Source organism: Syngnathus scovelli, chromosome 20 (assembly GCF_024217435.2).
Source record: "Syngnathus scovelli strain Florida chromosome 20, RoL_Ssco_1.2, whole genome shotgun sequence".
In the NCBI taxonomy this organism is placed as follows: domain Eukaryota; kingdom Metazoa; phylum Chordata; class Actinopteri; order Syngnathiformes; family Syngnathidae; genus Syngnathus; species Syngnathus scovelli.
In genome coordinates, this window is record NC_090866.1 from 5,546,266 (window position 1) to 5,667,356 (window position 121,091).

General features: G+C 44.7%; 7 protein-coding genes and 1 long non-coding RNA gene across 19 annotated transcripts in view; 4 read left to right on the top strand and 4 right to left on the bottom strand.

The window, feature by feature from the left end:
- Window positions 1–6,138, bottom strand: part of LOC125989893 (hormonally up-regulated neu tumor-associated kinase) — a 27,210-nt gene extending 21,072 nt beyond the window's left edge. For both annotated transcript variants that reach the window (XM_049756368.1, XM_049756367.1), the window contains exons 1-3: window positions 6,018–6,138; window positions 4,996–5,059; window positions 937–1,026 (exon numbers count right to left, since the gene is read on the bottom strand). The gene's annotated coding sequence lies outside the window, so the exon portion shown is untranslated. The remainder of the gene's footprint in view (window positions 1–936; window positions 1,027–4,995; window positions 5,060–6,017) is intronic.
- Window positions 6,116–11,514, top strand: tbx18 (T-box transcription factor 18). The gene is made up of 8 exons (XM_049756370.1): window positions 6,116–6,329; window positions 7,033–7,180; window positions 7,469–7,570; window positions 8,046–8,217; window positions 8,675–8,842; window positions 9,369–9,433; window positions 10,246–10,340; window positions 10,451–11,514. The coding sequence occupies exons 1-8, from the start codon at window positions 6,116–6,118 to the stop codon at window positions 10,990–10,992; spliced, it is 1,506 nt and encodes a 501-aa protein (XP_049612327.1). The 3' UTR covers window positions 10,993–11,514.
- Window positions 11,515–27,082: 15,568 nt separating this feature from the next.
- On the top strand, window positions 27,083–31,914 carry LOC125989909 (uncharacterized). The gene is made up of 4 exons (XR_007488744.1): window positions 27,083–28,717; window positions 29,580–29,713; window positions 31,622–31,675; window positions 31,771–31,914. It is a non-coding gene; the product is annotated as an uncharacterized lncRNA (long non-coding RNA).
- Window positions 31,915–35,193: 3,279 nt separating this feature from the next.
- phip (pleckstrin homology domain interacting protein) lies at window positions 35,194–53,535 on the bottom strand. The gene is made up of 40 exons (XM_049756364.2): window positions 53,171–53,535; window positions 52,981–53,039; window positions 52,863–52,892; window positions 52,671–52,730; window positions 50,313–50,463; window positions 50,131–50,229; window positions 49,874–50,034; window positions 48,949–49,170; window positions 48,691–48,791; window positions 48,352–48,422; window positions 48,148–48,248; window positions 46,504–46,544; window positions 46,158–46,256; window positions 45,932–46,088; window positions 45,449–45,583; window positions 45,055–45,183; window positions 44,753–44,978; window positions 44,067–44,237; window positions 43,756–43,939; window positions 43,545–43,647; window positions 43,125–43,262; window positions 42,911–43,008; window positions 42,623–42,827; window positions 42,431–42,541; window positions 42,140–42,247; window positions 41,821–41,945; window positions 41,660–41,742; window positions 41,476–41,587; window positions 41,326–41,387; window positions 41,091–41,246; window positions 40,628–40,748; window positions 40,427–40,552; window positions 40,212–40,287; window positions 40,089–40,145; window positions 39,810–39,962; window positions 39,474–39,626; window positions 39,168–39,379; window positions 38,872–39,098; window positions 38,515–38,664; window positions 35,194–37,675 (listed from the first exon to the last, which is right to left on the bottom strand). The coding sequence occupies exons 1-40, from the start codon at window positions 53,208–53,210 to the stop codon at window positions 36,978–36,980; spliced, it is 5,511 nt and encodes a 1,836-aa protein (XP_049612321.1). The 5' UTR covers window positions 53,211–53,535; the 3' UTR covers window positions 35,194–36,977.
- Window positions 53,536–55,048: 1,513 nt separating this feature from the next.
- hmgn3 (high mobility group nucleosomal binding domain 3) lies at window positions 55,049–77,433 on the bottom strand. 7 transcript variants are annotated; one of them, XM_049756380.2, is made up of 9 exons: window positions 77,279–77,431; window positions 71,653–71,752; window positions 60,847–60,953; window positions 57,367–57,420; window positions 57,146–57,175; window positions 56,542–56,592; window positions 56,317–56,415; window positions 56,115–56,214; window positions 55,049–55,647 (listed from the first exon to the last, which is right to left on the bottom strand). In XM_049756380.2, exons 3-9 carry the CDS (start codon window positions 60,886–60,888, stop codon window positions 55,640–55,642), a joined length of 384 nt encoding a protein of 127 aa, XP_049612337.1. In that variant the 5' UTR covers window positions 60,889–60,953; window positions 71,653–71,752; window positions 77,279–77,431; the 3' UTR covers window positions 55,049–55,639. The 7 variants fall into 7 exon arrangements, with proteins under 7 accessions (XP_049612337.1, XP_049612340.1, XP_049612343.1 ...); XM_049756383.2 differs by lacking the exon at window positions 57,146–57,175 and having other exon boundaries at window positions 77,279–77,433; XM_049756386.2 differs by lacking the exon at window positions 56,115–56,214 and having other exon boundaries at window positions 77,279–77,429.
- On the top strand, window positions 59,989–63,950 carry enpp5 (ectonucleotide pyrophosphatase/phosphodiesterase 5). Its single transcript, XM_049756371.1, has 4 exons — window positions 59,989–60,273; window positions 61,064–61,926; window positions 61,988–62,164; window positions 62,602–63,950. The coding sequence occupies exons 2-4, from the start codon at window positions 61,077–61,079 to the stop codon at window positions 63,012–63,014; spliced, it is 1,440 nt and encodes a 479-aa protein (XP_049612328.1). The 5' UTR covers window positions 59,989–60,273; window positions 61,064–61,076; the 3' UTR covers window positions 63,015–63,950.
- On the top strand, window positions 69,780–74,543 carry clic5b (chloride intracellular channel 5b). 3 transcript variants are annotated; one of them, XM_049756375.2, is made up of 6 exons: window positions 69,780–70,354; window positions 72,507–72,616; window positions 72,957–73,082; window positions 73,238–73,344; window positions 73,678–73,859; window positions 74,028–74,543. In XM_049756375.2, exons 1-6 carry the CDS (start codon window positions 69,908–69,910, stop codon window positions 74,190–74,192), a joined length of 1,137 nt encoding a protein of 378 aa, XP_049612332.1. In that variant the 5' UTR covers window positions 69,780–69,907; the 3' UTR covers window positions 74,193–74,543. The 3 variants fall into 3 exon arrangements, with proteins under 3 accessions (XP_049612332.1, XP_049612333.1, XP_049612334.1); XM_049756376.2 differs by lacking the exon at window positions 69,780–70,354 and adding an exon at window positions 71,305–71,576; XM_049756377.2 differs by lacking the exon at window positions 69,780–70,354 and adding an exon at window positions 72,244–72,335.
- Window positions 77,434–77,858: 425 nt separating the features above from the next.
- Window positions 77,859–106,394, bottom strand: runx2b (RUNX family transcription factor 2b). Of its 3 annotated transcripts, XM_049756391.2 has the most exons (8): window positions 105,283–106,394; window positions 105,002–105,109; window positions 91,234–91,532; window positions 89,826–89,982; window positions 88,523–88,627; window positions 82,793–82,960; window positions 82,283–82,444; window positions 77,859–80,319 (listed from the first exon to the last, which is right to left on the bottom strand). In XM_049756391.2, exons 2-8 carry the CDS (start codon window positions 105,057–105,059, stop codon window positions 79,820–79,822), a joined length of 1,449 nt encoding a protein of 482 aa, XP_049612348.1. In that variant the 5' UTR covers window positions 105,060–105,109; window positions 105,283–106,394; the 3' UTR covers window positions 77,859–79,819. The 3 variants fall into 3 exon arrangements, with proteins under 3 accessions (XP_049612348.1, XP_049612349.1, XP_049612347.1); XM_049756392.2 differs by lacking the exon at window positions 105,283–106,394 and having other exon boundaries at window positions 105,002–105,207; XM_049756390.2 differs by lacking the exons at window positions 105,002–105,109; window positions 105,283–106,394 and adding an exon at window positions 92,134–92,366.
- Window positions 106,395–121,091: the final 14,697 nt, after the last annotated feature.

The following is a 121,091-nucleotide window of genomic DNA, read 5'->3' on the forward strand; positions in this document are numbered from 1 at the left end:
TGTATTAGCACAACACACGACATGTCTAGTTGTATAGATGTATTAAAAAAAAATTGCAGGCTGCCATGGGCAAACCAAAGCATCAGGTGGCGCCACCAAAGTTTCAACAGTTAGCCAATAGGAAGGCAGAAGAAAGAAATTTCAGGAAAATACACAATGGCACCATATAATGCTACAATGCATTTTAACTCTCAAGTTACTAGCTTGGTCAGGGAACAAATTCAACTTGAAGTTGGAGTGGCTGGAATTAGCATGTGGAGCCAGCCTCTTCCTCGCATTCTGTGGGCTTTCATGTGCAAGCTCGGATGCATTTTATTGTCGCATGTGCAACTTTTATGTGAGGTCAAGAAACACGGCGTGTGATGTCCGCGCCAACTTACAAACGTCACCATCGCGGGAAGCTTGAGCGCCGCAGACTCAAATCTTCAAAAGACTTCCTGGCACAAAAGTATTGGGACACCCCCCAACCAAGCAAATTTTGATCAGCGCTTTTGTATTGATAGTTTGATGAAAAGCTGTGTTCCAATACTTTTGTCTCCAACAAGATTTCCATGAGCCAAACAAGATCAGAATGAAATTAGAAATCCAAAAAACCAAAAGCGTTTTCCTTGTAAATTCCACATCTTTGATATCATTTACAAGAGACGTTTGCACGCCACGCGCCTTCTGCGAAAACCACTCGGCATCATCGAAATTTTATTTGAAGATGAAATAGTCGTGACTGGATGAATGCATGGGCTGTAAAAACATTACAATGCATCTGGACGAGGGGCTCACTGCCAAGTCGCCAGCGGCCCTTTCAGACACCAAAGTGGCATTGGGTAGTGGTGGGAAAAGTTGCAATTCAAGAGTAAAAAAAAATAAAAAGTCTGAATTTATTTAAAAAAAAAAAAGAAAAAAAAAAAAGATGTGCGTGTGCGTGTATGTATAAATTACCTCCTCTGTGATTGGCTGGTGGCTAATCCAGTTTGTAGCCCACCTTTTGTCCAAGGTCAGCTGGGGTGGGCTACATCATACTGGCGACCCCTAAAGAAGATAAAAGATGGTCAATATTCTTAAATCATCATTTTATGAAAAAGAAAAAAAATCATCAACAATATCTCAGTCAGCATCTTTTCCAGTTCATTTGCAGCGCTACTTTTAGCAAGCGGGCACACCACAGGCATCAAAAGATGGCGGATGGGAATATTTTCTCACTGTCATCACTTGTTGCACTCCGCCCCCCCCCAAGGCTCGTTCACAGTGTGGCCCCGGTCACCCCCCCAACCCCCCTATACCCGTCTTTCATCCCGTAAAGACGGAATCCAAACAGTCCAACTTCCCCTGCACTCATCTTTTATTAATCACATCTCAGCGCCGTGTCGCCTGCTCTCACACACACATGCAGATGCAAAAAAACGCCTCAAGTGTTTCATACTCGGAGCACCCCAGGGCTCGTTTAAGGCCTAAAGAGGTGTTGAAGAAGGATTAGTGCGCACACACACATGCACACTAAACACGTGCACGGCGAGCGGATATTCCGGGCGTTGTTGTTCCAGGTGTGGAGTCATCGGGGGTCTCCATGCTGTGACCCCCGTTATCCCGGGAAGAGGGAGGAAGAGACGCTGGATGAAAAACACATTTCTCGCCCGAGGCCGTATCACCGAGGACAAAACCAGCAGAAAAAAAAGTTGGGGGATTCAAGTGAAAGCAGATTTTTCTAAGAAACACTGAGACCCCACATCATTGTGGTATGACACCAGCGGATTCACCTCGTCGCAGATTTTTTTATTGTTGCAATTTTTTGGGGGTGGGGTATTCCCCTTTTGTGAAAGCCTGCTTTAAATGAAAGTGCATGTTGTAATGTATTGGAGTGCTTCCACTAAGACAAAACAACAAAACTGTCCAGTTCTTTTTTTTTTCCTTGAGTGGGAGCCACCCAAACACGTCGAGTGCATCCTGGCTCATATGTTGTACATGTTTGAGAATGTCCAGTGGGTCCATAAAAAGTCAAATGTTCACTGTGCAACGATGATAATGATGACGAAGGGGAATAAGCCATTAAAATGAATTTTTAAAAAAGGAGGAAGAAAGTCAAAATGATGAGTGTTGTGCTCAAGAACAACCAGCTTGCAGCCATTTTGTTCCAAAGATAAAGCAACGTCATTAAATGACGTCATTAAATGATTTCATGACGACTGCAGGAAAATAGGATATTCTCAAAGCAACAAGTCTTAACACTGAACTAGGGTGGTCATAATACCGAAGAACTTGGCGTAAAACATATTGCCGGGGTGTGACGTCAGCACAATATATATATATATATATATATATATATATATATATATATATATATATATATATATATATATATATATATATATATATATATATCTTAAAAATATAAAATGTGAGAAAGTGGGACCCATTCATAAATATACGACAAGGGAACACATGTAACTTGTCTGTGAGGCTTTCATGTTGCCGTTTGCCGTTAAAACGGAGTCATTACCGCCAATTAGAAAAAGGTAAAAATAGGAACTGGGGAGGGAAACACTAGAACACTTTCTTTACTCTTTTTTTTGCAACGTCGCTATAAAAACCAGTACGTGTTTGTGCACATTTTTACGCCCTAAACACTCCAATAAATTGACATTCCTTCAATGTGCGCTAAATGCTAGTTGGATGGGAGAGGAAAGGCGGCATTAGCGGCCAATTCGGAATTTCTCTTTTTATGACTTTGTTCTTTGATTAAGAAAACGCTTAAACGCTTCCAGTTGGGTGGGAGAAAGAAATCGGATGAAAATAAGCGTTGTTGTGCGCTTTTTAAGACGCACGTGTGCCCGCCGCTCCCCGAAAGCTCGCTTACGAGCTGCAGATGTTTGCGTTTTAAGATTGTGATTTTCACATCATCGTGAGCGTTAGCGGCCTAACGGGCGCACGCCTCCTTCAAAAGAGCAAAAGTTATCATTAAAGAAAAAGAATAGAATATAAACTTTGAATTACTAAAATTACATATAGCATCTTTTTTTTTTGAGTCCGAAAACTATGACTGACTGCATGAAACTATATTACCTCCCTGAAAAACGAACAAGCATAGTTTCCTCAAAACTTTATGATTTGTCTCAATTTAGATATTTTAATTTTATTTTTTCCATACAGACCATATTTTCTAATCATGTACGTTTTTATTGAGAAAAAAAACAATTGGCGAATGCTCTGAGTGTTACAATGTGAATTTCAATGACAATGCATGTCTAGGTAGCTCAGTATATGAAAAGCTAGTGGACTGGTGTTTTTTTTTGGTTGTCTTGGAAGACGTTTGGCCTCCCTTCAGAGCAGCCTCTGGTTCGTGCCGTTGCATGAACTGATGAAGCCCGCTCAGAAGAGAGGCCAAATGTCTTCTCAGGTAACCACAAGAGTCCACTTGCCAGACATTTGGTGCCCTGAAATGAAATGACCTGCATGCATAAGAGGTAGTTATCGTCCCTGGATGACGTCCTCGCTCTGTTTAAAGCGCAAGCAAGCAGGTGTTGTTTCCATGGAGGTGAAAATTTCCAACCTTGCCTCTATTAAGTCATAAAAAACAAAACCAACGTCTCAATTTAGTCACCAGCAGAGAAGCTTTCATTGCTCCCATTTTCGCTGCCATGGTGCGTATGTGTGTGTGTAATCGTCTCCATAATATCCTGAATGCGGCCACGTAATGAACTGCTAAAGGTGCACACATTCAAACTGCGCTTTATCAAAGGACTAAATTCATTGCATGCTAAGACTGATAGTTTGTCCTCCCATAAACACACATGCGCACGGCACACACGCGTACACAAACAAAGAAACATCTGCAGCTCATCCCATACAAACATGTGCGCCTGGATACACATTCGCATAAATATAGAAAAAATTGTGTTCTATTTTGAGGAAAAAATATTTTTTAAAATCCCGTATAGCAATAATTACTGCTGTGGTTTAGTAGTTTATTATTAGTGATTGGTGCTACAATGCATGTACTGAGAAGTGTTTGTAATATTTGAGTCTCTGGCGTCATTATCAACAATGCAAAAATGTTTTACTTCGTGTTAAAACGCTTTTTAATTCTTTGGTTTGTATGAATTATAATAAAAAAAAGATTAAATGAAAGCACGAAGATTGGGCCTGCAGGCTGGCACGCGCCGTCAAGGCTCATTAGAGAAGCGCACACGGGCAAGCGCCTGCAACGCATGCACGCGCCTTGAAGCTGTCACGTTTTTCGCTCATTTTCCGACTCTGGGTGAGCAAACCGCGGTCAAAAGATTCCGTTAATCTGGTCCTTTTTGTCTGTATTTAATCACAATAGTAATGATACTAACAAAAAAAAAAAAAAAAAATAGAAGCATGATGTTTAACCACCATATTATCTTTAGTGTGATATAAACTCGCCGTAATTTTAAATTATAGTGCTCCATTTTATGATTGGCAAATATGAACTACCGATGTGTGAGTAATATTTATTGCAACAATAATAATGGAGGAACAGTGGTTGTCAATAATATAAATAATATTTATATTTATATTAAACAACATTGACTTTATTTGACTTGTTTTGGAGTCAGTATATGCTTGGATGGCAGTTATATTGTTTGAAATTATACGGATTTATTTAAAAGTAGTGTCAACACTTTTATATAGACATTTTTTTTCTAAATTAAATTACAGGTCAGAAACACACGACTTAAATATTTTTTACGGCAGCCTACATATATATCCCTAATTAAAGTTATCCTTAACTAGAAGTCAGAACAGTACTTGTCAATACAGCATGTACAATAAATAAAAAAAAAATGCAAAGCCACTGGGGAAAAAATAGCTGCCATTTATAGAATGCAAAAAAAAAAAATCCGAATCGATTGTAATTTAAAAGCAACATTGTAAAACACTGTGTCTACTTTTCATGACATAATAAGGTTTTGACAACTGCAAACTATCATATATATTTTTTAAATTCTAAATTATGTTTTAAGCTAATTCATTCCTCACCTGATTTACTTGCTTGCTCGTCGTGGAGGTCAAAATGTCACTTCGGGGACCCTTCTCACCATCACTGAAACAGAACATGTCAATAAATCGTTCAATTCATGATTATTCAAGTCAACCGTTACAGCAGAGTTCTTTGTAAATATCCATCGTTATTTAGTGAATAATCGATGGAACGTCGAATAAATAACACTATGTTCGCTTCAATACTATTAAATACTTTTTTAAATCTCAATTATGTCTTTAGTGAGGACCACAGTTAAACCTATTGAAATGCATGCCAATGAAATTACATGAAATGAAATGCGAAATAATGTAGCATACATAAAAAATCTTATAGAATTGCTTCGCGTCTTCTTGAGGACCAAGGACACTTTATTGAACAATAGCTCATAGCAGATTATTTTTTCACAAAATTTGCGTATAACTAAAACATTCAGCAGAATGATAATTTCACAGTATTATCAACACTTTACATTTTGGGTGTATTGTACTAAATTACCATTAATAACAACACCTTTGCACTGACTATAAAACTATGAAGAATATGCATCTTTATTCCTTGCTTCAAAATTCATGCGTTCTTTGTGTCTGTTCATTGTACGAGTTTATTCAACATCCAACAGAAGGAGTAATGTCTATAACTTAAAAATAATCTTCAGTTGTATGTGCACATTTTCCTATTTGTTGTTGAATAAATTACTGAGATTTAATTTATCGCTTGTGTTAAAACGTCGAGTAAATAATGTAAATAATGCAATAAATTCTAACTGAAGGGTTTGATGTGGTGTTGCTTCACTCGTTGACCACATATGGGCTTCACCAGTGGGCGCGGCCACGGAGGCTAACCACTTCCGGAGTGGGTACTGGGAAGACTCTTGATTGGCCCAGGCCATTTGTGATTGACAGGTTCCCCACAGCCCCTCCTTGGTTCTCCCCCTATGTTGACACCTCCCTCCAAAAAAAGTGGTGGACAACCGAGACCTCAGACGCGAGGAAACTTGCACCACAGAACACTTCTTCACCTTTTCGGGGACTCTTCTACGTTGTCGTCGTCTTCGTACCCAAGACACGGTTGACACGCCTTGACCACTGTCGCTTCCCGGGACTTGGGATCGGAGCTATGGCCGAGAAGCGACGTTCACCGTGCGCGCTCAGCGTTAAGGCGCACGCCTTCTCGGTGGAGGCGCTCATCGGGGCAGAGAAGAGGCGCAGGACGGCTGGAGAAGGCGCGACGTCGCCCGGCTACGACGTCCCGAGAACGGCCGCCAGTCCGGAGCCTCCGCCGGCGGGCAGAGTGCACGGCAGTGAGGCGGAATATGCCAGCGACGGATCCCGTAAGTAAAAGGTTGCAGTGCTGCCACAAACTGGAACTCAAGATGGAATAATATGTACAACATTTGCAGACATCCACAACATTCAACAACGCTATCGGCTGCCACATCATACACACGTCTACATTCCACACACATCTATGTTAGTATAATATAATATATAATAGTGATCAGATACTTACAATATCGTCGTCATTATTAATCTTGATTATTGTCATCCTAGAAGCCACTCATGCAAATAAGACATGTTGGGCTTGTGGCCGGCGTGCAAAGTGTGTGACAATTATGACTGTGAGTCGATGCTTTATTTTATGGGCTTTTGGCTGCAGTCGTAAACGCGCCAATTAGCAGCAGTAGAAACGGACCCAAAAGCACCAGGATGCACTGGAAACTTGGAAACCTAATACGCGAGTCTACGGTGTCACTTCTAATGCAATAAGCCTCAGGGTCTGCATTCAAATGCACCCTCTGCACACACACACACACAACAGAAAACACGTTCATAAATATGCTTAGTTATCAGATTGATCAATAAATTCAACTGTATTTCAACTCCCCAAAATTGTATAATAGCTACTTAATTGAATTACATTTTTAATACAAAGCATTCTCAATTGTAATTTAAAAAAAAAATAGAGTGGAGACGCAGTAAACGTGTGGAACGTGGTAACAGGTAATTGCATGTTTGTGCGCGCGTGTGCTACAGAGAGCGAAGACGCGCTCCTGGAGAGTCCGCAACTCGCAGCCGGTTGCGGGACCGGGAGCGAGGACCCACGCGTGGACCTACAGGGCTCGGACCTGTGGAAACGCTTCCACGAGATCGGTACGGAGATGATCATCACGAAAGCTGGAAGGTATAGACATTTGCTAAGTCATGTTTTGCCTGTTTGTGTTCATGCAAATTGAATTTAAATTAAAAGGCCAATAAAATAGTGTGCTTTAAATAATAAAAAAACAAAAACAATTTGCACGTTTTGGTTAAACGTAATTAATAGTGGGGACATTATAGTCAAAGATAAATATTCAAGGAATTAAGAAATCATTGCAAAGTGAGCATCACTATTTTTTATTTTTTTTTGCAAAGTGAATTGAAAGCCCCCATTTCTGCAAGGTATTTGTAAATAGATGCGTTTGGTTTTCAGGCGGATGTTCCCTGCCATGCGTGTGAAAATGTCCGGTTTGGACCCACATCAGCAATATTACATCGCCATGGATATCATCCCCGTGGACAACAAACGATACAGGTAAGCTAGAAATGAGAAATATGACACGTTGAAGTCGTAATTCTTCTTTGTGTTACACACAAAGGGCGCTGGGCACAGTTGTTTGGTTGTTCCTTTTGGACTTTTAACCTCGGTCTGCTGGAAGGTCAGCGCAGCAAATGTGCCAATCTGCAGAGGGGGGGAAAAAGCACAACAAAGGTTCCCAAGAGCCTTTGGTGCGTATTTACGCACGCCAGAAAGATTCAACAGTCTTGTTTGGAACGACATTTACATAACTTCAGTTATTGTGGGATTGCTGGAGATTATTTTTCTTACCGTCCCTACTTTTTTCACACACTTCTGCTTTCACATTTCTCAACCAATTTGAATCAATCAAGTTTAAAATAAAAAAAACTCACAGAACCAGATTTTGGCATTTCAAAAATTCCTTATTTAAATTTTGATATTCTTTTTTCGACACAAACTGCAAGTGGACGGTTTTGCTGTGTTCTTACAGGTACGTGTACCACAGCTCCAAATGGATGGTGGCGGGCAACGCCGACTCTCCGGTGCCACCCCGGGTCTACATCCACCCGGACTCGCCCGCCTCAGGGGAGACGTGGATGAGGCAGGTGGTCAGCTTCGACAAGCTCAAGCTCACCAACAACGAGCTGGACGACCAGGGACATGTAAATTCACTTATCATTATTATTATTATTATTGACCACATTATCCAACTATTCATTCATGGTATCGCTTAACCTTATTAGTATTAACTGTTATGATTTTATTTACACTTATACTATATTTCTCTGTGTGTATTTAAAAGTTAAATTAGAAAATTTCAAAGAAAATTTGTGTGTATTTAAAAGTTAAATTAGAACATTTCAAAGAAAGTGACTTAAATTTTGAGCACCACAAAATCCCTTAAAAAGCAAAAAAAAAAAAAAAAAGGATATATATCCACTGACCTGATTTTTCTAATGGTTTGGTCTTGGAGGAGGTCTTCCAGTAGATGAAGCATTTTGAAGGACCCAGGCAACAAAATGCTCTTTGCTAAAATTAAATTCACATAATCTCCTGCCAAATTAAAAATATAATTTTTTGAAACACATTAAGAGCCCATTTTGCTTGCTCCCAATGCAGATAATCCTGCACTCCATGCACAAGTACCAGCCGCGGGTGCACGTGATTCGGAAGGAGTGCGGCGAGGAGTTGTCCCCGGTGAAGGCTGTTCCCGCTGGGGAGGGCACGTGCACCTTCTCTTTCCCCGAGACCGTCTTCACCACTGTCACGGCGTACCAGAACCAGCAGGTTCGTACCTACTCATCATCTTCAAGTCACCCTCCCCAACAATATGAAAACAGAAGCGTACACCTCCCACCCCGTTGGTTACTTTATGCCTACCACAGAGCGAGAATTTCAAATGCTTTGAATTCAATGAGAAAAGTCATTGATGTCTAATGAAAACCACGTAGGCGGTTTTTATCCCGGAACGGTTTGAAATTTAGATAAGACTCTTCACTTAAAAGTAAAAATGTGTCCACAAAGAAAAACCTGACTGAGTTCACTTTTTTTTTTCTGGTTAATCCTGTCAACTGACAAAGTAGCTGCCTGTAAAAATAACGCAATGGTGTACATTATCCAAATTGAGCGTAAGACTGAACATCTGACATTGGATTCAGCTCACACGGTTGAACAATTTTTTTCTCTCAACTAGCATGTGTCACATGTGCGTCCCCGCAAACACACTGCCTCAGTTTCCTAAATGTCAAGAGACATGCTGGCATGCTTTATGTGTTGTCATAAGATTAGGGGGAATTTTTCCTGTGTTTTCCAGATAACCAGGCTGAAAATTGACAGAAACCCTTTTGCCAAAGGCTTCAGAGACTCTGGAAGGAATCGGTGAGTCGAGACCTTCATATTACCCGCCGCAACTGGGTCATGTTTGAGATTCTTGCTGGCCTGCGGGTTTTCTGTCTTTTTGTTTTTTGTTACGGCTATTTCAGTCTGATATTACGGGAAAGGGGGGAAAAAAGCACGGCCTGCATTTATTTATCCTTCCCTCGTGGGAAGTGTGCGACGGGCCGCTACGAAAAATCCACCCGGAGTGGAACTAATCAAGTCTTACCGCAGCAGCGTTCAGGAGATTTCATCGTGGAGTATTCATCACTTTGTCGTGGAAGATGGGAACACAGTTTCTGAAACAAAAGCTAAATGAATCAAATGCAATCGGTACAAAAAAAAAGCAGTAAGCCAACAATTAAGGCAAGCATGCGAAATGTGAACATGCATACTTTTCACGGGGGCAGCTTGTCTAAATTATCAGCGCGGCTTCAACCCTGCGGGTGTGCACATATGTTGGGTGGCGGTGGGGCGGGGTGACTTTCATCCTCACACTAACAAGGTCCAACAGAGGAGTTGCGTTAGGCGGCCACACCAGCCTACCTTGGAGGAGGACGGGTGAGGTAGGGTGGAGGCGAGAGGGTGGGTGATCCCACCTCATAAATCCTCACTGCGGCTTCCGGCCTCCTTGCTCCTGATTGGCCCATAAAAGCCGTGTGAAAGCAATTACCTCGGAGCGCCCGGCTGGCAGCGGCCAATGGCGACGTGGCGTTTATGCCCCTCATTACCTGCACAGACAAAGAGACAGACCAAGATGGCGGCCAGGTGGTCACTTTACGAGGTGGCGTGGCTAACGTGATTTGTGTTTGCAGGATGGGCCTGGAAGCCCTGGTGGAGTCGTATGCCTTCTGGCGGCCGTCTTTGCGGACGCTAACCTTCGAGGACATCCCTGGCATGACCAAACAAGGTACGTGATCTTGATGACCCCCCCCCCCTCCCAAAAAAAAAAAAATTACATCTGACATAATTTTTGCTCAGGTGACAACTAATGACATCTCAATGAACGTGTTCCCACAGGAGTCCAAGGAGGCCATGGAGGTGTCGGTCCATCACCTCATTTGCTATCACCCTCGCCCTGCTCGTCGCCCTTCCAGGTGTGTCCCCTCAGCCCGGGCGACTTCACCTGCAATCGCCCGGCCCTCCCGCTCCACCGCTACGCCACCCCTCCGGAGCCCTTCCCGCCGCCCCGGGGCCCGGCGTCCTACGAGGGTGACGCCTTCTGCACCCTGCCGCTCTCCACGTCGCAACTGGGCTACCTGTCCGGCCCCGCCCCGCAGGGCTATGCCGGCCTCCGCCTTCACACGCCTCACTACGGCCTATATGGCTACACCTTCCCGTCGTCCCCCCGCCTGGCCGCCAGTCCGGACAAAATGAGTGCCACTGCCGCCGCCAACCAACAGATCACCCCGCTTGGCTCGTGCCCTAATGGGACGCTAACGGACAGCCTGGGGGTGCTCGCCGCCGGACAGCAGGGCTTCTTATTCGACTCTCGGACTTTGGGGCTAGCAGGCAGCCCTTCGGGGAGTGGGGGCTCGCAAGTCGCCGCCCACCTGGGCTGAAATTGTTTACCGTGCATCCGACATACGACACTCAGGAAGGCCTCAAAACGCTTATCCATATTAGGGTGAGCGCAAACCTATCCCAGCTGACTTTTGAATGGTTACACCCTGGACATGTCGCCAGCTAATCAAAGTGATAACACAACGACGGGGGTGAAAACTGGAAGTGATTATGGAAGAAGGAAGTCCGGTGAGTTGAAGTGAGCACTTTGTTTCCATGCTTCCTCACAGCCATGCACTGAGTGTGTATCGTGGCTGGAAGGCGAGAATATAACAGGAGGAGGGGGGGGGGGACCCGTGGCACTTATGCACCTGCTCTTTGACCTTGAACTTGTTTGTTAGAGACTCTTCTTACACATACGCTCTTGGCCCAATTATATATATATATATACACACATGCACACATCTATTCATGCCAACAGCTTTTGTACGCAACTAATTTAACTGACAGCACAGCCAATTGTTGACTTGTCATACCACCTTTTGTTTCATCTTAATCAATTACAATGTTTACAATATGAACATTTACTTGTGGGCTGCCTTTTAATGTGGGTTTAAGATGAAATGTTGATACCGCTCAGGTTTTCATGTTGGTACACTTCTAAGTGTACAAAATTTGAAATGAGAGTGTAGACATGCAACACTACTCCTTGTTCATTTAAGACAACATTTTTTGTCTACCGCATTTATGAAAGGAGAAATGACATCTTTTATACTTGGAGTTATAACTCTACAGCGTAATGACTGCCGAGAGAGCATATGAATGATTTATGGCGAATACTTTGCACATACACGCGCAAACACACACTTCGCAGGGACGCGTCGCTTACATTTTCCATGGCCCCCAACACCATCCTTGACATCTCCAGTCAACTGGCCCAAACCCTGATCTAATTCCAACCGAAGCCATAAACAGCCAGTGCAGAGCAAAGTGTTGCATAACGGCATAAATGGACAATGTGTGTGCCCACCCCTCAACCGAGCGCTGGCTCACAAGAGAGCAAGGGCGTACGACAAGGAGGGTGTGAAGGTGCGAATGTGTGTGGCAACAGGTGGTTGAGACGTCTCAAAAGGTCACGCTGATCCCAGAAAATGCAAAAGGAGCCCCGCCGCCCCCTCGAGGCATACTCCATGAGAGCATTAGCCAAGTTATTCTAATGCTAACACATGTACTGTAGCTTAAATGTTAAACATGAGTTTAATGTAGATTAATTACCAGCATGGCAGTTTTGCATCTCAAGCACTTTTGAAATACTATATGGTATTTATAAGGTTTATTTGGTGTCAACTTTGATGTGTTCTCCCATTTATTGTACCAAAAATAGAAGAATTTTACTTCAACGCGGCCTTAAATTTGATATTTGGGGCTTGGTAAGTCACCTTTTTGTTGCGAAATAGAAAAGTATTTTTATAAATCATGTGCCGAAATATTTCGGTCACAGAAGAATTAACCACAAAAGCATGCTCGTGGCAGGACCACTGCCGAAATAATAAAAAAAGATGAATGATTACATAACACAAGTCATAAAGCAATGAAAGAATTATTAAGAACAAGTCATCCACTTCCTCCTTAGCTCGGGCGCGGCCTCTCGTGTTGCTTGGTGTCAACATGAGGGGTCGCTGACAAGACGAGCACATGTGTGGAGGAGGTGGAGGGGGTCTTATTTTAGAACGCAAGGAATTGTAGCCTTGTTGTTCCTGAGTGACGGGGGGGGATTAGGGGGGGACCCTGTGTGTCTCAGACACACAAAATAACTAACCCAAATAACTAATTTGAAATGAACTTGTAAACAGTAAACCAGAAAGTAGGTACTGCTCAATTTCCCTACGCTGACCTCGTCTTTCAACACAGTATTTAGCATTTGCATAAAAGCCAGTTGTGTGGCTTTAGCCTTGCTTGGAATGGAAGCATTAGCATTACGGGCCTCAGATGATGCAGGCTCAGTTTGGCGGCCGCAGGGTCCGTGACTGAGCATTAAATGCCCAAAGGTGAGGTCATAGTGGGCAGCGGCGGAAGGTTCCAGAGGAGGAGGGGAATCAAGAAACGTGCCAGAGAAAAGTAGAATTACTAACGTGGTTTAATGCCGTTCTATTTATATGGTGCCAAGACTAAACTGATTTCAAGGCAGTTTAAATATGAATGAGGTTTAGGACCAGATTCCCGAGGACCACAAATTCAATAAAAAAAGAAACAATGTGTAAAAATGATTTCTTTTAATGTCTATTGTTTAGTATACAAATAGTTTTGTCTCCGGAGTGCAAAATGTATTTGGTCAGAATTTTGTCACGGTATCACTCTATGATGTCAACAAGCTCAGCAAAAGGCTCCAAGTGCACCTGTGCTTTTTTTTGGGTGGGGGGGTTAGGCTTCAGTGGAGGGGGCGACATGGAGATCACTGAGGATCATTTCACTGCGTGAACCGTTAATGACTCGACGGCTATTTGATGACAGTCGCAAGAACCCGAGCTTTGTTGCCGTTCTTTACAGCTGTTAAATCTTTGCCAAGTCAAGCAATGATTTGCGGCGCATGTTCAGAAGTCAAAAGTTATGGCTATATGTTTGTAACGGCAGATATGTGATCATATCGGATGATTTGCCAATATCCATAAAGTCGCTCCGTTAGCAATCTATACACGTGCGTTTTAAATCTTCGTATAATGGGATAGCAAACAAACGTTACCAGAGAACTCAAGTTCTCTGCTGACTTGACTCGAGTAGGAACAGAGCCGGAACATTCCTGGGACTGTCCAGCTCGCATGCTTGGACTATTTTTAGACGGCAGATATGACGGATAAGGCGGAAACCGCACATTGGATAGACAAAGTAGAAGCCAGACAGGAAGTGACTGGGAAATAAAATGGGTCTTTCATCACGAATAGAAGCTTATCTTCTAGTCAAGTGTTTTATTGAATAATTTAGATGAATTAATTTAATCAAACCTCCATTCCTATAGGTGGCGCTCTTTAGTATTTACAACAACAAAAAATGTGTTATTAGGTGGGTTTGTTTGGATGCCTCACTTTTTTGTAACCAAAACAAAGCCTTATCGTGACCTCAACACCCACATTTGTGTACGTCCATGCATATAGTGTGTCAGTCATTTGTAGCCGAGCAGCTCATCAATCTCAATAGTGCCGAGCGATGCAAAGAGCTGATGAAACGACAGACATGATCACTATTTGGTGGATGGGTGAAAATGGGAGGAGGGAGAAAGAGGTGAAGGAGCAGAGTGGGAGTAAAAGTTGGGAAAGGTGGCAGGGGAAAAGAAGGATGGGGTGAGGAAAAATAAAGTTTATGCAAGTCGGCCACCATCATGGCTGACTAAGTGACAATAGGCCACCACGCTGTGAACTGTACAGAGAACAGTAGCAAAACTTTTACATGCTCCTCTGACACAACCTTGGAATTTATTATGGCACGCTGGACACGCAGTGGACGGCGGGTCACATGCTACGGCGATGGATCACATTCTGTCAAATGTGCGTTTGTGTGAGAGGGCAGGGGGTCGCTCGGACGAGGGGAATATTTGTCAATGAGCTGTGAAGCCACGCTGACACGGGGGCAATGAGTCTTTGTACAACAACAACACGTCAGACGTTCCCGTGTACCCAGCAAATATTTACATGGAAAAAAAAAATTAAATGATGACATTTTTTTTTTTTTTTTTTATGTCACTACAGACACTGGCTGCTGTCATTGAGTGATTTTGAGACGTCGGTAACAAATCACCCGTGATAAAAGGCCATTAGAAAGAATTCAGGTAGACACGATTTTATACAGTCTGTAGTGTGGATGACAACGCCCAACATCTTTTTTTCCAAGGCGGGACAAAGTAGGCGAACATCAAAGCTGGTCAAAATGTTTAAATGTGCAGCGGCGTGGTGTATATTTTGCCTGCTGCTCGTGGAGGCGGGTGGTAGCGACAGCAGCTGCAAGGAGACGTCACATGTGCCATTCCTCACATTTCAACAGCCAACGAGAGAGCGATTTATGAACGCGGGGAGAAGGACACATAAACAGAAGCGGCGGCGCTGAAATAAACAAAGATGGGAGGAGCTGACGGGAGATAACACCGACACGGAAAGAGAAAGTGAGAGGAAAGACAAATACACAAAAGAGGGGGAGGAAGAAGTGACATTTTGCCATTAAACATTAAAAATGGGATGTGAAATGGAATACAATGAAAATTCCAGAGTTAAAACGCACTGACTCAAATAAAAAAAAAAGTGAATTTGAACAATGTGCCAGGAAAATTTTGGCCTACATTTTTTAAAGTTTCAGCCACATGCTATTTTAGGTTAGGATGACATTTCACCACCATTTGTTTGTTTCTTTTCAATAAAGCAGCTGATAAGTGTGTGAGTGTGTGTGTGCACGTGTCCGTTAGCTCCAACGGGCACTCTCCCATGACGTTCACGTCAACGACCCGAAGACAACAGCAGTCAACGGGAGACGTGCACACACACCCAGCAATATGTGCATGTGTGTTGGGATGGATCCCGGGGGGCGTTCACTGAGCCACTCGTCAGGCTGCCGTGTTTGTTGCCGTAGTGACGGCGCTGTCACTGCTCGCTACCACCCAGGAAGAACTGTCAATCACGGCTCGCCGGATGGGCAACTTAGCTGAATGATATAATAATATTATCAGATGCCAATGTTGCAAATGCTAATCTATGCCATGGTTCTTTAGCTGAGGTTTTTTGTTTTTCTCGGGCACATTTACAGATAGTTAACTCAATTTACTTGGTTGCTAAATTTCACACTTAATGGGTGGGCCGGCAAACTAGAGACAACTATTTGTTTACAAGCGTTAAAAAGTCATTTTCCCTCTACCTTTTTGACCCAAAAATGTCTGAGCTTTAATTGAGATTTTTTTTTTTTTAATATATATATTGCTTTTAAATTTAATTCATTAATTGTTAAATTTGTCCAGTAGCCATGGCATAGGTGTGAAGACCAACGAGTTCATCTCTAGAATTCAAAGCAGATGCTGCTTCATTGTACATTGGAAAAACTAGCCGTATGGAATTTTTATATGATGAGCACCATCCTAAATCATCTTTACCTCTTTGCTGACACACTTATGTATGACATCAACTTGCCCTACGCACACAAGACACAAACTGAGGGGTGCAAGCAATTAGCGCACGCCTTTCAAGGCTGACTTCATGCTTTTGACGCCTCACTGGATACTTGTTAGTGTGTCAGCATGCACATATATCAGTAAAAAAGGGGCGGGCAAAAATAGATGTACTTAATACTATGTATCAAAACCAAAAGAAATCTAATCTTATTCATTAATTACTGGTACTCATTGAAGTGCAATAATTTTTAGACTTATCAAATGTAACAGAATAAGTGTCAACAAGTGTCTGTAATGATTCACCTTTAGTAAATGACTTCTTTTGCTATTCTTCCTATTTTGGCGATGAGCGCAGGCATCCTTAATGAAGTGAGTGAGTCACGGGTGGTGTGCAGCCTAGGGGCTGGAAGGGATCGTTGAGCTAATTAGGCGAATTGGGCCCTAATCCGTCTCCGGGGTCATCTGTTGGGGTCAGGCCTAAAAGAGAGAAAGGTCACAGAAACATCCGGCACACTGCATTAATGTCACCTTCATAGCCCGCGTGCGTGTGTACGTGAAGATAAGAAGAAGGAGGCGGGGCCTTTTTAATGGAGCATCTGTAAATGTCGTGTGATGTAAACATGTAACAGATGGAAGTGTTTGTGTGTGCATGTGCGCGGGTGTGTGATTGATCGCTTTCTATTGATTAGTGATTACAGTGCATGGTCAGGATTTACTGTATAGGGCTAAGCACATGCTCAAACACACTGTAGCAGCTACTGTAGCCCATAAGGGCCAAATGTGCACAAGTGTGCCTAGCCGACAAGGACGGGGATTATCGGGTTTGTCCAACATTTGCTGGAATCACTTCCGGAAGGTTCTCCATAAATTTCCATTAAAGCCACCCACCTTGCTCACCAAATGATACCAGGCCCTGGTAAAATGTCAAGCCTAAACAAGTGTATTTTGACTGCACTCCATGGAGGGGGAGGAGGAAGCATAGATTGGATTTCCACAGGGGCTTTAAAAGTAGACAAAAACACGGGCCTGCCTGTTAAACACAACACACGCACACACACTCACATCACGATGGCGGCCAATCAGCTGTCACGGTGTGCTGGAGGCTGATAAAACATAAATCATAAATGTGTTTCTCAAAGAAAGATGAAATGACGCGTGAAAGAAAACTAGCTCCTGTAGTGCTAATGATTTGATGACATCAAACAACCACAGTGAGCTGAAACAGATGCCCAGCCATGTTTGAGTTATTCATTTCATAACTTGCACACACACAATATGACGAGTATCCTGGCTAAACTGAAACTTTATTTTGGAGGTTGCCAAGCAACATCTACTTTGTGCTTTTATTTTGAATGGGCCTCTAGCATTTTTTTTCCCCATGATTGGAGTGACTTGTAATCTCTTCCAGAATGTTCGCAGCTCCTCAAAATCGAGCATTTGGGTCAATAATTTTATTATCTATAAGATATTGATTGAAAGGCATCACTATTCTTACATAATGCTGCAGAATAACAAAGAAGTGGAGATGAAACTTGAACACCTAACCACTAGCCTCCTGCCCACTCCTAAATATCAATATCCTACTTTTCTGTCAGCACCCTCAGCATTCGGGTGACACACTGTCATCTCCGGAGGCGCAGACGGGCGCCAAAGAACGTGGATAATCTGTGTCTATGAGCTGGAGCATGCATGCCGGCGGTGAGGCGAGACTATCTGGACCGCTCATCGCATCAGATGTGGTCGGCCGGGAGGAAGACGAAGAGGAGGAAGAGGAGGAGGAGGAAGCACAAGTAACAACTTGGCAACCTGAAGGCGCCTGCTTTGCTTTCTGACTCTCCTATCACCAATTCTCTGATTTTGGATATCATGTGGCATCTTGGTTAAAATGAGGGGAGGAGCTTTATTTATAGATGGGCCCTGTCTAATATAGAGTTTGTATTCTTCCTATTCTTATAGCCAATTTCTACTATATGCCGAGATGACTTCCTGTCTGCCTCCATTTCCCACGACCGCTCTCGCAACAGGGAATGACACGGCCTTGGGATGCTAATGTAGCATGAGCCAGAACCACCACAGTTCTGACCATGGTGTGTGCGTGTGATATCATTTCCCAGTGCTGCTGCTGCCCACACCTTTCTATCACGCTTTACACCCATGACCAAATAAACATGCTTCACACTCCATCTGAATCCACACATGCACACGGTAATTGAAATAAAACAACGTCATGGCCTCTTTTATGATTTTTGGGTCTCCGACGTTCCCACCGACTTCCACATGTCCATCACACTTCGGTGACTCACGGGCAATGTGCAATGCATTATGGGTTCGATATGAACAAAAATATGGGACTTTACACATCAACATCTGGAAGCCCAAAGGAATCCAGTAGAAGTTGAAAATGAAACTAGTTATAGGAATGAATCTCAAACACCTCAGCTACACTCATAAAAATCTCAGATAAAAAAATACATGATATTTGTGAAAAAAGTTAGAAAAGGTTTGTTTGAGATGTCCCAAAAGGTTGGAAAGTTTAATTGTGAGCCATGACAATTGACAATCTCCTCCAGATGGGCCGACAAGACGTTCCCATGTCGCCTCTTCGCCTTGCGCCTCGTTTGTTTTCTCTCTGCGCGGAAATCCAAATTCCTCATGAATGTCTTCCGTCACACGCCCGACCGTCCGTGAAAACACCCTCCCAACACCCTTCCAGTGCCCTCCTGAACACAAAACGTTTCATCACTCCAGCACAGTCATTTAATGCACACACTGCAGTGAGTAACTGGCCTTGACCTCTGAACCCATGGGTTGTAATTTCACTCCTTAAGTATCATATGTAGCAGGTTAGAAGCGACTCAAGCTAGGGCCCAAGTATATATATGCCTGGGCCATATTCTAGCATTTTTTTTTTTAGGAAATAAATCTACGCTGTGAGTAATTACTGAAAGAAGCCTTGCTATAAAAGCTTAAAACAGCATTCTTCCATATGTGCTAACCTGTCAAAAAAACGGAGCGACCAAACGTCAAGCGCGCATCTGTGGCCCCGTGCGAGTGCGGCGTCGTAAACACTAAACATAGCGAGGCCCGGGCCAGCGCGCGCTTGTGATTAGCACCGTGATCAGAGAGCGGAGGGCGGCGCGAGCGGAAACCGGAGAATGTCTTGTTTTTTTGTTTTTTTTTTAACAAGGGCGTCCATTTTAGGAGTTCTTCCTGCAGCCGGGCTAATTTCAGACGACGGCGTGTAAACACTAAACATAGTGTCACCAAACATCCCATTCAAGGTCAAGGAGGTATAAAAGGCATATTAGCAGATGCTGCGTGGCCGCGGTGAACACAAACACAAACAAGATGGAGGGCCCACATGCTGGTTGCCATTCGGGTTGAGGCAAGCCTTAAAAATCTAAAGGCGTCTCATTATCAAGTAGTGAACGTCCACGTTGTCCCTGCGTGCAGAGGTGCTAAGTGAGGTGGTGTGGAACATCAAACGGGGGCCCATTAAGAGCCATAAACAACCACACACATGCACAGAACAATCCTGAACTAAAATTTCGAACTGGTGGCACTTTTTTCTATTTAGAAAAAAAAAAAACACACCCCAAAAAACGTGATGAGTGATTTGCCACGCAGAAATGTGCTCTGTAGTAAATCAAATCCATTTCTAATTGAACCTTAGGCTCTGCGCGCGTCCATCTATGCCACGTTGTTTTCCAATGGTCCATTTCAGTCCCGCGGCACATTCCACATATTGTTTTAGCATTTACTCTCAGCTTTACGACACACTCCAACTTAACACAGGATTCATATGTAATTGAATTAAAAGCTTACTTGGATTGCGTAGAAAGGGGGAATCTCGAGGGGGGGTACGTGATGTCATCTTTATGGTCCGAAGTGACGCTTGGTGGACCGGGAAACAGGGAATGGAGCAGAACGTCCTCTGCATTCGGACCTGAAAAATCCCACGATTAGCTCGGTCACTAGCACATCGCTAGCTATTATGTGTGGAGGACATTTCATAATGTTTGTGAAACAATAGGGGCCAAAGTACAGCACTGTGTGGATGAACGTGAGTGACGAGCGCTGACCTGAACATTATTTACTAGCTGTCCACAAACTACTCGTTGAGAGTTACAGATTTAAACAGACGCTTTTGTTGAGTCTAAAGAATGTAACTGAAGAGGGGTGCGAATGAGTCCCCCCTCCTCTCGGCATACTCCCAGCAGCCTTATCACACCGCTGCTCCTCCCCGGGCCCACCAGAGGCCGGCGTATCGCCGCAAGCGTCATTCAAACGAGAGATAAGCGCTCGCCGCCGATGTGCGCGCGTTTCGCACTGCGTAATTAACGGGCCTGCAGGGGTGAGGACATTCTGTCAGACGTCTCTCTCCGGGCTCGCAATCAGCTGGATTACCTGAGAGACGAGGCGGCGGTGGCGAAGAAAAGCAGAGCCGGTCTCCAGTCTAGTGTTTCGCCTGTTGCTGACCCTGCAATGAGTGCAGAGATTGAAACGTCAAAAAATGGATGCCAGGTTCTACCAAAGTGATGATGGCTTTAAAAAAAATATTTAATTTGGTACTTCAATCTATTTCCCCTCATTATTTTTATAAAAAGAAAAATTATGACATTATTTCATTTTTGTTACGAAATTATCTGGGATATATTTAAATGTCTGACTGTGACAAGCTTTCATTAAAATACACAAAATAACGGCAATTTTAATAAATGTAACAATACACTATTTTTTACTTTAAACTGCCTTTACTAAATGTACTTTTGACACTTGAAGCACATTGAGTGAGTTACCTGCCTGCCTTGCAAAGCGAAAATTCCTTCATGCACTTAGTAACACTTAGAGAAACACAAGTATCTCCCGCTAATGCACTGTTAGCATCATTAACTAGCCTTGACGAAGCTGACGGTTGGTGTCAAAGCTGACAGAGCGCTGGTGGTATCTGCTGACTACGAGTTCTTATCGGGCCTCTAAGCGCTAGAGAGGGTGAGAAAAATCAAGCCACGGTCTCTGTCCAGCGTCTCCGTCACATCCTCGGACGTCAGCGTCTGGCCTGATAGTGATTGTCACGTACTTGAAGTCTAAGCGTCGCTTGATTTATGACCCGTCACAGCGAAACGCTCGTCAGGTTGCTAATTCTGAAGTGGGTACAAGGAGTTATGAGAAGTACGTTTGTGTCAAGCTATAATCGATTACGGAGATAAGTAAAGAAATGTCACCCGTCATTCCAAGTCAAAACGCTTCTTGCAGTCTAGAAGTGAACTTTTCCCCCACTTCCTGATCTGAGCAAGCAGCGCTCTGATCCACTTCCTGCGCTCTCTGATGGCCAGGATGTGGCACCACGGAGAAGGAAACCCACCGGGGAAGTGTCGTTTGAAGTGCGGCGTATCAGTTGTCATAAGAAAACACTCGAAGCCCACGGTGTGTGTGTGTTTTAATAAAGAATCCATCAATAAGGTCTTTTATGGCGGGGGTCCTTCATCCCCTCATCTTGACTTCTTTCATTGCTTGTCTCATAGCGGCAGAATGATGAGCCTCGCCGACTCCAGTGCTCATAAATTTGATAAGACGTCTCCTCATTAATACGATAACGGAGTCGCCCCCTCCCATGCCTTACCGCTTTTATCTGGAGTACGTACAAGCTGGGCCAGTAGGCTATCAAATGCAACCTATTTTTCTTATATTGCATCTCATTAGCTAATGCTCATCGTCTTACATTTTCCAGAAAATTTAGCACAGGGTTTTACTGACCTCGAGGTGTCTTTAAGTAATTTTACAGAATCGGAAGGAGACAGAGGAGGGGAGTCCGCGTCGGCCATGTCTGACGAGCTGACACTTCCCGATAAAAGACCAAAGCTGGTTATTCTCAGCCACGCCGGGAGGATGCGTGAAGCTCAGGGAGGGAAGCCCACTCTGATTCTCTTCAAGAATTAAGAAAGTCGGTGACATGAAGGCGTTTGAAAATGGCCATAAAGGAAATTTTAAAGTGGCGAGGAGGTACCCACAGTCATTTTGCATTTCTTTGCTTCTCAGCTACAAGAACGTAAAGTCTAAAACGCGGCGGTCAGCGTGTGCGAATCCCATCCGGCTTGCTCGCTTCACTTTATGTGGACTTGCGGTCTGGAGGTTTTGGGTTATTTCTGAACGCGAACGGCGAGGAACAATCTGAAACATTTTAACGGGGCATCCTTCAAAGGGACGTCAGCTCTCTGGTGAAGCTCATTAACAGACACCATCCAGATTGGACCCAAAGGCTCTGGAGTTTTACAGGCCTTTCCCCAAATGGGCTAAATCTTTATAAACATGGACGTGATATTTTGGGCCTGCAGGCATTCACACTCGGCATCAATTGAAAGACGCACATCTGACAAGTCCACATCACAGAATTTTGGTCCATCTTTGTGTTGATACATAGGGGAAGAATATAAAGGAAGGAAGCGATGAAAGAAAAAAAGTTAAGAAAGAAAATGTAAATGCAAAAACAAGAAGGAAAGAGTAAAAATAGAATGGAAGGGAAAACAGGTGAGGAATGGAAATGTTCATTTTTTTTACACTGCAAAACTTAACACACGATGGATCACAATTAAAGAAACACGCGTGCTTTGCTCCCTTTAAGTGTGCCATCTGAAATTGTCATTAAAACGTTTTGGACTCTAAAGTTCGCATGGTCATCATTTATGCTTTTTGCCGCCCTCTTCTGCGTCTTCCCTTTCACAATCTCTCACACATCATTGGCTATTTGTAGAAAGTCTTTTTTCATCTGGCCTGTTTTGCGGTAACGCACGTAAAGCTCGTTAGCACGCCGAGTGCCGCATGCCATGCAGCAAAGCATGTTTTTGAAATTTGAGAATTCGTGTTGTGCTGAGCTCTACTTCAGTTCGAGCAATAATGTGCATCACAAAGAACAATAATAATCCATCCTGATTAAGTCATTTCAAGAGTAAACACAAAAGGCCATTTGAGGCCCCTCCCCCTATGATGTAATTTGCATGCAACTAGCATAAGAAGCCCCTCAGGTGCAAGAACCGCCCACTTGCCCCTTGTTGCACTTTTCAGCCGCTTCAATTTCCTTCTTTCAGTCGACACATGTGGTGACGCGTACACATTCACCTCGTGCTGCTTTAAAGCGTCGCCTATCCAAACAGGAAGTTGGCCTCTGCCCCGGTTGCAGTTGAGGCTTCATGGGTGGAGATTTCATTAGTCACGGCTAACAGGCTAATTATCCGCCTCGGCGCACCTGTAAAATTTTACTGAGTGTCAATCTTATGCTGCCGTGGACCTAGATGTGTGTGTGTGTGTGTGTGTGTGTGTGTGTGTGTGTGTGTGTGTGTGTTTGTTTGCAGTAAGTAGAAAATATTAAGCAATGCTGGCCGTTTGCATGATAAGTGAATCATGTTCATAAAGCATCAAAGACCACAAGCTTTGGAAAAAAAAAATAAAAATAAATAAATAAACGTACACAATCTGTGGGTGCCAAAAAAAACTGACACCCCCGCACACTCACCGGCGCCCCCTGCCTGGCGGCCTCTCTGTAGCCGTGTTGTGACTGTATCAGATGTGGGGGAAGTAAAGCGGTGAACGGGTTGGGGGCGAGGAGGGCCAATGTGTGAATTTGTAATGTGCTTATGCTGGAAATGCGGTCACGGGAGATGCGGGCGCCAAAACGCTGAGCAATACGCCCACGTACTCGCCAAAGGGGGAGGGGGAGGGGGGGTTGGGGACAGAGCACCCTGCACACCTTTCAGCCTCGTGAAGGTGGAAGTTAACGTGAGGTTCTCTGGAGTTGAAGCATTTAGCCTGGGTTGGTAGTGGAGAGTATTTATCGCATGTGCTGACGACCTGTACATTTTCCCCCCCAAAAGGATTTACTGTAAACAGGTCTCGACCCCCATGTGTGAGTGGTGGGTCCAGGTCCTGGAAGGTCATGTAGCAGCAGAGGAGCAAATGGTGTCGCTTCCCTCAACGCTAGGGCAAAGTTCAGAGGTTCAGCACTTGGTACCTACAGCACGGACACATAAAAGGCTGCTTGCTTTTACGGCCACAAATGGCCAGTTTTGGATGCTGCCCCCCAAAAAACATAAGGCTAATGATATAACTTAGAAATTGCAAAGGAATCAATTAATTCACTGGTTCGTGAGCAATTGACCACTAAACTGGGATGCAGAGTTGAATAATGACAACTCTTGTGGGAGAAAGAAAAAAAAGATTTTACAAGACAAGATGGAGTAAGGCTAGCTTTCGTAAAAACGATTGGATCGTTTCAAAACTGTCGGGTTTCAGTTCAGCCAGCAGATTGTCGACTGCAAGGTCCCGAGGCTTCAATAATTCCGCCTTGAAGCGAGTTCACTGCAAACTGCCGTCACCTTCGCTCGGGTCCAACTCAGCTGAAAGTTCGCGAGGTTAAGAAAATAAAAAAGACGTTTCATTGTTGCTTCGGTCGCAAAGGCTTTTCTTTTCCCCGGGCCCCGCTCTCGAAGCCGCTCCCTCGCGCAGACGTGCTGACTGCGGTGATTTTGTGGGCGCAGTGGACCGTGGTGCACCCTTCACCACTCGGCAGGCGGGGTTTGCCGCTCAAGCGGAGACGCTGCGAAAGTCATCTTGCTGCACCCCGCTCGGCCGAGGCCTGACGACTAGTTAAGCTGTGACCAGCCAGGTGGCGTGTCAAATAAAATCTCATATTGCTGGACGCATTTGTCATGATCTTCAATAAAAGTTCTTAAACGTGGCTGCGCAAATACTTTACCTTGCTAAACGTTAATTTATCAGATATACGAACAACAATAAGGAATCTGCACTACAACTCTACACAATAATCCCACAAAATTAGCACTTGACAACCGTGACAGAAATCCGTCTATTCGACACCAACGATGATAAAATCAATTTCCATCTGGAACAAATGACTTTTATGAACGCAATCTCGATTGCACAGGATGTCCCCGACGCTTCACAGTATGAAGGTGCCGGTGTTGGCCGGTGGGGAGTGTTTACACACTTGCGCTACCTCCGCCGCCACACGTACATACCGTCACACGTGCACACACACACACACACACACACACACATGCGTATACACACACTGCTGGTGCACCTCCTGTCTCCCTCTGCTTCCACATCTAATATATCAAAGCATCCCAGTGTGGCTGCGGATCTCAGCGAGGGCTGCCTTCACTTCCTAGGCAGGAATATTCTTGATCTTGCACGCTCCAACACACACAACGCAAGGTGATGAAGGATGCCACCCCCAGCTGACTCACACACACTTTCCCTTACCAAACACCTGCAATAACACCACAAACACACACACGCGCAAAATGGCACAAGTGACGGCTTATGTTGAACCTGCCTGCGGTACACTTTGGTTAGGTAAGTTTCATTTTCATCAAACTTCAACGACCTAACAGGGCGTTAGCGTTAACTAACATTTCTATACACATCTCTAGAGCGTAGCGTTATTTTGTTTGAAGACCAACAGGGTGTCACGCCGGACATCATACAACAAAATACAATTTTGTACAAGGCGTTTTCCGCAAAGTCCTTTCCAAATAGCTGCAAAAAAAATTGCAATACGCTAATTGAACTTGATTATAAAATGTGAAGCAATGGACGTCCAAATAGAAGCGTCCCTTGTTGTACTATTATGTGTAATATGTCATGAGTAATTGCACTGGCCTATCTTTGCTGATAAAGCCTATCTGGTTCCACTTCCTAGTGAGCAGCAGGAGGAGGAAGAGGAGGAGAAGGAGGAATAAAAAGATTAGAGGGGAAAACAGTGGAGCCATTCATTGAAAGGCTTCCTCTGGGAATGTTGGTGCTTTGTACCGACAAGAACTGTGTGAAGACGTGCGAGTCTGCGTGGGAGTCCGAGAAAACCCACCAGGGTCAAGCAGAAATCATCAGAATAGGTGGCGGAATCCAATAGAGCGGAACATGGTGTATGTATTTGATCCATATGTAGATACATGTATAGAACTCACAACTCAGTGCGTGTGGTCTCATCCTCCCATCCTGTTTGGGGATGGTGGGGAGGGGCGGGGGGCCTGCTTCCTTTGGCTCGGAACCCTCTGTTGTGACTACATTATAAGGCCCGACTTAGACAACCCTGCCTCACCTAGGACACCCTCGAAAGATGCTGCAAGCATCTCTCAGGTTTAAATTAGAGTTTGAATTATACAAGGGTGGGCAGCGAAAAGGTTCCATCAAAGTTAGCGTTGGTAAACTGACATTTCTGGCGCTCAATCCCAATACTAGGTACCAAATTAACGGTCAGCCATTGGTGTTGAGTGATAATAATTTTGCAGGCTATATAAAAATGATGTGGCCCCGGGCCTTTGGTTTGACACCTGTGATCTAGTCGATTAGTTCTACTTTAAGGAAAAATACTTGCACGGCAACGCACCCTGACAAAGTACACACGCACACACACAAACACAAGCCAGTGAGGCAGAGAGTCACAGGGGGGAAACCTGGAATGAATTTCTCTGTGTTTACCCAAAATATACAGAACCCAGGCTGCCTCCGTCCCAGCCGAGCGCCGACAAATCCGCCAACCGCTTATCAAATTAAACCGCCATTAGCAGCGTAAACACACGAGCTGGCGCGTACGCTCACAAACACGACCGAGCGTCTCAACCATGTTCACGCCAAATCCCTCCTTCCTTCCTGCTTGTAATTCCAGAGTCTTTCGCAACTCACTTTGGTTGTCCGTCAGCGCCATGTCTGGAAGTGTGCGGCGGATTATAGAGGTGAGAAAAACTTTGTACGTGCGCGCAATAGTATCTCATTTTATTAATATTTTGTTCATGCTGAAAATAAAAGAGAAAAATGCTACATGTCGGATGATTGCGTTTAAGAGCTAGTTTTGGCTCAACTTTTATGCTATCAAAACAACATCTCATAGCTTTGCTAACGTTTTGCAACTGACTACTAAAAATAATGCTACCTTATCCAATGATAACTGAAAATAAGAGTGTTGTGTTTTTTTTTTTAGGTTTGACTATTTTTGAATGCCAGGATCTGGTGGTTTTTAGGCTTGCTCAAGACAACGCATCATCTTTTCACACGGTCATCATCCGGTTGAAAAAAAAGCAACGAGCCTATTCAACAAAGAGTAAAAAACTGTTTCAAATGTTAATTTGAATATAAGGTACAGTAGGAAATTTTTTAACTTTATTACTTCCCACCAATGGTAGATTGGCTCCCTTAATGTCACACCTGACGACACAAGCCCCCTCCCCTCTCTCTCCTCGCCACCCCCCAGCAAGCATGGCATCCGGGCTAATTCCTTCCATGCGCGCTTGTTAATGCGCAGGATTCTGCCATAAAGCGGCGAGCGCAGGTAACAGTCTCATAAAAGTCAGGCAGCTGTCAGGGGGGATTTATCTCGTAACGGAGGCTAAGGTAAACTGCCACAGTGAGAGACGGCTGTTAAAAAAAAAAAAAAAATAGGACGATTCTTCCTTCCTTTTTCCTGTACGGCCCTGAGGGAGCGCCTGACTGGAGTGAATGGAATAGAGCATCAGCATAAAGCAGTCATCATGCAACCAGAACGACATGGCTGAACAAATCGCCTTTATGGCCCATGTCCCACGTACGGAAAGTGGTTCAGGACGCTAAACTAATTAATTATATCTGGGGGGAAAAAAAAAATTGGCCACACAGGAGGGACAATCCCAATATGGGCTAGCAAATGGAGCTTTAAGAAAATAAAAAATGCTCCAGGCATGTGACCTCTGCCATGGCCAAAAATAATTTTGAGCACAAAATTTAAAAAATACTGGCATTTTTGTGACGCCATTCCACTCCAGTCCTGTAGGTGGCAGCAAGGAGGTTGCTAAAATTTTGTACAGAAATATTCTCTGTTTGCTTTAATTTCTAAATCGGCTTGTCGATGATGATCACTCACTTATGCTAACAGAGGAGTTAAACCATAGTAAATATTTGTATGAATAAAAATAATCACGTTTGAGCGTCTAACTGGTATACACGCGGTCCCTCTCTGGAATTTCAGCCTAGGTCTCCTCTATTTTCTAATAAACCCAAGTGGGGGCCTTTTCCAGTTTTTACACGAACAACGAGTCATGAAATGGTTGATTTCAGATGGCAGTGCGTGAACGTTTTCAGTTAACTTTATTGATCCGTGGCCTGCGCAAGAAACCTCAGCACGGGAGGATTCACACCTCCCAACATTTGGGAGAAACACCTTGAACGCCAGATGGCCGGGAGCCCGCGCTCCCCTGCGGCGATACCGACCTCTGCCATGGCCAAAAATAAGACAGTTCTGTAAAGGTTCATATTTAATGTGTATTCAATTGAGTTTGAGAGCAATATAATGTGTGATTTCATATAGCGTATATAAATACAGCAAATCCGTTTTTTTTTCCACTTAATGTAAAGGAGTTAGAAGGTCATGATTTTATTTTACCACTAGGTGACTGGTAGAGAATGGAATGTGGCACATTTTTGTGTCTGGAAGCACATCCCAGTGTTCCTCATTATTTTGTTTAGATTTGCAACACTCAACTCCCCCTCAGGGATGAAAAAGCAACGAGGTCCTTCTCTTCCCACAACTGCCCCGGCGACCGTTCGGCTGTCAATCACTTCTACAACGTAAGATGCCTGATGGCATCACACAGGTGCGTGGTTGTGCTGTTTTTTTTTTTTTTTCAGCCTCTCAAAACATTTTTGGGGTCCTTACACATGCGTGCAAAACTTGTCAATCAATATCATGTGTTTCTTTCCGCACACACATGCACAAATTAGAGTTTGAAACCACCATAGCGCGCGCCATCATTACGGCAATAATAGTTCACATTAATCTCTACACTGACGACTATTAGCGCTGCACCACAGAGGCTCCCGGGGCAGAAAAAGCAGCCGTTCGATGCCGGACGGCACCTTTGCGAGGGACGCTTAAAGAGTGTCGCTGTACAAACTGCCTGATGGCCTGCACATGCCCGCACGCACACAACCAGACTATGTTTAGCCAAGACTTATTAAAGTGTGTTTTTTCTGCTCATACATCAAGTGATTTGGACCATAACGACCCGCTAGACAGTTTCGCTGCTAATTAAATGTAACATAAGATTGTTTGAGTAAAGCCAATTGGAGCGTTGGCATTATAAATCTTTGCTATTTTCCTTTTACGCTGACGAGCACAAAAATGTCAACTATGGTTTGATTGTTCATTTGATCGCTAGTGTCATTATGCCCAAAAAACTATTATCATGCCACTTAACATAATTTATTTTTACTTTGCCATTGGAGTCGGTTGTCGCAAAATTTCCGACTTATGGCAGACAATGACGCGGCCTTGTGGAACCAGTTTAGCTCTAGTTCTAGTTTTGACCAAACTTTGTGTATAGGGAGAGCGAATATGGGGGGGTGGAGGGGGGGCGGTGGGGTGCCGAGCCCTCGCGCGTCTGGACAGGAAATGGGCCACTTTAAACTTTGACCCCAGTCCACTAGGCATCTTTTTTTGTGTGTGTCTTGGAACAGGTTCTTATGGGCTTGATGGACAGACAGATGGTCGTCATAGCGAGCAGTGCAGGTGCTCTGCCCCCAGGTGGAGACGGTGGGTGAAGTCACCCAGGGGGGATGCCAAGTTTGGAACAGGGGGAAAAGGCCGTCAGGTAACAGACTTTCTGAGGAGTGTCCACTTTGATGGGCTGGGATCGGTTCTTGGCGGGACAAAGCCATGAGTGTTGTTTGCTTCGCCGCTGGGCCGCAATAAAAGAAAATTGCCTCAGCGACCTTCCCGGAACACGAATATTGTTCCCTTGAAATCGGTTTATTCTCCTTTCAACATTTTCGGACCGGACCGCAAACGCCGAGCAGAGGGAGGAGGAGTGTGAGGGGAGCGGGAATGCGGCGTGTGTGTATGGGGCGCTCCAGCGGAGGGGGCCAGGGGTCAACGCTGGGGACTCTCCCCTGAAGGCAAGTCGACTGCGAGCGGGTAATAATAAACGCTCGGCGTTTTGGATTTCTGGGCCGGCAAGTTTGCCTTCAGGAAGTTATTGCCGAAAGCTAAACAGCAATAGTTCAATTAAAACAATGAGAGCTATTTGTTTTTAGTGCATTGTTTTTGTTTAAGCATGGAAAGTCGAAACAGCTAATAAAATAATTGCATCTAAAAATGTACAGTACACGATGATGCATTTAAGCGTACCAGACAAGGGACAAGAGATAATTTGAAATAAATATAATTTGAAGACAATATAGATACAAAAAAATGTATCCTAAAATGACCACTGAAAAATGATTGTTGCATGCCTGCTTTAAACTAAAATCGATAACTTTGTTTGAGTACAGAAAATCCTATAAGATGGCAAATTATGTGAAGAATAATGATGACAAACATATGAAGCAAGGCCTCTCGTAACACACAAACGCGTGCACACACACACGCATAAACACGCGCAGCTAGAGTTTGGCCCAGCCTAAATACGTCCATTCCAGACGTTTAATCCCAGGCTTCGCCGTGTTTGTTTTCGTGTTTACGGAAGAATGTCAGCCGTCCGAGGACACAGCACGGAGAAAGGTCAAACCACGAGACCCCCGGAAAGACTGGGCAAACATGATTAAATTCTAATTTGTTATAGAAGGGATGCCATTTGCGATTGCGCTGGTGATGCAGGCTTCCCTTGAGGCTTGAATCCATTGCGAGTGCTCAAGACACACGTCACGGTATGATGAAACGTGTGCTAGTGACGCTAAAACAGGGGTGGCCACACACATTCTTTAATTCGGCCCAATTAGAATTTACGTTATCATGAGGCCTGTAATATATAGATATTTTTTTACATCCACCATTCATGATGACTATAACCTATACGCAAAGGAATTTTTAAAATATCTTTTTAAGAGGGAACTAAAACTAAAGGACTTAAATAATGCAGTGGGCATACTTTGAGGCTTTGTTTTGAAAAGTGGGTTAACGCGGTATAATTGGCACACATCTCCACCCACAAGGATGTAAACATGGGAGGCCGAGATCTTCATCGGTGAGGATGGAGACAACAAAGCCCGGCGCTGAAAGGTTGTTAATCTGTGATGGATCTTTGGCTCTCCGACACGGCGGTGATGGTGTCGGTCGGGAATGTTGCCGCCTGCATGAGGGGAACATGTGTTGCTGTGTGCGCTATGCGGTTCGTGCGCTCATTAGTGCGAGCTGCAGTGCAGACTAGCTCCAGTTACAGTAGTAAACACCACCTTTGAAGTTTTAGTGGAGGCCCGAAAAGCCGAGCAGGCCCAAGGATGAAAAAAAAAGAGTGACGAAAGACGGGGGAATTATCGGGGAAGAAGGAAGAGGACAATGGGGTCATGTGACCAAGAGGTTGTTAAAGCAAATGATGCACAACATCTGCACCTGACACCCGCCCACCCCCAAAAAATTATTACATTCAGGTGCGGGCCTATTAGTATAGATGATGTTGAGATTAAATACGAGAACAATTATATTAAAATGCTAAAAGGCAGTCCTATGATAATTCTTATCTTGTCTTTAGAGTGTCATTTATGTAATTTTTCAATATTCACAGAAACAATCATCGGAAAATACAGAGCTCATTTGCATGATGTCAACGACAGCACAGGTAACATTTTGAGATTCTTTATGTCAATCAATATTACACACAAAAATGTAAACCCCTGTACAAAAATGCGTACTTACACTTCTTGCATTTCTCAGAAAACTGAAGTCATTTCTTGAAAAGCCGAAGAATTTCTGGAAAAGACGGAATAACAGTGTATAAGTGACTGCATTGAAGTGGGCCTACTCCTAAATATCACATTTGAATTGAAAAGCTACCAAAATAAAATACATTTAAAACAATTCACTATGACCTCAGTTGAGATGTTTACGATGCATTGTCATTTTAGACGTAGCTTAGCGCTAACACCTGCATGCGTGTGTACATAAGTGCAAGTGTATATGTATGTGCCATTAAAAAAATGCAGCCCTTTAAATGGGTGCATGTGGGTCAGTGGGTGGGTGTCCACGTTGGCGAATCGGCAACGGGCGTTGCAATAAACAGATGTGGAGTCTTTATGAGGTTTTTACAACAGGTTCAGCTGTGCCCAGATGTTTATGCTCGCTCATGTATGGGTGTCTCAGAGAGAGAGAGAGAGAGAGAGAGAGAGAGAGAGATGGTGGAAACCTCATATTAGTGAAACATGGGCAAAAAAGGTGTCTATGTGTGTGGGTAGGGCAATTATTAATGTCTCAAATAGTACCTTCATAGCATTCTTTTTCACTTCAGTGCAGTTTAAAACCAAAAAAGATACGCAAGCCATTTTATGGCGCAAATCACAACAAAATTAAAGTTGACTTTTCTTCCCCCTTCGCCATAACGTCCAGCGTAGAATGACTTGCGGACACGCTGACGCCGCGCTGGTTTTTAGCACCTTCGCTCGTAAATTTGTGGAAAAACAAAAGAACCTGAGTCAAACTAAAGGATTTACGGTGTGGGAGGGGGGGCCTGGAGATTTTAGACAATATGAAAATAAAAAGACGCAATAAAGCTGCGTTGGGCTTGATTGTGGTCGTCACAGGGATGTGGCGGCGCTCCAACATGGCCGACTTTATTGCTACATCTGAAAAAGCAAGCAGGCGAGAGAGCGCGGCGGGGACGGACGTCAACAGATTCAGAGACCATTAGAGGCAAATCTTTTTCCCGACGTGGCCACGATCTCCAGCGGGTGGCGGTGGCTGGGGGGGACCGCGGCCCCTTCTCAGGCCAACTTCCAAGCAAGGCTCAGTTTACCAAGCTTTTTATCGACACCTTCTTTCTTCTTCTTTGGCTTTACATAAATCCTTACGTCACACGGCAGACCTGACTATTAAAGTGACTTTTATAAATATCAAGAGGAAAGTAGGAATTTGTGCTTTTAAAGGGTAAAACAGAGTCAAACACACAAATAGAATAGCGCCATTTGCATTCACCGCAACGCTCTTGCGCCACTATAAGCTACTAGCGACATTTCCGTCTGGTAGCAGAATCATTTTGCAAGACATCCGCATTTACAGTGCACCCGGAAAGTATTCAAGGTGTAAATGGCATTTCCTTTAAGCAATCGTCTCACTATCTCAAAGTTTTATGAGCAAACCTCAATGACCAACAAATCCCCAATGTCAAGACAATGTCATCAAGACCAGCCCAAGCTAGAGTAAGAAGAAACAGATCTTAAGTCTTGAATCAGATTGCTTCCATGGCAAATGAAATGAGGTCATTTTCTCTGCGCTCATAAAAAGAAAGTTGTATGCGTCACTATATTTTGTCCTGATCATAAAACTGATCCCTTTAGTTTGATGACTGTCTAATGGTATCAAACTGGAAATAAAAGTGAAGCGCCCATCACAAAATTTCTCACCATTTAATTGATAATTTTTTTTTAAATTCAAACGAAATTTGGCATGCGGATAATTTCAGAGATTCTACTGTGTTAAAAAATCCGGCAGTTTATGTCCCACTGTACTCCTAGTTTGTGAAAAACAGTTTTGCGGGTATCTTGGCCCATTTTGGACGGTACCGCGCACCAGAGGTTTAGGTTTCACGGATCATGGCAGGGGAGCGTTGAAACTAGAGACTATGACAACAAACACAGCCTCTGTATTTTTAGGTTGCCAGTAGAAAATCCACTTTTCACAGTTTGATGCACGGGTGTAGCCAAACAAACTGCGGCCTTCAAAAAACAGGACTGGCGTCCGCAACTGGGATGGGATTACAGATACAGTCATGCATGCATACACACGAAGGCGAGTTCCTCTATGTTTACATTTACACTACAAATGAATGTTTTTCCTTACAAAATTGATCAAAACTGCACTCAATCTGAATATTTTATGTGGAAGAACGGAGCCTAAAATTTAAGCAATTAAAACAATGAAGACAAGCTAGGTAGGCACTACAATTATAAATTAGACATACAAAAGAATATTATTTTTAGGCCACAAATTATGATTGCAACTTAAGACGAGCAACATGAATTGTTTGGTACACCATTTATGTTGCGTTGTCGCCACCTATCGACTAAAAGAGGACCCTGCATAAGCAAGCTACAAATTAATTGAAATTTTGGATACAACACATTTATTTACTACAGCACTTATTGTTTAGAGTGCTGTACCTATAAAACGTGGATACTCTTTCACATTCCGTAGCTGTGGTTGGAGTTTCCAAACTACAGGTACTATTTCAACAGGACAGTATAGCGTTTGCTTACTTTTAGAGGGGAAAAAAATGCTCGAGCATATGACACAACAATGTTAGTCAACCACATAATTTACCTTCGTAAAAGACATTTGCAAGCGCACTAAACGGAGCCATTTAGTTCATATTTAAGTTAACTGTGAGCGTTGTCGTTTTACCTGATGACGCTTGACGTCCATCTTGGAACTACGTCATCAACTGAGTGAAAAGCCACGACTGAAGCATACCAGTGATGCTACCCAATAAAAATATGATAACAAAAGAGGAAATGGAACTTACTGCAATATTGTAATGTGGTACTCTCGGCTGGCTGCTCAATACAATTCAGCTACAAGAAAAACTAAGTATAGGTACATTGCCAACATTGTCATTATTAAGCAACTCACCTGGACATGAAGTCATCCTTGAGAGAAGCACTTGTTGATTAATTTTACTCCTGTAAAATATGTTTTAATTGTCTGCAGCAGAAGTAATGGTTTTATGAAGGTCAAAATTTTAACTAAAATGAGATTATTTCCCATGAAGCTTGGCAGTTTGATTAATTCAAAGGGGACAGGCGATTGTTTTTCTAAATCGCCCAGGCAGCCTTACTTTCTGGGGAAAAAAACAAAAGGTAATTTGGAGGTTCCCTTGTATGCCTCACTTTGGACCAAATCAAATCAAAATATACACGGTTAATCAAAGCACCCGAGCACACATCAACGTGTCCAGAACATATAATCTGTCAAAATTGGGAAATTATGTATGAAGTTATATTTTAGAGCAAAGGAAGAAAAGCACTGACATTTTGTTCGGTGAAAATCCAGTCTGGCCTTTTCTTGAAAGCAAAATTAAGGCCCTGACAGGATTCATCAAGGCAAACCAGCACAACCATTAATATGACACTTGCCAATTTGACCCAATTTGCTTTAGAAATATGTTTATACATGTATGTGTGTGCGTGTGTGGTCACAACACTTAAAAATACAGTAAAAAGCACATTGCAAAGAAGCTGTGCGGGGTAAGTGCATGTGGATATAGCGTTGCTTATGTGATATGAGTCACATGATCTAATAAATACACAACTTTTGTCTGTCTCTCACACACACACACACACCTACACACGCATCAGACATAAAGGCACATTGCTAATGTAAGAGGACGTACACATGAGCTCCTTTGTCCATGTTGACACACAAACATAATATAACCCTTCGGACCAACAGTACCAGTAAAGAGGTACAACATTTGGTTTTTCAGCACACACATCCATGTTGTCCTTGTCTAATGGAAAGCTTTTGTGATCTTTTCCTAGAGAAGGATAAAAAAATAAAATAAAAAAAAATAAAATTGGTGATTCTTTTTAACTAATAAAATATTTAGTTTTAAACAATTTTCTTCAAAATCCAAGAGTTTTTGTGACTAATGTTTTCTCATTCGACAGGGATGCATACATTGTTTACTGAAAAGCATATACAGTATCTCCCAAAAAAATCCTGTTTTATGAAAAACAATTACTTTTTCTAAAATTGCAAATTTAAAACCAATCAAAATTACTTTTGTAATGGTACAGGATTTTCATCGGACAACACTTACCCAGACACTAGAAACTGTATGCATTGCCACATTTTTTTCCTTTGTTTTCCCTTGGTGAAAAAAGAAAACACACATAATCCTGATTAAAATAATGCAGTTGAATAAAAATTTAAGTCACCAAATTTGTAAATAGGTCATTTTCATTGGACAGCACACATTGTATTTCACTGAGAAATTATTCACATGCCATTTCCAGATTGTTGTTGTCCACTGTAAAGCATTGCATCACCAAAACGTTTTATTAGTATCATTTAAAAAAACAATTTTGGCAAAAAAGCTGAAGGAAAAAAAAACAAAAAACAATGGGTAGTGTAGAATTTTTGGGCACAAATACAATATGGAGGTTCATGCTTTTCATTGGACAGCAACACATAAGACTTCCAGCAGAGGGCGAAACATCATACAAATGTTAGAAAAAGAAAAAGGAGGACAGGGGGTGTATAAAAAAACATCTGGGGACAGGGGGGAAACGTTCTGGGCTCAAGTGGGCATTTTTTACCGCGCTCGAGGTACAGTTCCATAAAGCAAGCTCCTCCTGTGGCTTTTCTTTCAAGCACTAAACAAGGGAGGGGGGGTCCAACATGGACCAATACTTGAGGGAAGGGGGCACAGCTTGGATTAGCAGTAGCTGGGCCAAGCGTGTGCATGTGCAGCCCCTTGCACACAGCGTTTCTCAACTTTCTGTGATGAATTTTTGCCTGAAAAAAAATTTTTTTTTCATTTTCCTTTTTATCAAAACATGATTTATATCCCCTTTTTTATTTTTACAGGATAAAATAATAACAGGAATTATTTTATCCTGTGGTTTTTCAGATTCTATATCACCCTTTTTTCCTTTTTACCACAATTGCTCAATATTTGGAAAATAATAATTAATTCTGACAATCTTATATTAGACATCAGAAAAATTACATCCAAGGATTCAATTATTTTGTAACTAAAAAAGAACTAGATTGAATTTTGGGGAGAAAAGAAAAAATCCTAAATCTTTTCTTCTTTTTTTTTAACCAAAGCTTCTTCAATTTCTGAAGAAACCGGCTTTGATGGGCAGTGTGAAAGGGGCTTGTGTGTGTGTGTGTGTGTGTGTGTGTGTGTGTGTGTGTGTGTCTGGCTACCAGCCAATCAGGTTGGCCTTGGCCTTCTCTGTCAGCTTGCGCACACGTCCCTTGGAGGAGGTTCCGAAGGTGATGGAGGAATCCTCAAAGAGTAGCTGCCTCTGCTCCTCCTCTGAGTCATCCTCCACATACCAGGCCGAGCGTCGCCCCTGGTTACGAGTGCGCATGGAGCCCCCCGCCCCGTCCTCGCCCTCTTCGTCCTCATGGTCCGCCACTTCATCCCTTCGGACCCCTCTTTGCGTCCGTAGTGCAGATGTGATGTCCTCATGCGCTCGTCGGCTGCTCCTCCTCAGCGGTGAAGGTTCAGGGGTCTCAGAGCGGGTAGGAAGAGGAGGAGAAAGAGGCGGTGATGTTACCTCCTCAGTTCTGATGGACCGCGGCCGGCCCCTCCTTCTCGGCGTGGCAGAGTCCGACGGGACTGCCGCCGATGAGCCGCCCTCGTCGCCAGTAGACTGGTCGAGCTCGTCGTCAAGGGCAGGGCTGACACGGTCTGTTTTGCCCTTACTGCCTCTTTTCTTGCCTGGCGGGCGACCGCGTCTCCTGGAGGGGCTGGCCGGAGTCACCGGGTCTGCCGGAGGGCTCGCAGGCGGTTCCGCTCGGGATCTACGACCCCTCCTTCCAGCTCCGGCGGTCACGTGAGCGCTGTGGCCGTTCAGGTAGGCGGTGCTCTGGGAGGGGGGGCTTTCAGGAGACCCTGGAGGGGGAGGTGACACACGGAAAGCGTATTTAAAATCATCACATTGAACACGAGACGTACACATCTACACGATCAAATGAGTCAAGGTATTCAAAATGCATTTCTGGATATTAAGTACAATCAATGTTTCAATATCATTACAGGCAAACCTCGGTTTTCGACCGCAATCCGTTCCAGAAGGCGGTTCGAGAAGTGAATCGGTCGAATTCCGAATCTGTTTTTCTCATTACAAATAATGGAACAATTTTTAAACCGTTCCAAGACTTAAAAAAAAACAACGCCTTTTTTAAGCATTTTTTCATGTACGCATTTTTGTCCGATCGCGTAACTGCAGCGCACCACCAACACGCAAACGTAGCACGCCGCCGACCGCGCAACTGCACCGCGCTGGTCGCATTATTGTGACAGAGCCGTTGCTGAAATTTAGAAACAATTTTTAAAGTCCTGATGTACTTTCCAAAATTTAAATGGACCTCAGAGCGCAGGGAGCTTAATTTGGTCTGATCGCGCAACCGCAGCGCGCCGGGCGCTTACTGTCGCATTGCTTAAAGAGCGTCTTTGTGTTTTAGGATGGCTTTACTGCTCCCACTTGCTTTCTTTGGAGGCATGATTAGGGGTTAATACAATCCTCAAAGTAACGAAAATACAATAACGAACGGAGTCAGTCAGCATCCGGGCTGCGTGGTCGGGTTTTCTCGGGTCCTTTCGGCTCATCTCGCGAGGTTCGACCTCCAAATTTTGTCCAAAAACCGAAGCAAAAAAAAATCTTGAATTTTTCGTTCAAATTCCGATTTGTTCGAGAACCGGGACGTTCGCAAACCGAGGTTTGACTGTACCTGATCCTCGTCTCAAAGGCATCCTCAGTTTCCGCCGAATGCTTCCGGTCACGCCACCTTCCATGGCAGGAGAAGGCGTCGTTCTCTCAGCTGCTGTAGGTGGCGTGGAGGCGGACACAGAGTTGTGCGTTCTCAGCGAGCGTGTCGACTCTAAAAGGGAGACAAATTATAACCACGACACGTAAATTCCTTTTTAAAGGTCCATTTTTCCCCACAATCATTTGCTGAAAATAAATTTTGTGTTGAGTGTTGTGATTTTTTCTCTAAATAAAACATGCTTCTTAAATACTATTTAATATAATATTTTTTAAAATAACAGCCGCAAAAAGCAAATTAACTAATAAATAATGATCTGACCTGAAGAGCCGGAATTCGGCGCAGACGTTGACGCGGGTGGTGTGTGCGCTAAGTGTCTGGCGGCGCTACGTGTGCGTCCCACTGCTGGCGTGTCAGTCTTCCCGTTGAGTAGCGTTGGCGTGGGCTTCGGGGGAAGGTTCTGTCTCAGCGAGGGTGGCCGTGAAGGAGGCGGTGAAGGCTCCCGCCTGCTGGTCACTCGGGACGACACGCGCCTCTTCCTCTCTGGGCTAATAACAGAGGGTGGGTCATATGACTGCTGTTCAAACTGAATTGGGAACCTGGTTTTGGAGTCGTACCTGGACGCCGCGCTGCTGGGGGGAGACTCACTGCGGCGTCGCCTCTTGAGGTGCCGTGTGGGTCGCTGGTCAGGGGTGGTGTGTCGGACGTGGCGCTCGGCGGCCCGTCGGGTGAGCTTGTCCGTCAAGCCATGGATGGCCTGGTGGTCGGCCAGGATGGAGCTCATGTGCTCCTCGAAGAGCGCAGACAGCCTCAGACTCATGCTGTAGATCTGAAAACACACACACCATGTCAATAACATACAAAGAAACCTCAGTTACAGACTAAAAAAGATTTGGGTTCATGTGTGCATGTGCTTCTCTCACCCTTGATTTCTTACTGGGTGTGTACGCTTTGGAGTTGCTGAAGATGAGGCGTACATCCTTGCAGAGCTGGATGGGAGTCTGATACTTGCCTGCAGTCAGCGTGTTGAGGACAGTGCCAAAGTCCATTGGAGAGTCTACAATCTGGAGGTAATCCTGGCACAGTAACAGCAGAAAAGAATTAACAGCTTTTGCACACACACACACAAAAAAAACATTGACAGGCTGTCATGTCCATGCTTGTCCAACAGGGGGTGCTATAATACCTAATGTTAAATTTAATACACATTTACTTTAATAGCATTGCTGTATGTCTAGTCTCCATCATGTTGCGCGTACCGGATACTCTTGCAGGTCCACAGGTTCTCTGAAGGGCTCAGAGTCCTCGCATTGGAAGATGAGGTCCAGCAGCTCCTTGCAGCGTCCTCGCCATGCTTGAGGGTCGTACGAGGGAGGTCGCGTGCGTAGATGGCGTCGTGTCAAACGTCGCTCCTGCGCGGGACATTGTCATCACAGTGAGAAAAAGGATATTAGGCCATTCGGACTTGACGCGACTTCTGTTTTTATTTTTTTAATATGCTTGATTGCATTTCACATTGTAACTGCATTTCATTTGACCTTGTTTTGCGTTGAGGTTCCTGGCGTACTCGTGTCCTCGTCATCGTCCTCTTCCTCCTTCAAGCAGAGCAAATGCATTAATTTAATAAATGTGTCTTTATTCAATGATTTATAGATACGCACCTCGTCTTCAGTGTCAGAGAGGGTGGCCTTCTTCAGAGTTTTGTAGAGTGGCATTAGATCTGTTACACTTTGGTCCCTGAGAATGACAAAACAAAGAATAATGAAATAAAAAAATAACTGAAAATTCTTTTAAATGAATAAATGTCATTGATTAGTAAAATAATTAAATTAAAAACAAAAAGTTTGCAAAAGCAGCTGGTGGGCACTCTACTCACTTAATGAACTGCAGCATGAGGTCGGAGACAAACTTGGCAGTGGTGACAATGAAGGATCCCGGCTCGTTAAACGTTTGCGCGTTGTGCTCGATGTAACGGACTTCCCACATCAGAGACGACAATCGTCTGAAGCCAAAGTGCGCACACGCATTAATCCGCTGCTCTTCCTCCTATCACACACGCAAAGTAACATTCCGATACCTGTAAAAGCGGTTGACCAGCCTTTGGCGTATGGTGCTGAGGTCCGTAACGTAAGCAACCACCGTGCAATAGGTGGGGTACGCTTGAAGGTCCACTGGGAAAGAAAACGGCGCCGCAATGTCTGAAAACAAACAAAAAGAATTTGTAGACAATCAATACAGTTTGTGCCTGTGACACACCTTAAGGCTAGACTGACACCAGATTTACCTCGACCACTCAGGATTTAAGCTAAAGGTGGCTAAGAGGTTGCACTGAGTCACTTTCCCTTTTTTCAGTTTTTTTTCTTTTCTTTACATTTCGCCAGCAAATAAACGAGGCTTCACTGCACAATCACATGGTGCGTTAAAACAATACAGTCTATCATGCTGATGACCTCAACATGCTGACTCGTGTTACAAGAAGCGGCTTTATTTTGCATGACTCAGCTGGAATGAAGCAAGGCGGGATGATGACGATGTCCTACCCAGGGTACAGAGCTGGTCGATGGCTTTGATGATGCGCTCGCACTCATCGGCGCGCGTGCGGCATCCCCATTCGCCGTCCAGCGGCACGTACAAGAGCTCACGATGCTCCTCTTCCGTGAGCGGGACACTCGTGCCCAATTCGTCTGGGAATGACGCTGAGCAAAATAAAAAAAAATAAAATAAAAAAAGTTAAGGGTCACATGATAAGAAGCTTGTTGTGTTGGAAGCACTTACCCTCATCAGGAATTAGCTCCATATCCCATGGACTCATCTTCTCCGTGTCGCCATTGTCCCAACTGGAACAACAGTAACTAAATTTTACATTGCTCGTTTTAAAATTTGTTGTAAAAATTGTTTGTATGTAAACATTTAAAAAATGTTTACCAAACGTTGTAGCAAAGAAACAGGCTGTCTGGGTACTGTGTCTGGTACGGCTCGTGACTCTCGATGGTACCGAACCACCAGGCGTCGTCGATCACAGAGCGAAACCTGTCACCTGCACACACAAGAAATCACGCCTGAAGTGGATCCGCTTCACTAGAACAAACAACGCAGGTTGATACCTTACCAATAGTCCATTGTCGCTTCCTGGCGTTTTCAAACTGTTGCCGCAGCACCAGGAAGTCAATGACGTCTGGCATGTCGTGGTACCTGTGACAAAAAAAATATCATATCATAAATATAAATTTTTTAAAAAGTAGAAGTAGAGGGGCAGCTTGGAATCTTTACTTCATGGAGAAGGATCCTCCAGTCAGTTTTCCAGTGTCCGGGTCCAGGAAGGCCAACTTGAGGCAGCATAATGTGGGCAGACCCACCTCATACTTTATTCCAACGATTTTCATCAGTTCCTGTTCCTGAACCGCAAAAAAACAAAAACATACCGATTATAAAAACACCTTGTTTAATTATTTGATAAGTAAAATGTACACACGGGGTGACTTCAAATATATTTTCCATCATGTACCGAACATTGTTAGGTCAAAGGTGAAGATTGAGATGGTTTTACGAAAGGGTCATGGCAAACATTTTTGCGTGTGTTCTACTTTACCCGCAGCTCCATCTTGTGCCAGGGTTGCTTCTTAGGGTTGATGCTGTAAATTTTCTTTTGTTTGGCCATCTCCACATATGCCTCGTGGCCCTGACGGAAGTAGTACAACTGCACACACAAACACAAATGCAGCATACACATGATTACAAAACACATTTTTAGACACACCTCCATTTTCCGCAAAAGATTTGTAACTATAGCCTAGCTGTCTCCCCATGGCTAGGAAATGCTTGTGAATTTTTTTTTTTTTCCATTTGGGAATCATTAAAGGATTATGTAATCTTAACATACTTCGTCTCCCATCTGCGGAATATAAGGACATCTCCTGGGGAGCAGGTCCGTGATCCAGGAAGAGGGAAGCCACTCCTCTAAAGTCAGTCCTTGCTCTTCAAACTCTGCCCTCTGCCACACAGCATACTTCATTTTTCTAACAAACAATTTTTTCATGATGCTTAAGAGTTTTTTTTTCTTGAAATGACAAACCTTCTTCTCATTTGGCTTTTTTTTCTTTGGTAATGCTCCATCCTTGTCGGCTTTGTCCTTCTTGCTTTCTTTCTTGGGGTCGCGCTTCTTGTCGCTGTCCTCTTCTGAGCTGCTGCTCTTCTTCTTCACCTTTACGCTTTTCTTGGGCGGCTCCAAGTTGATGCCTGCGTCAGCCGTCCAGTCTGAGTAGTCGCTGGAGTAGTCGCTGTACGAACGATGTAACCATGTCAGGATTGAGCTTTTGTTGTGAGCTTGTGTGTCATTTGCATATATTACATTGCTACATACCTTGAACTGCTGTGATCGTCAGGCCAGGGCTCTTTTTGCTCCTCATCCTTTTCCTCTTCTGACGAGTGTCCGTTGATCTGCCGCACATCTGCCTCGCCCTGACGACGCACACAAGTTGAGAGGGTTTGACACAATATGGATTTGCTCTTTTTATTTGTATATAGTGGCTTAAGTGACTAATTGCGATACGGCATGTTGCATTGGTGCGCTCTACCTCTGAGATGCTGTCGTCATCGTCGGCAATCTCGGCACTCTGCCGGCTCGTCTCCTCCACGGCTGCTCGGGTTTGATAACCGTGGTTACCCTGACTCCGCCTCCCCTCATCAACCACACTCTCTGAAGTTGGATGAACCTGCGAGTCAAGAATTAGCAAGTGACGCCATCGTGCCTCAGTCCATTAAAAAAAAAAAAAAAAGGTTTTAATATTCAACATAATTTACAATACAGCATCATATTCTTTCCTCATATATTCAATTTTTTTTTTACCTGTAAATTAATATGATTGTCTGCAAATTAGTAAGCATTCAAATTGACATAGTTGGGCCTATACTTGACAGGATGCCATTGCAATATTTGTCTACTCTACTGAATGTAAAAAAAAAAAAAAAAAGACATCTTGACTGAAAAGTCTTACCCTGCTCTCCTTGGGCAGAGAGTGGATAGTGCGTCTTCGGCGTTCCGACTGGTAAATGTTGATCTCCTCCTCCCCTTTGGCCTCTCGCCAGTTCACCTGTTTCCTAAATGACAAAAACAGACACACACAAACACAGTCAGCATACAAGGAACAACAAAGTGTAGAGTAAACTACATTGCTGTCACTGTGTTGCGCTGTTGTTGTCTGTTACCTGACAGAAGCATCCTCCAGCTCAGGCACCAGCACCCGGCGGCTCCACGCCACCAAGTCTCCTTCTGTGGCCATCTGGCTGCGTGGGGCGTTGCTATGCATCTGCCGCACACCCTCGATCTGCCCACTACGACGGAGCCCCACGTTGGGCGGTGAGTGCACCTCTGTCGGAGAACCCACAGACCCTGACGAATAAAACGGTAGAAGAACCATCATATTCTAGCTCCTTGCGTACCTGAGCTGAATGCTTCCTATCGCCATAAATAAAAGTTAATAATACAGCTAATTGAATAATTCTCAAAGCACAAATACCTCTGCTGACGAGGGAGCCCGGGGGAACAGCAGCGGAAGCAGCAGGCGCAGTAGCAGAAGGTGTCTCATTGGAACCCAGCCTCTGGTCCTGTTCCTGTTGTAATCTCTGGATCATGGTATCCAGGGGACTGGGGCCATCCACCGCTTGCTCGCTGACCACTTGGTTTAAGCCTGGTAAACAAACAAACAAAAATAAGTACTTGAGAATGAATATATAGAATCTAACAGTGGAGTTTGTTCCATTAGCACTTTACCTTTTAATGTGTTCTTAATTATGTGCAGTCAGTAAGTAGCATCAAGTGGCTTGTTAACTGACATTAGAGTGTAGTTGTTCCCCTAAAAGCATCTCGTTAAGTATATAAAAAGAAGAATGCTTTCGTCTTGGCTGATGATAGCGATAATAGCTGTCTTACTGGAAAAGCGCACGTTCATAACTATGACCTAGTCCTGTAATATTCATTGCATTAATTTAGAAATTATTGAAATACATGTAAACTTAAATGTAAAATTGTATGTAAAATATGTTTTGATTTAGAAAAATCTTTACAGTTGAATGAATTATAATTATTCAACTTATTTCACCAAATTAAAATAAAACTTAATTTTTACTCATATTTTCATACTTAACATTGTTGACACGACAACAAAGAAAACATGTGTTGACATTAAAAACATCACACTCGTACCCGAGGAGGTGACGCCCATCTGGGGGATGAGCTGCTCGTCCCGGCAGCCCTCCCGGCCAGGTACCAGTCGCTGGTATCGAGGCGGATGTGGGTTGCCGTCCACGTCCACCAGGAAGGGGGGCGGCATAAGATGAGGCGCCTGCTGGGTCTGCTCGTCCAGCACGTAGTTGTTGGCGTCACGGATTAGTGGCCGGTAGTCGGTGTGGAAGAACATCTGGTCGGCAATCTTAAATTTCGCAGATCAATGATGTCAGGTAATACACACATTGTGTGAGTGTGTGTGAATGTGTTCAAAAGCATACCTTGTCATATCTCCCGCTAGAGCCAAAGCCGAAGATGAGTAGGTGACCGTGAGAGTCGGTGGCAGCAAAATGTTGCCCGTCCGGACTACACTTGCAGTCAAACAACGCCCCGTGCCCCTGACCCTCGATCTAAAAACATGTTGGCACTCGTATAAAAGTGTTTTGAGATTTTTAGGCACTTACTAATCTTTACATCAATTTCCATTCAAAATGTGAAAATAGCTATGAATACTTTCTGGAGCAATGCTTTGGTAGAGGCCAGTGCGCATACCGTCGCTAAGTGTATTCATTTATTCATGCAAAGCAGACACCAGAATTTAAGTAAAACATCTGCATAACATGTGAGGCGGACAAAGAAAAAGAAATGCAGATCTTCTTTCCAGCGCTAGCTCACCATATTGAAGTAGGATCGGATCTTGACGCCCCTGGCCAGGTCCCACACAATACAATTGCCGTCATGCCCCGCCGAGAAAAGGATGCGGGGGTCGAAGGGGTGCGGCTCCAGGACAAAAACCTCGTCCTCGTGACCCTGTCGAGAAAAAAAAGCCCGAATCAAAGTTAAATGATCCTCCGTTACGCAGTATCCTTGAATGCGTCATTTGACCTGAAGCAATTTTACTAACAATTGAAATTTGACAGCACTTTATGTATGTAAATGGACTAGTTTGACGGTGTAAAGACAGGTATTAAGTCCATGGGTAGGAGTAGAAGGGAGATGTTTTTCAAAATTCAGCCTCCAAAGCCAGTTTGACTAGATGAAATATGATATGCATAATGATTTGGTGGCTATGAAATTTGATAACAAAACTAAGCTGAGTTGAACTAACTTTAAGCCATGTATGCATATTTTCTTTGTCCTTAAAATAGCCATACGTACCATTAGGACGTGAACCAGGTTTCCGCTGATGGAATTCCAGACCTTCAACGTCAGGTTGTTGGCTGCCGTTATCACCGTGCCGTCGTGGCGGTCCCACGCCACCATGGTGACCTTTAGCTTGGTCACCTTGTCTTCTAGTGGTGGTGGGTTGTACTTCCTACAGGAAGGCAGTTTTACAGGTGCTTGGAAAAAACACAGTGGTTTGTTCACTGACTGCTAAACATACCCTGGTAATTTAGTCTGCATGTCTAGCAGGATGCTCCTCCAGCCTTGAGGCTGCAGCTGCCAGATCCGTGCCGTGCCGTCCCTGCTGCCGCTCACAAACCTAAGAAACAAAGAAACACACATTATTGCTGCCGCCGAACGAACACAAAAGTGAGAAGTACACACAACAGCTCCTCGCATCTAACAATGCGTATTCGGTTCATGTAGTCATTGAATCATTGAGTGGTGGCAGCATTTCTGCTGTGCTGACAAAAGTCGGTTACTTGCAACACTCCGAGCTTCCATCACAACAAATTGCAGTATGTGCACCGCAAAAAACAAAAACACAAGCAGACACACAAACTTACCGGTCGCTGCAGTGAGAGAACTGGATGCTGTCAACTTTGTCCTAGTAAACAGAAAAAATATGAAGCCAGTGTGAAGAGGATAGATTTCCAAATCATAGTATTTTTTCACATAGTGACCTCTGCCCTTCTCAGGAATTTATTTGCTACACATTTTATTCTAGTTCTTCTATTAACGTAATTTACGGACTATAAGTCACGTTTTTTTTTCATAGTTTGGGTGGGGGGGCGACTTATGCTGAGGAGTGACATATATGTGAATTTTTTCAAAAATTTTCAAAATTCAAAAAAAAAAAAAAAAAAAAAACAACCACAATGTAGCAAGGGATTACTGTAATTTGAATTTCAAGTGACGTCAGTGGCGCGGCGCAGCGGTTGTTTACATAAAGGACAAAAATTCAATCACGGGATGACGAAGGGCCCCACGTACTACCGGCATCATTAGCGGCTTTGTTTGTAAGTGACACGGAGGGCGAAGAGTTTGAAGGATTTAATGATTTGGAGTGACACAGAAGGTTTAAAAAACTATTATGGCTTTTACGCACGCCTGGTCCTACTCTACGGAGCTTTCTTTCACCTCCGTGGATTAAAGTCGGGGGCCGGCGCTCGGCTGGGTGGCTGTCCAGGGACGGTGGATGGGGCTCGGACACGGCTTTTACGGACGCCCGGTCCTACTCTACGGAGCTCTCTTTCACCTCCGTGGATGGAAGTCGTGGGCCTGCGCTCGGCCGGGTGGCTGTCAGGGGACAGTGGATGGGGCTCAGACATGGCTTTTACGTACGCCCGGTCCTATTCTATGGAGCTCTCTTCCACCTCCGGGGATGGAAGTCCTTGCCGCCACACACCTGGAAGTCGACGCCGGTGCTTGGGGCCGTGTGGTGGTGAACTATTTATGTTATAGTTATTTGATATATTTTATTTCGTGTAGCAACTTGTATATGTTTTTATCATTACAGTTCAGTACTTGTTGGCTTGTTAAACTCTTGTTTTGTTAAATAAAGAGACGTTTACCAAACCCATGTCTTTCCTTGTACTTTGTTAACGCTATAATATAGTTATATACTAGATCTGTGGAATAACGACGAGGCTGACGTCAGGGCGCACGCACGGCGTTGTTGACAAAGGACGAGGAATTTGATCGATGGATTTAATGATTTGGAGTGACACAGATGGTTTGATTATATTGTTGTTTATGTGATAGTTATTTGATATATACTTTATATATCGTTATATGGGTCTGTGGAATATTTAGACGTCAGCGGCGCGGCGCATACGCGGCATCGTTTCCATAAAGGACGAGCAATGGATTTAATGAATTGAAGTGACACAGATGGTTTTATAAACGTGTTATTTATGTAATAGTTATTTGAATAACTCTGAATGTTACGTCAGGCCTGTTCTCAGCTCTTCGTTTGTGTTTATGTCACGTTAGCATACCTATTGTTTAGCCTGTTGTTGCTCGTTCATGTCTGTTCTTGGTGTTGGATTTTGTCGAATAAATTTCCCCCAAAATGCGACTTGTACTCCGGAGCGACTTATATGTTTTTTTTCACGCTATTGTGCATTTTATGGCTAATGCGACCTATATTCCGGAGCGACTTTTAGTCCGAAAATTACGATATGTGTCTATTCAATGGCTTTACTGACTGAATGGGACTCCAGTTCTGAGATCTTCTCTGGTTGTCCTGAGCCAAAGTAGTACACTCTGATGATATGATCCGTGCTTCCTGTCGCCAGGAACATCCCACCTGTATACAAACAAAGCCTGTTAAATTTCATATTTTGAAGGTGTACACTGTCCAGACGGTGTCATTTGTAAAGAATACTTTGAGAATAAATAGTTGTGGTCACCTGCGCTGAAGGAGGAGCACATCATCTGGACGCCGGGTCTGGAACGCTCAGTGAACTTACTAGGCCTTTGACTGAATGTAAGGAAAACGATGATGTCAGCAAAAAATGCTACCAGTGACGGTGAATCAGGAAAAAGGTGTCATGACCACGTAACAAGAGCATTTTAATAAATACTGGCCCTGAAGCGGACTAATTCATTTTATTCACATTATTTCCTAGAGGAAAAATTTTAAATTGTTTTCAGCTTTGGAGTCTCCACGTCACCTGTTCACGATATTATTATTTATGTATAATGAAAAAAATCTAAGTGCACTCATTATAGTGGCGGCTGTGTCTCACCCGAACTTGAGTGTGCGTGCATCCCACTGCCAGAAACAGATGGTGCCGTCAGCGCCCGTGGAGGACAGGTAGCGCTTGGAGCCGCTACACAGAGGAGAAAACTGCAAACACAAGCAGTTCATCGATTGTTACTTTGTATCCTTTAGCACACGTTCTCAGTCTTCCGCTCGTTCTCACACAGCTCTCAAACTAAGAAACGATGTGTGTAACCTAATTTAAGAACAGCATCCTCTCATAGAATCGAAAGGGACTCGTCACCTGGAGAGAAGTGATGGACGCCGCGTGGCCCTCCAGCACGGCTAGCGGGGCGCACGTCTGCAAGCACCACACTCGGATGGTCTTGTCGCACGAGCCGGCGGCAATCATGGTGTTCTCGTAGCTGACCGTCATGTCGGAGATTTCGGCAGCGTGCCCACGCAACGTCGCCAGCAGACGACCGTTATCCGTGCTCCAGATTTTCACCAGGCAGTCGTCAGAACCCTGAAGTCAAAGGCGCAGAAAGGAGAAGGTACATTAGCATGACTTCCGTCCTAGTAATGATCTGTTCTTTTGGTGTTGAAACATCTCATATCTCAAGGACTCATCAAAAGAAATGAATCGTCAGGGAAAAATAATCAACATGTCCGCTACAAGGTAAATATATAAGAGACTGCAAACTGGAGGGGGTGGAGGAGGGAGGGAAAAGTGAAAGAGAATGAATGTTAATTCTGGCACTTATCCAGCAAGCGCCGCGGAGGAAACACTCCTACTCTCCAGTTGTGAGGAAAAGCGGGAAAAGAGAAGAGGGGCAGCGGTTGGGAAGGGAACAAAGGAGGGGTCGCATGGGAGGAAGAATAAAAAGGCGGTGAATGCGAGCGAGCCCAGGAAATGTAAGAGCGTAAAGAGAGATAACAGAGGAGTCAATCTCGTAGCCGCCCCTGCAACCCACCAGCTCCGCAGACATTTTTAGACATTTTAGGACATTGAAAGCTGCAACTGGAAGCAGACAGCATTAAATCAATCACAAGACAATGAAAACAATTTGTAACTTGGGCCACAAATGCTGTGTACCTGCATAAGAATGTGCCATGTCTCATTTCCAAATGTATTTTAACATCAAACTAATTTTACAATGAAACTATCAAGGTTGACAAAAGTGTGTTATTTTGTTATGCTTCAAAAGTACAGACGTGTGCAGACTTACGGTGAAAATGCGTCTTCCCGTCCTGTCGAAGGTGACGCAGTAGACGGAGGAAAGGTGTCCCAAGATCCTCTTATGCATCTTCATGTGCTGATACACAGCGGTGGGCACCAGCTGACGCAAGCGGTAAGAACCGTTTAGCCGCCGGCCGTGGCTGGTCTCCACTGGGACAACGGGGAGAGAGAGAGAGAGAAAAACGCATGATGTGAGGATGCAAGACTCCATCACTAAGAATTAAACATTTATCTTGTGTTGTTTACCGATGTTGGCCGGGCTACCGTAGATGATGGGAGGCTCTGGCGGTCGCCCGCAGTGAAGCGCCGCCAGCGCCGAACCCTTCCATACAACATGCTTACAACCTTGGCGACACAACAACAACAACAAAAAAACAAGCTCAAAAATGTTCAAGTACACGTTTAGTCTAAGAGTCGCATTGGCTCACTCTTGCTGGTGCGGAGGAGATTCTGTCGGCCCGCGCCCAGCAAGCTGGTGAGTCCGGGCACGCTGGCTGGGACATCCCGCTCCAGTAAAGGACACACCCTGGAGCATACGTGCAGCAGGTGCCCGGGACTGATGTGACGGTACAGCTTCACCTGCATCATAACATGTGCAGTGCACACAGTTAGATGAGCAGCTAAATCAAAACACTCCACAACATTTGGATTTTGCAGCACTGTCCTTGGAGAGTCTAGCGACATTTGTGTGTACTGAATAAATGAACATGTATAAATGTACACACACGCAACATCCATTATGCCAATACAATATTTTGTTTGACTGTCATACAGTGTTTCCATTGCTTTCACACTTGAATGGCATTGTGTGTTTAGAAAGGATTCGGTACATTTTATTTTTTAAATAAGACGATAAATATATATTTTGTTTTGGTTTCGGGTCTCTCATTGAACACACATGACTGTGCACACGTTTACATACTGACATGCAACACATTTTGTTCTTTTTCTTCTCAGTGCATTAACAGCCTAAGTAACACACACGCACAAGCACGATTAATGGCCGCCCATAATTACATCCAACATCATTGCCGGTATGAGAAACGTGATTAGCAGATCACAACGCTCGAGCTCACGCACACACGCACTATTTTCTCTGCACATAATGGCTCCCTGCAGATAATTGCAAAAGAAACCATCTTCATAAGTGTCATTTTCCATGCAGCACAACACTGGAAAATCAAATGCTGTCAAGATGCTTCATTGACTAAAAATATTTTCAGAAACAAGCACAACGGTACATCCCCTTTGTGTAACAATGCAAAATGCGCATTTCATTTAATTAATGCATCTTAACTAATTACCCCTAATTAATAATGATAATTAATTCCCGTCTCCATCCTCCCAACCTAAATGCACAATACACTTGGAAGGTACATCACCAACTTAATAATTACAATAAAGAAATTAATAATACAAATATGATATCATAAATATTTATTATATTATATTTATATTACAAAGCATTTGCACTATTTTTCAAGAGCGTAATCCGAGGCAAGCTTTGATTGACAGGTTGTGGGATGGGCATGCAGAGAGAGAGAAAGAAAGAAAGAGAAAACGAGAGCATGTGTACTCAGGAATTTGTTTTCTCATAATTCCATAAATATTACACTTTCAAATACTCTAATCCTCTATGTATATATTTGTAACATTCACAGATGCAAAGCAAATATCTGTGTGAGGAAAAAAAAAAAAAAAATCGCCCAAAATGTATTTAAATAGTTTAGAATAAATCGATAAAATTGCATTTAATATCAAAATATGTGCATTACACATGTATAGCTCTTCGGTAAAAATAGTCAACCACTTGGGGATGCATTTTATCAATATTGTAGAATGCCATAAATCTTGCTTAAATGTGCTTTTAATTAGCATAATATGAACAATAATGAATTGGAATATTTGTATAAATGCAAAGAGATTGTACGAGCTCATCTATAAGGATTGGTGATTGGGAAGCTGACGGTCGCAGTCCTAGTGTTCACATGTAAACAAATGAAAAATGACTATTTTATGAAGAGCTTCTGAACAACTGTTGAGGTACCCTTGAGCAAGGCACCAGCACCACCAATTGGTAACGTCAATGTGAAAGGTAGTGGTTTCAAACAGGCATCTCTTACTGCACGCCTGCATGCGTGTGTGATCTGGTTCTCGTTGCGGTGTGCAACAGCAGAGTGCGAGTCTTCTTTCCCCTTTGAGAGATTCTAATGAATAAATAACACAAAAAATAGCAACAAGAGTGGTACGTTACCTATTATCTCCATGTCCAAAGTAAAACCTCCAAGGGAAATTAAAAAAATGTACTTCCCAAAACCCGCTTCGGTATTTCATTCTTCCTTCTGCGTGGCAGCTGCTAATCCGGATTCAATCCAAATATGAATTTACTTTAAAAAATGAGTGAAATAATCCAGTTTGAAGATCAGGAGGAGCGTTGTGTGTATGGAGCAGGCTGGAAGTGAGCGAGAGTGAGAGACTTGTGCTCCAGTCCAGTCGAGCCTGCCTGCCTTGCCTGCACCCACAACACTCGTGACGTAGCAACAATTCCACGCGCTTTAAAACTCCACTTTCCCCTTTAAGGACTAACGTGGGACACCCCTTGGGTGAAGATGCCAGGTCCCGACCCCCCTAAGAATCTTCGTCTAAGACCCTTGATTTTAATTTTTTTTTTAAATGTAGATATTTTAAAATGTTTTGCTGCTTGCATGGGGAAAAAATGCGGGAAATTCAATTCGTAAAGTTGCCGTGTGAAACTTTCTCCCTGCAAAAGAGAGAAGCTCCCTTACCAAATTGTCATACGTCCCGGGGTGTTCCTGTCCGGTCCAGTCCAACCTCTTGGGCAGCAGCTAAACACAAAGGAACACATGAAACATTTTTAAGTGTTATCGTCATAAGAAGTGTTTTTTTAAGACGTGTCCACGAAAAGTCAAGCAAAAAGGGGCGATAATGCAGCGCCCGCGCATCTCTACTCCACTTACCTCCTTATCCTCTACCTCCCTTATCAGCGTCTGAAAATGGATTAAAAAAAGACAACATGACGCCTCATGGCCGCCTTGATGTGCTCCAAAATGAGCCCCGAAACTGTCAAATACCAACCTCGGCTGCTTCTTGGCACGGTCCGGCTTCGAGAAAGCGGGCGATTAGGAAGTAGAGCTCTGGTGTAGGTCGGAGTGGAGAGAGAAGAGGAACGGGGAAGCTGCGTTACAAGAGGGCTACCGATCGCGGGGAGGGAGAAGGGGGGACATAAACGACAACCTCGGCCCGCTCCCCGAGCTCCGCTACTCACCAGAAGTCAACTGCGCGAGCTGCGGCCTGTCTGAAGCCATGTTTTCGGCGTGCTTCCGTGAGGGCAGCGCCAGAGCCGGAGCCGGGCCGCTGGGTGTCGGTGGCTGCCCTGTAGCTGTCACTGTTTATCCACCAGGAAGAGGCTGCCTCCATTCAGGCGCTCGAAAACAGGCCCGGCTCGCCTCCGCTCACGGTGCTCCTCCGCGTGGCGGCAAGTCTAGTGCCCCCCCCGGCTGGGTTTGGCTGCCAAACACCGCCGCACATGACGGGGACGCAAAATCTGCGCGCACACAATTTTTTATGAGGAGAAAATGTTGACTTTAGTCGTCGGATTTTAATCTTATGTAGGTCTTTTTATCCTGATCCCCCTCCCCCTCCAAATGGTAAAACGCGAGCTCTCGGCGGAGGGATATCAACGGTGTGTTTCGGCCACTGTAGAGAGGAGCTTGTAATGGCACCCTACACGATGAAGAGAGAAATTTGTTACATCAACGTGGTCGATACTTAATTCATTTAGACGACGTTTGACGAGTTCATAAGTAATACCTGACCAATAATAATAATTAAGATTATTAGACGTAAAAAAAAAAGTAGTTGCCGAATCTGCGCGCGGAGGCTTGCTACTCCTTAAAAACCAACTTGAAGTCGACGTTTGTTTTCTAAAGTGGTTCGTTTAGGTGTTACTTAAATCTTGCTAATAACACTCGCCCTCTCAGGGAACTGCTCGGCGCGGAAAAAGTCCATCTCCTTAACGCTGCCTGACACTAAAATGGGGGAAGGGTTGTTGTTATCGTGCAGAGGGGGTGTGTGAGGGGGGCAACATCGTAAAATCTCGTGAGTTTAGTGGAACAGAATGGAAACATTGGAGTAACATTATGGCAATTATCACGGATCTGTCATCGACAGTAAATTTGTCCGTTGGTTGAGTCTCACAGAGCTCCAATGTGTAACTTGTAACCCTGAGCCCAATTCATTTACATATTTTTGGAATTTGCAAATACAATTGAAAATATCAGTATAATAAAAAATGCATGTTGTATTTTGATATAGCCTACAGTTGTATTACAATCAACTTCATGAAAAATCACACAAGAATTCACTATTTTATTCCAGTAAGCAATTATGTCTTTCTTAAAGTCCCCGTAATACTCATATCTTGGTCCATGTCTGTTTTAGAAATCAAATGTTACCCTGAAGCACAAGTTTGGTCACCCCTGTTGAGGCATGAACCGACTGGGAAACTTGTGGTATGGCTTGCCATCAGTGGTGACCCCTGTAGCCACAAGGCGGCACTCTCCTCTTGCGCTTAATGTTTGGTGTTGACATGGTTATGACATCTCTCTCATATCTTGACCACGATTTAGATGACATAAGTTAATACAACAATGCTCTACTTCCACAAATATTTTGCTGTTGAAAGTATAGCTACCCGCTTTCAATGTAGGTTGCAAAGGTAAAAATACTCAAGTAAATAACAGAATAATTACATAACAATTGTGCCTTGTCCAATCTTTTGTAACTTAATTTCACCTCGTATTAAAAAAGAAACCCAACCACCCAACCCACGTCCATGAATGACGACAGAGGAGCCACATTGGCGCGCCCGATTGCTGACCTTTCACTTTCTGATGCAGCACTTTTTTGTATTTGTCCGTGCCACGTGGGCTCCCACAAAAAGATGTCCAACTCCACACACACACAGCTGAGCAGGGCCCCCCAGCAGGAAAATGCCATCAAAAGCCACTCTAGAAGGCCTATGACGGAATGGTGGCATATCCCAACACGCATTTGTTTGCGTGTTTGGCATCATCACAAATAGGGCATCATGCCCTGCAGTGTGAATGTTGCCTAATAAATGGAGTCTTGCAAAACAAAAACAAAGTGTCCAACCTTTTATTTGAAAATACTCTCCCAACAGGATAAAGCCAATTGAGGCGCCTCTAGAACACAAGCACCGCTGCTTATTGCTATGTCACATTGCTGCATTATTACCAGAATTAGGATGGGTATGGGGGGTCGGGTATAGGAGAGCAAAAAAAGGTTGGGAAGTCAAGACGAGACCCACCATCATGTCCAGTCCAGCACACACGCATACAAAAAAGGAGCCATGGGCCATTCTGAAAAAGAAGAGATGTAAAAATGCTGCAGGTGTTCTCCATGGCGACCGCCGTGTTCTCTAAAAATAGGACAACTACTACTGAAATATGACGACTGTGGAAATCGGGAGGAAGAACATGAGCAGTCGTCTAATCATAAAAATAATAATAATAATAATAATAATAATAAAAAAAAAGTTTTGAAGGTAGTGTCAGGAGTGCTGAATTTTAGGGAATGCTGGTTGGTCATCTCTAGCATCTATTACAAGTCTACAAAAATTCAGCATCTTACAAAAAGTTGTAGATAAGGAAAAGGGAGGGGGGGTGGCGTCTGTCGTTTTTATGCCTTCTCCTCGGTGGCGTCCTCAGCAGCCTCAGTCACCTGGAGGGGAGAAAAATGGCAAGAATTACACTTAAAAAAAAAAAATGCACTGTAACACACTGCAAACAATCACAAGATAGGAAATACAGTCCAATCTCTTAAATTGTAGGATTTGACATGTCATCCAAATTGTGGAAAAATAAATAACGCAACGTAAGCTGCTGCCTCAGTTCATTAGCTTCATACGGATGCACCAATTTTAGGATCCAACTCTGCCAACATTTCCTGCTGTTGTCTCCCGCTGCTATCACGCTGCCACCTGGCTCTCCTATTGGATGCACCAAAATGTCACCCCAAGTTGACGGGCCACTAACCACCACAGCACCATGCTGCGCCATTGTACTACAAACACACGAACGGGCACTATGCTGTACTAAGTGCAGGGTGAAAAGGCTTTTCTGCTGAAGATGAAGCTATACGTTAGTAGGGCACACGCAAAGTTGGGTTAGCGTGACACTCTTGCATACCCTTCACTCTGACCGTCTCGCTCTGCCCTCGCACTGACATGGCGGAGAGAGCCGAGTTTCTGATGGAAGACACACTGACAGATGGACGACACACAAAGATCTGCGTGTGTACGCAAATGCGGTTGTGTGGAAAGACAAATGGACAATTGTTATTAAATGCTTTTTTTCCCCTGCACATTTTTTTTTTTGGTCTGTCTCAAACCTCGTTATTCTTCGCGTCTCCGTTCTGGGCGGGGCCATCTTCCTTCTTCCCTTTGGTGGTGCCTTTCCGTGCCTTTGCACCCTTTTCGTCGGCCACCTTCTGCAGAGGAAGTTATTCAAAAATCAATATTAGTTATCCATTCATTGATCATTAGGATGAATAAAACGTGTGTGTTTAAGATTGCACAGATGTTTTTAAGAAAATGTGTGTACGAGTTTTATTTACCTTAACGATAACCTTCTTGGCTTTGGCCTCTAGCTTTGGTGGCGCAGGCTTCTGAGGGACCAACGAAATGTGATTAGACTGAGCATTTGCCGTGGCATCTACAGGCATTCATAAACCTTTTTTGGCTGTGCATCAATTACTTAGATTTCATCCTAAATGGGCACCTTGAACTGAAATGGCAGACATCTTTTTCAGGCAGTGCTACTTGAGACATTGAACATACATACATACACCATGCATAAGTTCTACAGTATTCGCTGGCGTCATGTCGAAAGCTCAAAATTGATATAAAAAGTGATGACGCCAGCGATACAAACAGAAAAAAAACAGGCTGTGTGATGAAGCAGTGTTCAGGAAATAGGTGATACAAAATTTTGTTTTAGCTCATTTGTACCGTTTTTGCACACCAAATTCATCCACCCGTGATGTAAATGGACCACCATAGATGTAATTTTACTGATGATTTATTATCAATGAATTACTACTGCACCACACTGGACAAAAGACAAACATCGAAAAGACATAAAACAAACGCGTGCATAACGTTGACATCGAAGAAGTATAGTGGTGAAGACAGCGAGGAGGAGGTGAGAACCAAACTTACCGCTGACAACCTCTCGGACTTCCTGGTGGGCTAAAATAATCATTAAAAGAGTGAGAGACAGAGACAGAAAGAGAGAGAGAGGAAGAGAAAGACATCAGTTGTACTTCTGCAATTTGTCTTTACCTGCTCTGCTCTTCTCGTGAGTGCTTTTCACAATAAGAAAAAATCAAATAAAAACTACACACACACACATGCACACACAAGTTGTACTTTTGATTTACCTCTTGTTTGGTGACCTTGGAGCTGTCCTTGCCCTCGTGGCCCTCAGGAGACTGCTGGGGAGAGCACAGTGAGCACATCAGGTCAAAACACTACTTTAGGTTGACTTTATGAGCTGTCACTTTGTAGATTTTTTGTGTGTGCTTTGGGTTGTCAGGCAAAATTTTAGTTACTATCAAACTTCAGAGCCACTGCAGTTAAGTGGAAAAAAATAGAGCAAGCGTCGCCAATGCTTTTTTGGCAGTTTACTAGATGGTAGCCTACACAACACAAATGCAAAATGAAAACAAAAGCTGCTCACACTGAGCCTATTGCGTGGTTAAGTTTTTTCCCCCCTCATGGAGACATAAATCCATTTCTGTGATAATTAACATCCTATGGAATCATCCTGTTTACATGGCCAGAGATGAGCTGCGAAAGTCGCCGATTTACAAAGGCGGGCTGCTCTATGCGCATGCGCAACATCGCTTACAACCAACAAGACAGAGGAGGTGAGGAAGGTCCACACAGTGTTAGTTTAGGATGGGCCCAAATACCCTGACCCCTCCTCTCTCTCACACACACATTCACACAATGGTGGCATCCAGGCGGTACACGAATATGTATAAAGATGGCCAAAAGAGCTTAGAACGTTCGCAATACATTTCCCTCGTGTTATTTTGAATTTTTCGTTCCATGACATCCTTCTGCGTGGACGCCTCCGTTATGACATTTTAGCCATTTATCCACTCGGCGTGTCTTCGTGACATTGTACATCCAGCACTAAAATTAAGGTTGGGGGGAAAAGAGGAACGAGCGGAGAAAAAACGCAACCACGTTTTCTAACTTGCAAATCACTTGAACGGATGCGCGCTGTTTTTAACAGCAAAAATTTCGAAGCGGTCGTGGAGACAAATAGCAGTGGCGACACTCACCTTCCTCTTCGGCATGTTGCTTGTCAATGGAAAAATATCAATAACGACGCTAAACTATGAGGTCAAGCCTTTCAAAAGTCCACACGGTGGGTAATTCCAACTAGCAGGTCGATATCTAAAAAGCACCTTGTCTAATATGTTGATTATTATGCACTCCCCTAAAACTCTGTGCCTCGCTACACCATTGGCCCGCACGCGCCAAATCTTCTCCCATGCCGACTCGCCATTGGTCATTCCTGTCTCCATGTAAATAAGTACGTCACGGATGTTCGGACGGACAGCGGCCACTGACCGTTTCTGATTGGCTGAGCGAACTGACTCGACCCTGCCTTCTGCTCAGTACCAAAGGCGAGCGATAACAACCAAGCCTGCATGGCTCTCGGCGGATCTCGCACATGTCGGAGCGCATTGTTGTAAAATAAATGAACAAATAAACAAAAATGCCGACAAAAAAGGGCAGGAAAATTGTGGCAATGCTACACACGTACCACATCTATAACAGCGGCCATTCTGTGCTGGGGATTTTTTTTTTAATCAAATCTGTGGCATAAAAACACAAATAAGTATGCTTCATTTTGATAAGGGGAAATTTATTTCTATAGCGCCATTCGTATACAAATTATTGCTATGTACGGTGTAATCTTGTTAATAATAATGAAGATTAAGATTCACATGTATATTTGTAGTGTACATAGTGCATGTGTAAATCTATCCTAACATCCAGAACTTTTGAACCTAAATGCATGACCTTTGTGTGTAATGTCAAACGAGCAGAAGTGTATAGTGAGTGCCACACAAATGACAAAAGAGCTTTTTTTTCAACAAACGAAACAATCCCCCTGAAAATCTTTGTCATGAAGCACGCACGTGATGAAAAACGCACAGTCAGCTGAGTGAAACAATGAAGAGCACACGTGTAATACGTCAAGCTTGTATAGAAATGTGTAGACTCCGCACGTATAGAACACTTCATCTCATGTCTGCCTTTTGTTTAGAATATGTTTGTTGAACGTTTAGGACTTGATATATATATATATATATATATATATATATATATATATATATATATATATATATATATATATGGACGCGCGAGTAACATTACCGGGTATCAGGGCCAATATCAGCCTTATTTAGGTTTTTTATATATTGTAAGGTTACAAAATGTGAAAACGTTCAACGGGTATGAACATTTGAAGGCATTGCTTACGAGGACAGTGACACCCTTAGACGGGCTTTGACTGCCCTCTTGTGGGTATTTATGGTAGTGTAGGTTGTGGTTTTTTATTCTGCTATAAAACCCACCCAACCAGGGGACAAATTCCCCTAGTGTTAAGTAAACACTGTTTCTAAAATCAAGACACTGTGCCACAGTGTCTGTTTAAAGCACAAATGACTAATAAAAATAAAGTACAGCATCTACAGTGAGTGTGCATGTTATTCTCAAGTGTTTTGTTCTGGACATTTAAAGATTAAATGCCTGTTTGAAGGGGACTTGCTTAAGAGAACAATATTTTTTGCTGTGTTATGAGTAAATATGTCAAAATACTATAGTTGCCTTTTCTGTTCTCATATGGTCTTGTTAAATTTCTGAACATGCACACCAGCCTCAATTGTCTGTGTTTCACCCGAAAAATAAAATAAAACATCTATGTTATACTATTAGAAACTCCTCCGCCCCGCCTCCCCCCGTCACTGAGCCTATATGACGTCATAGAAGCGCCGCACTCGTCTGTCACGGTGCGCTGAGAAGGCAACGCTGCATTCATTTACATCCGTCTATGATCGATCAATTCATGCATGCACGGAAAGTACACATTCAATTGAAGAATCGATTTGTTGTCATGTCACCATGAGAGCTACGTACGAATGTAAATCTACTAAATAAATACACTACGTGAACGCTGCCAAATAGGCGGGACTTCCTTCCGGCTGTCAGTAGAGTTTGGCTGTTTATCTCAGTGCGCACACATCAACTGTGCAACGATCAGATAGGTAAGCCTGTGGTGACACTGCTTTTTATGTCATTAATATTATGTGCTTGTCTCTCAGTTTAATCGACGATATGCAGTGTAATTGTAGCGTGCAAACGGTGCATAAAAGGTCCAAAATGTCTGTTAACCCGGCTGCGGCTAATATCGTGTTGTCCTTTTTGCTTTGATGCACTACAATGTTCGTCACCTATTTACTGACCGCTTACATCCGCACACCCGATTCCCTCTTTAATAACACATCTGCACAATTTGTCATTTAGAATTACATCCACAGTTCTGCGTTTACTGATACCAGTAAACCCCCGTTTATCACGGAGATACGTTCTAGGCGAGAACATAATTGACTTGATAGGTTTAGCTATCACGGACGTTTTAAGCTTCTTTAAAAAAAAAACTTACTGTAAAGCTGAGACATAAAATAAACATTTTATATTTTTAACACCAAAATATTCAACCAAACCATTTAAATCTACCAAAAGTCTGCTAGCTTGATGCTAACCTATAATTGGAACAACATAGTAGACATTAGCAATGATGCTATGGTAATTACTGTATTAACATTTACAGCACTTACAGTTCCGTGGAACTTCTTTGCTTCTTCTTCTTGCTCTGACATCTCTTCCAGTAGACCTTAGTGCTAGCCGGCATGTTGCAGCACAAATGTGTTCGTCTTGGACCCAACTGTGGTGGGAAAAAGCCGTGTATTAACGACATTGAGTATTACCAATGTTATTAATAGTATATAGCGGTCATGGAAAGAAGTCCACTGAAGTTGTCTTCTATGTTGACAGGTTTCTACACACGATGCTGAGTCATCTGATGTGTGGAGGTCCGGGCCTTCTGGCCCTCTTGTGGACCTTCATACCGCCTTTAGTTTGTCCCCAAGATTTAACAGAGCGCTCCAAGCTGCTCCTGGTGTCCTTCGACGGTTTTCGCTGGGACTACGTGAACCGCGTCCCCACGCCAAACTTCCACGTCCTTATGCAGGAAGGCGTGACCGTGGAGCAAGTGAAGAACGTGTACATCACAAAGACCTTACCCAACCACTACAGCTTGGTGACGGGCCTCTATGCCGAGACGCACGGCATCGTTGCTAACGACATGTTTGACCCGGTCCTCAACCGCTCCTTCTCCATGGAGAAAGAGAGCCTCTACGAGTCCCAGTGGTGGGAGCAGGCGGTGCCCCTGTGGGTTACCATCCAGAAATCCGGCGGGCGAAGCGGCGCTGCTATGTGGCCCGGTTCCGACGTGAAGATCCACGGAATATTCCCTACTCGCTACCTCCCATACAACGCCTCAGTCGCCTTTGAGACTCGGGTGGAGCACCTGATTAAATGGTTCTCTGCACCTGACCAGGAGGCTGTGGATTTCGGGATCCTGTACTGGGAAGAACCGGATGATAGTGGACACGATTTTGGGCCAGAAAGCTACCAGATGGACGGCGTCATCGCCGACGTGGATGAGAAACTTGGCTTCCTGCTCAAAGAGCTGAAGAAGGCGGGCCTGTATGAGAAGGTCAACCTGGTAGTAACCAGCGACCACGGCATGACTCAGCTCTTCCCCAATAAGATCATCGAACTGGACGAGTACGTGAGCAGAGACCTTTACACCTTGGTGGACAAGAGTCCCGTGGTGGCGATACTGCCCAAAGAAGGTAACATCACATTTCCGCCATGTCAACTTGGCATATTTTTTCTGACAATGTTCTATTTTAGGGAAGCTGGATGAGGTGTACAACAAGTTGTCCGATGCCAACCCCTACATGACGGTCTACCAGAAGGACGCCATCCCCGAGCGACTGCACTACCGCCACAACGTCAGGATCATGCCCATCCTGTTGGAGGCTCGTGAGGGATGGACCATCGTCCAGAACAGGAGCACACCGCTCATGTGTACGTCTCTACACCTCATAATTTCTTTTTTTGTGCACTGCACTCTCCGTCTGTTCTATTATTAGCTCTCCTAGAGGTATTTATCTTTTCTTAAACATAGAACAGAATTCCATTTGATGTAATTAACAAGGAAAGAACAATGGTGGGTGTGTAGGCATAAGCTTCCTCATGCTTCAAAAAAGCAGGTATTTTTCATCAGGTTTGTTGTCAGACAGAATTTCTCTCGTTTCGGATACTTTGAGCAGGCACTAAAAATAGCACATCATAGTAGCTGCAAATAGAAAATAGTTCACTTTGAAATAGTGAAATTTTGAGGGCATTAGTTGGACTAACATACCGATGAAGGAGAAAGAGGCTCAAAATGGGGCCACTACAGCCAACTGGAAACTGTGGAGTCAAGATCTGACGTTTATTTCCAATTTGTGGTCTCTCCTCAGTGGGAAATCACGGCTATGACAACACTCTACGCAGCATGCAGCCCATCTTCGTAGCCCGCGGTCCGGCCTTCCGCCAGAACTACGTGAAGCCCACCATGCGCTCTGTGGACCTGTACCCCCTCATGTGCCACATCCTGGCCATCCCACCTCTGCCCAACAACGGGTCCCTCTCGGACGTTCGGGACCTGCTGCACCCGGAGCCCACGGCGTCCCCGCCTGGTGTCCCCACCCCTGCGGGGACGGCGCGGCCCACCTCCTTCCCCGTATTGGTGGGGTCCCTCCTGGGGGTGCTGCTGGTTGCGGGCTTCCTGATTGTGTTTGTGCAGCAACTGACGCTCATGCAGCTGCCCTTGCTCAAGCAAGGCAGCAGGGAGATGTCGCAGCCTTTACTGCAAGAGGAGTTGCACCTGTAGCCGTAAGCAAGCGGAAATGCTGGACTCATACCCCGTCCTGGAGGAGGTCCAATCAGGAGCAGGTGGGGACTCTAGTCCAGTGTGGATGCTTTTGGTGGTAGAACTTCAAAACCTTAGTGTGAAGATTTTTAGTGGCTTTCTTTGTGACTCGGGCTTCAAATGGGTGGAAAAGTATTTCAATTGGAACTTGGTACTTTAAAAGGGTAAAGGTGTCAAAGAATTTGAGACAAATCTCTCACAAAAGCAAGGTATGGCGACATGCCCTGGAAAGATGTTACCCTCCTATAGAAAGCCGTTTTGAGTTATTTACTTTGTCAATCATCTCAGTCGCTGTTCTCAAGTCTATACGTGTGGTCTGTTCTTTTTAATCTTTCCATGTTGGTGGAATGTGAAGTGCAGTTTTGCCATTGTGAGTATTTCCTCTCTTTGGAGTTTTTTTTTCCTCGTTGCTTCGGGCCAGAACTGTTACTGCGATTTGCACTACATGACCGACAGGGGGCAGTAGACAGTAGGTTATGTATACGTTACGTGTTGTAGGGGGGTGGGAGGGGGGTTAGGGTTAGGTGCCTCTCGCCAAAAAGCTTTTAAAACAGCTTGGTCACTAAAGTGTTAGAAAGTTATTGAGTATTTCTCTGTCTTTATGGCTTTTAGATTATTAGAGCAATTACCCGAGTCCCCCCAAAATGACACTGTGATGTATTGTTTTTCATTTTCTATGATAAATTTTCAAACTGAAAGAGGGAAAAGTGTCTTGCTGACAGATGAATGAGAAACACACACACACACACCACACACACACATTATATTTGAGTGATTTGTTCAATAAATGATTGCCAGATGATTTGCATTTGTACAATGTAACATGAATCGGATCAAGAAATGTACTTCCTGTATTTGCTATGTTGACGAAATTAAAACGCCTTGACTTAAAAATTATTTGAAATCAAGTTGTCATTTGTTGTTAATAATTGTGAATAAGATCTATTTATTTATTAAAATTATATACAGTGGAGCCTCAGTTTTCGAACGTCCCGGTTCTCGAACAAATCGGTATTCGAACAAAAAATTCGAGATTTTTTTGCTTCGGAGGTCGGACGAAATACGGTTGTCGAACCACGCGAGATGAACCGAGAGGACCCGCATGCCAACTGACTCCGTTCGTTATTACGTTCTCGTTACTCTGAGGATTGCATCAACTATATTCATGCCTCCAAAGGAAGCAAGTGGGAGCAGTAAAGCCATCCTAAAACACAAAGACGCTCCTAAAGCAATGCGACACTGAGCGCCCAGCGCGCTGCGGTTGCGCGATCGGACCAAATTACCGTATTTGCCGGTGTACAGGTCGACTCGGTGTATAAGTCGACCCCCTAAAATTCGACGGAAATTTACGATTTTATGATATATCCTTTGTATAAGTCGAGCTCAATTGTCCCCTCCGTGAGTCGTCACCTTATCGTGGTGGAGGGGTTTGCGTGCCCTTATGATCCTAGGAGCCATGTTGTCGGGGGCTTCATGCCCCTGGTAGGGTCACCCATGGCAAACGGGTCCTAGGTGAGGGGCCAGACAAAGCACGGCTCACAGAAGCCCCTTATGACGATTGAAATAAATGGACTTCGTTTTCCCTCGCCCGGACGCGGGTCACCGGGGCCTCCCTCTGGAGCCAGGCCTGGAGGCCGGGCTCGAAGGCGAGCGTCTGGTGGCCGGGCCTTCGCCCATGGGGCCCGGCCGGGCATAGCCCGAAAAGGAAACGTGGGTCCCCCTTCCCATGGGCTCACCACCTGTGGGAGGGGCCAAAGGGGTCGGGTGCAATGTGTGCTGGGCGGCAGCCAAAGGCAGGGACCTTGGCGGTCTGATCCCCGGCTGCAGAAGCTGGCTCTTGGGACATGGAATGTCACCTCTCTGGCTGGAAAGGAGTCCGAGCTGGTGTGCGAGGCAGAAAAATTCCGAGTAGATATAGTCGGACTAGCCTCCACGCACAGTTTGGGTTCCGGTACAAGCCCTCTCGAGAGGGGCTGGACTCTCTTCCACTCTGGAGTTGCCCACGGTGAGAGGCGTCGAGCAGGTGTGGGTATACTTATTGGCCCCCGGCTGGGCGCCTGCACATTGGGGTTCACCCCGGTGAACGAGAGGGTAGCCTCCCTCCGCCTTCGGGTGGGGGGACGGGTCCTGACTGTTGTTTGTGTCTATGCACCAAACAGCAGCTCAGAGTACCCACCCTTCTTGGGGTCCCTGGAGGAAGTGCTGGAGAGCGCTCCTTCTGGGGACTCCATCGTTCTACTGGGTGACTTCAATGCTCACGTGGGCAATGACAGTGAGACCTGGAAGGGTGTGATTGGGAGGAACGGCCCCCCCGATCTGAACCCGAGCGGTGTTCTATTGTTGGACTTCTGTGCTCGACATGGATTTTCAATAATGAACACCATGTTCAAGCATAAGGGTGTCCATGTGTGCACTTGGCACCAGGACACCCTAGGCCGCAGTTCGATGATCGACTTTGTAGTCGTGTCATCGGATTTGCGGCCGCATGTTTTGGACACTCGGGTGAAGAGAGGGGCGGAGCTGTCAACTGATCACCACCTGGTGGTGGGTTGGCTCCGATGGTGGGGGAAGATGCCGGTCCAACCTGGCAGACCCAAACGCTCTGTGAGGGTCTGCTGGGAACGTCTGGCAGGATCTCCTGTCAGGAAGAGTTTCAACTCCTACCTCCGGCAGAGCTTTTCCCACGTCCCGGGGGAGGCGGGGGACATTGAGTCTGAGTGGACCATGTTCCGCGCCTCCATTGTTGAGGCGGCCGACCGGAGCTGTGGCCGTAAGGTCGTTGGTGCCTGTCGTGGCGGCAATCCCCGAACCCGCTGGTGGACACCGGCGGTAAGGGATGCCGTCAAGCTGAAGAAGGAGTCCTATCGGGCCGTTTTGGCCTGCGGGACTCCGGAGGCAGCTGACAGGTACCGGATGGCCAAGCGGAACGCGGCTTCGGCGGTTGCTGGGGCAAAAACCCGGGCGTGGGAGGAGTTTGGTGAGGCCATGGAGAATGACTTTCGGACGGCTTTGAGGAAATTCTGGTCCACCATCCGGCGTCTCAGGAGGGGGAAGCAGTGCAACGTCAACACGGTTTACAGTGGGGATGGCGTGCTGCTGACCTCGACTCGGGACGTCGTGAGTCGGTGGGGAGAATACTTCGAAGACCTCCTCAATTCCACCCACACCATTTCCATTGAGGAAGCAGGGCCTGGAGACTCTGAGGCGGATTCTCCAATCTCTGGGGTCGAAGTCACTGAGGTAGTTAAAAAACTCCTCGGTGGCAAGGCCCCGGGGGTGGATGAGATCCGCCCGGTGTTCTTAAAGGCTCTGGATGTTGTGGGGCTGTCATGGCTGACACGCCTCTACAACGTTGCGTGGACATCGGGGACAGTGCCTCTGGATTGGCAGACTGGGGTGGTGGTTCCCCTCTTTAAGAAGGGGGACCGGAGGGTGTGTTCCAATTACAGGGGAATCACACTCCTCAGCCTCCCTGGTAAGGTCTATTCAGGGGTGCTGGAGAGGAGGGTCCGTCGGGAGGTCGAACCTCGGATTCAGGAGGAACAGTGTGGCTTTCGTCCTGGCCGTGGAACAGTGGACCAGCTCTACACCCTCGGCAGGATCCTCGAGGGTGCATGGGAGTTCGCCCAACCAGTCCACATGCGTTTTGTGGACTTGGAGAAGGCGTTCGACCGTGTCCCTCGGGAGGTTCTGTGGAGGGTGCTTCGGGAGTACGGGGTGCCGAGCCAACTGATAAGGGCGGTTCAGTCCCTGTATCACCGATGCCAGAGTCTGGTCCGCATTTCCGGCAGTAAGTCGGATTCGTTCCCAGTGAGGGTTGGACTCCGCCAAGGCTGCCCTTTGTCACCGATTCTGTTCATAATTTCTATGGACAGAATTTCTAGGCGCAGCCGAGGCGTTGAGGGGGTCCGGTTTGGGGACCTCAGCATCGCGTCTCTGCTTTTTGCAGATGACGTGGTGCTGTTGGCTTCTTCAGGCCGTGATCTCCAGCTCTCGCTGGAACGGTTCGCAGCCGAGTGTGAAGCGGTCGGGATGAGGGTCAGCACCTCCAAATCCGAGTCCATGGTCCTCGATCGGAAAAGGGTGGAATGCCCTCTCCGGATTGGGGATGAGATCCTGCCCCAAGTGGAGGAGTTCAAGTATCTTGGAGTGTTGTTCACAAGTGAGGGGAGGATGGAGCGCGAGATCGACAGGCAGATCGGTGCAGCGTCGGCAGTAATGCGGACCCTGTACCGGTCCGTTGTGGTGAAGAGAGAGCTGAGCCAAAAGGCAAAGCTCTCAATTTACCGGTCGATTTACGCTCCTACCCTCACCTATGGTCACGAGCTATGGGTCGTGACCGAAAGAACGAGATCCCGGATACAAGCGGCCGAAATGAGTTTTCTCCGCAGGATGTCCGGGCTCTCCCTTAGCGATAGGGTGAGGAGCTCGGTCATCCGGGAGAGACTCGGAGTAGAGTCGCTACTCCTCCACGTTGAGAGGAGCCAGATGAGGTGGCTCGGGCATCTTATCAGGATGCCTCCTGGACGCCTCCCTGGGGAGGTGTTCCGGGCATGTCCCACCGGTAGGAGACCCCGGGGACGACCCAGGATGCGCTGGAGAGACTATGTCTCTCAGCTGGCCTGGGAACGCCTTGGGATCCCCCGGGATGAGCTGGATGAAGTGGCTGGGGAGAGGGAAGTCTGGGAGTCCCTCCTAAAGCTGCTGCCCCCGCGACCCGACCGCGGATAAGCGGAAGAAGATGGATGGATGGATGGATGGATGGATGGATGGATGGATGGATGGATGGATGGATGGATGGATGGATGGATGGATGGATGGATGGATGGATGGATGGATGGATGGATGGATGGATGGATGGATGGATGGATGGATGGATGGATGGATGGATGGATGGATGGATGGATGGATGGATGGATGGATGGATGGATGGAGCTCAATTGTTGCATTATATTAAACTTCAAAATTCAATATGCGAAATTTATTGACGAAATGTGTTCAAATTCCGGGAGGCCGTGCGCATGCGGCTGTTTATAAGCACCGCGGAGGAGATCGCGGAGCCTCATTCGACTTCCAGCGGCCGGCGAGCTCGCGCACCCGCCCGGCACATCCGGGAGGCCGTGCGCACGCGCCAAGTGGCCGAAAATAGCCCCCGCCGAGCGGATCGGCTGTTTATAAGCACCGCGGAAGAGATCGCGGAGTCTCATTCGACTTCCAGCGGCCGGCGAGCTCGCGCACCCGCCCGGCACATCCGGGAGGCCGTGCGCACGCGCCAAGTGGCCGAAAATAGCCCCCGCCGAGCGGATCGGCTGTTTATAAGCACCGCGGAGGAGATCGCGTCGCCTCATTCGACTTCCAGCAGGCCGCGCACTCGCGCACGCCGCCCGGTTCAAATTTTCTAAGTGCAACGCACAATGAGATGCATGAGAAACGGCCTTGGTTACCATCACATTTGAAGCGATGAATACGAAGTTAAATTTTATGACTCGGTGTATAAGTCGAGGTCGATTTTTTTCGGTCGATTTTGGATCGAAAAAGGTCGACCAATACACCGGCAAATACGGTAAGCTCCCTGCGCACTGAGGTCCATTTAAATTTTGGAAAGTACATTAGGACTTTAAAAATATTTTCTAAATTTTAGCGACCGCTCTGTCACAATAATGTGACTAGCGCGGTGCAGTTGCGCGGTCGGCGGCGCGCAACGGTTGCGCCAGGCACGTGCACTCATAGGAGGCAGGTGAGGCAGTGCCTCACCTTGTCACCAGGGGCGGTAAAGGGCTCAACATGGTTTCCTCAGCTGTCACCATAAGTTGTTAAAAAATGAATAATATAATAAAACATAATATATCTGTCCTGTGGTCTATGCTTTTAATGCAATTTTGGTGTGTTTCCTATACACCTGGATCATTTTCATAGTCAAAATAGCTGTATTTCTTGTTCAAATAACGGGAGACGATAATCATGGAGGCTGAAGCAGTGACAGGTAGTGCCTCTCAGGGCGTGCATGTGAGAGTGTGCACCACTCACACACTGTACTGAGCACGTGCAAACGGCGCGTGCAAACGGCGCGTGCTTGCAGTCAGCGGGAAAATACGGGCCTTGAGGCACCCAGTACCTTTGCCTCAAAGATGGGGCGATAGTGAGCCTGCCTCACCAACCCCAACCCTCACCACACGTCACTGGGTTGCGCGTTCGGCGGTGCGCTGCAGTTGCGCGATCGGACAAAATTAAGCTCCCTGCGCACTGACGTCCACTTAAATTTTGGAAAGTACAGAAGTACTTTAAAAATATTTTCTAAATTTCAGCGACGGCTCTGTCACAATAATGCGACCAGCGCGGTGCAGTTGCGCGGTCGGCGACGCGCTACGGTTGCGCGTTCGGCGGTGCGCTGCAGTTGCGCGATTGGACAAAAATGCGCAAATGAAATTAATACTTAAAAAAAGGCGTTGTTTTTTTGGGGGGGGCTTGGAACGGATTAATTATTTTTCTATTATTTGTAATGGGAAAATATGATTCGGAATTCAAACGATTCACTTCTCGAACAGCCTTCTGGAACGGATTGTGTTCGAAAACTGAGGCTCCACTGTACAAAGATATATTTACAAATAAAACAATCAATACAAGCAAAAATTTAGTTTGCACGAGAAGCTTAAGTGACACCTGCAGGCTCTAGCGAGAAAGCGCACTTTGTAAATTATCGGTGAGCTGGCAGGTTCAAAGGTCTTTTGCAGGGAGTCGCCGCTGGAATTTGCCCCATTGGGCATTGGTTGAGGATCAGTCTTCCGGGAGGAAGCCGTTGCCACTGCCGCTTCTCCTCTGCACTCCTTTTGAGCCCAGAAGATCCAACAACCAGAATGGAAGTGACTGTGGATGACGTTATGGTACACGTCTCGGCCCAGGAGGAGCACGCCTCTCCTGACTACATGGACACCAGGGACAAAGACAAACGCAGCCGCTCCTCATCCTCCTCCTCGTCTTCCTCATCCAGCTATAAAGACGAAGAAAAAACCCAGGAGAAGGTGGAAACCAAAGTGATGGAGATGAAAACTGTCATCCAGGAGACCAAAGCAGAGGAGGTGAACGGTGGATCCCGACGCTCATCATTATCATCTTCACCGGAGGCAGACAACGTCGAGGATGAAATGATGATGGCCTACAAGCACCAAGAGGTTGACTCCAAAATGGCCAAGGGGGAAGACCAGGTGGACTACGGCATCAAGACCCTGGAGAACCTCACCCTGGACAAGAGTGGCCTTGCTCCGGTCGAGCCCGAGCATCCTACGATCTCGCTCTATGTCAAGGTAGGCTGATGTCTGCAGCTCCAGTTAACCATATTCATTATTTTGCTTATTTACCACCGATATGAACCACGGTGTTAGCAGTGATTTTTTTTAACCTTGCTGCTACAGGTGGTGTCCTCACATTTACGACATGGTCTTATCTATATCTGACATTCCAGATAAGCAGCGGGCAGAGATCACCTGCGCAAAGCACCGCGCCCCGGCTTTTGCACATTCCTTCACACTTTCATAAATGCAACTATCTTAAAAATACATGGACAACTTTCAAAGTGCCGCCATTGGGAAACCTTCAATGACTACACAGGCAATGATTTAAGCAATATTTTAACGCCCTCGATAGTCAGACGATAAAAAATAAATAATAATAATAATAATATTAAATAACCATTGAATTTTTATGAATAAAGAAAGTGTTTCAAACAACTAATTATTTTAAACAATATTTCACTTTTATTTTTTTGCTCAGTTGGTCAATGTTTCCCAGGAAGTGATTTTCTTCCTGTGTCAAAGTGTTGGAGTTGCCTTTTTTTTTTTTTTTTACATGCGTTACTGTTTGACAGGCCTGTGAATGATTAGCCTGACAAGTCACCAACTTCAATGATCAACTTTAAAAGCTTCATATAATAGCTAAACCTTCAGAATAGTTACTTACTATTTTATGACTTTTAACATTGAAATGTTTAACTAATCATGAGCCTGTTGTAATCTGTAATTACAAAAAAAATACAATAAAAAAAATAAACCCAAAAAATTTGGGGGGAATTTTGAGGCAACAATTTTAATTTGGGAACAATTTTAATTATTAAAGGCTATATAGATAGATATTTTCCCATGGTTCCGTGTTCACTTTCTCTATCTGCCGTAAATGTGAACACAGGTTATTAAAAATGCAGCACGGGCTCCGCCCCTTTGCACCCCCCCCCCCCCCCCCCCAACAGCAAAGCCTGACACCTGTTTGCACTCCGTGTCATTGAACGCTATGCTTGCTTTCATTTCAACTGCTTTACTAGACAAATCTGACCCTAATCTGCATCCTCAACACATCAGCTGACTTTAGGACCACTTTAGGACCACTTTATTGCATAACTGGACTTTGACACTAGGACTATGTGTGTGGAGTTTGAAGATAGGATGTAGTGGCGTGACATATTGTAGGCTTTGCTATTGAAGAGGAAGCATGTCAGGTCCTGAGAGGGAGCCTGAGATTGAACTTTTTGTCAAGGTAAGACTAAAAAAAGTAGATTTTGGTCTGTGTGTGCATGTGTGTGTGAGTAACACAATAGCAAAGGTTAAGTTACCTGGGATGCTCAGTGATGTACGGCCTTAGGTGTACTCGGCGGTGTTTGTTGTGCTGCTTGGCGCCCCTCTGGGACTTGACGCGCACCTGTGGCAGGTGGCCTAAAATTAGAAGACAAAAAAAAATCATCCTCGCAGGAATTTTGGTTACATAAAAACAAAATAACAAGACCGCTTAAGAAAGTGTTCCAAAATTTAAGTGATTATTGCCTTCTGTTATATTTATTACTGCTAAATACTTTAGTCTGAGCCTTTCTGTGTGCGTGCGTTGTCCGCATTGACTGGCCGTCATTATTTTACACTGAATTGTATCTGTGTTGTTTTTGTGCGGTAACAATGACACATGCTTGCGCTGCATTCAAGCTGACTTGGTGACTTTTTAGACAGACGTCGACTGTGTTCTGGTGTTTGCTTCTTTATGTGTGTGTGTGTGTGTGTGTGTGTGTGTGTGTGTGTGTGTGTGTGTGTGTGTGTGTGTGTGTGTGTATGTGTACGTGTGTACGTGTACGTGTGTACGTGTGTGCGTGCGTATGTGCACGTGTGTACGTGTACGTGTGTACGTGTGTGCGTGCGTATGTGCGTGTGTGAATAACATTCATAATTTAGATGGTGGGTTAGGTGTATGCTCTTCAATGTGCGCTGAAACATGAGCTCATTCAAAATCAATTGAGTCCTTGCTGCATAGGTATTTTCTTCACGCAAAGGTTTAAATTGCATCTGGCTAAAGTTGCTAACAATCAACTACAGAGTTCCCCCACTTTGTCATAACTTTTTTAAATTGATTTTAAAGTATAGATGACAAAAATAATGACTAGGATTCTTCCTAATAATAATTCTGGAATGACTTTGTTCCTAGGCGGGCAGCGATGGTGAGAGTATTGGCAACTGTCCTTTCTCTCAGCGTCTCTTCATGATTTTATGGCTCAAAGGCGTCGTCTTCAATGTCACCACCGTAGATCTCAAGAGGTGAGCGATGACGTGATTATTATTATTTTTATTTAAGTTACTTATTTATTTGGGCACTCTTAGGAATGTGTACTAGCTGACCTTGACATGACGTGCCTGACAAGTCCAAAAGTAGTTTTACGATATAATAGTAAATGAGTGAATGATTTTGAACGCAGTGAAGCCTCATCCACTCATTACACATTGACTGCAATGTACTTAACATAGATAATTACTCTAATTTGTGTAACAAGGTTGATAATCACTGTTGGAATGAATGTCTTTGAAATTGTACACCATGAAATCCATTATACAGAATTAAAAAAAACGTGCATCTTGTTCGGATATTGACCTCCCTCAGGAAGCCGGCCGACCTTAATAACCTGGCGCCCGGCACGCACCCACCGTTCCTCACCTACAACGGAGAAGTCAAAACGGACATCAATCAGATCGAAGAGTTCCTCGAGGAAATGCTGGCGCCACCCAAGTAACACAAACACACATTCACACACACAAAGTATGTATTGTATGTAGGTCAAAAGTAGGTAACCAGTGTTTTGGTTTAAAATATCATAATAATAATAATATCATAATAATGATAGTAAAGACGTGATTATTTTTGTTCTTCTGATTGTAATCGAGGTATCCCAAACTGGCAGCCAAACATAGAGAGTCAAACACGGCGGGCAACGACATCTTCGCCAAGTTCTCAGCATTCATCAAGAATACCAAAATGGATGCCAACAATGGTGAGGAAGCTTAGTGTGTTTTTATTTTCTGTGTGAAATAATTTTAAAATGTATTTTTAATTTATTTTAAATTATTTTTTAAATTATAATGCCATTGTTGTGCTCAAAAATAAAAATGTTTGGGAAACTGTTAAATGATTGATTTTATAATTTAATTAAAATAATTCATTAAAATGTTTGGGAAATGATAATGTTAATAAAAAAATAAGTCAAGATAGGGTGAAATTATGACATTTATCAGTAGAGGGCAGCAAACTCCACTGTTTGCATCTTACTGAATACTTTGCTACCATCTAGTGGACATTATGAGAACAGTACTTTGTATGCTTTTAGCGCTAGGGCAAGGTCTGACAAGGGCCCTACAGAAACTGGACGACTATCTGAACAGTCCCCTGCCTGACGAGATCGATGCTAACAGTAGAGAGGAGGAAAATGAGTCCAGAAGAAACTTCCTGGACGGAAATGAGCTGACATTGGCTGACTGCAACCTGCTGCCCAAACTGCACATTGTCAAGGTAGATAAAAATGATAATAATAATAATCAGCTCCTGATGCTGGTTTCACCAAGCATCATGACATTTCATGGGCATGCCAATTATCAGAAGGCCCACAAAAAGTCTCAAGAAGCCATGCCTTAAATCTACCACTTTGATATGCAAAACATTCCCATTTGTGTCTTGCAGGTGGTGGCCAAGAAGTACCGTAACTATGACATCCCCTCGGACATGACGGGGATCTGGCGCTACCTGAAGAACGCTGCTGCCCGCGACGAGTTCAACAACACGTGCGCCGCCGATGCCGAGATTGAGATTGCCTACAAGGACGTGGCCAAGAGGCTCGCCAAGTAGCCTCTTAACTACCAAAACCTTCCTTTTTTCTCTCAGCCCTGCAGAGATTTATTAGTTTAAGGATGCTCAAATGCACTCAGATGTGACGGATGGTCCCGCTCCTGCTGTCTGTGAGCTATTTATTCCTCATGACACAAAGCTCCCTTTCACATGTGCTGCAAAGCTTTGACTCACAGGCGTCGAGGCGGTTAGATTTATTTATCCCCACGCCTGTGGACGTCTCGCCCGACTCTCATGTTTATTATTGAGCTCCCGCTGCGCCTCGTCTTCCCACGGGATGGCGCGCCTATGAGCCGTCAACGTCAAAGTTCCTCTTGGTTGTCATTAAACTTCACTTGTTTTGTCTCCTCATGCTTAGTTTTTGCTTTAACAAACTGCAAAGAGTTTTTAATCGCTCGAGCCTATAAAGTCGAAGATGTGCCGTGCCTCGAAGGAGTTTCTAGCACGCGCTGCGGTTTGGAACATTTAAGGTGAAGGTACTGCACTTTAACGGTGACTCTGCAAATAAAATCCCATCCTTTGGCTGACGCACGACGGCTACAAATGGAAGAGGCTTCCGTGCCAGAGCTACAACGCCATCCCGTCTCGGAAAAGCCGAGGAGCGCCGCCACGCGAGTCGTCTCCAGTTTTCCTCGCTTGAAGAAAAAGCGCTCTGACTTGATGCCAGAGAAAATAAACGCGGGCCGCCCGCCTGCCTGGCGTTTCTTCGCGGCTTGCTAATTAGCTGCGGTGGGACGAAACAAATACCAATACTAAGTACAAAAAAGACACAAATGGCAATTTTGTAAAGTTGACTATCTTTTATGCTTCTTTTGCGACACTCATTAACAGCTTATTTAAAATAAAAAAAAACAATCAGAAAGTGTGCGTGTGTGTGTGTAAGGGGGGGGGGGTGCCTTTGGCCTGTTCCGCATAAAGTTCTGGCACGCGGCTTCAGTCTGCCTCGCATTGCGTACCCGCCTGGGTCTGACAGTCGGGATGATGTCTAATTCCAAACAGTAACGTGGGCGTGGGGGCTGCTGACAAAGGAGCCCTTTGTTTGCACACCTGGTCGCTGTCCATGGTCCTGGCACTTTGAAAATGGGACGCCGTTGCTTTCATGTTTGGGCGACAGATCTGATCTGACAGATGTTATGACATATATGAAGAATTTGAGTTAATAAGCACGATTTGCTTTGTTTTCATAGACCCCAATAAGCAGTACCAGGATTGGAATTTCAGTTCAGCTTGAGCTTTTCAGCATTCACATGCAAGTTCTAGAGAAATTGCATTCTCTTGTCTGTTGTGTCGCTGGTATTTCAGGAAATAAAAGAAAACAGAGACTTGCTTGCGGACCCCAAAAAGCGGTTCCAAGAGGGGGCTGGAAGGGGGGGGGGGGGGGCACTTTCATGCCGTGAAGAATGACTTCTGGCTTTCTGCAAGGTTCTGGCCGGCTGCCTGGATGCACTTTCCCCGCCAGTTCATCATTTTCTCATATTGGGTCAGCAAAGACAAGTCACTTTTATAGTGGGTTAGGTTTGGGGGCCCACTTTGGGGGGTATGGGAGGCGTTGGTGTGCTGGGCGGGACCAGCAATTGGGGACGGGCTGGGATCTGGCATTCATTTAGCATGCAGAGGCAAAAATGTGTTGGAGCGGCACTAACTTAATAAGGACAAGCTAGACTGCCTTTGGCTCCGGGGAGGGCCGCATGGGTGGGCGGCCCCCCTCATCCAAGTCACACTTTTCAATGGTCGTTAGGGGGCGCCAAAGTACACACTTGCTCTTGACTCAGTTTAAATTAAGATGACTCTTTAGTAAGGCTCTTATCGGAGATACCAGAGTGGCTTTCAGCTATAAAACTGTTCTTCACCAGGACGTTTTCTGCTTTTTGAATTACTTATGCGCGCAAATTGACAATTGATTGACAGCGGGGCGTGGTTGCAGCACCCACAACTTTTGAGAGCAAAATGCAGAATGGCCGATCTATCACAACTATTTTTTTAATCATTCAAATTTGGCAGGGTTGTTAGCAACACTTTTCTCTGTGGTGTGTCAAATTTACATGACAGATTTATTTTCACAATATAAAGACTTATGGAATGACATGATCACACGCCTTTCTGAGAGCTCCTTGTGTACCTTTCACATAGTCAACTGATGCAAATGTCTTTGGGCGTCTGGCTTGTTTTAACTTCATCATTGTAATTGCACAACGCCGGGAATGTCAAAGTACAACCAGTGTGATCCCCCCCCCCCCTTCTCTTTTTTCCCCCTTTCACAATAATTTAAATTCATGGAAATCCCAAGAATGTTCTTGACATGCACCTTCTAAAAAACACACACATAGACACACACACACACACACACACACACACACACACACACACACACACACACACACACACACACACACACACACACACACTAACACGGATGGTGAAGCTTAAAACCCTCAAAGCCCCCCCTCCCCTCACCCCTTTTTTTCCAACTCATGTGAACACACTTAGATTGGCTCTATTATGTCTGGGAATAATGTAAAACAGCTTCCCGGCGTGTCCGTGTCTCTGCTCCCGTCTCTGGAACGCCACTGACGGCGGCAGGAGTCTGGATGAGCGCCGCCCATCTAAACCGCCCCCACCACCCAGACCCCAAATTGTCGCCACCACCATCATCCAAAGACAACTCGCGCTCAGACATAGTGACGATCCCAAAGAATAACTACTGTACGATGACAGACAGATGAGGAAAAGTGGAAATATTCCTCGTTTAGTCAAACAGAACCTTACAGATATCAATTGAGTCAATACAGCTGCGACCTGAGCACAAAACGCTAATTTGTGGTTGCAAAATACTAATTATGTATCCCATAAGTGCAAAACACTTATTTGTAGCCATAAAATACAAAATTGTAGCTTTAAAAAAATACTCATTTGCGGACAAGAACATACACACAAAACAGTAAGTGGTAAAAGCGTATTTGGTATGACATGCACATCAAATGCAAGCGCACACGTACACACACACACACACGCACGCACGGACGCACGCACGCACAAACACACGCTATTGTACAACGACTCATGCCAAAAAGTTTACAATGGCTTACCTTGACCAGGAACTCGATTTGCATTGTGGCCAAGGGTATATAATCCGACGTGCCGTGCAAAATAACCGGAGTATTAAAAACCGCAGTCGTGCACAGGTGAGGAACACACTACCGGGTTGAACGTTTGACGAACCCGCTTGCTACCACACGACGCATGCGCACTCCCAGTATGCTATAGTTAAAGATACAGCACACGCAGCACCGTTGCAAGAGTTCGTGCATTTTCTCACCCAATCGAACTCACATGCAAATACTGACCAATAGTATTCCTCGGCATTCGACAAAAAATACGGTAAAAGTTCCCTAAGCAGTCTGGGTCAGGAATCACTTGATGACCTTATTTGTCAAATATGCCCTGTAAATGTCCTGACAAATAAAAGCCATCCAATTTATTCCAAGATTGAATTCTTCTAAGTCCTAAAATGTCACACATCAACAAGCAACACGCGTGGGATAAAAACACACGCACACGCACACACGCACATGCAAGCACACTCAAAAAGTTGGAAAAGATCAGTCCAGATGTTGGTAGTTATCTGGGAGACAGTGCAAAAAAATCATGTCATTAAAATCCATCAAATCATCTAAAAGCTTTTTATTTGCTTTCTCCAGTTACAACATAAATACTTTGACTTTTCAGGCTGAAGCAGTGGGAATGTCATGCGTGTATGTGTGTGGAATATTTGATTTGCTCTGCATGCAACTCTTCAAAAATAAAATCCACCTGAATGACTTTATTATATTAGCGCCCACTATATAAAAGATCTGATGACAACCAAATGCCCAACATTGACGTCTGCATCTCATTTTGTGCCAAATTTACAGGACAGAAAGAAAGTTTGTGGTAGTGCTGATAGTGCAAAACATTGTCCATGATGATTGATGAACTAAAACCAGATGTCTTCTTTTTTAAAATATTAAAAATCTTTAAAAAATTTAAAACCGGTTAATTTTTCTTTTCATTTCTCAATTTAGTAGGTAATCCTACAAAAAAGCTCAAGTGGATTGATTTGCCAATTTAAAAAAAAGTAAAAAATAAATAAATTAAATTAAAATAAACTTTTAAAACTATATTTTAAGTACATCTAAAAAATAAATTCTAGAAGAATAAAAAAATGGTAATTTAAATAAAATAAAATGTAAGAAAATTTAGAATACCAAAAAAGTTATAGTGTATATGTATGAATGTGTCTGTGTAAATATATGTGTATTGTATATTATATACACATACATGTAGACATACACTTATCTACATAAAAAACTAATTCCAAATGTCAAAATAAGCAATAGAAAAATAAAACTTATTTTTTTTTATATTTAATACAAAGGAAAAGCTGTACAACTAAAGACAGCGGACATAGCTCAGAAAACTTCATCTGCAACTTTTGTGCACCACATCATAATTTCCCAATTGTATTTTGTTGAAACTATTTAAACCATCAGTTTTGTACAAAATCCTACAAAGTGAATGTGAGAAAAGGCCTCTTAGAAAAGTGTGATTTGTACTAAATTGCACTATTTTTGGTATTGTACAAAAGTTTACAAAAATGTACCTTTGGAATTGATGGAGAATAGAATTCAAATGTTAAAAATGAATCCTCTGACAATGCTGAAAATAAATGTAGCACATAATTGCTGACTACTAACAGCCAATCAGGCAACAGGATGACATCATACAACTTTTGTAACCATTAAGTGCTTTTACTTAAGTCAAGATGGTGTCAACATGACAAAGAAAATAATTATCAAAAGAACCAACGCGAGTGTCAAACACCCTGACCAACTTTCTTAAAGTGGTCACGTATCAAACAACAAAATCTTTGGATCCTGAGCTCTTTTATTGGAATTTCACTGATTGTCTAAATCTTGGTTGTCGTACAAAATTGTATTTTTGTTTTTGTTGTCGCCGTGTTGAAAAATTGAGTCATAAAGACGCAGCAAAAGTACTGGGATGAGTCAAGTTTCAAAAATACAATAATACATAAGTTATGGCTTCATAAGTTAAACAGGAAGCAGAACGCCCTGTAATATACACGTTTAAATAAGTCTCGCTGCTCAGTGCGTCTCTGTATTGTCGTATAGAAAATAAAACAAAAAAACATGCCTAATGCAAAACAAAGCATTAAAGGAACAATCAGGATGAAAGACGGAATGCAAAGATAAACAAGTACGCTACCACATCAATGCCGGAATCTTACAAGAACAAAACTGGAGATTTGAGGAAAAGTTAAAATATTTCAAAATGTTCAAGAATTTTTTTTAAGGGAAAAATGTTGCTGATAAAGTTTCCCCTTCAAAATATACAAATTTATGCTGGTTAAATTCAGACTTCAATGTGGTAGTGTAAACATTCTTATTTTGTTCTTTTTTGTTTGTGCCTCCTGTCCATTGGTATTTAAGAGATACAAAAAAAGTCTGTTAGGAAGGATGTGCTTCTTATTGCTGCTTTGAGCGCTTTGGTCCAAACATTCCAGGAAGACAAGTCCACACAAGTTAGGATGAGCTGCTTTAAACAAAAGAAATCCTTTTTCAGTCAGGTGTTCAGTAGGGCCTCCACACAGCCTCATCCATGCGCCCGCCCGTGTTCAGGACGGTGGGCGAATTGCTGTGGCTCCCGTCTCCCGCGTCCACGCCGCCATCCGCTTGGCTGGGCAGGTTGGGGTTGACCAGCGAAGTCCCCGTGGAGGCGCTGGTGCAGGGCGGGGGGGCCACGCGCGAGGGCGAGCGCTCGCCGCCGCCCGCGCCCCCGCCCGACACCATGGAGATCTGGTAGGACCCGGACGAGGCGCCGTAGTACAGGTAAGGGGTACTGCTGGTCTGGAAGGGTCCGCTCTGGTTCTGCGTGGAGCCCGGGTATGGTGGCGGAAGGTAGGTGTGGTAGTGGGCGCCCCCCAACGACATGGCGGAGGTGACGGGCGGCGTATAGGTGAAGGTGGCCGGGTAGTGCATGCGAGGACCGCTGAAGCGACTCTCCGTCAGGGAGGACAAGCCCGGGAATTGGCGCTCAAACTGCCCCGGGAACGGGCTCAGGTCCGAAGAACCTGAAAAAAAGACCACGTTTACAACATAAGACAAAGATAATGATGTTAAAAAAATCCCCCATTTCTTTTTACATTAATAAGGCCATTAAAAGAACAAAAACGCTTCAACGAGTGCAAGAAATCCATTTTATTCCCCCTTTTCTATTGGCGTGTTTTCCTTTGGGTGGAATAAATCTGACTAAAAATGCCTGTATTGTTTTATTCATCATCTTCTGTCTCGCCGGCCGGCGCTGACAAAGCGTTTGCATGTTTACGCAAATTTACGTGTGTGTGTGTGTGTATGTGTGTGTGTGTGTCTGGGGGGGGGGGGGGAAGCACATGTGGAAACACTTTGTGCAAGAAACAGTTTCCATGAGATTCATAATGAGGCGGACCCCGGCTCTGATGTGGCTCCGACGCTCGCCTCCCGTCGGCTCCAGCGAGTGTGTGTGTGTGTGTGTGTGTGTGTGTGTGTGTGTGTGTGTGTGTGTGTGTGTGTGTGTGTGTGTGTGTGTGTGTGTGTGTGTGTGTGTGTGTGTGTGTGCGCACGCTACATCCCCCAAAATAAAAAGTACCCCCCGAAACCACTAACTGGCTGTGGCGAGCACGGCGCTGGGTGCAGAGTTTATGGAGAATGGGAGGTCTTCTCCGTACCCCCGTACCATACACCCCCGCTCGGTCCCCATTTGTCTCCCGCAGTGGTTTAGTCCAGCCAAGGCGCGCTTATCATAAATCACGAGGCGTCTTCCCTGTCACCACGTCTGCTGCGAAAGGAAGATGAGGGGGCGGAAGCCTCATGGAGGGACAGGGAGGGGCTCAGCGTTTTTACATGAAAGTTAGCGTCACGTAGCATATGATGCTAATTAGAAAGCAACCCCCAATTTATTCTTATTAAATTCAAGTAGGAATGTGAGGTGAGGTAGCCTGTTTTTCACATTCCTCTTCATTCGGCATATTTACATAATTTTGTCTTTATGCCTCTAATATATACATATATTTATCATGAATGATATGAATAATCAATGAATGATTATTTACCAGTAAGTGTCCCTATCATGGGGCGGCTCGGTGGCGCACTGGGTAGCACGTCCGCCTCACAGTTAGGAGGGTGCGGGTTCGATTCCACCTCCGGCCCTCCCTGTGCGGAGTTTGCATGTTCTCCCCGAGCCCGCGTGGGTTTTCTCCGGGCACTCCGGTTTCCTCCCACATTCCAAAAACATGCTTGGTAGGCCGATTGATCACTCTAAATTGTCCCTAGGTGTGAGTGCGAGTGTGAATGGTCGTTTGTCTCTGTGTGCCCTGCGATTGGCTGGCAACCGGTTCAGGGTGTCCCCCGCCTACTGCCCGATGACGGCTGGGATAGGCTCCAGCACGCCCGCGACCCCCGTGGGGATTAAGCGGTTCAGAAAATGGATGGATGGATGTCCCTATCATACGTATTTGTGGACTCAGCTTGCATTACGTCCAAGTGTCAACATGTTAGCTGGTGAGTGTGACAAGATTTTGGTGTGTGTTATGTGTTTTTAATTTGGGTTTTTTTTTTACATTGAGAGGTAATTTAATTTGGTTGAACCTGGCAACTCATGCGAATGACAACAAAGTAACAAAATGAAAGCCGACTAGGGGAAAGTCCAAAGTATCAAGGCCGCTGACTGCCTTTGAAACATGGCAGTGAGTCAACAGGTGTACAGAGAGAAAACTTGTCTGGCGGGCGGCAAGTTGGGACTTCAAATGGAGTGCTTTAGTTTATTTGGGAGCGTACAAACTTTGAGCCAGACACATTCAGGCCAGCAATTTTGCACAATGCGATTTGAGTGAGTGCAGGAGACACTTTGTTGATGCGCCCCAGTCTAATAAATGTGGCATAAATTGTTGAATACTTTATATTCTAATAATTACGGTATGTTTATTTTTGTATTATTGGGTATTCTATTCTTATCTGAAGATATAACTAAGTGGTGCTGAGTTGATGCGTGATCCTAACCTGGCAAGCGTCTGGGCACATCGTTGATGGAAGGCAGGCCCGTGCCTCTGCTGGAGGAGAGCGGGGCGGTGGAGTGCACGGAGGGGGACGCCATGGGACTCAGGTAGGACGGATACGTCTGATCGTACGACCACGGCGGCGACGACTGAGACTGACGCGGGTCTGATCGGGTGCGGAGGAAGAAACAACAGCGACAAAACAATTGCATTATTGGTGTATGTGGAGGACCCGGTTTGAATCCTTTGGAGTGTTCACCTTCCAGGAGAACAACTTGCTGTTTGCTTTATAAAAAAAATAAATAGCAGCATGTAAACGAAGTGAGGCGAGAAAACTTTTGTGCTCAATCGTTTGGTGTTTTAAAAGTCCCCTCCATATAGTGATTGCGATTTAGTATGTACTAGTTACGTATATTTTCATGGTCCTTGTGATTTGAAAATTTACGACAGATTTTAATGTATGATGAATTGAATTAACCAAATTTAATAAAAATGTGCATATTTGGAATGTTACCGGTGATTTGCGTCTGTCCCTGCGCCGTGAACGAGTTGGGCGCGGCGTTGAGCGCCGGTCGCTGGGCCTGGGCGGGCACCGCCACACGGACCCTCATCCTCTCCAGCTCGCTCAGGCGGTCCGAAAACAGGCCTGACTTTGGAGGGTCCTCCAGCTTCTGACGATGCCCTGAGGACGCAACGCAGTGTTTGTGAATCGTGACTTAAATGGAGGTCAAATGAGCTAATTGTGAATTAAGAGGACCAACGTGGTTGAATTCTTTTTCACACTCGAAGGCTACTTCAAATGTTAGCTAAACTTAGTCTTTACGTTTTTATGACAAATGATGAACTGACCCAGAAAGGTATTCTGAAAATCCAGTTAAAGCGTAAGAGACTCCAAGCCCTCCCGACTTCGAGAGGAAGCCGTACACTCGTTAAGCCCAGGCCTGTTCGTCAGGTAAACAGAGTTTCTCACGCCATGCCGCCATTATCTCTACAGGAGTCGCGTGTTCTGCCAAAAATATTCTCGCCTCGCTCTCTTCCTGCATTCCTCTGGCAAAATTCTGACACCCCTTTGTCACACTTCTCAGAGGCGTGACTTTTTAGTTCTACAACACTCTCTCATAATGGGCCACAAAAGTCTGGGTCTTATTTTAAGATTATCTCTCAGGTGTGGACACACTGGCAAGGACATTGATTTTTTTTTTGTTTTCTTTTGAAGCTGCGCAGTTATGTACCAGACGACGGCGGCATTCCCACCGCGCTTTGGCAACACTCCAGCTGGCCCGCTAACAATCGGCAGCGTCACTGACAATCCAGATGAACCTGCTTACGGAGAGGACGATACCTAACCAGGTCGAGCGACGCAGAGCGATAATTAAATCAATCAATGAAAAAAATGCCACAGCCCAAGTAGCCCATTTACAAATCAAATCTGTACTTTCTGAGTCAATGCACGATGTTTACTGCATTGTGTTTATGTAAGCGTTACAGATAATTAAAGCCTTTCATTTGAAAAGAAAGTCCCGGAAGTTAAGTCACAAGAAATTGCATAATCCAAACATCCTCCGACCACTTCTCGTCACACTGCCCCCATCACATGTCTCACATTGTGGCTGCGGGGGCTTCTTCATGAATGCTAGCAAGCTTTTTTGAATAACAACGTTGACGCCATGTGACTAACAATTAATGGATCTCAGTGTTTTTTTTTTGTGTTTTTTTTTTTACCTTTACTTAAGTACAGAATTTGGATCTGACTTTATTCATCCTTTCTTGTTGGGTGGACTTCCACCCCCTGAAACATTTGATTGAGCGCAATTACACACTTTTCATGGCTTCACAGAAAGTGTTTTTTTTTTTTCCGTCTACTGCGGGGATTCATTACGCCTTGTACACTGCCAGAGCCAAGCTCGTGTCTCGGCTGTTTTATCGGAACTCTGGTAAGGCTGCTGAGCAATGAGCCCGGGGTGTTTCAAAAGAAGCAGGAAAAGGGGCTGGATGATTTCACCCACCGTTGGGGAAAGTCCCTGACATTCCCGTCATCATCATCATCAGCAGCAGCAGAGATGGCAAAACTCTGTACAAGGCTAAAAATGTAAGGTAAAAAATGAATAGAAAGTGAACCCCAACTTGTGGTCTCTCGGGGCCAAGTACATTTGCGCATAGTGGAAATGGTTAAATGTACTGCAATTTCCTGTAACTGCCAGAAGATGGCAGCAAAGGACGCCTTCGCTCTAAACGAAGTTCCTCAACTCACGTCAACATAACTCCATATGGTAACAAAGCAATATTGTGGGACGTAAAACCAAAAAGTCATTTGAAAAATAAATCCGACTTAAAATCTACTTGTGTACAGACACAAAGTGCTTGTGCTTGGTTACTTCCCACCGCTGCAAAGCGGCAGTACAGATTAGCGATAGCGCCCTCGCTGCCACTTCCTTCCCTGCCCCAGCCGGCGGCCGGAAGCTAGGACACATTCGCACCAGATGTGCGACCGCTCCGTGGCCACACATGCAAACGCTCGCTAGCAAGTAGTCGGAAGAACAGGGATCCAAGAGGACTTATTATTATTCTTCCAAGTGAGGCTATGTGGCGTGCTGGGCTAATCTGATCAAAAGAAAAGCAGGCAGGGAGAATAAAGAAGCTGTGTGATGATAATTAATGGAGGTGGTTTCCCTTTCATAGACAAGGCAACCATTCGTGTCGGGGATTTGCGGTGACAGCCCGTTATGCTCTGCTGCCGGCACTAACTTAGCTTTGCTCAGCTTTGAGACTAAAAAAAATTATCACAACTTTGTCCAGAATTGAGCAAAATAATGTCAAACTCAAAAAAACCCTCTTGAATCTTGAATTGTGGCATTTCTCTTAATTTGATAAGCTTTTATGGTTTAAACTTTTTTTTAAATCTTAGCTGATCACAGCCTTGAGAGTTGGAAAAACAAGGCTGGCTTTGTCCAGAATCAAGGAAAATAAATGTGAAGTGGATGTAGTTGCGGTTTTGTCTTGATTTATGCTAAGCTAGGCTAACGGCGCCTTTGAGAAACAAGACTTCACAAAGTACCTGAGCAGTGCTTAGATACATTATTCAAACCAGTTGGAAAAACAAGCCTGGATTTGTGTAGAATCAGGCAAAATAAATTCTAAACAGAGACTTGTGGGTTTGACCTTGATTTATGCTAAGCTAGGCTAACGTTGTTGCAACCTCACTGCTGATTTATGATTTATTTTTAAGATGGAAATCCTTTAGCTTCACACATGACTCCATGCTGCCGAATTCACATGAAAACTATGAGAGAGACAAACACTGGTGTGATGTCTTTAACTAGAGTTCTTTTATGCATGTAGACAGCTGGTCTAGTTTTACACGCTGCTTGGAGGCATTTGAGAACACAAGATGCCGAAGCTAGCTTAGCTTAGCACAGCTCAGACATGGGAGCTGCAAAAACAAGCCTGGCTTTGTCCAGAATTGAGCAAAATAATGTCAAGCGGTAAGACTTGCGGCTTTTCCACTTGATTTATGGGGTCTAACGTCGCCTTACAAGAACACAGAATGGCAAATTTTATTTTAGCTTAGCATTGCTTAGCCTTGAGAGTTGGGGAAAAAAGCCAGGCTTTGTCTAGGTTGAATCAAAAATAATTTTTAACCAGTCAGGCTCAAAATGTACCGGTTGAAACATGACTCACTGATGTGACTAATGATTAAAAAAAGAAGCAAAGACTAGTTCCAGTCATTTCAGTTCTATGGTTATCACATTTTTCACTATTGCCTTTTTCTGTACCTTTTTGCATCAGATGAAAGCGTGTTTTGTGGCAGATTACTGCCTCACTCCACGTGTGTTTGGATGTTAATCATCCATGAATTGACTTTTACTTTAATTTCTGCAGCCTCACAATGACCATTTTTATTTTCTAGACGTCATGAATTATTCCAGTGGATGACTACCAGAGGGGAAAAAAGTGGGGAGTTAGGCTGGCTCGGAGGCCGGGTGACAGCCAGGCGCCCGTCCGCCGTGGGGGTCTGGTATCAAGGGAAGAGGGATTGGAAGAAATGAGGGCAGATGATAAAACCAGAGATGGAGGGAGGAGAAGTGGGAAAGAGAGGAAGAGGGGGGAAAAAAGAGGAAAAGGAAAAAGCGAGTGAAAAGGAGCCGTGCTGACTGGTGGAACACTGCCAGACGTCTGTGTGGTCCAGCCAGGGAAGGGAAAACGTACGCGCACGCACACACACACACACACACACACACACACACTCTATACACTTATGTATATAGACATCCAGCACAGCTCCCCAAGGCGATACTATGATTTCACGCACCAACACATTAGAGATGATTCAGAACGGGAGAGCAGCGATTTATTTTCCTCACGTTTACTGCCGCCCGCTGAATGACTCACTCACTCACTCACTCACTCACTCACTCACTCACTCACTCACTCACTCACTCACTCACTCACTCACTCACTCACTCACTCACTCACTCACTCACTCACTCACTCACTCACTCACTCACTCACTCACTCACTCACTCACTCACTCACTCACTCACTCACTCTGATTCAGTCGCTTGGCACATCTTCAAGGAACTTCACACAACTGACTGGTTGCCTCTGGAAAAGTCTGAAGGTTCCTTTTTGTATTTCTTATTTGCCTCCTTTCTTCTCAACCTACTCCCTTCTTTCATTACTCTTGATTTTTAGTTGACTGGTGACTCCCATTATATAATAATAATAATAATAATAATAATAATAATAATAATAATAATAATAATAATAATAATAACAATAATGTCAAATTTTGGGGTCACCATTTGAGGAAATACAGCAGTTATTGTCGAGTCATTATGTCACATTATAGACAGTAGATAAGTGGATTTGAATGCCTCGCTGTGTGCGTGTGTGTGTGTGTGTGTGTGTGTGGGCACGTGTGTCTGTGTAGGGTTAGTAAGTAACCGCTAATATGGTCTGCAGAACCACTGCCTGCTTACCAGACTTGTTAACACTCTGACCTCCACAAAACACACAGGCACGCTTAGCCACAAAGCTAACTTTGTGTGACACCACAATGTTGTGTGTCACCTCTCGTGTGAGCGTACCATCAATTTGATTGACCAACTGAAGATTTGCCAAGAGGAAATGTGCGCATTTTGCAAACACACACACATTAGCGCACTTGGGCCTGCGCATGGCCACTCCCCGCCACCTATTAGCTGCAAATGACATTTAATGAGGCCTATTAGTTGCACTGTGCCTGTACTCTGCTAATGACACCATTAACATACAATCACACACTCCTACAACATGTGTCCTGAGCTAAACACACACACACACATGCACGGACGCACGCACGAAAAGCTAAAATTAATGAGAAGAAAATGTTTTGAAGTAATGTGCATTGTATCTATATGGACATTTTATTGCCAATGGATGCCTTGTTTTTAAATTCATGGATTCAAAGCCTTTTAAGACTTTCAGGATCTCTGCGACTCTGCAACCTGAATTGAACTCAACCCATACTGTCTAGTGGAAATACGTATGGGCTGCCTTATTTTGGTACCTTTCATCACTATTTTACCAAGCTTTGTTGACATAAATTAGTTATAGTGGAGTCTGATTTGTTGGCCACCAAACAGCGGCCTAAAAAAAGTCATGTGACGCGCAGCAGCAGATGCACAGGAAATGCTTTTGATCAAACACAGCGAGCAAAGGGTGCGTGTGTGTGCGAGTGAGTGTGTTCTTGGCAGCCGCTAGCAGCTTTCCTAGCGGCAAGAACGACATCGTTTGCTAACACGAGCGTCTGCCGGCTCCGCTATGTCCCGGTGCCACATGTGAGACTTGTTTGTCACATCAGTAATGATTTTTTTTCTTCATTTTCTCGGTGAATTTCCCAAGGCGGAGGCTAACAGCTGTGTGCCAGACCAGCTGGCACTGACGGCTCAACTATAGTAAAGTTTCTCCCCCCCCCCCCAACTTCTTCCTCAGTTGTTTTTATTCAGCCTATTAAAAGAAGCTGATGCCGTTCTTGCTAGCCGGTATCGCCTTTTAGAAATATGTCGCCTCACTGTCTTGGCCTAGAGTGAGCTAGTGTGGGAAAAGCGCTACAAAGTATTCCCCCGCTATATTGCGGTTCATTTCGTTTGGGTCAGGGTCAAGTCAACTTTTAGCCTTTTTGCAATGTATTTTTAGTATAATAGCACGGATGTTTATTGTTAGCCTGTCTATGGCATTTGTATGTGGAGGCACGTGTACTCACGCCTGGGCTCTCGTGGTCCGTCCACTGTAACCTTGATGGCTCGGTGGTAAGTGGCGACTTGCGGCGGGTTGGTGAACACGGTGATGGTCAGCGTGAAGCTTTTGCCTGCGGCGACATCAAAACGACATCATGGTCATCATCAGCAAAGTTGACACGCCATGCGCTGCAGGGACAACGCGCCGCATTCAATGCAAACTGGGCGTGAGGAGCTTAGGCGGAGGAGTCATGGTGGACAACGCCTGCTTGTGTGAGGGCCTCTCGACTAGAGGACACACTACGGCCTTATGTGGCCTCTTTCCAAGAGTGAGTGGGCTCTTTTAATTGGCACTTCCTCTCTTTCACCAGTGAACACGCGCTGTCGCATTGATATTTGCGAGCCTTTCAGTCATTATTTAGATTTTTATAAGGAGCACTTGTTTAAGGAGCAGCATTTTTTAAATTATGTTAGCATTTAGCTAGCAGTCTTTTGGTGGGGGCGTAAAACTATTTTGCGTTCCAACTTGCGTGGAAGTGTGTGTCAGCACCAGGAATGCTGTGAATCACACACAGGCACCAGGTCAGCAGCGCCATGAAGACTTGAAAAGGTATGCATCATGTAACCGTGGAGACGACCATGGCCGGGTGGGGGTTACAGGAAGCGGGGGCGAGCCGAGAGGTTAAATGCGGCGACTCATCGCAGCAGCTGTCCATGCGTGGGCGTCTGCAACGACGACTGTAAACATGAATCCGCATGCGACAGGTGTGCGTCGTGATCAAGTGGTCATGTCCGCTGGATCAACTTCCGACTGCTTCCTTTGCATGTTAGTGAGAGTTTTATCTATAAACATAGTGAATCTTGCTTGAATTTTTGTCTAAGTGCTTGCATCGGTTTTCGGCAGGTTCCTTAGTTTCTGAACAAGGTTAAAGCGATATCCCGAAACTAACGCATCTCTCTTTTGAGGTTAGACTGCCACTCGATCAAGTCTAATGATGCTATCAACAGTATCCACTTACGCTAGGCTACCTGCGCTATCAATCGTGCCCGCCGCGGCCCCGATGTGTCATCAACATCGACGTCCTGCCTCGTCACCGTTGGCCGGGTATTCATTTCAGACACCTCGTAGTCTGATCTCTCGCCTCCGGGCTCCTATGTCACTTCCTGTCGCCAGATTCTGTGACATGGGTTTCCGCGGCAACAGGCCAAACACTTTGATAACTGGGCCGCCTCGAACCAAAGGGGCAATGACACAGGTGGTGGGGGCTTCTCTTGTTGGAATTATTTTTGAAAGAAAATTTACGACAGGTGGTTTTTGTGTGTCTTTACCTCGGCCACTGCGGCCTACGAAGCGCAGGTCGTTGAAGCGCGCCACCTGGTTCTTCATCACGCCCGAAGCGTTGCGGAGCTCGGCCGAATAGTTCTCGTCGTTGCCCGCCATCACCGTCACCACAGTGCCGTCCGTTATGTCCCCTAGCGCCACCACCTGGCGGCAAAGCCACAAGCTGACTCAAAATCATATATACAGTATGAAAAAGCAAGAGGAGGAGGTGAATAAAGTCCCCAACTCTGGTCTAATAATATTTAAATTAAAGTATTCTAACTATTTTAACTTACTCTTCAAGTATTTAAATATTTTTTTAAACAATTGTATACTAAATATGAAACAAGCCTAAGTATAGATAATTTTCTAATGTTTTTCTTCAACGTAAAGTTATTTAAATACTTTAAAAATAACTTCAATCTAAAAAAAACACTTCTATTTTCAAAACTATTAAGAGGTCAACTTTTTAGGTTCTCTTTCTTTCATTATTCAGGCTTAAACACACCCCTTTCAGTATGCTAACAGTTGCCACACCCTCAATTAAATAAACAATCAAAACCATAAACTTCTGATTTTGAGGAACTGGTATGAAAATATTTCACTTACAAGTGCTCATGCAATTAACTTGAGTGCAAATCTCAAAGTCAAACAACAATAAATATTATTTGCTGACAAATGAAATTAAAAGAAATACCAAAACTGAAACTTTTCTTTTAATCTGCATTGATTGCCACGTGCTTTCAAAACACAAAATATGGCAACATGCCAACTCTCTGACAAGAATAATTATACAGCAAGCATATCTTTTGAGACACATCAAAATCCCTTCAAAGTGTATTTTAATTTCATAACAGCAAAAAAGCTTCACAAAGATTCTCGTTAAGATTCCTGGAAGGAGATAACAAAAAAGGCCCCAGCAGCTGCTAAAACTACCAGACAGCAATAAAAGTGCTTGTTCAAAAAAAGAGCAGCCAAGAAACACATTTGAACACACTGACAGTGTTTGATCCGTCTTATATCTTTGAGAAGACCCTTTCATATATGTATTAAAAAAAACAGCAATAAGTTTTAAATGAGTTTAAAACTTAAAAACAACTTAACAGTTTTATTTTTTATTTAATGTAAAGTAATGCTTGAAATGACATTTTTGGCATTCTCTCCCCATTTTATACTTTTGTGCCAAAATGACAAGTACAATTACTTTTATCATTAAGAAATCAATAATATTTCTTATTAGTGACATTTTAATAAGCAAAATTGGTTTCCGTGTTTAAATGACAAAATATTAAGCAGTACGTGTCCTCGGGTCCTTTAAAATGTGTATGATAACTCAAGACACAAAAAAGTTCTCTCCTTTTATAATTTTTTTAATATAAGTTTTTTAAAAGTAAAATCATGTTAATTTGGACTCACCTTGAAAGCGACGGGCAGAGTCTTGTTACATCGCCAGTGCGACGGAAGCACGGAGCACAAAAAGTTCGGGCTGTCGGTGCGCACCAGCTCGGCCGGATGGTCGGCGATGATCTCGGCCATGCTGCGGTTCTCGTGGGCGCGCAACCGGGGCACCACCGCAGCCGCATCAGCCTGCCCGCCGCCGCCTCCTCCTCCTCCGCCACCTCCGCCGGCAACCGGGGAGCCTACGTCCGTCATTTTGCCCGCAAGCGGCTGCAGGCTGCTGGACGGTGGGCTGAACCTCCGGCTGGCGCTCGGGTCTACGGGGATGCGCATTACAAACAACGGCGCTGGATTAAAACTCTATTAAATGGAAAGGAAAAAAAAAAAAGAAACGTGGAAGGGGGGGAAAAAAAAAAAAGGAAAGTCGCGATCCTTCCTCGGTAGCACCGCGAGTGAGAAAGCCTCCTTTCTCCCGGGCAGGAGGAGGAAAACCACGCGTGGGGAGTGTGAGAAAAAGGAGGAGGAGGAGGGTGGTCGTGGTGGTGAGGGTGGTGGTCTCTGTGGCTTCTTGAAAAGTCCGCGAACCACCACTCATGTGGGGCTATAAATAACTTCAAATGGACTTCCACGCGTGGGGGGCTTAAAAAAACGTCTAGGCGGCTTCCAGGTGCGTCACGGACAAACTTTTATCTACAGGTGTGATCGATGCCTTAGAAAAAACACGACAACACCTCAATATGAAATTAGTCATTGCAAACTATCGCAAAACAAGAAAAATCTTTTTCCGTATCTCCTTTACACGCGTGCGAGGGAGGCGGAGAGGCTTCTTCGTGGAGCGCGTGTTACCGTCCGTGTTTTTTTTAAATAGCTAGTATAAACTGAGTGGGCGTTACGCCTCCCACACACGCGTGTACGTACCCGCATGACCCACGGTGACGACCACAACAAAGTCATAAGAGCGCGCAAGAGCACCGTCCTCGGAGCGCGTGTGTTGCATTCACGGAGCGACGACAGTGTGTGTTGCGTTCAAGAAGCGTTTCGAACGTGCGCGTGTGTGCATGCGCGCGTGTGTCGCGTTGACTGAGGAGCGATTCGATCCTGTTGCGTGGACCGAGTGTCCTCAGTGAGCGCGTGTTCCCGGAAGAGTCTCGAGTCGCTCGTGTGTAGCGTTCACGGGGCAACACAAGTGCGCGTGCTGCGTTCAAGGTGTGTGTGTTTCTATGTACTAAAAAGTGTCCTGAATTTATTAGACTGCTGGATATGTCTTTATGTGGATAAAAAAAAAAAGCAAATTTACAGAAAAAAACTCAGTTAGTAGCGGCTATTAATAATTTGTAAAGGTAAATTAGCGAGGAATTTTCAGCATCTTAACTAGGATGAGGAAAACAATAAAAATAAAAAAATTAAATAGAAATCATCAAAGCATGTTTACTACAAGTACTAGTCATAGTCTTATGACTACTATTTGTACTAGTTCTACTGTACTTTACACAAGAAAACGCACTCATATTACATACATTTTGCTCCCATCTAGTGGGCAAAAGCATACAATAAATACATTAAATTGAAAATATATTCAAAAAAGGTTATTAGAGAACTAAAATATTTCAAACGCTTTAGATGGGCAAAAAAGCCACATTGGAAAAAAATATTCCTAATTTTCTTTCCCAAATTCAATCCCAAAATAAATACATACACTTTTTTTTTCTTTTAATAAAAACTATAAAGTACAACGTTGTCAGTTCTTAAACGTAAAATACAGACAGTATAAACTGAGTAATACTTTGTATGTGTGTGTCTACTGTAGAGGGCATCATTGGCCCTCTGAGAGGCTCTCATTCATTCTCACTCATTTGCCCAACCCCCTGATTAGACATCAGTCTCCAGTCAGTCTCCTGGCTGCCACATCACACACACACACACAAACACACCACACACACAAACCTATGTGTGTGTGTTTGTGTCTGTGTGTGTAATGCCACTGCTGCTTTTCCACTAAACTCCACCAAGTTTTATTGCAAGCTAGCGCTTTGATGCTTCTAAAATAAGAGCCGAACATCAGGCATTTTGAAGGTGGAATAAGATTAGAAAACATTTTATTGCTCCTTATGGAAAACACATACTGTGTGGGTGTGTGCGTGAGGGACAGCCACCCATTCAAATAGGTGACACTCCACAATAAGAGACCATAACAAATTATTTTAAAAATAGTTTTACCACTCCCACAATCTTTAAACAAATTTAAACGTTTTTTAAAGTATTGCTTAGCACCTGTTCTCACTAGCTCTTACTGTCATTTTCAGGAAACAGTTCTGCTCAGCATGTTGATGCACAAAGTGGTCCGAGAATAAAAGCGCTAGAAAGACTCTAAATGGGGATTTTTTTCTGTAACCCACCACCCCTATAAATTAGCAGGAATCCTACATAGTGATATAGCGGGGGGAATACTGAAAGCACTGACACGCATCTGGCACGTGGTCAAGCCAACGATTAGGTTACATTTCCCCCTCCACAAGCCCGAGGCGGCGGGAATATGCTTCATTTTGTCCCGACGTTCCAAAATGTCAGCTCACGCTTCGCCGACGGATGCACGCGAGTCGTCGGAATTATTTCTGGAATAGAGATAAACTCCAGGCCCAGAGCATGAAGCACACAAAAACTTAGTTGGAAAATGAGCTACAAAGACTCAGTAAAAATATTATATTAGCATCAAAACCAGTATTAAAGTATTCATATTTTCACATGTCACGACACAAATGCTAAGTACACGACAGCACAACAGAGGCCAGGCTTGTTTTTAACCATCGTCATCATCGAGGAGGGGAAAAGACGAGAGGATTAAGGCTCCATTTCACAGCGGTGCATTTTTCAAGACCCTTAATTACAGCTTCTTGGAGAAGGCCACCGCCGAGGCTTTCGGCGAACAGAGATGTTTCCACGTTTGAGAAGACGCCTGCCGGCCCCGCCAGGTCCGGGCTGCGGCCAAAAGGAGCCAATCAGCCGGATAAAAGCGGGATGGGGGAAGACCGCTCCGGGAGCGAGGCTGGCAACGGAGATGGCTGACCTGCCCGAGGACAACAAATGACGGTGGCCGGTAACCTTACTCTGGATGACCTCATGGCGGTACGGATCACAGCTAAGCCTGTATTTGTTTGTCAACGGCCTGTGACATCATCTAAGGGTCTCTAATATTCCACTCAACCTCTTCAGAGAGTACAGAGCACTACTTTTGTCTAAATGAAGGTTCTAAACTCATTTCAATTTTTTTTTTTTTTTTATCCAAGATGTCAAATCATTTCATTTCATCAAAGGAAACTCCGGCAGTTTAATGCTAATATAAATGCGAAAGCCATAGACAGGCTAACGGAAATGAACACAGATGTTAGGCTAATCAGAAACCTTCAAGCAAAGTCGTTTCTCTTCTGCTCTGTGCGATTGACGACTATTAATGTTGGGACAATTAACGTTGGCGACAGGGTAAAACGAATGATGAAAATGCAGAGCGGGCGGGCAGTAGCAAGCGAGCCAATAAAAGGCGGCAAGGCACGAGGGAGTCAAGGAGGCGGGTGGGGGTACGAGGACAATTTCCTCTGGGCTCTTACTGCTCTAACTGTCTGCCGCCTCGCGCCTTCACGGAGGTCCCTAATTGACATCACTTGTAAGGCACCAGAGAGGAACTTCTGTGGGCTGGCAGAGAAAATAAAGCAGCGAGACTTGAGACGGTTAAAAGACTCCCAAGGACACATGCGAGGAGGGGGGGGGGGGGGGGGGGGGCATGTTAGTAGTACGGTTTCGATTGGTTAATCCTGGTCCGGCTTGTGTTTATAAATGGGGTGGGTGATTGCCAATCGAAACCACTTTGACGGAGAATCTTGGCAAAATGGGTTTGTTTTAAAAAAATCAAATGCAGCCCTTGTGATCAAAGGTCTGCCAACTCATGGGCTAAAATGAACCGTGACAAAAGCGTTTTGAAACATGGGACAGGACACTTCTGATCCTTGGGCCTGTTCACCATGGAAACAGCCACTAACGTGTTCTGGGTATGGTTTGTGGATGGGGTGACAGTGCCTGGGTCGGCGGCCAGAAACATGCCTCTCCCCTCCATTAAAAGACAGGATTTCAACTTTTCCGCTTTTGCATGCAACCGAATATCTTCACAGGCTTGAGGCGTTTTGGCCCGTGCCGCTCTCTATGCAGCCTTTGTGTCACCCGCTATACTATTATTAGCCCTTCACTTCACTTCAGCCACACCAGCCATCAAAATCTACCCGGAGCCGCCACACTGTTGGCCCAGAATGTCTTGTGTGCTTTTCCCTTCCATCACTCAATCACATTCAGTTCCAAACCAGCATTTATCACAGCACATTTTGTTTTGCTCTTAAATACGTTGAGTGTCCAGTTGGACTCAGAGCTGCCCGGCACTTGAAAACTGTAACGCTACTGTACTACGCAGACTTGCCTGTAGACTCATCTGCAATATAGCGAGGGGCACAAACAATGGACCATGACAAGGCTGAATGGACAACATGAATCAGACAAGGAGCCCACCCTCCTCCTCCTCCTCCTCCTCGAGGATTAGCTTGAGGGGAAATGCGGCATATCGAGGAGCGCAACGGGGAACCCTGGTACAAGAAGCGTTGTTCTTGGACGTCGAGCCTCCAAAGGTGCTAAAGACAATACAGACGTTCGTTCCAGGCCAACATTCCGCTTGACACGTTTCTCCCCTTTTCCGCTCCTCTGTGCGCTTCGAGCGGCCCCGCTTCCTCTCCACGCACGAGTATCCAAATATTATGAGTACATCGGCAAAGACACCCTGCCCTCGTGTTATTTGAACTAGCGTTTCTTCGGGCGAGGTAAAACTAACAGCAGATTAATCGGCCGCTGTTTCTCTCGTGTTGATCTCGGCGCCGTTCTGTCACGAGCGGGGATGATTGATGCGACGGCGAGTGATTAACGAGGCTCGGGCGAGGGGGATACGGCGACCGTGGGGACGCCTCTCGCCTCTCGCCGGGGAGCTATCGGTTAGCACGTCCAGGTTGAGGGCACGTAGCGAAGGCCAGAAAAGAGAGAAAGAACGATAGGCTACTATTATTATTTTTAATAGTGGTAAAATATTAGCAGTAGAGTTGTGGATTCAAGAGTTCTCGCGTGATTTTAAGGAGTCAATAAAAGCTGGAAGACATTTGAGAACTGACGCTAATGTCTGTTCTAGAGGGTTGACAGGGGTCCAATATTCTAAAATAACATTAAGAAATTTCGTGAGAATATTATTTTTCATATACCACACGCAGTCTCGACAGTAGAACATTTTAGAAAAAGGCAGCCTAAACCGGATCCATATGAAATGTGCCTTGGGAAAACTTCAGGGGAAAGAAATGATAAATGGGAAAGTGAAGAAGGCCTGTGAAAAAGCGTCACAATCAAAATCTGACAAACAGGAAATAATAATAGTAATAATGATGATAGATTTTTGAGGGTTTGGATCTCACAAATGACATTCGGGCCGAGAGCCACGCCGCAACGCTGAACTCCGCAACCTAGAGCGCCGGTTTTCACGCCATCGCTCGAGTACACGAGGGATTTTGGTCTGGACCAAGTGTGAAAATGGCCGACAGCCACGTTTTCCACCAAGTGGTCGATTTCAGTTTGCCAGGGTTCACGCGGGTAGATCCTGACCTGATCCTGATTCTGGATTACCTTTGAGCTGAGAGATGGCGAATATCAGCATTAGCATTAGCTCCTAATATAGCAGAGATTCACCAATATATGTAACAAAGAAGTTGCGTGAAATTTTTGGAACACAGCTGGCAGTCAACGAGTTAATTATATCGGGCGGTGAAAAAGTAGCGCTACGGCGCTGGTGTCTTTTCTCATAACATTCCCGTCGGCTGTGCTCCGACGCCAGCGAGTCCCAGCGGGAACATCATTGTCAAACTTTGCGCCTCTCAAACATTTCACGCTGTTGTATGATGGCAGCGGCTTTGGCGGGATGCGGTCGCGAGCTGACACTAAAATTGCGCGCGTGAAATACGACCGGCCTTAAATCTCCAGAGTTAGATTTCTTTATAGCCTCGTAGATCACGCGTAAAATCTCAGGAGAACGGGGAGGGAAAAAAAAAAAAGAGTTCCCGTGAACGGTCGTCGCTCACCGACGGACAATTGAAGGATCCGTCTTGTCTTTCAGACAATGCCAGTCAAATGCTTGACTTGCTGCCGAACAGACTTTTAGGCGACAAGCAGACAAAAGAAAATGAGCAGATTGGAATTTTGAAAGATTTCACATTATTTTCACATAATAGTATTTACTATAACAGTATTGTGATTATTGATGTTTTTGTTATTTAAACATGACGTAACGTGCACATGTTTGATGAACCACAACCACAGACGATCGCACATTTGACATGAATATTTTGACGGCCATTTTGTAGTGGAAATGCGGTTAGAAGGAAGAAGGTATCCATCATTCTTTGCGCCAGAGGATGTTCTTTTCTCCCAAAAAAAAAAAAATAATCACGGAAAATTACAGTTTATCACTGCCAGGAGCTGTAAAAAACAAAACAAAAAAAACAAAAAAAAAATTAAAACCGCAGTTGACTTTTTCCTCACGCTATGCACTCACGGGACACAACATTAGGTACACCGGCTGTGTTAGAACAACAAGATAGTAATTGTCAATTATTAATTAATTTTGATAACGATAACGTAATATAAAAGTTTAAAAATAATCTTGTTTATGCTTGATTTAGAAAAAACATTTTATTCTAATTTTGGGAGGGGGTGATGGCGATGAGTCACAATAATGAAAGACATTTTGTAATCAGGGCTCTGATATAATTAAGACCTCTCATGCAGCAAACATCACTACTGAGAGCAGGCCACCTTTCACGTATCCCTTGTGTTGCACTTAAAAATGTCAGCATTAACATAAGCTCCCTGTGTTCATCTCATGTAAAAGGTCATAAATAAGCAAAAATCTCTATTTGCATCAGTCGTGTCAGCAAAAATGATTTTTTGTTTTGTGTGTGCCGAGACAGAGCGCTCCAAACAACAAATGTGACAGAAAAACAAGATGGGGGGGGGGGGCAGGAGAGGAACATCGGCGGAGGCGCTAGACATGGCATCTTAAAGTTCCATCAAAAGCGTCTGTCACTCTGATCAAATATGCCCGCCTTCTCCACCTTTTGCTCGTTCAGCAGCAGGAGAGGTAAAAAGCGAAGGCAGACCTAGTTCCCGTCGGGAGCGGCGCAACAGTTGAAGGAGCAAATAAAAAGAGCAGACAAACAAAGCCGACTTCACACGACAAACAGCGACCATGTCGCAAAAAGCGAAAGATAAGGCGGAATTATGACAAAGGGGGAAGAAAGTATCTCTGTTTGGTAAGTTGCACGGCAAGCAGAAAACGCACAAAACTTCAGGATTTTATTGACGCAAACTTTGAAAACATTTAATGCATGACTTATTATTTTTTAAGGCTGCTTTATTAAAAATTTAAGACCTCACTAAGTGGGACCAATAGCTGTTGGAGATATTATTAAAATCAATAATATATCAGCTTTGGTTTTAAGAAATGTACTGATAATTCTGAGAAGTTAAATATGATTTTTTATTTTTTTTTACAGGGAATCCAGAAGTAGATAAGTAGACGAGGGCATTTGTTAAGCTGCCGCATCTCCCACCAGTCAACATGAGCCGCACGCTCGGTTTTCACTTCAAAGACTTCGCATCCATCCACCTGCATGTGCACACGCGTGTGCACATGCACTCCTTTTGAATCTGTGGTCCACATTCAAGTTAATGATGTGTGTGTGAACGTGTGCCACAGGTGGTACGCCGCCCCGATACGTTTGTCATCAGCTTTTTTCCTGACAGCGTGGGTGAGGAGGGAGGAAAGGGGAAGAGAGGCTAAATACTCGCCCCCACGTCGCCAGATGGGAGGTGTTTTAAAAAAAAAAAAAAAAAAAGTCCGCCTGCGGTTGTTCTCGCTCGCCAACGCAAAACTGTGTCGCGCGGAAATTGGAAATAATCCATAGCGGGCGCCAACCGTTGCGGTTGTAAATGTTTTATAAACCGCATAGGCCACATTTTAAGTGTAAAAATAAGTTAAACAAGGCTCAGACGTAAAACCATTGTCATGAGAAATGTTTTCACATGGACCCTCCTTTTCAATAAAATATAAAAATATATGTAAATAAAAGTCAAAACAACAAAAAGTGACAATACGTTTAGCTATTTTGAATCTGAGTCTGTTGACATTCTTATTAGTCAAAAATAATTATTTTGAATTTGTAACCAAAAGGTGAGTCGTGCTAAAGACAGTCCCGCAAGTTAACTGACGATAACTCTGATTTTTAAAACAATTAAATCATCCATATGCTGACTCTGCAGTTTTACTCCCGCTAACCAAACTAAGACTTTCATACAAGTTGCCAAGACATTACTTTTAAAACAGCAAAAGGATCAAACCAAAGCTTTGACAATAAGTAACAATGCAGATGTTTGACTACAAGCGGAAGGGGCACGGTGACCACCCAGCCGTAAAAGGAAAAAGAGTAGGCGTCGCCGTGCGGGATGCGTTTGATCCGTTAGCGTGCGTCGGAGGCCGGCTGGGTAATTTGAGCAAAATGTGTTATTAAAGACACCCGACACCCTCGGCTGCACGACTACTATTGTTCACACGCACCTTTCTTTTCTTACACCCCTTCCCATCCCAGCCGGTGGCATCTGCTCCACACTATTCGGCCCTTGTGGTATGCACATGCACAGAGACGGGGGCGGTACCAAAAAAAAAAAAAAAAAAAAAAAAAGGAGAGGAGAGGAGCGTGTTGGATTATTTCCAGGTGGCAGTTTGAGTGAGGGCATTAATCAAGCGGACAGATCTTCCTGTCAGAGACACATTAAGTGCACGTGCATGTTTACTACTGCTACACCTGCACACTGACTGACACGGAGGAAAGTTACTTGCTTACTTGAGGAGCAAGCAAAAACGTTCATTTGAAGACAAGCCGAGACGAAAGCCATCCCAAGTCATTACTTTGTTTGAATCGACCTTGATTTGGATCCACGTTTGGTCTCCGACACCTCCTGTGTTTCCTCAGCTAAAGAGTGGAAATTACCTCCAAACACGCTTAACATCCCACCTATGTCGCTGCTTTCATGACCCACCGCTAAGTAAGTTTACATCGGCGGGGATGCCGCATTCCTGCCAGACTAAATCAACAGGGTGGACGATTGACCTTTTCCCTCCCCTCGTGGCGTAGAACAGGTAAGGCCTTGTGCGTCACCGCGCTCGCTCACATCATTACGGGCCGAAAACAAACATCCACGAGGCTGCGCACGCTTTTATACGCCCTCGTCGCGGGGGGAAAGGGTGTTTGGGAATTTTATGTAAAAGTGTAAGCAGGGTTTCAAACAATTCAGTGTTGGACTCCTGTTGCTGAAATCCATGTTTGATAAACAATTTTGGACATGTTACGTCTCCTGTGCATACATTTTAAAATGTCCACCATTTGTTTACAAGTGAATTCCGATTTATTATGAGTGGACGCAATCATTTTGACTCTTCGCTCCTAGTGGTTCAAATCTAGTGCCAAGCAGTTAATTGTTTACTGTTCATAATCCTTCAAGCATAGTTACTTAAACTAAACTTGCAATGACATTAGCACAGCAGGTGCTAAATGCGGTTAGCTGAGACTGGAGGAAACCGCCCAATGCTTTGATTTATGAACTTGATTAGAAAGGAGGTGTGAACTGCTCCGCCTTTGTTGGCTTTGTTGACGCTTTGAAAGAACAGTAATCAGTAAGTCTGGATTAGCATTAGCAGAGCTAGCAACGCTTTGAAAGAACAGTAATCATAAAGGCTGAATTAGCATTAGCAGAGCTAGCAACGCGTTAACAGCATGTCGGACAGATTAACGCTTTATCGCCTCAAAACGTTTTCTGAAATTATACTATAAGAAATGAATAATTAATTTGATAACAACTATCTGACGCCTTCTTTAATGACCACCTTTTTTTATGTAGCAATATCTGGAACGCAACTCTGGAGTTTGAGTCCTTTCAGCGATATAGCAAAAAGGTTATTTTAAATTACTTTTAAATGTCGTCTCATCATTAAAAGCAGCTGACAAAAGATGAAAAAACTGTTGTCCCTGTCTTACTGGAGTCACGATACCTTGTCACTCTGCTGGCGACACTACAAGACACTAAGCTATTAATTGTCCGCAGAGCCAAAATGGCACCACGCAGACACGCCTCAATTAGCCTGCGGGAATGACACTGATGATTAGAATATGTGCGACTAACAGGCCCCAATAGCTCGTGCAGATCATAAACACACGTGTACACTTTTGGCAACGGAATAACACACCGGTGGACCAAAAGAGCATTTATCCCGCCTCCCCCTTAAAAAAAAAAAAATATCGGGAAAACCAAAATGGCGAAAAAACACTTCTTAATGCAAATTCTAAATTCTACCAGCGCACTAAATTGTCGGAATTTAAGATGAGTATCATGGATATGAAAAAAGCTGTTATAGTCTAACAGCTTTTCACACATTACATCAAAGGTGGCATTCAAGCAACAGAAGCCATCTTGTCTAAGTTACCGCCTTCAGATATTTAGCTCTCTTTTCTCTTTTGATCCCATTGATTGAGAACCGTCCATGCGAGGATAATTGCCCCCGTGACTTAATTATCTATGTGTAATGAAGTTTGTAATAGGGCCATTATGTGTTCTGCAGACAGGGACTGGCACTTGAGTGGCTGCCACATGAGTCGAGGACTTTTCTGACGGCTCCGCCAAGCCAAAAAATGTATTTTGGGCAATTAAATACGGAGGTGACGCCAAGACAAACGTTCACGGTGATGGGGAATATTTTGCCAGCGTCGTCTTTCTGCGGGAATGCACCGGCGGCTCAAATTAAAAGTTTCCGTGACGGCAGCAATGTGGCGCTATGGCAAACAAAATAAAGATTTTTGTGACTTGCGTTCTGGGAAAAAAAAAAAAAAAAAAAAAAAAGCTGACGCCACACACACATAAAAAAACTCTCTACTCCCCAAAAGAATGGCTCCAGCAGGAACTAGTTGAGAAAACACCGCGGACGTCTCGGATCTCACACACGGGATTTAAGTTGACTGATGATGGAAAAGATGATTAATCCTTAGTGCTCTCAAAATATACATAGCAATTTACATGTCCAATGTTAGCTAAGTTGGTGCTTCTCAAACTGTGGTCCGTGGGCAAGACATTGGGGGTCTGCAAAATAAATTGCAATAGATCGTTGGGGGCCAATTAAACAAACCAATCCTGACAAACTATGAGCCAATTAAAAGCTCTAAAATGATTGTGACAAATCATAAATCAGGTTAAAATATGCTTTTCTTCACTTGTTAAATATCATAATTCTCGAAAAAATACAACTTTAACTTCTTCCCACTAAAATATTAATTTGTTTTTGGAACATTATGATCTTTCTGAAAAATAGTCCAATGGTGTTAGGATTCTGGATAAGCATTATTTTGTCTTTTTTGTTTTTTCCAGTTGTTTGGAACACCAATTGTGTGTTTTCCCCCCATGATACATAATACTTGTATTTATTTGAAAATTACAAACACAGGCCGATACTCCGGTGGTCCCGGCGACATTCTGTGGCGGCGCTGACAGACTTACGAGCCAGATGATCGTAAAACGGCGCCGAAGGCGACATCAATCAGCGGGACGCCGTGAGAATCGATAGGCGATCAACCGGCCGGACTGACTAGCACCTTGGCCGCCGCCTCCATCCTTCCCCCTTCGCACCTGAGCATCATCCTGCTTTCAATTTCCTGCCATGCTCGCTCCCCGCGGGTGAGAGGTTAACGCGGTAATAGGCCTCAGTGATTGGTGGAAGACGCTGGGGCGCATTAAGAAGCCCCGGCGCTGCTTCTGTGGAGAGGCCCGCAGCAGATGTGTGCGGGGAGCTACGAGACTTCTGACAAACATCTTGCAGATATTTGATTTGGACTCAGCTGCTCAGGATACGGAGCGAGTAGAAACATTGGCTTGTAAATGTTTGTTTAAAACTCGATCGCTCATGCACTACTTATTTGCCCGACTGAGCTGGTTATCTCAAGACACTCAAGTCCATAAAAATAACAACAAAAAGTGAAATGAAAATTTCAATACTACTATAAAAAAACAGTTGATTCAAATCTTTCCAAATTAATTCTGAAATTAGAAGATGATACATCCATCTGTACATTATAAAAGCTTCTGCATCCATGCGAAAAACGCCATATCAGCAAAACAAGCAACCATAAGTTACAGTGCACAAATCTGAAAATCATTAGGCTACTGTTTAAAGCTCATCCTAATCTTCCAAAAAGAATCCAGGGACTTTCCATGAATTTCCACAGCATTCACGTTTCACATTGAGCTAGTTGTGTTAAGACGCCATTGTGCAAAAAAGACCACAACAAAAAGGGAGACCATGAATTACAGCGCACGGACGACTGAAAATCATAAAGCTTCTAACTTTAAAGAGAAGATAGCGAGCTTTCACAAAGAAGGTCACGTAGTTCCACAACATTTTCTTTTTGTGTAACAAGACCAAAGCAAAAACAACTTCAGCAACATTGAGCATTTTTTTTGTATCTCTTAATATGTGTGCCTTAGTATTTTACTTTATTTACAACATAACTAACTCAGTTTTAAGTATCTATTGCCATTTGATCCCGAATTAGTGTTGCGTCTGTGACAATTACCACCAAAATTTAATCTGCGTCAATATTTATGAACGGGACCTCAGTTGTGTTAAATTAGATTTTGGGTTCTGTATCATGGGCATTCTTTAAAAAATGTGGTTTTGTACTGAAAATGGAAACTAAATTGAACTGAAGTGAACAATGTATGCTGCCAAAATTTGGTTCCTGAAACTCCAGGTATGTCTAAGTCTTAAAACAAAACAAACAAACAAAAACAAACAAAAACATCAAATGCGTGTTTAATGAAGTAGCCAAAGGTTGACCCAAGTTTAATCCATTCACCGCATTTGGTGGTCAAACTTTGGGGGGAAAAAAAATCCAGTAGGAATCAGTTTTTAATCCACCATAGTCTGTTACTGTTGCCAAAATTTGGCAGCTGGAACTTGAGCTTGGTTGCCCCAAAATTTAGATCCTGCTTAATATGAAGAAGCTTTGCATTGGAATAAAGGCAAATTATTATTGTTTTTATCATATCTGAAAGTCACTGTTTGGTAAAGTGTAAAAATCCATCTTGCTGTGTTAAATTAGATATGCAGGATGAATAGAGTACAAAGCAAACGAAAGTCATTTAGATAGGACTCGATATTTTGTCTCTTGTATTATGCGCCAAAATGTGCTTCCTGAAACTCAAGCTTTGTCACCTAAATAGGATTCCGAAGATGATGGAAATATAGACTCCAAGAGGAAGATCAAAAACGCAGGCTGACTACAGATAGTGCAACTTAAAGGCACTTCAACGAGAACATGGCAATTATTTGATGGTTTTGCGGTTTCATGGTGTGCCAAAATCATTATTAAACTTAGTGCAGTTGTCGCGATTGCCAAAATATGGTACCTGAAATTTGAGCTTTTGTTGCACAATTTATCGGAAGATTCTCATTGCGCTGTAGAAGCTTTTGAGGTGTGGGGTGTCAGATAGGTTAAGTGCGGTTGCCCAAGGTTCTAATTGATGACCATCCGGGATGCTTGACTCCCTCGCATCCAAACACCTGACCCCGAGAAAAAGACCCCGGCAGCACGTAAGGAATCAAAGCGGTACTCACCCCAGTAGAAGTTCTGCTGGCATGGTGTGACGGTACTGAAGAGGCTGTTTGACGCCATGCCGGAACCAGCTCTCGCTCCTCGGCGGTTTCCGTGAACCTTGACACGTCCTAAACCATGTCACAGGGGGGAGGAGAACAGGGGGTGAAAAAATAAATTCGGGAAGCCGCGAGACATGCCTTTACGTATCAACTATTCGGATGACCACAAGGAAGAAACCGGCGTTGGTTTTTATGGAGGAGGGAAAAAAAAAAAAAAAATTCGGATGGTGCGGTGTTCTTACCCGCTTAGCGCCGTCCTTGTGACTGGTGCTGCTGGCCCGCGACCATTAACCATTGACGCTCCGGCCACGCCAAGCCCCGAGCCGCGCGTCTGTGGTTCTGTGGTTGTTTTGGAGGAGCACCTCGCGCAAAAACCCCAAAACGGCACCAGCGGCTTTAAAAACTGCTTTTCCTGCCCTCCACGCGCCGTCACTGGAGAGCCTTGCTCACGTGCTCCCGCGACGTCACCACGACGGTGGGCCGGACCCTCATTGTGGTTTCCCTCTCTCCTCCCTTCCCTCCTCCCTCTCGCGTGGTTCAGCTGCGCTTCCAGGCTCGAAGGCACCCATCTCCCCCATGTGTCACTCCCGCTTTCTCCCTTCCAAAGCTGCTTTCTGAGATCCGAGGAGGTCGTGAGGAGCGACTTCCCAGCGGTGAAGTTGTCAGAATGTCTTTGCAGGAAAAAAGGGCTGTGCAATCTTCTGTCACCATGTGCTTTTGAGACGTCACGTCAGGTGCGAGCAGAAGCCACAAGGGGAATGTGAAGAATGAAGGCGAGAAAGTCAACTGGAGTCGCCAACTAGCTGGTGACTCAGCAGAAAAAACCAAAAGGGAGGATTTGATGCCAGAGCGCAATAAACACTTTAGGGGTTTTCCAAAATAATTTGTTATACACAATACTTTAGCTCACATTAAGTATCATCCATTATTTGACGGTAAAGTCAAACCTTTCTGTTCAAATAAATTCAATTCCAATCCTTTTGGTGGGCTCATGTACACATTGATTATATATTTTGACAGATCTCCTACAGGTATCAGGTTTTATGATGAGGTTTGTACCATTATCAAGTATTTAAATCCCCCGCTTAAATCAATAAAGTCCATATTTATGAGCTATGAAATCTTATATGGTTGTTTGTATGATTGATGTCGGTGAGGCCCAATTAGTCGTGATTAAACACGTTTTAATAGCTTCCATGTGTGTGTGCTTTAGGACAATAAAGAATAATGACGTTAAATCCGAGCCGCCGGGCAGTTCCTCACGTCTTCGCCACTTACCGTATTTCTGCGCGGTGAAGAATTTACCTTGGCGCTGGGCGCTCAGTAAATATTTGCCATCTAAAACAAGAACATGCCTCCCGGGTCACAGCGCCGGCCCGGGATTGGCCATCGCCGCGCGGCTGTTGGCGGCAGGCAAACACGCCCCGGGCATCGACGAGACGCACGCCGGCTATTTCCACTCTGAGATTTAATGCGTGGTGTCAGCCGTGGCGTTTACCTTTCCCGCTAAAAATATCCTCGCTGTATTTTCTGGATATTTGGAAACGTTAGCCTTTCGAATAACAACTTTTAGCGCCACGCGCCAACACGATCGGATGCCCCGCTGTCAGAAGCGTTAAAGGTGCGGGACGGACGAGCGCGGCAAATTACTGGCAATATGGCAGGAGTGTAATTTGGGCGTCACGACCCTGCCTGCCTAAAAGATGGAATGAAAAATAAATAAGAAAAGCGACTGTTTGGAATGGCTTTAAAGTGTAATGGCACAACTACAAAGCTAATTTTAATGATCAGTAAAAATCAGTGAAATACAGTACGTATAAAAAAAAAATATATATATTTGCCAAAGTCTTTTTACACTCACTTTCATCCTGCCAAACCTCAACCATGGAGGTTGAGCTCTACCGATCCAAGATCTGATCCAGGGGGCGGGTCCATTCCAAATCAGGCTTCTGCTTTTGTTTTTCGGGCTGCGGAAGCAAAAAAACAAAAGCGAACGACCTTGATTGGAGGGGATTTGAGACGATTACGCCGTAAGAGGAGCTGAACGAGTCACGCAAGAGCGCATTTGCGACGACGTCTGGAAAACCCGGTGTTTTGGCGGATTGAACGTTTTTCTAAATCGTTGCTGGATGTAAACAGGGCATGCTATTGGGGTGGTGGGGGGGGCGGGAGGATGGGAGTCCTGCTGTGTCAAGACAATTCTTGACAGCTGTGTTCATGTGAAAGGCCGGAATACGATACCGAATCTCGTATTTAATTCATAAGATTTTCTCCTCCGGTGGCCGAATACGCCGACGACTCAAATTGAAGATGAAGAGCTTGGCCGCGCCATGAGTTCTGGTCTGGGTTCTGGAAGGCCCACCCGGCCGCTCTACCACTCGAGACCACACATGCAAGCACCTTCAATGTTGTTATCACAAGCCCTCGCAGAAACATAATCGAGGTTTCACGTGTTGCTGAAAATGACAAGCGCTCGCTATGGTTTCCTTCCTTGCTTCAGCTTGTTTTTATTTCTGGAAAAGTGTGAGTGGATAATGTGGAAGTGAGGGCAGGGAAACAAAATCTGCAATTTTTTTATGAAGATCTGATTTGCTGGTCCGCTTTAAGCATCTGAAGTGCAAAGTCAGCACACATAATAACATGCCGCCACCGTGATGATGCAAGCCCCAACACAAGTCACATGACACAGAGTGTCATAAACAGAAATTGTGTCACCGGGAAAGTGTGGGGACGACGCACGAGGCCCGTGACTCAGTCAGCGCGGGGCACGCCGGGCAACCTCAGTGATCTTACACATAAGTGGTCCATTATGCCGCAGTCTGTTTATTTGCCGGCGAGAACAAAGCCAGCCTGATGGCAGCGAGCGGCTCCCGTTGGAGAAGCGAGCCAATGTGAGGGTGGCCCGTGTGGCAGCGACAATGGCGCAAACAAAAGCCTCCGCTGTCTTCTTTTTGTGACGGATAATTGCTCGCCTCACATGATTTCACAATGCCGTGACTCCGAGCCCAGGCCTTCTCAAGCTGAATTTAAGACATTGTGGACAAGAGGCTGCTTTTCTTCTTCAATGTGGAATTAAAAAAAAAGGGGGAGGAAGATCCAAGCATTGATGGATGACAGAATACAGGCGGGAAAAGAGGATAGCTTCCCAGTGAATAAATTATGGGCTATATTGTCTTTTGATTATCATTAAAAAAAAAAGAAAAGGTCACCTTCTATTTTTTTTAGCGTGTTAAAAATGCAATGGCTTGTGCTTAACAGCAAATGTACTTTTTGTATAATTTTAAGAGAAGAAATTACTGGAATAAGCTATTGGTGACAATTTATACCATTTGAGTTTTAAACAACTTTTACAAATATATTTTAAATATTGCTAATGACAACATCACAACTTCCTCTAAAGTAAAAAAAAAAAAAAAACAACACTGGGAGACTTACGTTACCATCTCATGAGTGGACAGTCTTCTGTCTTTAATTCCTGAAATGAAAAAGAAATCAAGCATTAGGCTTTGCTCTCGTATTCCCGTTAAATATTCCGGTCCCACGCTGGAGTACGATGAAGCACAGTAGCAGCAGCCTATAAATGCAATTAAGTGGCGTTAATTCAATTATAAGCGACAAACTGCGTCGTCCCCACTGGTATCCTAATTGAATTATAGCCGTAAAGCTCCAAAAGCCATCCGTCAAAATGCTTTAGGACTTTTTGCTGTCCGCAAATGCTAATTGATGAGCGTTGATCCATTCAGACTGATCCTAAATGTGGAAAGTGTGAGTCACCGCAGAGAAATAAAACGAGGATGTTTGCTGCTTGTGGTGGCAACGCATTCAAAACAAAAATCATTCATCCATCAAACCTTGGGTTGCCAGATGCAGTCAAAGCAGCCCTCGTTTGACGCTAAGACCGATTAGCCACACAGGAGGAAAACAATGACACACAGGCTTTTTGTCAACACCAGGCGAGCATCCGAGCCATTTCAACAAGACATCGGAAGCCCACTCCTCTGTTGCGAAGCGCCCGGAAAACCTTTCGGGGGGGACTAAAGGCCCTAAATGCCTCTCATACCTCGGCTGCCGCGCCATTATCATACAACTCGCGGATGCGCATTTTATGAACTGCTTTCCGCACATTCCAGCCCAGATGAAATGCCGGAATGCTCGGCACGATGCTAATTTGAAGACGGAATAAATCTATAAATCTGACTTGTGTTTCTTTGCCCCGCGGACACGCAGCCACGATAATTACGGGTTGACTTTACAGACGTTCAGACGTCTCTCATCAGCGCCGCTAATAGCATAAGCAGCAGGCGGCTACGTGCTTACTCACCGTCTCGCGGTTACGGGGTGAGCGGAGGTAAACGGTAACGTTGATATCATTAGAAGTGGCCGTGGCTCTGATTGCATCTTGTTATGACACAGACTCGCCGTGCGGTTGAAAAGTCACTCTCTGTTTATCTGTTTGTGTGTTGCACAGAGGCAAAAGGTAAGCAGAGCTGCATTGAAATCTCTGTTACATAACGCTCTACGCCTTGATGTCCAAATGCGAGCAAAGAAAGCTGGCTTTCATTAGTAGCCGGCACCGTACCGAGCCTGGCTTCTGAAAACATGGTAGCGCCTTGCACACAAGCAATGTGCGCACACACACGCACGGCAACACACACAAACACAGTGCAGTGTGAGAGCGGGGCGCCGCTGCCTGATTGCTGAAAGGGAGCGTGGCTCTTCTCCAAGCAAGACCACTTCTTCGGGGAGTCCACACACACAATCGTACTCTCTCGGTCACACTCGCATTCAATCATATTCTCTCAGCCTCCCGCACGTACGTGTACACAATCACGCACGCAAGCCGGCTTTCCAGTTGTCGGCGTGACGGGGTTACCTCTGGGGCCCGGGGCTGCATAAACACACCCGTGACCCAAGACAAACTTTCACAATTCCGCCAGGTGTGCAAACAGCGGGCTGCGAAAATACCCGGAAAAAAGGTCTGACCGTGCAAAAACAATACAAGTGGCTCTGATGAACTCCGGCGAATGCAAAGTGACAGTGTGAGAGGCGGCGGGAACGATGGAGAGCGGAAGGAAGCCTGTGATATTGGCGGATTCAATTTTTTTTTTTTTTTGTCTCATAGAAAATCTTTCTATTATTCAAATACGATCCAACTCTTCATCCAAAACCAGATAAAAAGTTGCCATGAAGGTGATTGAATTAAACTGAGTTTGTGGCCATTTTTTGTACGCACAAACAAAAAGGCTTTTGGATATCGATGACGGACATGGACAGCTCGCCGCCTGTTCTTGATTACTCAGACATGCCGATGAGTCTCCGCTTTCACGGCCCTCACGTCGCTTTCATCTGCCAGCGCAGTCATCGCGAAGCCCTCTTAAGTGATAGCACGTTGTTCCTGGTGGGGCGTCGCCCGCCCTTGGCAGCGCACCAGCCTTCAAAGAGGCGGGCGACCATCGCGACCAGATCGGGATTAGCGATAGTTTACGTCCCAGCTGTTGTGACGGTAAACCGTTCTGAGAAACTGTGTCGTTTGGCACAAAGTCGTGAGTCACGATTGCAAAGCGCCAGCATCTGTGATCATCCGTCTTTCTCTTCCCTCCGGCCCGAGAGGAAACATCTTGTGAATTTCCCCGGGAGCTGTTTGCCTTTTGTCAAATTGTTGCTATTAACGCCACGCTGTAAAGTCAAACCTGTCAGAGCGTCTGACAGTAATTAGCATCGACTTTACAGACTGGGGGGAAGTGAAGCTTCTCCGAGAAAGTCGGTGGCGGGCTTCTGATGTTTGGTAGATTTTGAAAACCGAATGGTTACATTCAGCAATGTATGGAAATTATTCAACAGGATTATTTGGAGAAAACCATCATTTGCTTCCTGGCGTAACTTAAGACGGGCCCTCTGGAAACATGTGCAGTATCCAAAAGGACAACGCTAGTCCAGAACATTTCATCAAAGCTTTCGACGCAGAGGAAAATAAACCAAGACAAATATTATTTCTCGGTCTGTGATTCTTGACGTTAACGGTGATGTATGAAGTGCGACGAATATGCTTTGTAAATGTCTCTCAAAATACGGCAGAGAATCCCAGGAAGTTAACTAATTCCTTCTGTATATTCCCACAAACGTAAAAATAAAATCCTGTATATTGCATCTTTCCTACTCCCTCTCTTTAAGTAAGGTAAAAAGTAATAAATCTATACTAGGCAGGGCCGTTGCAAATCCAACACGCGTTTGAAATTATGTGCTAATTGCCCTCCAGAAGCTTCCGCCATCTTAACACTTTCATGTCCCCATACTGAATACCGGCATCTGGTCGTCTCCGCAACGTCCCGTCGGCCGGTCTTGATCTCCGGCAAGAAGACCACCAAGCTTTTGGCTCCTGAGCCCACTCTCTCGCTCCCTCTTCCTCTCGTGTCCATTAAATCATCTCGCCCCGCTCCCATCTCAATATAGCCGTGTATTTTCAAACTAAGCCAAATATTTGATTTATGCATACTGTAGGTGCAGCACGGCTGGGCTGTAGCCAAAAACACCATTATCAAAACGCCCCGTGAAAGGGGAACATTCATGGTTTGAGGGACGCACATGCGGCATTTATTTGGTAGCTTCTGATAAGCTACAACTAAAGTCTCAAAACAAGTACGACAGCTGCAAATCATAAGTCCAGTATGTAATTTCATTATTTGGACAATGTGAACCTTTTGGAACTACAGTAAACAGCACACCAACTATATGCTGAAATATGCACCTAGCCACATTTTTTTTTTGTCTTTCTGGGCTTGGACTTATTCCAAATTCTATGACACTTAAAGAGACCCAAGACGTCAGAACTAGCAGCAGTTAGCGCATGCATGGCACGCTGTACAGTATGTCGCCTTGAAATAAAATCCTCTCTGGCAATCTCATAACCGTTAAATGTTACACATTTCTGTTGGGCCTCACATTAAAAAGTCTCAGATGACCCGACCACCCTCGGCCTTGGTCTCTCCTTTACGGATTGATATATTACGTTGTTCCACCGCTTACTTGTACGGGCTTTAATAAAATCTCCAGTTTGTAGCATCGAGCATCCAGTGTGGCTCGTATAAAAAGTCAATAGAGCTTATGTAGTTCTTTCCCGCCTGTTTTGTACCCCTCCACCTCATCTCTTCCTGTTTGGTGTTCTCTCCAGTATGAGGATTAATGCACCTAACATATGGTCACCATCCGCTGGTGGATTTCCTCATAATGGAGGCGGGACAGTGTAGGCGAATTACCATCTTTGATCCGAGGCATAAACCCTCACATGGGTTTATTATTCCGCATCCTCGGCGAAATGTGGAGGAACTTCAATTCTGGAAGTCATTTTGGGCTTGAGGGCTTTAAGCCTGGGTGTAAGCCCATTGTCTTTGCGGACGCTGGGAAGGATTGCAGGCTTCTGTGCTGGCAGCGGGTTGCGTTTCTTTTGCCACTTGGGCCTTGTTAACACTGCCAGCCCTAAATCCAATTTCCAATGTCTGTGGATTGAATCCGGCTTGATTTTATGAAGTATAAACAGTAACGATTCCGATCTGAGCATGAGCAAATAACTGTAGAGCTTCAACTTCAGAGTTGATTGATACTTGATCCTTGCGGTTGCCTGACTACTTTTAGTACGTTGATTTTACGTATTCCAGATATCTGCACGAAATAGGAATTGAGCTCTATGACCCGGCGTGTAAATCTATCGTTTGGCCTGTTGGGTGACATCCCAAAATGGCCTCCAGATTTGCAACTTTCATCCCCCCATTCGAATATTACTCAGCCTCAATTACGGCGACAGTTGACGAGGCGACGACCCACGCACATCGACAACGCCGAGGCGTCTGCCGATTGACTGATGTTGCACTTTTTGAGCGGCCTGTGAACTTGGCGCTGGCAACCGACAGCCGCCCCGCCCCTGGCTTGGGAGTGTCACCGTGGACATCGCAAGACACCTCAGCGGTAATAAGGAGTATCCGTCAGGTTCCCGCTCCATTGACTTGTGAAGGCGCCACATAGCCACCAGTGTACATCGCACACCTCAACGCCGCCTACACACACGTGGAAGCAGTCAGCGGACACCGAGCTGAGCTCGGTCTTAAGTCGGGACGCGGAGGGGCTTTGAATGGATGATCTGTTTACGGAGCAGAAGAAAGGCAGGCTATCGGGTTGCCAGATCTGGAACGCATTGATGTCGGCGACGCTAGTTTGTCAGATGAAAGTGCCAACGTTTTGATACGCAGCAGATGACTTGCGGGAGCCATACAAGCTCTTTGACAACTGAGAAGCAGATCTGTGAGAAATCTTAAAGATTTAAAGTGTATCATCATGCAAAACTTTGTATTCTATCAGATTGATTACAACCTATCATAGATTTTGTCTAACTGTCCAAAGGCCTAATTGAAGAAACCTATGAATTATTTTTCGGTGGGAAATTGGGTGATAGTGTTGAGCTCAACAAAAACAACCAAATGAGCAATTTTAATTTAATTTACTTCTCCATCCTGCCGTTTCCTTATAAATTGGGGACATTCCTGTCTTTTACAACACGAGGGCGGGTAAACAGCTGCGAGAACAGCCTCTAAAAAAAAAAAAAACATCTACAGTAAGTCAGCAAAGTTTCCCAAGAAATGGGCGGCAGCTGCCTTACGACTATTTTGTCCTTTTTTTTTTAACAATTTTTTGTAATCAAACAGAAGTTAGGTTTTATTTTTAAAGTGTGTTTGTGTGCACTCAATGAGAAGTGCAGACCATATCCTGTTTTTGAAGGCCCGGCTGGTGTCTTTATGGCACGCCGGGCATGTTTCGTCATACATTAAGGCAGAAGGACTCTTAAATGCTACCTGATGTTAGCGCCACTGGGATTTTTTTTTCTCACTCTCTCTCTCAAGGCGTGCCTCAGAGAGCATGCACAACAATTTTGCCATTTACTGCGGTCACAAGATGGTGCGCTGCCGCTGTTATATTGGTTTGGAATGTACCATTCTATTTCGGACCAAGACCACTCGGTGGGTTGCGGGCCACGATGGTCACTGGCCCGATCAACAACAGAGGCTGACGACTGGCACGGAAGCGATGCCTCGAACGCGGGAGGGACATTTTTGAGGCCAATGTGTCAACATTTCGACAAAGCAAAGAAATAATTATGAGTAACTGCTCACTCCACCATTGTGTTTTCTTTAAAAAAAAAACAAATCCGTCAGCACAATGTTCTGTCGGAAATTCCAGGTTTTGTTGTTTAAAAAAAGACAGAAAAAAATATATACATTTTGTTGAATTTTTTTTGTACGTATCATCCTCTTTTCTTCAAAGAGTCCTTGTTCTGTCGTTCATCGCTGGTAATTACAGAGTCCGACGCCGTCGTTGAAATTGCGCCACAAACTGTCAGAAGCGCCACTCTTGAGAGTGAAGCAAAAATAAGCAACGTTTTGGCGCATAAATGTAACGACTGCCCGGCCGCAGCGGCACCGCGTTTATTTTCCCAGACGGGGAATCTCAGAATTAACTGACAGACTTGAAAATATTTACGGAAAGGCCAACGTAGCAAAGTGAACATCAGAGAGTGGGCTGAACCGAAACGCACCGCTCGTCGACGATTGTTGGCGTTTCAGAATGCTGAACAGCTGTCCGCCTACATTAAATAAAGACTCCCTGGTCTTGACAGATTCTTGCTTGCCGCTGGATTTTTATCGCTAATATTCCACAAACATCTGCCGCCTGCCTAGCACCAGTTCCGATTGCCGATATTCGGTTTAATAATATCTCTCTACTTACCTCCATAAAATTTTTCATACGTGAGCTGCTTTTGATTTGACGCAAATAATGCGTTGCAGGCAAGTTAGCAAAGGCAAGTCAGCAAAGGCCCCCCACCCCCGAGGGGTTGTGCGGTCTCAGGGTCCGCAGCTAAAGTTGAGTTTGAGGCTAACGGGCTTGAGTTTTACCAAACACGATACTATTCACGATAAGAGGTGTGGGATCGAGTCATAGCAGCAGTCTTGAATTTATAAGTTAAAGGCATTTCCAGGCAGTCTGACTTAAATCAACTTCCTCCATCATTCGATCATGTAATGGCAAAACAATTAATCGCGATTAAAGAATTAACATGCAGCACAGCAACACGCAAAAGATGACGCGAGCGCTGTTGCAATAAAGTCAGAACGTCAACTACGGCTGATTTATTGCAAGTGGAAGGCTTTAATATGAGACACATGGTTTCAATAGATAGCGATTTGCAAGCGATGTAAAAGTGACTTATACAGGAGCTTGTCAAGGGAAGGAAAATGATAGAAGACATGAAGCAAGCATGTTTTGCATCTTATTTGGAGAATTGTTTGCTATTTGCCACATTGGGCCACAACCATGTTGGGAGCTTGCTAGCCATTTCTAACATCATGCGAAACGCCTTATAAAATGGCGAATTAAAAAAGCATAAAATGATGTGTAGCAGTAACAATTTCTCATGGCGTTATTTTTAGCACCATTGCGTAGAAATGAGTTTCCTTTGGATTGCATTAGCTTTGCTCTCTGGCCTGCTACGAGAAATCAAAAGGAAGGTTAAGTGGCAAAGTGGGAGGCTGGAGACACCGTTTTCTCTTGAGCGTGAAGGATCGCGAAGGGCGAGCTTTGGGCGAGACTATGGGCCGAATGTTTTCCCTTGTTTTTTTTTGCCACAGAGTGTCCGACTGATCGACGGCCAGTCGGCTGGCTTTGGAAGACAGTTGTCTCTGTCGCTTCCTGAGCTGGACCCAAAACCTTTTGTGACTAAACAAATGGAATGAATTACACAACTGGAGTAAATTACCTCCTCCTTTTTTGGTATTACTTATGCCTTTATGTTAGGAACAGAGACTGAACGAGGAAGTTGTAAAAGTTCACTCCCGGACTTGTTTTTAACAGACTTGAAGGTTCAGGCATTTGGGCTTCTTTTAATAATTTCTCCCGGCGATACTATCAAGAATGACGGTGTCAAACGAGCTGCAGGCTGCCTTTGAGCTGGACTCTTACATCTGCTCTACTATATTCATTCCAGGCCCTGCTCACACAGGAGGTGAAATATCATTGTTCGGCTAAACATATAATTATCATACGGGCAGAAAAGATGAAAATAGTCAAAAAGAAAAAAAGAAAAACACAGCCCAGAATCAAAACAAGCACACACACATTTACAGGAAGAGTGACAAAGCATTGCAGCAGCAGAAGAAAAAAAAAAATACAAGTGGGTAAAACCACCTTGGAGGGTGAGGGGGAATAAAACGGCCTCAGTTATTATCAAGGGTGGAGCTCGGCCACAAGCGCATTACTCATCCGATAGTCACTTTATCCCAAGTGTCCCAATATACTTATATTTAGATCAATAATAAACATTGGGCGGCACCCACAGAAACTAACAGGATGAAATAGTTGATGGTCTACCGTTAAAGCCTGGTAAAAATTTCAGATGGTTATTTTGAACTGGCATTAGCCTCGACTGCTACATTGGTAGCACGGAATACTCGTTTCGGGATGCTGGTGGATAATTAAAAAAAATTTTGGCCAAAGAGAAAAAGCTTGACAAGGAAGTGAGTGTATAAAGGAGCAGTGACAAAAAAAGCAGGGAAGAAAAAGTGACTTAAGACTACTGAGCGGTTGGGGTTAGAGGTCACAAACCCGACACGTGTAGCTACTTGACCCCGAAAGTGAAGAAGAAGGCGGGTCATGGAAGGCAGCGCTTTATTGTTGTGGTTTACGAGCTGCTCAAGCCAGAGCCGTTAGAAGCTCCTAAATCACACGCCGAGCTCACTTTTCCCTGCTGAGATCTTAAATCTCTAACGCCTCATCAATAATCATTGAAGAGAAAAAAAACAACAGCAGCATGTTCATTTGAAAGCAATTAGAGCTTGCACTGAATCAATAACTGACAAGTGACGGACAATTTAGTAGTAGCAGTCATGTTATTGATTATTTTGATGTTAAGTTAAGTTAAAGTTAAGTTAAAGTCCCAATGATCATCATCACACACACATCTGGGTGTGGTGAAATTTGGCCTCTGTATTTATCCCATCCCCATGTGATTTTGATCCATCCCCTGGGGGAGAGGGGAGCAGTGAGCAGCAGCGGTGCCGCGCTCGGGAATCATTTGGTGATCTAACCTCCCAATTCCAACCCTTAATGCTGAGTGCCAAGCAGGGAGGCAATGGGTCCCATTTTTATAGTCTTTGGTATGACCCGGCCGGGGTTTGAACCCACAACCTTCCAGTCTCAGGGCGGACACTCTACTACTAGGCCACTGAGCTGGTTATATAGCTCCACAAAATTTTGTTTGTCCCATTGAGGCAAACAAGCACAACGCACTAAAATTCACTTTGGCATCTCAACCGGCTAGCATATCACTAGCCGTGAATGCCGCTATCCAGAAATTGAGCAGCACTGTTTTTGTTGACCGTACGTCTACTTTGCGGCCAAAATGATTTCAGCTTTTAATATCAAGCCGAGATGAGTAAGTTGGGGGGGGGGGGCTATTAAAAAATTATCAATCCAGAGAGGATGATGATGATGATAACCTCAAATGAATCCTGCGCTCTCCAGCACAGTTTATTAGTTTAGGCCAGGGGCCACTTGTAGGCTCGCCGAGTGGATCTTAATTGTACGTGCGCTCCTTAAGCACCGACCGCAGCAATAATAGACGGAATTATGCCATAAATTCCCTCCAGATGTGCACTCACACCAGGCCCCGCTTCTCCAATTTGACGCTTCGCACACCCGCCATCTGCACACACACACACACACACACACACGCACACACACAGTTCTACGCGCACACATTGTGGCTTTTGTGAAGTGTTTGCATTGTCAGATTGTTTCCATACCGGGTGTTAGCATGCTGTGTTTCCTCACCGCCGCTGCAATTACAAGCGGTATTAGCTGATGAGTGTTTTGTTAACCTCCTAATAAAATGTCCTCCCGCCTATGCCGATCTCACAGAGACGCCATTCAATAATAAGCAAGCCGCCTTTGAGTAGATCACAAAGAAAACGCCACCGGACGACCATTGACAGCATTTCAAGATCCTCTTTCAGGCCCGTAAAATCGGCAAGAAATGTTCAACTTTGTTTTAAAAGATATTTTCTTATGTGTAGTTTTTCCTTTTTTGGCAAGGGGGGGGCCCTAATGGGGATATTAATGACAGCGCTTGAAGAGTGATGAGCGCGACCTTGGATAAAAAGGCAGAGGCAGCCAGCGGGGGGAATATAAGCGTCTATTTCTGGAGGATGAGGAAGAGCAAAGAGGAAAAGCGCGGTCAGACTTAATTATTATGTAGGCTGCAGCAGATACGTCACTCGGGACTTTTTCTGCTGCTTGCTCACAAAATGTTTCTAACGCCCGGTTGCCATGTACAATAAACACGTGTGCAAAACTACAATAAGTAATAAACACGAGTTACCTATCCTTTTATGCTACCACCATATTTGTATTTATACACAAGCAATTAAAGTCACAATATGTCCCATTTGAAGGAAGAATGGTAGTCGCCCTTGACAAGCTGAAGTTTAGCACCTCGTAACTGAGGCAGGCGCTCCCGCTTGTTGTGGTGGTGTCACGCGGCGATATTGAGTTTGCCAGGTGAGAAGCTGGCTCCACTAATCAGTAGCGGCAGAGTAATTTGCCCGCAGACATGTTCCAGAGCCTGACTTCACTAAAGTTTCTCTCAACCTGCTGCTGCTGCCCCAGGTGGCTCAGACGCTTGAATGCCCCTCTTTACCTGCTCCCAACGACGAGAGATGGGGGTCAGAAAACAGGAAGAGGAGAGTGGACTGGGTTGAGTCCAGGTGCATGTGTTTGGCTAAAAAAGGGGAGAGGGGGTTAACTTCTGGTAGCCTTTTCATCACCCGGCGTCTTTATCAAACCCCTGGGTCTTGTTTGTTCTGTTCTTGCTGTCGAAGCAAGGGGGGGGGGGGGTTGCCGTGCTAAATTATCCCGAGCGGTTGATGTGGAGAGGCTTCCTGTCATAGGGCCTGTTCCCTGGCGACAATAAAGTGGGGTTAAGTCCAAATGGACAAACGCGCGATTGAGGATAAGCCAGAGTCTGAGTCGTTCAAGGACTTTTAAAAAAATCATAACTCCGAGGTCTAATTCAATTATCCGGCACCCTCATCATCCTCTCCAAGCTACACACTACTCGGATATTTACCGCCTAGGCTTCAGAGGGGAGCAAATTAATTCAAAGCCATGGCAACTGGCGTAAAACATGATGACATTTCAAGGAAGGAATTACTTTCCGCCACATGGCGTGAAAAAGATTCAAATCAGATTTTCCATTGACGATTTTATTGAGGCTATCAGAACTGACAAGATATTCCCAATTAATGGCTGTTTGTAGATCCCTGGCAAGGCAGTCTTGTTTTTGTTGACTCTACGGGAGGCTGCTAAATTTGTGAGGCCTCTGCGGCCTCCCGGGTGGTCGCGTCAAGTGCTAAAGATGCCGCTCTATGTTTAATCTCCGACATTTATTTGTTTGCTTTCTGAATGAAGACGCAAGGCAGAAAGCGGGATCGGTTCCAGTGTCTCGTCATTACAGGGTGAGTGTTCATCCAGCCAGACTGTGGTAACCCGATGTCCAGACGCCACCGGGGCAAACTCACCTTTGGACCGTCGCGTCTGGCTTGCCAGCGCGGCCAGACGGCTTTTAAAGCCGCAGTGACATCACATCAGCTAACGGCGCCTCGCATTAGTCCGGCTTTGTATCAACAGTTCTTAAAAAATAGTAACCCTAAGACGACTTGTTCTATTTGCACAGTTGTCTCCATGAACAGTTCCTGTATTTGTTCGCACATGTGAGCGCTCATTCTTCGTCTTCGGAGCATCGGCGAGGCCTCGGCGTGCCGGCCTGGCCTCATCTGGCAGTCATTACCTGCACACATGCTCCTGTCTGAAGGTTGATCCCCGGGGTTAAACAAATCCAGGCGACGAAGTGCAGTCCGCCAGGAATCAGGCCCTGCCGTGTAAGAGCCGCGCTACGACCCGGCGTCAGGCTACCAAATATGCTAAAGAACGCCAATCTGGGTTTGTTTCAGGCGATGGAATAACTGGCCATTGGAAAGATGCGACACGAGTCATTTGTTCTGCAGTGACATTCCAAATTTAATGGTACCAGGCACCTCATCGCCAATTACGTGGTATGAAGGCCTTTTATGGCAAGATTCTGACAAACCGTCCCAAGGATTTCATTTTGATCCCGATCAAACAAGCCAGGATTCTGCTTATATTTATGATATTTCCTGTTTCTTACATCATCATGCGCCAATTGAATCTGACAGGGTAATTATTATTTCATCCCAATCCATAACGGGGGAGGCTCAAAACACAGACACAAGAGTGGTGGGGAAAAAGAATTTGGAAGCATTTGGCGACGGTTCAGTCATCTGAAAGACGCATCGAGAGAAGCGAAGGAAGGGGAGACGCTCACAGATTGCGTTGCGGGTGTTCCCTTGATGTCCCCTGACAGGAACCAGATTGGGAGTTGCAAGCCGTCGACGAGTTGTGCTTTTTTTTTTTAATCCGTCTGGCTCCGTCGGGTTTTTCCTGGCCCGCGTGGACCCCGGGTTCCGAGACGCGGCGGCGGCCCCTGCTTGTGGAGCCAGCCTGCCCTGTTTGAGTGAGAATAACAAACGCTTGAAAAATAAAAGAAAAAGAGAGGAGCAGCAGCAGCACAATCCTGCTATTGTTCGTGCGAGCGCAACCACGGCCTCTCGACGTTTTACTGGCGGCTATAAAAGAGCGAGTCGGCTGCCAGACTGACAGATATGCTCGAACAAAAAGTGCTGGACGGTTCCGTATCGTCAATTTCAACTTGTGTTACTTGGCACCGGCCGGGTCATTCATCGCGCCGAATGTACTGTAGCAAGTTCAGGGTTGCTTGTGATGGCATAGCCCGACACACGGTCAACGAGCTGGCAGGCGGATGCGCGCCGGACGTGAGACTTTGAACGCCCCCCCCCCCCCAGGCCACCACGTATGCAAAGGCAACGCTACATGAGGCGTTCACGGACAAAACAATATTTAGACTTGTCAGTGAGAA

Coding starts and splice junctions, on each gene's coding strand:
- tbx18 (XM_049756370.1), top strand. CDS start 6,116: ATGGCCGAGAAGCGACGTTCACCGTGCGCGCTCAGCGTTAAGGCGCAC. Junction 6,330..7,032: donor ATATGCCAGCGACGGATCCC/GTAAGTAAAAGG, acceptor CGTGTGCTACAG/AGAGCGAAGACGCGCTCCTG. Junction 8,843..9,368: donor CGGCGTACCAGAACCAGCAG/GTTCGTACCTAC, acceptor TGTGTTTTCCAG/ATAACCAGGCTGAAAATTGA.
- phip (XM_049756364.2), bottom strand. CDS start 53,210: ATGGCTTCAGACAGGCCGCAGCTCGCGCAGTTGACTTCTG. Junction 46,257..46,503: donor TTCTCTCACTGCAGCGACCG/GTAAGTTTGTGT, acceptor TTTGTTTCTTAG/GTTTGTGAGCGGCAGCAGGG. Junction 44,238..44,752: donor GATGGGCGTCACCTCCTCGG/GTACGAGTGTGA, acceptor TTTGTTTACCAG/GCTTAAACCAAGTGGTCAGC.
- hmgn3 (XM_049756380.2), bottom strand. CDS start 60,888: ATGTCAGAGCAAGAAGAAGAAGCAAAGAAGTTCCACGGAACT. Junction 57,421..60,846: donor CAAAGAAGTTCCACGGAACT/GTAAGTGCTGTA, acceptor TGCTCTCCCCAG/CAGTCTCCTGAGGGCCACGA. Junction 56,215..56,316: donor GAGACGCGAAGAATAACGAG/GTTTGAGACAGA, acceptor GTACACACGCAG/ATCTTTGTGTGTCGTCCATC.
- enpp5 (XM_049756371.1), top strand. CDS start 61,077: ATGCTGAGTCATCTGATGTGTGGAGGTCCGGGCCTTCTGGCCCTCTTG. Junction 61,927..61,987: donor GGCGATACTGCCCAAAGAAG/GTAACATCACAT, acceptor GTTCTATTTTAG/GGAAGCTGGATGAGGTGTAC. Junction 62,165..62,601: donor CAGGAGCACACCGCTCATGT/GTACGTCTCTAC, acceptor GTCTCTCCTCAG/TGGGAAATCACGGCTATGAC.
- clic5b (XM_049756375.2), top strand. CDS start 69,908: ATGGAAGTGACTGTGGATGACGTTATGGTACACGTCTCGGCCCAGGAG. Junction 70,355..72,506: donor CGATCTCGCTCTATGTCAAG/GTAGGCTGATGT, acceptor CTTTGTTCCTAG/GCGGGCAGCGATGGTGAGAG. Junction 73,860..74,027: donor CCAAACTGCACATTGTCAAG/GTAGATAAAAAT, acceptor TGTGTCTTGCAG/GTGGTGGCCAAGAAGTACCG.
- runx2b (XM_049756390.2), bottom strand. CDS start 92,212: ATGCAACACACGCGCTCCGAGGACGGTGCTCTTGCGCGCTCTTATGAC. Junction 88,628..89,825: donor CGTAGGCCGCAGTGGCCGAG/GTAAAGACACAC, acceptor ATGTCGCCGCAG/GCAAAAGCTTCACGCTGACC. Junction 82,961..88,522: donor CGGACCACGAGAGCCCAGGC/GTGAGTACACGT, acceptor TTGCGTCCTCAG/GGCATCGTCAGAAGCTGGAG.